This window comes from Anser cygnoides, chromosome Z (assembly GCF_040182565.1).
Source record: "Anser cygnoides isolate HZ-2024a breed goose chromosome Z, Taihu_goose_T2T_genome, whole genome shotgun sequence".
In the NCBI taxonomy this organism is placed as follows: domain Eukaryota; kingdom Metazoa; phylum Chordata; class Aves; order Anseriformes; family Anatidae; genus Anser; species Anser cygnoides.
In genome coordinates this window covers 38,428,262-38,572,440 of record NC_089912.1, presented here as the reverse complement: position 1 = coordinate 38,572,440, position 144,179 = coordinate 38,428,262, and the positions used below count along the sequence as shown (strand labels likewise).

Here is a 144,179-nt window from a genome sequence, read left to right as displayed (position 1 = left end):
ATAAAAAGACAATTAACAAATACTAAAAAAAAAAAAAGTTAAAGCAGGAAATCCTATTTCAAGATAAGAAATAAAAGCATCATTTTTTCCTACACTCAGGTGGACATTGCAGAACTGCTGTCACCAGTAATTCCACAATGCTGGGAAATGTCACGAGTGTTGCCACTTTAATTATTTTTTTTTTCCCAATCCAAGATCATCCAGTTTTTGTTGTTTGTTTGTTTGTTCTACTGTTTTTTGTTTGTTTGTTTGTTTCCTTTAAAGAAAGTTTGAGCCAAATTTTCAAAAGCAGCCTTTGTGCATGAAGGTTTTAAACATGAGCTATGATGTCTGGAAACATCATCACAAGAATTTACTCCCTCTGTGTGTATGTTCTTATACATGCATGAACTGTTGGGAGGCTGTATACATTATGGTTAGCCATTGGCTTCCAGGTTGTAACACAAGGCTTTGATTTCTTCTCTGCTGATTAAATTGACAAGTAGTCTCCATTAGGCTAAATGAGAGCAGGATACTCTTCAGAAGCAGTGCTAGATCATTTCAAGGAAGGTAAATTTTATAATGTATCTTTCTGTTCCTTCACACTGATGATGCAAGAATGCAAGAACAATAAAAAAGTTTGAATATAATTGTGGGAAAAACAAACTAACAAACAAACTAGATGCCATGTCCGTATGAGCAAGTGGTAAGAGCTTTATTTTGGCCACCAGCCAAAGAGGTCCATAAAGCTGACATATAAATATGAAAGAAAATGACGTGAAAGGGGAAAGTCTTTATAGAATCATGGAATCAGAATGGCTCAGGTTGGAAGGGACCTTAAAGGCCGTCCAGTTCCAACCCCCCTGCCATAGACAGGGACACCTCCCACTAAATCAGGTTGCCATGGGCCTTGTCCAAATTGGTCTTAAACACCTCCAGGGATGGAGCATCCACAACCTCTCTGGACAACCTGTGCCAGTGCCTCACCACCCTCTGAGTGGAAAATTTCCTCCTAAGCTCTAATCTAAATCTCCTCTCTTTCAGTTTAAAACCATTCCCCCTTGTCTTGTCATTATCCAGCTGAGCAAAAAGTTGCTCTCCATCTTTTTTATAAGCCCCCTTTAAGTGTTGAAAAGCTGCAATAAGATCACCCCAGAGCCTTCTCTTTAAGCTGAACAGCCTCAGCTCTCTCAGCCTTAAATCATCTCAGTCTTGATCATGTTTATACTATTCAACTTCACTGGAGTTATTTTGATGTACATTGTGAAACAAAAGTTGTGTTGCTGTGTAGATATGTCTCATAGACAAGAAAAATATTAGAGCATTTTCTACACTGTGAGATTTTTTAGAGCACAGTATAGGAAGAAATCTGTGCTCTTAGATCTGAAGGTCCCCCGTCAACAGACAACAAGGCATCCATTGCTGCAGAATATGGACTATATATTTTAGTGGTTCCACACTCTCACCTTAAAATGTACTTAAAGAATGTTTAAAGTAATTGTCAGAATAGAATGAGCTGCCAAAATGGCCAAAGGTGGCCATGCTGTGATATGAGAAACGAGGCATTTATTTAGGACACTGATGATAGGGACTGTCCACGGGTCTATTGCTGGAAGTGACTATCCCACATGATGCAGAAACCTTGTGGGTATGTGCCTATCACATAGTACAACATCTGACAGAAATGCTCACTCATGATTGCTGGAAATATGGAAGGTTTCTGGGTATCTGATGGCAAGCAGAAATCATTCAGATTGGTGTCACAACTGTGAGGAACCAGCTAAAAAGCTTCTGGGAAGAGCGTGGCAGAACTAAGCCGTCTGGACTGACCGGTTCTAAGGGCAGGGACCCCCTCTGTGCCTTTCCTTCCCTCCCACTGAGACTGTCTGTCTCCTTTCCCTGAACAGCTCCTCTGCTAACCATTTGTAATCAATACCTTCCAAAGGCTTTGCACTCGAATGGCTGCAGTGCCGAGATCTGGCTGAGCTAAGGGGAGGTATGGAAAGGGTGCTCAGGGTATACCAGCTGGCTGGTGCATTTTCGCTCTTTCAGCAGAAGCGCTGTTTTAATTTTGACCGACAATGTGAACAGTTCATTTCTTCCCAAAGAACAAACGAGTGTTTCTTCAGGGAGCCAGCACAGCAGTGCTGCCTGTGTTCGCTGTCAGGAAGCGTTGAACAGCAGGGCAAGTTCAGCTCTCTCACAGGGCTGGTGTGCGTCATCCCCTGTGACGCACACTTCCTGTGGAGCCCACTCCACCTCGGAGCATCCTTTCAGAAAGTCTGTGTGAACTCCACCAACACAGGCAGGGGGCTGCCAAAAAAAGCCACGTACTTCTCACTTTGGGACAGAAACAGCATCTGCTGAGTATTTCCCTGAGTCTGAACACTGCAAAGTCTGCAGTTTTTCAACAACTCTTTTATTAGAGGAGGGGAAAAGTCTTCAAATCTTTTGGGAAATCTCTGGACAACTATTTCCATTAATAATTCCTGAAGAAGTCTTGAATCCCTCATTGACTAGGATAACATTCCCATAGCATGTTCCAAGTTCTGCAAAAGCCATTAATACAGACTTCTTTGAGCAGCACAGCTCTATGGGCTAGAGAACATTTGCCATGCACAGTATCTAATTGGCTCCATATAGCTTGAATAACTGTGTCACAAAAGAGTTGGAAGAGGACTGAAATCTTTTACCATGGCTCTCTGTATCTTTAGATATGAGATCAATGTGGGATTTGTTTAAAGTGTAAAAGGCTTCTTTCTTACCTCATATTTCTGCAAGTACCTCAAGTGCTATAGAGCAGGCAAAATTAAAATTCACAAGAATAAGCTGCATGTCCTCTATTCCTCACAGCAAAACAGCAAATACACAAACAACAATATGGACAATATGGAACTCAGTCACAGCCTATCAAGAACACAAGGTGTTATGCAGGCAGTAGGTAGGTTTTCAAACACTGTGTCCAGGTTTTCCAGTATAAGCTGCAGTTTGGTGGGACAGACTTTCAGAGTCTCACAGATACCTAAGAAAAATAATCCAGACAGTGAGTTATCCAAAGTGAAGTAGTTTTGAAAAATCTGAATGTGCTTTGAGGTTTTTTGTTGTTGTTGTTTTTATTGTTTGTTTGTTTGTTTGTTTGTTTTAACATTTAATAACATTTTTTCAAGTTATACAGGTATCAGATCTGATATCTTTATCTGAAGAGGAAATTGGACGACAGTTTCTCTGATCCCCTCCACACTATCACACATTAGCAGGACAGGAAAGGCAGCAGAATTACACACAAGGGAGCTCTGGGAGTGCATGAGCAACTGTTATTCTAGATGGGCCCTGTCAGAAGGAAGTGAACAAAAATATACATGTTTCTATTTATAGACATACTATGAATGTTGCGATTGTTAAGACCTTTTCCTTAAGACAACAAATCACTGCCTTTGAAAATATTTTGTGCTACCTTAGATACATTCTGAAACTCAGTAAAGATGCATTGCATTTTAAAAAAAGATTTACTGGATTTTACAAGAAGCTAGATGTAAAGTTACTAAGGAATATTACAAAGCTCTTTGGTCTGGAGCTCCCTCATAGCAATGCCCCTCATCTGTGATTGCTATGGCTACGCTAAGCCTAATGCTGCAACATATAGTTTAATAATCGCAAGTGACAAAACGGCATCACTTAGTTTACCTCAACAGAAACTACTCATTAAATTATAGAATCTTCATAAAATCATAGAACAACCCGGTTTGGAAGGGGCCTCAAGAGATTATCAAGCCCAGCCTTTTGTGGGAAAAGGGAGTCTAGCTGAGATTATCCAGCACCCTATCCAATTATTCCTGCTGCCCCTTGTCTTCTCTGTGTGGCTCACTGTGAAGCAAGGGGCTTCTTTCTTCTTTGTAGCCACCCTTTAAGTACTGGAACACTGCGAAGAGGTTCCCCAGAGCCTTCTCTTCCCCAGGGTGAAAAGACCTACCTCCTTCAGTCTCACATCATGGCACAGGCTCTCCAGCCCTTTGATCATCTTCATGGCCCTCCTTTGAACTCTCTCCAGTTGGCCTTATTGAATTATGGGGACCAGAACTGGACACAGTGCTCCAAGTGCGGCCTGACAAGTGCTGAGCAGACTGGGATGGTCTCCATTTGCAGCATCCCCTACAGATGCAGCGCAGGATTGAATTTGCCTTCATTGCTGCAGTGGCCCACCGCCGGCTCTTGTTCAGCTGGTTGTCCGCCAGGACCCCGGGTCCCTTTTGGCAAGGCTGCTCCCCAGCCACACAGACCTCATAGATCTGTACTGGGCACTTTGGTGGTGGTGTCCCAGGTGCAGGGCCTTGCGCTTGTCTCTGTTAAACGTCATACAGTTCTTGCTCGCCCACCCTTCCAGCCTGTCCAGAGCCCATAAATGGCTCTCCCTTATGAGGTATGCAACTCACCACACAGCTTAGTATCATCAGCAAGCTTGTGAGGGTGCTTTCAAACCAACTGTGTATCTTTAACAACATCCTGGCTATTGAATGTATTATGGAGAGACAGCACAGCAGATATTATAGAGAGACAGCACACAAGTTTCCAGGTGATGGAATTTACCTGCTGTATAAGTATGGAATACCTCAAAACTCCTTTTTGCTGCTATAAGAGTTGTTATATTTGTTCTTAAATTCAGCACATGCGGTGAATGTGCTGTAGAATTCTCACAGCTTCCTATGTAACATGATTAATTCCAATTGTACATACCTAAAATAAAGTATGTTTTATTTAAACTAATTACTTTGGTGAAATGCATTAAAAATAATTTATCTGTTGTCTACTTACTTGATTACATTTCTAATCCAAACATACTAATAGGAACGAGACAAACTAAAACCAGAAACAATTTTCAAAGACGTTTCTAGTCTAGATTTAAGGGCAATAAAAATAAAAATACAAACAATAATAGTATAAATTACATCAATTTTGCTTGTCTCTGGATAAGAAGATCTGATTCAGTCTGAGTTTCACATGGGTAAATCCAGAGAAGTTTTTATTAAAATCAACATACTAGAAGCACTTTCTTGTTATTTCATCAATTATGCTTTAAAATTGAGTTGTTTCCTTTATGTGCGAGGTAACTTGGCTGTTATCAGTAAGTGCTTGCTTGGCACTACGAATTAGGATAATGTCTGGAGGTGCTTTTAAAGGCTGCATCTTGCTCTTGGAGAAATTAATTTAGCTCATTCATGGCAGTGCATTGAGATCTGTGAAACAATGAACTAGATGTTCTGTAGTTTCCAGCAGTGTGCAAACAGACTACATTTCCATAAAGGAATTACCTATGGTAATTGAGCCTTCCACAAGTTATACCTTCAGTAGTAATTTTTCAATTTCAGAGTAATGTAATATATGATCAGCATTGTACTCACTTTACACAGGCCTGCTTCTTTCTATTGCCTATCTCTGGTTAATCTCTGTCCAGGACTGCTGGTAGTATAACGACACATGCCCTCCTACATTGCCATGGAGTTTATACTTGTGAAATCTCTCCCACTCTCTTCGGACAGGGACATGCAAGTAGTGAGCTATTAAATCTTTCAGGACTATTTCATAGAGCATTCCCCTGCAAGGCTGCAATTCCAAAAAAATTAGCCAGTCTGTGTGAAGAATTGGGGTCTGTTCAAATATAACCCAATTGTTCAGTCCCAGTTTAAATTAAATCCATCTGTCTTAGATCTGAATTGCTTCTCTCATAGGTGGCTTTGTGTTTCTTGCTCGTCTAAACTTCTAAAAACTACCCTGGTAGGTGCTGCAACAGGCATGAGACCAGACCAGACTAGGGCTAGAGAGATCATCCAAGTACAGGAGCAACTTGCCCAGAAAGGAATAGGAAGCTGGTGAGGCCATGGTTCAGCTACCCCCAAGAATACAACCAAGAGCAGTAAATTGCCTTGTGATCCATTACTGTTTAGCTCTACGGGAAATTTTGGTAGATACTCACCTTTCTTCAGAGTTGCTGGAGAGCAGAACAAAACACCAAGTGTCAACATCAATCTGCCTTCTGGGATTAGCTCTCTCCAAGTACTAGGCTCTGATTTAAATGGAGGCTTGAGAAAGAAAAATAATGTTTGCATCATATTGTTACAAGTATGGAGGAAGCAAATTAAAAGTAAGGGGTAACAAAGCATTATATGACAGGACTCTAATTGGGAGTTCCAGATGTGCTGTCTATAAGACAAGATCAGATCATTGAAAATCATATTTGGGTAATAACTGTTTAGATGCAAGGACTCAGGGGGGTAAAATGGACTATAGGTCCAGCAATATGAATATTATGTTAGTATCAACTACTAGAATAAGTGAGATGAAACAAGGCCTCAGGAAAATATCAGGAGTTTTATCCAGTTCATACTAAATGCAGTCTGATAGCTGGGTATTGAGAAAGACATGTCAGACTGAAATGGAGGGATTATGCCAAGGGCTACAAGTCAGGTGGGAAAGAGAAGTCTTGTGAGGCACTGATAGGCACTGTAGAGTTGATAATAAAAACAGACTAATAAATTCAAAGAAAGAAGGAAGTTGAGGGACATGTCTAGTAGTGGGGAAAAAAATAAAGGAGGGTCCCTAGCATAAAAGTAGGGATAGTTCATAGTGAGTTTACAGCAGAATTAAGAAAATACAGAGATGCGTGTAGAATTAAAACTGAATGTTGGATGTGGATCCCCATCACATCCACTTAGGCAGATCACATTATGAAGTCCATAAAAGCCACACAGCTTTCAGCATCATCCCACTTGTATAATTTCCCCAAAATACTTCACGTTTTGTCTGCTGGCAGCCGTGTAGCATTCAGTAGAAGTGGATTTTTTTCAACATACTCACTAGTGTCAGAAGACTTGCTATTTTTTGGTACTGGTGGCAAACATTTGTCAACTGAGTGAGGTCAGTTCTGCCAACGTGGAGGGGTGTTATGAGTCCCATCTCATACATGACTATTTCATTATCAGAGAAGAACTAAACTGAATTATATTACTGGAGTTTTCAAATCAAACCATATGAAGAATATAAGACTGTCCTTTTGTAGTTAGTCTAACAGAACCATAAAGACCTTGGTGTGGGCTGTTCAGGGCTGGGTGACACATTTACCCTCCCATTAGTGGGTCCCAATTCCTCTGAATACAGACCCATGTTCTATAAGAGAACCACCCAAAGCCTGTGGGGGTCAAGACAAGTCTTTCTGTTGGCTTAAACTCAGATCTTGTTTTCAGTGGTATACATACAGCAGCTGGAAAATACATGGAAACTCTCATAAATTTTCAAGATTTGCAAGCTTGCTCACAAGAGAACCAGGAGATTTATATTCTACACTGAAATATTCTGTGCTGATTTATAGACATGAAACAGTCAAAGCTGCCTACATGTCATTGTTTACTAGTGACATAAATAAAAATGGGCTGAACTCAGTTAACAAAGTGTATGTGCTTTCATTTCTCAGCACGTCCTGTATTTATAGGAAGAGGTTCTTTTAAGCGGGAAAGTATTCTTTCTCATCTAAATATGGCGGTAGTGAAGCACTTTTGTTTAGTTTTGTTTGCTTCTGAAAGTTTTCATATGAAATTTAATATGAATTCTCTAAATATTGCCACTTCTTCCAGTCTTTCCTAAGATGTTTGTAAAGTGATCATTCCTGAATCATAAATCATGTAAGTATTTGTGGAAGTCACTCTGTCCTGGCTTAACTAACTGGTAATGAAGTCTTGACAAATCAGCTTCTAGCCCATTGCATTCAAAAAGCTTTATGTTCCAGTTCCTATCAATTTAGAAATAATCTCTGTGGTCATTAAAGCAAACAAAACCAAAACAGATAGCAAACCAAACCAAACCAAACTAAAAGCCCCTTGCTTCCCAGTAGATTCTTCTCTTCAGTGTAATGAGTAGCACCCAGGTCTACTACCTGCTGGGAAAATTACTTTTTTTACAGTGTTTATTTTGTAGTGCTTATAGTAACACCTTGATTAAAAAATAATAATAATAATAAAAAAAAGTCTCAGCAAATCTATAGAAGTTTAAAGATTACACCTTTGTTATGTGGACCTCTGTTTTCAACGTTGTGATATAAATCTCTTAGAAGGCTTCAACATTAAATAGCCTTTAATACAGACAGATTCTGGAAAGATGGTGTAAAACGTGGTAGGCAGACTTCACAATTTTCATGTACAGTGCCAACCAGCAACAGACCAGTTTAGACTGTAGAAGTGGTTTTGTGCTGAAATATCCTTGGAATACTTGCAAGACCTTACTGTCTTGAGAAGCTCTTACAAAGCAGAGTTGTTGTCACGGAATGACTTTAGAGTGTGGTGTCTTTCTTGAACTTAACATACTTGATTTTTGTCCAAAACTTCCAAGAGCTGACTGGTCTATACCCTCGGTCGTCCTGCTCTGACTTTCTGTAAGGTCCTCCAGACTCCCAGTGGCTTTCTCTAACTCTGCCTTAAGCTACTGCTATCAACTCCATCACTCAGTCTTAGAGCTCATTCCCTTTCCTGAATGTTTATACTGCAAATCTTTCCACAAAGCCCTTTCCCTCGCATTATTCCTTCCTTTCATTATCCAAAGCATTTCAGAAAGTATTTAGATTTTGGTGTTTTTAAGGATAATTTTGGAAAAACAAACAAGCAAACAAAACAACAACAACAACAACAAAAAAAACCAGAATCATTATTTCCCTTCAAGTTCATTCACTAGAAGACTTAATTGGGAAGAAAAATGAAATACAGATTAAATGTAAATCTTTTGCTGTTAGAGTTAAAATAGTGAGATACTGAGTGAGCACCTGCATAAAAGTAAAATCAAATCTTAAGCTGCAGAATATTAGATATTCTCAAAATAATTAGAAATGATGTTTCCAGTCCATTTCAGAACTAACAACTGATAAATGAAAAAGGTAGATTTTTAATTAGGAAATTGAACACTCTCTTTCTCTCCAAATGTAAAATAATTATACTTCAATTAAAATACTAAAATATTTTATAATAAACTTATTTAAATTAATCACTTTTTCATGAAACAGAAGGCTGATACTCGGGTCCATAGTTGCCCAGTGATTTCTAGACTCTTGCATTTATGCTTGTGATGGAACACCTGTCAGTTACTTGTTCAAATGTGTTGGGGAATATGCATAGATAATACATACATACATACAGGAAAGCTTGTTCAGCTGTCAGATTTCAAGAAAGGTGTATGTTATTTCAGTAAGTTTGCAGACAACACCAAGCTAGGGGGAAGTGTTGATCTGCTGGAGGATAGGAAGGCCCTGCAGAGGGTCCTGGACAGGTCCGTCCTGGATCAATGGGCAGAGGCCAAGGGGATGAGGTTCAACATGGCTAAGTGCAGCGCCCTGCACTTTGGTCACAACAACCCCATGCGGCACTACAGGCTTGGGGCAGAGTGGCTGGAAAGTTGTGCAGAGGAAAAGGATCTGGGGGTGTTGGTCTAAGGTCACCTGAACATGAGCCAGCAGTGTGCCCCAGGGCTAAGAATGCCAGTGGCATCCTGGCTTGTATCAAGAACAGTGTAGCCAGTAGGACCAGGGAGGTAATCATCCTCCTGTACTCTGATGAGGCTGCACCTTGAGTACTGTGTTCAGCCTTGGGCCCCTCAGTACAAGAAGGACATCTAGGCCCTGGAGCGTGTCCAGAGAAGGACAAGAAAACTGGTGAGGGATCTGGAGCACAAGTCTTATGAGGAACTGCTGATGGAGCTGGGGTTGTTTAGTCTGGAGAAGAGGAGGCTAAGGGAAGACCTCATTGCTCTCTGCAGCTACTTGAAAGGAAGGTGTGGGGAGCTGGGGGTCAGCCTCTTCTCGCAGGTAATCAGCAATAGGACTAGAGGGAATGGCCTCAAGTTGTGCCAGGGGAGGTTTAGGTTGGAAATGAGGAGACAATTCTTCCCAGAAAGAGTAGTCAGGCATTGGAACGGGTTGCCCAGGGAGGTGGTGGCATCACCATCCCTGGGGGTGTTCAAGGAAAGGTTGGACGTGGTGCTTAGGGACGTGGTTTAGTGGATGATATTGGTAGTAGGAGGATGGTTAGACCAGATGATCTTGAAGATCTCTTCCAACCTTAATGATTCTACGATCGTATTCCTAATGAATAATACATCTAACTCTTTTCTAAACATTTTAATATTTGTTTCCAAGGATTGCATAAAGTTCCATAAATAATGATATTCTTGAACTGACAGGACCAGTTACATTTATGTTTACATTTAAGTTATATAACATAAATATGTATTAATGCAGGAATTCTAATATATAATCAGCAACAGTTCTTTATTTTTTATTAGATTTATGTTTGATTCTGACATATGTTTCTAAGAGCCAATATTACAGAATTTATGTTCCTAATTACTGTTGAAAATGCTTTTAAATATTCCTTCTTTCAGGTTACATTGTCTATTAAATTCTGCTTCCTATCAGACCCATACCCAATAGCTTCATTTGCAAATCTTGTTTTTGTATCCAAAAGTTTCTGATTCAGTCCTCTGTGTTGGTTATGGTAGCAAACATCTCAGAAACACAAGAGAAAGAGAAGCAACAACTGACCTTGAGTTAAACGACTGTTTAGTTCAAAGACTTATCATGTTGTATCAAAGTCTCTGAGGCACAAGAATATGAGTGGTTTGTAAAAATACATATTTGAATTAGAAAAATAATAGGTAGGTCAATCCTATGATATCACAGATTGCTATGTCCATCTCCTTTCCAGTTGAGTTCCATATTTATTCAGGAGTTCCCCATTCAGCTGCACCAACTGACTTTGAAAATACCAAAGTTAAATCTGCAAATTATTTCTTTTTCTTAGGCTTCAGAAAATGTGAAAGTCCACCTAGTCATACTTATAAAGAGACGATGTGCGGGGCTTGTAATGTAAGCATGTTTTCCTGCAAAAACCCAAAGTATAGTCTGAACATGAGGCAGAGACAGTCATTTGGAACGATAAAAATCATCCCAACACACATAAGCATACTAAAGGACTGTGGAGCTACTGCTTTTGTTGGTGAGCTATGGGGAACCTCCCCTGCCACTGCACGTCAATATAGGTCAATGGTGTCTTGCAATAGGGAGACATCCTGGCTGCCTTGTACACCTCTTCATCTGCTGTCTCTGTGAAAGGATTCAGGTGAAAGGCAGCTTTGGAGGTGTTGGGGCTGCTCTTCTGCACTCATGATTCTGTGCAAATAGTTAAAGCAGTCACTTTTGGAAAGCAGCTCAGTGCATTAGACAGAGAGATGAAGTACTAAGCATCTTTCATCATTGATGTTAACCAGTGAGATCAGAAGTCCTCACTGACTCCTAGTCAATGGTAAGAGGTAAACTGCAATATTGTGCCTTTCTCTCCCAATGAGACTTAATAGCTGTGGTCCTGCAGTTCTCCCTCACAAGTCTTTTGTCACACAGCTACAGCAACTCTACCAAATGCTCCTCAGTGCTTCAGAATTTCTTACCAGTTCTTCATCCCACAGCCAGGATCCCCCACCTTGGCTGTCGTGCTCTGTTGCTGTGTATATGCTTCACTCTTTCACTTGCTGGAGTTTTCTCTCCACAATCTTGGGAAACTACAGAAACTATTTTTACGTCTACCAAATAACACTCATAGACAGTGTCCAGACACTCAGGCTTCTCTTTTAGTTGTAAATCTCTACTTTCTCAGAAAAAAAAAAAATAATAATAATACAGGGTGATACTTGTAAACAAAAGTTTTCAATATTCCAAAGTCAGACTAAATTCCATTTCTGATTTTCAATTACATTTTTTGTAAAAATAAATACATAAATATGTCAACTAGCTGCTAAGTAGGCTCCACTAGGCTATTCAAAACAACATTTCATTTTGGTTAATGCAATCAAATATCTTCTTTTATAGTTAGGCTGTGATTAGTAGTTATGCATGGAAAAATAGAATAAGAATCCCAGATGCCCAGAGCAGCAGAGACTACTCAGATTTTGTATCTGCCTGCATATAAGTAGCCATGTCTAACTTTGGTTTATACTCCTTCTTTCATGCATAGGTGCAGAGAAAACAAGTAAGGAACAAGAGGTGCCCTTTTCTAGCAATCTGAAGTTGAAAAAGATATAAGAATTATAAGCAGAAAAAGCTCAGAAATATTCCTATTTTCAGACATTGTTCCTACAACTTAAGCATACCTGACTGAAATGTACTTACAAAGGCAATAGCAAGCATGCGTCTGACATGGAAAATGATACTTCGGGAAAAGGGTACCAAAATGCAGAGAGTACTGGGAAAGTTCCTTACCTTACCTACCTGCTCTGTATCTTCTCCTCAAACAATCATTTTTCCTTATGAAAATAGTAGAAAAGGGGCTAATGTTGCCTCTCTCACATAAGGAAAATTTCCAGTTCTTAACAGAAATCTCAGAGAATATATAGGTAGAAAAATGAGCAGTTTAAAGATTGCAAGGAAATAGTTTTAAAATGGTAGTTTATATTAAAATTGTGTAGAAATCAGTTCTGTTGCTTAATTCTTACAAAACTCATGGAAATCAGTTAGTGTTTTCCTGCAAACTTCATGACAATTATTGGCAAATTGTATTTTTAAAGTATAATCATTACAAAAGATAAATAAGCTGACCACTATTGACAGCAATTGTTAGAATGATGAGTTAAATTCTGCACTCATTTGGGCACTTATCAATATGATGCAATACATATGTGCATCCTTATAAATTTTAGCTTAGAAATTATTGCTTATGTAGTGCACTACACCATAGATGCCAAGATCTGAGATTTTCCAATTCTTTTATGAATGTTGACACAGACAAAAATTCAGGGTGTTGATCCAGACACAAATGTAGTAGCGAATCTTTACAAGTCAGAAAAAAAAGTCCTGAGAAATTGGGCTTGTTCATTTTAGTATTTCATCTCATTGCCCCTTATTATTCAACATGCATTGCTAGCTGTTATGGCATTAACCATATGTCCCTTGGCTTTAAACAACGTTCTGTGAATTCTTCTATTTCTCTATGCAAATAAAATTTGTGTTTCCAAACATCATGATAAATCTGATAAAAACATAACAATGAAATTTGGAGTTTTTAAATAGCAGACAACACACCATGACTTGTTACTAAATAAATGCATCTATGAATGCTAAGATACATGGTCCTTTGGTTAAAGTACATACATATCTCATGAACTTGTCTCACTGCCTGAGCAGCATTTAATGTCTACTAAACAAGTGCTGAAAAGTATGAAGACATGGCTACAGACAGTAAAAATATAAACGATTTTGAAATTTTTCTGTTACCATTTAATAACCTTGGTTCCACATGACATCCTGAAATTTTCTGCTTGGTCATCATAGGGAAACCTGTCGACGAGGTAAGCAGCAGCAGTGTGACCATGGAAAAAGAACAGGAATCAAGGACTTCAGAGGAAAAGACATGTCTTGTGTTCTCAGCAGGATAAAAAAGATACAGGTTGAGCAGAGAGAGAGATGTAACAAAAGACGGTAGAAAGGTTTAAAGACCAAGCACTGCCCTCTGCAGCACCACATTACCAGCAAGCAGAAGTCTTGGACATGAGCTCTAGCCACACCACCCACATCACAGAAGACAAAGGCAGGAACTGGAAGAATGATGAACCACCCACTGTATGAAAGGATCAGGTTCAAGACCATCTAAGGAACATGGAGGTGCACAAGTCCATGGGATCTGATGAGATAAATCCGCAGGTCCTGAGGGAACTGGTGGACGTAGCTGCCAAGCCACAGTCTGTAATATATGAGAAGCCGTGGCAGTCCAGTGAAGTTCCCAGAGACTGGAAGAGGGGAAACATGACTCCCATTTTTAAAAAGGGAAAAAAGGAAGACCTGGGGAACTACAGCCTAGTCAGTCTCACCTCTGTGCCTGGCAAGATCATGGAGCAGATCCTCCTGGAAACTATGCTATGGCACATGGAAAATAAGGAGGTTACTGGGGACAGCCAATGTGGCTTTACTAAGAGCAGTTTGTGCCTGACAAATCTGGTGGCCTTCTACAGTGGGGTTACAACACTGGTAGATAGGGGAAGAGCAACTGACATCATCTACCTGGGCTTGTGCAAAGCATTTGACACTATTCTACACAACATCCTTGTCTATAAATTGGAGATATGAATTTGATGGATGGACTGTTCAGAGGATAAGGAACTGGCTGGATGGTTGCACTCAAACAGTTGCAGTCAACAGCTTGATAGCCAGGTGGAGACCAGTGATGAGTGTTGTTCTTCAGTGGTCTATTTTGAGACTAATTTGACATCTTTGTTGATGGTATGGACAGTGGGATTGAGTACACCCTCAGCAAGTTTGCAAACACCAAGCTGTGTGGTGTGATCAACATGCCAGAGGGAAGGGATATCATCCAAAGGGACCTTGACAGAATCAAGAGTTAGGCCCATGTGAACACCATGCATTTCAACAAGACCAAGTGCAAGGTCCTTCACTTGAGTCAGGGCAATCCCAAGCATGAATACAGTCTGTGTGGAGAATGGATTGAGAGCAGCCCTGAGGAGAAGGACATGGGGGTGTTGGTTGATGAGAAGCTCAAAATGCATTGGCAATATGCGCTTGCAGCCCAGAAAGCCAACCTGAAGCATAGCTCTCAGGTTGAAGGAGGTGATTGTTCTCCTCTCTTCTACTCTTATGAGACCTCACCTGGAGTAATGTGTTCAGCTCTGGGGCCCCAGCATAAGTAAGACACCAATCTGTTAGAGCTGGTCCAGAAGAGTGCCAGGAGAACGTCAGAGGGCTGGAGCACCTCCCCCATGAAGACAGGCTGAGAGACGTAGTTTAGCCTGGAGAAGAGAAAGCTTTGGGGAGACCTTTTTGTGGCCTTCCAATACTTAAAAGGGGCCTATAACAAAGATATGGAGAGACCTTTTACCAGGGAGTGTAGTGACAGAATGACAGCTAATGGATTTAAATTAAAAGAGTGTAGGTTTAAATGAGATATTCAGAAGAAATTCATTACTCAGAGGGTGGTGAGGCACTGGCACAGGTTGCCCAGAGAAGCTGTGGATGCCCCATCCCTGGTAGTGTTCAAGGTCAGTTTGGATGGGGCTTTGAGCAACTGGGTCTAGTGGGAGGTGTCTCTGCCCATGGCAGGGGGTTTGGAATTAGATGGTCTTTAAGGTCCCTTCCAACCCAAACTATTTGTGATTCTATGAAAACATATTTCTCTTTTCCTCTCTTTCTCTCTCATTTTGCTTCTTTACTAGGAACAGGATTTTATTGTTTTAAGTGTTTCCATTTGATTTGGTTAGATTTTAGGATTTGTTTAATTATTTATTTATTTGGGTTCCTTTCTGCACTCTTTTCTATCTGTCCTTTGTTCTCCCAAGTTGGCAGGCAAGTACTTCTTTCTCAGGGATAAATGCCTCCTTATTCACTTTTGTTGGCTGCACATTGTGCTTTAGTAACACAAAAGAGAAGATTTAGCTCACAGGTCTGCACGTGAGTGTCTACCCTGAAAGCTCTGTACCATGATAGTGTTTGCCTTCAGGGTACCGTGTCCTTTAAAATACTTAGCTGTTTTTTACTCCATGAGGGAACACAAAGTATTATGGTAGGATCACACCACTCTTTCCATACATTAAATGACCTCATTTACATTGAATAGCAGGAGCTCAGACAAAGGCTGTGAAGGTCTGGGCACCATCTGACAGCCTGTTTTGATGTTTCAGCTTTGCACAAACAAGTCCTAGCTGGTTAATATTTCTCATATCACATGTGATATGGGCTACAGACAGAAAAATGAAATAAGACTCACTCTTTTTTTCACACTACAGTTTAATGCTATACACTATGCTGGTTCCCAGGATGAGGTTACGCAAGGCAGTGGTAGTTAAAAATGAGATTGCTATTTTTTTTCTGGCAAATTACACCTTTGAGAAAACACTAAAATCAAACCACAAAAAGCCAAACCTTGTTCACATCAAAGAACATTGATTTAAAATAAGGCAAAGAATTACTTGTGATGCACGGTAGTTTAACAGAAATGAGTATTCTCTCTTGAGAAGCCCCACACAGGAAGTAAGTAAGGTGAGCGAGTAGTGCCCACCTGATGAGTTACCCTTCCTTCTGTATCTGTAAAGTTATTTCAGAGTCTCAATGTCATTGAAATCAACTTCATGGCCATACAGAATAGAAAACCGTGTAACCTTGACCCACGCCTAGACTTTCTGAAGGACTTTTATGGTTCATGTTTTTTCTCAAGATGGTTTTTTTAGAAGGGATAATCCAGCAACATTTATTTTTACTGATCTCCATGGTTTTCTGCTCCAAGTGAGAAATACGAACACCCACGTATATTTTTGTTCATGGAAATTGTGTAGAACTGTTTCCTGCTTCTCATTATCCTACAGCTCCCTGTATCTTCATTTGTTACTACTGGCATTAAATCTATGCGTGTTCATTAACTGCGAGCTACAAAAATCACAGATGCACAGGGAGTAGGAGAGAAGTTTCTCACAGAGATCTAATGGTCGAAATGTAAATCTGCCTCCTGCTGAGATGTAAATTCAAACCTAAGTGCAGCCAATATCCTGGAAGGCATTGTCATTCCAAGCCATTGCTACTAATCTTATTATTTTGCCTCCTCTTTGCTATACTGGCAGTGTCAGCACCACAACAGTAAAAATGCCAAACAAAGGAAGGAATAATTGAGTTTTTCAGTTTGACTTCATTCTGGAAGACATACGAATATATATTTGTGTAGAAAGACTAGAAAGAACTCAGTACATAGAGTATGAGAGTAATGAAGATAACTGAAGTAGAGTCTGAGGTGTGAACAATAAAAGAGATTATTTAGTCTGAGTTACTGAAAGAGGGCAGAATAATTTAAATGTTGAAGGCAAGCTGGAGAAAGTCCAGAGAACACAGAGGGAGTGACAAGAACTTAAGAAACATGTTCTGTAAGGAAGGGTTGAGTGAAAAATGTTTATTTCATCTAGAAGACACGAGGACATGATAACAGTTGTCTGATACTTAAAGTCTTATTGTTAAGAGTCTGGTGACCTACTGCTCTCTTATAACCATGGAGGAAGGGAAGAGGGGAGGAATGTTGGGGTGAAGCTTGAATTATTACAGTAGAGATTTATAATAGAAATTATAGTTGGTGGTGGTGGGTTTTTTTTCCTTTTTTTTTTCTTTTTTTCTTCATTTTCTTATGACGGGTTAGTGGAATACGAAAATGAGCTAACTCATCTAGCAGAGAGACCTGAACACATTTGGGGCTCAATTCATGTAATATGTTCATTAGCTAACTACCTTAGAATGAGATTAATCATGTCTGGGAAGTACCCTTTTCTATCTGTAGGCTCTGAAGAAAGCCTGGTGTGACTAACCCCCATGTAGTCATTCTTGTTCAGTTAGATGAATCCCCATCCCAGATGTCCGGCTTGGCTTGACAGTCCCAGAGCACAGGGACTGTCTTGGCACTCTGACAAAATATAAGGATGTTATTTTTTTCCTGAAGCTTTGTCAGGACACCAGATTTTCCCCATCTCTTCCTGTCAAACTGTAGCCCTGAGAAAAAACTCATTCCCAGAGCTAGAGCAAGGAAGATGTCAGGACCTCTCCCGTCCCAGTTCTTGACCCATCCACACATCCCACTGCAGGATGGGGGCATCTCTACCTGCCTTACTGCCCTAAAAAAAAAAAAAAAGACCATTGAGCATTTTTAAGAGATGATGAGAGGAACTTGGGTATAGTCTAGGTGTGATTCATCTTGACTTCTGTGCTGGTGCTCCAACTAAGCTCATCAGCTGAGATCCCACCCATTTTTCTGTGGTCATATAGTCAGTAAGAGGAATTGATGGAAAAGATGATGGAGTATTGAGTTCTACAAAAAACACACTAATAGTAAGATCTGTTAGACTGGGGAAGAAAATGATCTCAAGGTTAGGTAAAAGTGGATAGGGAGCATGTTGGAATATAGACTGCAACACTCCCAAGAGGACCTTGAGGACCTGGACTAGAAATAATCTCAGAGGTCTTTTTGAACATTAGTATCTACAAATTTCAGGTTACACTGACACAAGTGATATTTCTCTCTGTGTTCATACAAACAATGAAACTCCTGGCAAACAATGGTATTCAGCTAAGTAAAACTCCTGGAAGTAGCTAATGACTTCTATCTGCAGGAGGATGTTACAAACTCTTCGGTAATTAGTATGAAAAATTCTCTTTTTTTGACTTGCTGTGATATAGTTACGTGTCAAAAACTCTGAAACCCTTGCAAATAAATTCATCTGATCTACAAGATTTTTGTTTAAAGCAGCTTCTCTCTACATATTAAAAGTATTTTTCCAAACCTGTTTTCAAGACACACCTTTATTTTATTCATTTATTCACACCTTTATTTTATTCATTTTTTTAGAACTCCTGATGGAAACTGGATCCTGCCATCAGGAACTCCTTCATCTTTCCAGAACATGGCCAAGTTCTTGAAGACTTGTGGTCTTTATCAGTGCAAGTCAAGGTGGGCTCTGACCTGAGTACAGGGAACCCAGGTTAAAAACTTGCCTCCTCTCCTTCTCCCTCATTCACTGCTCATTCTCCAGAGACTACACCTTCCATAGATAACAGTAGGTGCAGCTGCTTCCCCAACAAGTTTTGAATAATGATCTTTGTTAAGGTAAGTGGTAAAGTAAGAGCAAGAGAAAGGTTACAGGGTGACTGAGAATGACAGCATTTTAATGCTGCTCAGTCAAAGCCAAGAAAATAGTTAACTCAGTATAACCAAGTGCATGTTTATAGACTGAGCAGGGAGGAAATGGGACTGAGCAAAACCATGGAAAATATGTCAGAGTCCTTCTTACATCAATGCATACTCTTCACTTGCATACTGCCAAGAGCTTCCTCCTGATGCCCAGTTGCTCTAGGGAACTGTCTCCAGATGCAGGGAATTTTTGATTGAACAAAGATGTTGGGATGAGGTACACCACAGATGATTGGTGTGGTCTTCTCTCAGAGACAGTGCCCAATGGAGCTGGCCCAATGAGTGACAGAGTGCTCTTCTGGATGTTTTCTGTTTGGATGTAGGTTGTACTTCTGACCATTCACAATAACACCATCTTCCACTCAGTAATGAACATTTAATTCCTCCATACTCCTAACCATTTCGGGTCCTGGGCAGCAACGGACTAGTTCCCCAAACTCTTTCCAGCTTCAGGAGATACTGAGATACATAGAGATACACACTCAACAATTAAGAATAACAAGATGTAGTATTGCTTTTAATTGCTTTTCCAGAAATGCTCCCCTGTTCTCCTCATGAAAGTTTCTGGACTGGTGACTCAAAAGAGCAGTCCTCCCTTGTTACTCAGAGACCTCAGTGGAGAATTCACTTGCCCCAGGATGAGTATAAGCTTAAGTGGTTTGGTGGCTTAAAGCCAGTTTGCTCAGCAGCTTCACTGTCAAATTAGGAGCCCACAAAGTAGACTGAAAAGGTAGATGAAAAATCCATCAGTCCTACGTAGCACATTTCACCTACCCCGGATCCTGCTCAGAAGCATTAAGATATTCTAATTTCTCAGATGCAAAGTCATTCTGCTTTTAGCCACTTCAAAATCACAAAGTACTGTATGCTTTCAGGGAAACTCTTAGGGAGTATAAGATGCTATCGGTGCACGTAAAGGTATACAATCAGGCAGAGTTATGGAAATATTGAACACATCGGGCTTGAGTCAGAATTCACAAAGGGTTTCATAGAGGCAAAAAGCTTCAGTCCTGACTCACACAAATGAATGCCAGATGAGATCTTTGATGTTTGTATTCAGAATACAAACACTTCTGTAAAGTGGCAGCTAATTCAGTCATGACAACAATAACAACAACAACAACAACAACAACAACAACAAAAGGTCATGAAGAAAACAGTAGCAGCACTTTGCACTAAGATTCACTCCTACTCATAACTAAAGCCATGTGTTAAACTTTGCATTTGCTTTCCTTTGACTTGACCTTAGATTTTTAACGACTTTCCTGTGGCCCTTCTCAGATGTCTTGTCTAATGTTACACTCACATACACTTTTTCTGCAAAGCAGAACTCGTTATCAGGATTTTCATAGCAATTCTGTAAAACTGGAACATGCACATGTCTTTTAAAAATCATTCCATCAGAGTTCTGTTTCCACAGTCTCACTCTTATTTCGTTTGCCCTAAATAGTCATTTGAGTAACTTATTAAAATGTTAGAATTTCAAAATATAATGCTTCTCCAGTCCTTTTCATCTCATTGGAGATATTTCACAAATGTGCATGAAATAAGATTAATGAAAGTTAAAATTAGATAAATATTACAGCAATGCTTTTGCAACTGGAGAAATGGAAAGAGAAAAGTTTACTGCAACATAGAAACAGAACAATATTTGGAGTAAAGTTAATAATGCACTAGTATTGCACAAAGGTGAATTTCTTTCACTCCAAGAACAACTAAACTGAAAACACAAGAAAATTCAGCCATTTATTTCCACACTAAATAATACTCTCCATGCCATCTTTGATTAAGGTAGTTTTATTTAAGCTGGAGAAGACTTGCACAGGAGGTGAAAGAAAGTCTTCCAAACAAGACTTTGGACAGGGGAGAATTTAATCCCTGAAAATTTGTCAGACTGAAGGCACAGACCTGAAAAGGTATCACCAGACACTTAAAACCTAGAAAACAACAATTAGCAGAAGTTATTATATTGCTTATATTGCTAATTTAAGCTGAATGTTTAGAATAGAGTAGAGTAGAGTAGAGTAGAGTAGAGTAGAGTAGAGTAGAGTAGAGTAGAGTAGAGTGGAGTAGATTAGAGTAGAGTAGAGTGGAGTAGAGTAGAGTGGAGTGGAGTGGAGTGGAGTGGAGTGGAGTGGAGTGGAGTGGAGTGGAGTGGAGTGGAGTAGAGTAGAGCACAATACAATACAATACAATACAATTGTTCAGCTGGAAGGGACCTTCAAAGACCATCTAGTCCAACTGACTGAGCACTTCATGGCTAACCAAAATATAAAACATATTAATGAGAACGTTGTGCAAATGCATCTTGAACACTGACAGACATGGGGCATCAACCACCTCCCTAGGAAGCCGGTTCCAATGTTTGACCACCCTCATGGTATAGAATTTCTTCCTGATGTCCACTCCGAACCTTCCATGGTGCAGCTTTGTGTCACTCTGTGTGTCCTGACATGGGTTCCCAGGGATAAGAGGCCAACACCTACCTCTGCCCTTCCACTCCTCGGGAAGTTGCAGAGAGCCACGAGGTCACCTCTTGGCCTCCTCTTCTCCAGACTGGACAACCTGAGTGTCCTTAACTTATCCTCACAGGGCATGCCTTCCAGCCCTTTTACCAGTTTGTTGCCCTTCTCTGGATGAATTTGAGTATCTTAATATCCTTTTTATATTGTGGAGTCCAGAACTGCACACAATATTCAAGGTGTAGCTTCACCAATGCTAAATACAGCAGGACACTCACATCTTTTGGATGGCTGACTATGCTGTGTTTAATGCACCCCAAAATGTGGTTTGCCCACTTGGCTGGCAGGGCAAACTGCTGGCTCATGCTGAGCCTGCTGTAGCCAGCATCCCCAGATCCCTTCCTGCTGAGCTGCTGCAGCCACTCACCTCCCAGTCTGTGCCCGTGTCTGGCACCACTCCATCCCAGGTGCAGCATTGTTCAATGCTTCAATCTATCTAGGCCCCTTTGCAAAACCTCTCATTCCTCCAGGGAGTCAACAGCCCTTCCCAGTTTAGTGTCATCAGCAAACTTTCTGAGGATATATTCCAATCCTGCATTCAGATCATTGATAACAATATTGAATTGAACTGGACCTAATACTGAGTCCTGGTGGACTCACTATTAGACCACTACTAGTAAAAACTGAGGCAAAAAAGACATTAAACACCTCTGTCTTTTGTTCATCCCTACTTGATAGTTGACCATCTTCATCGACTATCAGTCCAATGTTTTCCTTAGACCTTTTCTTGCTGATGACATACTTAAAAAGCTTTTTCATTGATCAATAAATGAGATAAAATGGAAGAGAAGATAATCAAGATACACTATTCCCTACAAACATAACAGAGAAACCTGAGAAAAAGGTGGAACAGGAGGTAAAGTAACTTCACTAGTTATGTGGGTAAGTTTATTGTTAATTTTTCAAGGCTAAAGTTGTGATGTTCCCTGTTCAATACAGATTTTTTTACTGTTCATTCCTAACCAATAGGTCTAACAGCATTAATACTTTGATGAAACTTTAGGTGTAAGAGTGCACAGCAATCATAGTGTATTATTCCCTCACCCACCTTCCTAGTTCTCATGTAACATCTGGAGCTGGAGAAAGTGCTGGTATAAGTAAGTGACAGAGAAAGCAAAAAGTATGAAAAGACATAGCCCTGATGGAAGATCTATATTTTGGAGATGCAGAGGTAGAAATGTTTGGGCTCTTTACCTCTTTTTCATCACAGGGATATTAAACTTGTAGACATTTTCTTTTCATTTATAAATGAAGTAATAAAACCTCAATCCACACAAACTGGGTCTCAGACTCTCCCAGCATCTGTGCAAAACAAGCCAACTTACAAAGAAGAAGCCATAGGATGAGGACTGTGTAGCTGTAAGAGGTTACAACTGCCTTAGACTCAGTGATCATTCCGATATCAGTTATGCACTGGATTTTCTTTATGCTATCTGAACAGTAGCATCTAGATAATTCCTAGAAATCTTTTCTGAAATTTTGTAGGAATGCCAGATATGGTATGCCAAAACTGTGAACTGGTATAAAACAAAAAATCTTCAGCTAGCCCTAACCGATGTGTGTGTTCTTCTACCAGGCATATCAAATTTGAGGGAAAGGACGGGCTTGGGACAAATGTGTACATAAATAATTTTGCCCTAGCTTTCCAAGGAAAAACAATTAAAACCCATCTTCCTTATTGCTTCTGGAGTGGTACAAATAGTGCTGGGGACTGGTATAAATCAAAGATCAACGTTCACTACATGCAAATTTTACAGTCCCCTAAGTAGGGCCTTATTAAGAAATTGATGCACCTATACAACTCTTCTCCCTTTTCTGCCTTCCAGCAACAACATGATGCACATGGGAAACATAAATTCAGAAAGCCTACAAGCAACAATGTGTCTGCATGCTGAAACGCTAATTTTTAGAGGCTGTAAAAACACTCACTGTTCTTTTATGGAATGATAAGATTTGGGACCCTCTCAGTCTGAGAAAGATTAGCCTCATAATGCTAAATAATCAAAGTAGCTCAAAGAAAGAATAATTCTTCTCATGGTGGTCAGAGAAATTTTATAAGGTGTAGGAAGCCAAAAGTCCTGGCAAAAGCAGCCACCACCAATCACAGCCAGGTAATCCACTGAGGATGGGATGACATTGGCCAGGTAATGCATGCTGTGGGCAGGGGATACCCCTTACCTGCTTCCAGCTGTACCTTCCAGCCCTGCGTGCGATGGGCTGCAAGCCTAAGCCCCATCATTAGCCTTTAGAAAGCAGAGAGCCACAAAGGAGTACTTTAGCGACCACTTATTTTGCATCACATGAAAGTTTTAAAGTATTTGCAGGGCTAGTATGTAGTATGGGACAGAAAATAGAGATGCTGTTAGTGCTGGGGTGAGGAAGGTATCAGACTGAAACGTGCCAGGACATTTCAGAAGGTGTTGTGAGAGTCACCATCATTCATTATCCTCAAAGACAGCTAGAAATACTAAACTGCACATTTTACATATTTCAAAATAATGTTCCCACTCCATGTTTTCCAGCCTGTGGATGTTTGCAGGTCAATTATTTGACAAAATACTGAAGAACACCTTTCCTCTTTTTAATCTTTATGGGTTTGTCCATGTTTACCACTTGAGCAATTCATTTTGTACAGAAATTTTTTATGGATTTTATATAAATTTTCCAAGGAGTTGAAGAAAATGAAAATTGCAGTCATTATTTTAGATTAAACACTTCTCAACGGTGTTTGATTCTTTAAATGGGAAATGGAACATCGATCATAGCAAACTAATTGTAATATCCTTCTTAAATATTTGATATTAAAAAAAAAAAACAACTTTTTTTTATATAAACCTTTGAGTCTTTTGTAAAAATGACTTGTCTAATTGTTTATTTTAAGTTCACTTAATATAGTCTTGTCAGTGCTAAAAATGTTGACTTTTGTCATGCTTAAATTAATAAATATAAGTCAAAGTACAGCATCTCGATTGAACACCTTTTCTGATTCAGGTCCTTGTATATAAGAAATGAAGGAAAAGGATGAAGCACAGAGAACCTCCTTGTGAAGACTGTTTCTGCCTCTTTTCCTGAAGAAAGATGTTTATTTAGTCTTCAGCAGATTTCACAATCTGGGGATACTTTTGGATACAAAAATGCTCTTAGATATTCATGTGGCAGCAAAGATCATGATAAGTGCTTTTTAATCTATATCAGACTGGGATACTGTGGCCATTTCACATGACCCATGTCTCAGTTTGAGACTGGATTGCCCCTCTGCACTCTGGATTAACCTTACTATTAAATCAGCTAGGAAACTGTAGTTTGTATATGATGGAAAGCCTCTTTTTTCATGCAATGAATGCATTGATCTGGTGTGGCTTGGCTCTTTGTGCTCTTTCACCCTGTAAGAGCAACAAAACACTTACAGATTTGGGTTGTTGTTCATTTGAAGAGCAGCTAATCCATTATGGACACTTTGTGTATCCCTGAATGTGTATCACTGTTTGGATGTGAATTTTGTTGTGGATTCAATGCGGCAGAGGCCTGTTAACTGTGATGTTAAAACACTGATTTACAGACTACAGTTGCTTCAGAAACCATATTCCCCAGGGCTGCTTAAAGTGACCGATCAAACCATTAACAATAAACAAGATCTTTATTGTATGGAACAATCTCACACAGTTTTCTCGTTTTCCTGTACCTCCATCTGCCTTTAAAATGCGGGCTTGTGTTTAGCACAACTTCTCTCTGTCTTTTCCACCAAGCAACCTGTCTGCAGGATGAAGTTACCTGCAAGGAGTCCACTCTAACTCTCAGCTACTCTCAGTCCTTGGTTCTCAGAAAAATCTTGTTCCAAAGTCCTGGAAAAATTTCTTGGGCCACTGGCAGTTTGTCAGAGATAACGTATAGCTAGCTGCAGTTTTTACTGCAAATCCCACCTCCTCATTAAAGAGCTGCAAAGAGGCAGAAAGACAGAAAGACAAAACTTGCAGTGTGCCAGTTACTGCTCCTGGTCCTGAAGCACATCCAAAGTGTTAACCTGAGGGTAATTCTGGGACAGCTGCACTCTTCTGTTTTTCACATAAGATTCATTAACAAAGGCTTGAAAGAGGGGGAGAGAGAGAAAAAAAAAATCTGTAATCTAGTGGCTAGTATATTGTCACTGCAAAACATGGTCCTGGCTGTTCTGTGAATGATGACTACTGAAAAAAAAGGGTTTGATTTTAAACATACACTGCTCTTCTGCCTCTAAGGAACAACAGAAATGTTACATCCTAGGGCCAACAACATTCAGTTGTAAGGGATTTCCCAGAAGCACAAGCTCGTGGCTTATCCTTTGCTGCATGACAGGGAGGACAATGCAGAGAGAGGTGCCAGTGTCAGGGAGAAACACTCCCTTCCACCCAGACACACAGCTGTATGTCACACAGCTGACAGGCTGTGTAACTAAGGTTGCTTTAATCTTGCAGCTGCGTGGTATAGTTGGCAGCAACTCTATTACAAGTAGATCTGTTAAGGGTATGTGAGGCACCAACAGCAGTGCCTGTGGGGGTGTGTAGACACGCACAGACGTTTGAAAGCAAACTGAGAAAAAGAAGTTTCCTTTTTACATTCTTGCTCTCTCTTTGTGTGAACAGTAGACAAGAGAATTTTCCACAACTTAACAGTGGCATTCCACTCAGCCACACACAGGGCTGCTCTCAGGTAGCAGGGAAGACGAGGAGCCAGGACTACAGCAGGATCCAGGACTACAGCCCTAAAATTGCACTGCTTCTGACACTGGGTATTCTGCAGCCCATTCCCACCTGGCACAAAGTGGGATGTAACTGGCTGAGGCACAGCTAGCATCCACCTTGTGGCACAATGGCACTCCAACTCCAAGACCTGGGAAGACAGGTGCTGAATTATTTGTTATTTATTTATATTTTATTAATATTGGTACATCAATTTTATTTGACACGCTGGCTTCTGAGCAGGTTAATGAGCCCCTCAAAACAATAAAACTGAATATTAGAGCAGAACAAGCACACAAAATATGGGCATTCATGGCAAGGCTCTATTTTATGGAATATCAAAGTTGAAGTAAAACTCTTTGATCCCTCGCTTCTACAGCACGTGAGGTAGCATGGACTCAGCAGACAGCAGATGCACTTACTAATTACTGCTAATTGCTGCTGTCTAGACACCATGTGAAGACTAAACTACCAGCCTTGTTTACAAACCAGCAAATACCTGCCTACTCTTCTGGTATTATTCTGGATCACTGCTTGCTCAGTTTCCAGTTCTGAGTTTGGGTATTGGAATGTAAGTGAGAATAAGAGTTTGCATAATTTGAGCAGTAATCTAGAAAACTGCATAAGGTAGTGAATTGGAGAGTCAAGCCCTCTTTAGCTAACAACATTATTTTTCCTTCATCAAATCCTCACTGTACTTTTATTGGTGTGTACCACTGGAGCAAGTAGTTTTCAGCATTAAACTCCCAGTCAAATGTCTACAAATGAGAAATGCTCATAAAGAAGCCTCCTAGCAAGTGAAAATCTCAAAAAGATTTTCTCACACCAAATATTCTGTTAAACATTTTTGACAAAGAGTTCATTCATTTTTGTTTGGTTTATTTTAAACTGATATCTGCTTAAACAGAAAATACCACACTGATGTAAAAAGTCTTAGCTTTTAGGAAATAAAAACTACAAGATGGACTCTCACAAAGTTGGAAATTTTTCCCATGTCTTTCTGGAAATAACTTTGTTTTGAATTCACAAGACTGTAAGACATTCTGCCTCTGCCAATTTTTCCTATAGATTATAAGGATGCAGCAACATCAAACAGTTCAGATATGACATGCATATAGTACCTAGCATCTTACCTCTGCTGTGAGTTATCTTTTGCATTTATCTTTTTTTTTTTTTCTGCCTCATGTTGTTTTCTCCCTTTTCAGCTGTCATAAAAACTAAGTGCAATATTTCATGGATCAGATGAACCAGGTTTAAAAATTGCACAGGAAAAAGCCTGCACAGAAATTCCCTACTTGTGTCATACTGTTCTTACATAAGAATAAATTCCAAATGAGGCTGTATTACAGAGAAAGTTTAAACAGAGTAATGGAAGTGGTAAATGAAAATAGAATAATGTGAAGAAATGAAATAATTAGGAAAGAGATTTTGGAACAGCAAAAAGCTTATCAGAAGAGTCCAACTAATGTACTGTTCTTTAAATAGTAGAGATTTTGACATAATTTTTCTTCCCTAAGTGTGAGAAAACCTGTCATCAAAAACACTACCAGAAGCCAAGTGAACCTGAATTTAAATTGCAGTTATTGAAACCAAAGTCTTTAATAAAGTGTCAGACTGTTGATGTTTCTATTTTTGCAGACAGTGCTCCTGCCTGAGATAAGGGCATACTATAAGGAGATACTAGAGCAATACCTAATTTTATAGTTTGAAGACAGCTGTGAATTGAATTGGCTGATCCAAAGCTGAAAAAATTTGAGTCAGCATGGATTAAGGCTAACCAGCAACCAACCAGCCAAACACAAAAAATCCTTGCTTAGAATACAGTGCAAGCTGAACTGTGTGAGGCTTCAGGTAACATCTTTTCAAATTGAAATGGAGAATCAGCAGAAGTAGAAAACTGATACCCTTAGCCAAAATATTCCTGTTGTATGGCATGTCTGTATGAGTTAGTCTTGCCTTGCAACAGCTTAGGAAGCCCTGGGCTCGGGCTGGGGCTGGCACACTGCACCTGCATGTATATGTGAACAGGGCAGAGAGGGTGAGAAAAGGTGTATAAGACATCAGTTCCCTACACGTGTTCCTTCTCTACCTTCATATACATTCATTGCTCTTTATCCCCCCTACTTAGCTGCAGTACAATTACTGTGAAACATTAATATTACTTCTTTTGACTTCCCAGGCTAGCTCAGTGTTTCAGGGTTTGAAACTTATTTGAGTTAGAAAGAAAGCCTTGTGAAAGGACGTGGGATTTTTGGACGGAGACACACACACACACACACACACACACAAAACCCCTTCATTTACAAGAATAAAAAAAATAATGCTTTGCAAGTCTCACAGTAGACCCGACATCCAGCAACAGCTTTTCAGTTGATGGCTTCCTGCCTCCATAAGAGAAACCTGAGCCAAATGTCTTCTGTCGAGTCTTTGTTTAGGGTCGAACTGGTGCTTTTCCATAAGTCCTGAAAAGATTTTCTCAGTCTTTGAAACTTTGTGCCTTTCTCAGTTCTATCATTTTACTTTCTTCAAAATGTCTTGTCAAATCTCTTCTGCCCAGACCATTTGAATTTGTAAGCAACCTCCTGGTCACCTTATCTTCAGTTGGTATTATGTATTTTTTTCTCCCATGTAGCTCTTTAAAATGCAGTATTTAAAATGAAACATAGCACTTCTAAAGAAATCCTACCTGTTCTGTCTTTCCTGAGACCCTTTCACTTCAGACCAAAGTGTATTTTCTTTTGTATTTCCAAACTTTTGGATATGTTCCCTTAAAAACAACAACAACAACAAAAAAAAAAGAGCATGGGTTGATGTTCAAATTCGCACAGTCCCTCTGTCCACAGCTGGACACTTTCCATCTCTGACAAGTCCCAAGACACATCTTACTTTCTCCTGTTCTTAATATTTCTGCTAATGCCAGGTGGCTGTTCTGTCCTCCTATGTGTCTTCTTGGGAGAACTGAGCTTTCCAGTACACAGTTATGTCCCTCCGAAGCAAAAGCATTCCTCTGAGGGAATCATAGGGAACAATAAATCAGGAAAAGAGCAGATCACAAGTTGTACTCAGAGCCTGAAAGGGAGGAGAATAACCCTTTATAACGGACAGAAAAATGGCATTGGACCAACTGTGTTTGGTCATACTCTTATGAATAAAGAATTTCTTGTGTTTCAGTAAAACTCAGCATTTTGTAATGTACTTAAAATTAAAGGCCATGAATTGCTCTATAAATCTATAAATCTTGAGGTATCTCAATAGTCCTGGAAGCTGAAGAACCCATGAGTATTTGGTAACATAAACACAGGGGCAGATGAGGTTACGGGGTATGTGAGAGCACAAAATTTAACTTATTGGAAGACGTGCAGGAACTTCCTAAAGTACACAAGGCTACTGGGCCAAAAGTTACATGGGTTTTCTGCCTCTGTGTTAGTACCAAGGAAAAACATCCTTTGACTTCAGGTATTGTCCCTTATTTGTTGTATAAGGGAAGATGTATCAAGCTATCAGAAAGGCCTTATAAGGGAGAATTAACAACAATATTAACTTTGCAGAAGACAGCACAAATGCAGTGCTGATGGGAAATCATAAAGACTGTCTAGTGAGCACCTTTCTTGAACTCTGAGTTGTCCATGAGAAGATTTGCTGAAGCTGGATTTCCAGCCAAGCTTGCAGAGATGCTTTCTTGAGACCTTGGCTGAATCAGTCCATGGTCACAACTCTGTGCTGTAGGATTCACAAACCTGAGATTGCAGCAACCACCATCACCCAAGGCTGCCACCAGCAGAGGTCAGAGGGTGTCTGTGGGACACCCCACTGTGCAAACACCAGCCCAATGCTCAAACCACAGCCATAACTCACAGGGATATTAGCCCACACTTCAAGCAGCACTGGCAGTGACACTGAAGATAGTCAGCTCAGCTCAGATTCTTTCACTGAGAAATTACCCTGCATCATTTCTCAAATCCCACTGAAGTGGATTCATTGCAAGGTTCATTGCACCAGCCCTTTGATTTCCAGTTTTCTGCAGAAGAGAATGCCAATACTCTTACACGAGACAGCTAAAATGTATCTTGTTAGTGGCTATGTTGTACTGACTCAGCTAGTAGCCTGCTCAAAGCAGAAAATACCTGTTGCTGAGGAAGTTGGGGCTCTGCCACAGCTAGGGCCTGCTGCAGGGGGATCCAGGGAACCCACTTTCTACCTACATAAGTAGGTAGGGGACATCAGCTTTTTGTATCTATTGTTGGTATAAACAGGCAGTAGAGGTCTGCAGATGTCTGTGTCTCTCTCCACCACCTGTCTTGTGAAATTGCACATTTACTTTAGGAATTGTCCTCACCCTTCATATTTACAGCATAGGACTGTCTGTTTTGGCACTTGATCCACGTGTATTGGGTCCCCATCACTGAACAGTATTTTTGGTCTAAACAAATACGAGAGAGCAGTAATGAGTCTTCTGAGAATTATTGACACACCTGTACTATAACTTGTTCCCTACTGGCAAAATGCATTTCACAGTCCTATCCTATTTTCTTCCATAGTCCTGAAAACCAGCAGACAACTTGCCATGCTGCAGCTTCTAAAAGCGAGTCTGGTGTCACCCAAAGGACACAAGGCTGGCCACATGCCGTGCTTCTTGCACCAATGTGCAGCCCCAGCGCCGACACAGGCCATGCCTGCAGAGCTCACTCACAGCCAGAGCAGGCAGCAGCAAGGCTGCATGAAGCACAGGACAGCTTTGTTTTCAGCTCACTTCATCTCGGGCAACCAAACCCCAGGCATTTCAGTACAAGACCCCCCAGGCCCCGGGGCAGTGGGGCAGTGCGGCATGCTTCTTGCACCAGGGCACTGCGGGACACTGGTCCGTCTCCTCTGGGGACCGCAGGCAGTGTCTGCTGCAAGGAAGGACCTGGCTCTCGGGACCAGCAGATGTTACTATTTATGGAGGAAATTTTTTTTGGCAGAAACAGCTTCCAAGGGACAGTAGCTAATGTTTAAACAGTGACTTTTTACCCAGGGAAAACAGACATGCTTTACTGTTTAGAACAGAAGGGGAGCAGGCTAGCGCCACAGGGATGTTTAGGCAGGACGCGATGGGTGCGTGACTCCTTGCTCAGCTGCCCTCCTGGTGCAGCTTTCCTGAGAGGAAGACCTGCATCCTGGCAGAGACACCAGCTGGCCAGACGTGGGCCAAGCCAAGCTGGGCACAAGAGCCAGTGTGGAGGGAAGGAGGGAGCCACCAAACAGAAGAGCAGAGCTCTTGCGTCTTGGAAGCTGCAGACCCAGCTGGCTCTGCCCAGGCAGAAATGCTCTCAGGCAAGGAAAGGAGGCTGTCCCTGCTGCCATGGAGGTTTTGAGCAAGTGGCTTCTGAGTTGCACACATACAACCGAGGGTGCTCTTTACCCAGATGCTCACTCCAAGACGGTGAGTTAAATTGGAGATTGCCCTCCCTCTTATTCTTTTTTCATGCCCTATGAAAAATGCATCAGCAGAGCCTCTCTAGTCCAGGGATCACAGTGAAGATCACAGCACATACCAGCAGAATGGTACAGTCGTGTGTGCGCTACCCCCACCATGATGTTAGCCAGCTGGTCTGGATGTAGTCTAGTGCCGATACACAGATTCAGAGAAAGCAGTAAATCAGCTTGTGTTACAGCCAACCCCAGACGCACAGAAATAATGAGTCATACCCATAATAACCCAGGGATTAGCCTTAAAGTTTTCTTTTTCTTTTTTTTTTTTTTAAAGCATAATAATGGTGTGCTGCTTTTATTTTCCTGCCATTTTTGAATACTCCACATACACTTTGCTTGGATATAAAGTAACCATATTGGTTAAAACTGTGATTGTTCTTAAAATCCAGATCTAAAAAGACCCTAAAATAACCTGACTGACAGCACTGAGACTTTTACTGAAAAAAAAAAAAAAAAAAAAAAAAAAAGATCATTGATCATTAACAATGGGCATTTCAGTACATTTGCAAAGGTTGGTATAGTTAAATTAACCCCAAGCTTATGCTTAACGGAGGCTATGACAGGAACGGACTGCCTGAGGGTGTCGGGGTAAATATACGTAGAGAAGTCACTGCACTGCAGTTATCTCTGTGCAGCACAACAACTTCTAATACGTCAACAACTTGAAAAGAACCTAAGAACCTCTCTTCTCCAGACAGCCTTTACCCCTTTATCTTAAAATAGGGTTGGGTGTTCCTGTGTTCCTGGCTTTTTAGGAAACTTCAGCCTGGACTTTTTAACCTTCCTGTCCCAAGTCTCCCGATAATTGAACTGACATAAATAAACCACATGCTTTTAAATGATGGCTCCAACTGCTTGTTTTTTGCCAGTGTTATAGCTAAGCCATGGCTGAGAAAGCCAAGACTTAAATAAATATCCATATATTTACTATGCTGCTGCTCCACTGACTACAAGGAAAACTCAGACAACCTTTGAACTATTGTGGCACCACGACAGCGAAGAAAGATACAGCATCTGATGTGCCTGGGGCTGCCATAAAATAACTGGCATCCCAGTCATTTGTGGTTCAGTGTAATGGGGCTTTGGGTTTAGCCACTCCAGCCAAACCAGTCCCTTTCTAAATTTCCCATGTTTTTATATTTAAACAAAGTCCAACTCTCCCAGGCTCTGTGAGGAGCAGCAAACCTGGTGGTCCCCATTTTCTGTTTTCTTTTAAAAGCTGGGACATACCGATGAATCTCCCCCAAACACCACCTATGCTTTCCCTGTACTTTACAGCCCCGGCAACCTCAGCTGCTGATCCCACAGAAACTTCCTCTGCTAATACTCTAAGGAATAGAAGCCATTTGTAGCCAAGCTGGTAGTAATGTTGTGGTTGCATGCATGTTTGTAAAGTTTGTTTTGTGTAGATTTAATCTGAGGCGAAATGACTGGACAGAATTTTGTGCTACTTCAGGCCATGCACAGATGTTTTGTCTGAGCTCTCCTTATCTCTGCTTGTGAATCTCAGCTCACACGACTTTCTGCTCTGAACCACAATAATATTCACAAGGAAATGGGCTGCTTTCAGAAGAAATGTTTAATTATTTGTCAAAAAAAAAAAATCTCTGCAGACTATAAAGCTTCAGCAAAAAATGTCTGTGTGGAGCTCACAGAGAAAAGAGCTCTTTCCCTCCCTTCTTCCCTTCCCCACCAACTTGCCCTGCAGGAAAGGAGACCTCTCTGTCAACATCTGGCAGACAGTGAGATGACTGAAAGGAGCCAGCGGCCAGCCCCCAAGCTTGTTTACGTTACCAAAGCTAATGCACAGGGCCAGGAGGCACTTCTAGTGAAGAATAAACAAGGAGGCACATCTCAGAGTGGAGGGAAGATTAAATATAGCCGTGGTTGGAAAGCTGGGCCACCAGCAGGTGCACAGGTGTGCCCCATGTAAGCCATTCCCTTTCCTGAGGAAGAGTCCCATGCTATGAACCCTCAGACTAAAACCTGAAAGAAAAGAAAAGGAAATTAAAAAAAAAAAGAGTAAAAAATCCACTGAGGAGTTTTCAGGACTGTAAAGAGAAAGTGACTCGGTGCTATGGGGAGTTTTGCTGAAGAACAGAGGTAGTTAGACAAAGACCCTGCTAAAGCATCTGAGCTGGGCAGCTCAGGCAGCTGGAAGAAGAGACTGGTGGCATGTGGGGTAGTTTGTGGGGCAGCTGGATTTGCAGGTCCTCATGCCCTGGCCAGTGGCACCAAGCAGGGGTGCTTCTGTATGCACAGAGATGATAGCAGGACCGGGTACCTGCTGTACCACAGGAGGAGAATAATTACGTGTTATTGTATTCACTTCATTTTTGCACTGCCTTGGCTTCATAATTGTTAGTAAAATACTCTTTGGCAGGGCAATTCATTCTTCTTTGTAAATAGGGAAAATTAATTACCTAGGCAGCGAGTAGTTTAGTTTACTTTCCCAAGTGTCTGGGTGAGAGTTTGAGCCAGTCTTTTAATAGTGATCCCTCAGATTTGATCCTGGCTTTTCATAGAATCACAGAATTATTTGAGTTGGAAAAGACCTCTAAGATCATCTAGTCCAACCTTTAACCTAGCGCTGCCCAGTCCACCATTAAACCATGTCACTAAGCATTACATCCACACCTTTTTTTGTAGACTTCCAGGAATGGTGCCTCAAACTCTTCCCTAGGCAGCCTGTTCCAATACTTCACAACCCCTTCGGTGAAGAAATTTTTCCAAATATCCAACCTAAACCTCCCCTGGTGCGACGTAAGTCCATTTCCTCATGTCTTATCACTTGATACTTTGGAGAAGAAACTGACCCCCTCCTTGCTATAGCCTCCTTTAAGGTAATTGTAGAGCACAATAATGTCTCCCCTGAGCCTTTTCTCCAAGCTAAGCAACCTGGTTGTCTGAATGGGATACAAGATTATGATATCTGTGAAGATACAGCTAGTGTCCCTGAGCTGTGTGTAAACAGTTTCCAGCTGAGCACTGTTTGGTGATCATGTGATTCTCCATTTCTGTACTTTTTGATACATACTGATCCTGCACTCCAGTACTTTGTTCCTCTACTGATTTAAGTAAAGCTTCCGGTTCCGTAAGTCTTCCACTGACAGCATATAATCACTATTTAAGGGAGTTCAGCTGTTCTCTGATGTCTTCTAAGCAAAAGGAAGCTAGCAACTTCTTGTTTAGTCAGGGTCTACACAGAGAGCAATTTCCTCTCATCTTTACTTTGATGTATTACAATGGTGCTCTCCATTGCTGCAGTTGTGAGGCCATTTTAATCTCTTACACAGCAGCACTGCTTTTGTGCATGGGTCCACCTGTATGTTCCCCTGAGAAGTGAGACAATTCAGATGGCACAGCAAGCCACACGTTAAAAGACAGCAAGGCCATGATAAACTTCAGATGCACAGCCTTTCTACCGTTATTCCTCTTTCTTATAGAACCATAGAATCATCTAGGTTGGAACAGACTTTCAAGATCACCAAGTCCAACCATCAACCTGACCTACTGAATCCCATCACTAAACCTTATCCCTTAGTGCAATGTCCACAGCTCTCCTAAATACCTCCAGGGATGGGGACGCCACCACTTCCCTGGGCAGCCCATTCCAATGCTTGACCAGCCTCTCCATGAGTAAATTCTTCCTAATATCCAATCTAAACCTCCCTGGCACAACTTGTATGTAGTACTGTTCTATATTTCCAATAATTTGTCCTATGGTATGGGAACCACACCCTGCTCTGTTGCACCAGTGTACTTTCTGTGACCTCTGCTTAACTGCAAAATGGAGTCCAATGTAGTCTGGCAGATTTTTCACTGACCAAGAAAATAAATAAAAATAAATCAGTATCACGCATTTAAATACCTCTGTCAGCTTATTTCACCTCCTAGGTACATGCTCATTATATAGTCATTATGATATCTGGGCATTTTATTGCTGTAGATCTATAGAAAATTATAATCCTCCATGTGTTTTTGGTGTTTCTGGACTGTTCCACAGCTGAGGGGCAACGCATTATGGAGGTCATTGTAACTTGCAGGCCTTTGCCTACAAGTTCTCCTGACTGGCTGCATTTATCAGTAACACTGAAGCTGAGCTCAAAATGACCTATTTTACGATAAGATGAAAAAGAGCAAATAAAAACTGGTTCATCAGCCTTTCAGGCCAAGGGCTGCCCCCTCTTTTTTTCCTAGCACAGTAGCATCCTTGGTTTGCTTGGAGTCTTTGGGCATTACTGCAATATAAACATTAAGAAATGATAAGAATATACCAGGAGAATAAAAACCAACCACTTATAAGTTCTTCCTTCCACAACAAGGGCAGTTAATAGTCTTAAAACACTGTGAGAAAGACATTTTCCCACTGAAAAATTCCACAGGAAATAAGAAAAGTCAGCAATATTTTGACATGACTTTCTAATTGCACTGTTACTCTTTGTATGGGAATTTAATGAGTATTAAAAGCATCTCAGTTTGTTAGTGTGCAATAGAAGAAACCCGACCTTGGTGACCATCCCCCAAAGCAAATATTTGTAAATGTTAAGATAGCAAATGAGGTGTTATTTAAATGAAGACACTCTAAAAAGTTTTCTGAAACCACTCAACTTTCCCAACCCACTGAATGAGGACTCGTTTGAATTAACTACAAAATTCTTTATATTTCTTTTCTTTCTTGTGATGGATTTCTGGGAAGATTAAGGGGGCTCACATCCATTCGCACAAACTCAGGCACAATACTGAACATTTACTCTCAGTCCATGAGACCAGATGGGGAAGCAGAGTCTTACTTGAACCTGGGAAGACATTGGAGCCCTTGGGTTTGGCCACCCTTCCTAGTGTCCTGTTCTGGGAAGCACCCTGGCAGGGTGTTCCTGGCTCATGCTAGTCACCCAAAGACATCTGTAGAACACAGGACTCTGCATTGCCAGCTCTTGTGCAGCTCAGTGGAGGAATGCTGCATTTCATTTTATGTTTAAAAACCATTAGAAACACTGGGCAACATTCAAGTAGACCAGGGATCCAGTTTTAAAAAATGAGTGTCATATTTATTAAAATAATATTTTATATTATTTATATTATTTATTTAATATAATAATATTAAAATAATGGTATTTATGCCTTGGAAAACAACATTAACACCAACCTGGGATGCAGTGAAAAATAAAAAGTGTACTTACACAATCCAAAAGCAGACAACAATTACAAGAGCTTTAAAGGCCAGTGAAAAGAAACAAAAACTTAATTATTTCTGTCTGTACTTCAGATCAGCTCCACAAGACTTTATGTTATGTAGCAGCCCTCTGCCTTTCAAGGCATTTCATGCTCTTTTAATGCACACTCTCATTGTCCTTTCCTTTAAAGAGATGAATTAGAGACAAGGAACATTCAACTGTTATACAAGTGTACCTGACATTGTGTTCTTCATTAAGTCTGTCCTTCTTATCCCTGACCAGTCCCTATGAACATAATTCAGTCAAAGTGCTAATTTTAACCATTTTATTCTGGATAATATTCTGTGACCTTCTTATTCATGGGGAAACTGATTCAAAGCAAAATTCAGTTCTCAGGCCACAGTTTCAGGAAACTGATTGCATTCAAAATATCTCTTTTTTTTTTTTTTCCATATTTTTACCTAAATGAATCCACAATAGGGCTAACTCCCAAGCCTGTCAAACGTACACTGGCATGACTGCTAGACTACTGTCCTGGTTTCAGTTAGGACAGAGTTAATTTTCCTCCTAGTAGCTGGTAGGGTGCTATGTTTTGGATTAGGATGAGAAGAGCCCCACGTTGGGTGCCAAAAGGACTGTTGTGGTTTAACCCAGCCGGCAGCTAAACACCACACAACCGTTCACTCACCCTCCTCCCTCCCTCTCTGGGATGGGGGAGAGAAATGGGAAAGTGAAGCCTGTGAGTTGAGATAAAGACAGTTTATTAAGACAGGAAAATAATAATAATAATAATAATAATAATAATAATAATAATAATAATAATAGTATTACTAATAATAACGTGTACAAAACAAGTGATGCACAATGCAATTGCTCACCACCCGCTGACCGATGCCCAGCCTATTCCCGAGCAGCCGGCCTCCCCACCCCGGCCAGCCACCCCTATATATTGTTTAGCATGACATCAGATGGTATGGAATACCCCTTTGGCCAGTTTGGGTCAGCTGTCCTGGGTCTGTCCCCTCCCAGCTCCTGCTGCACCCCTAGCCTGCTCGCTGGCAGGACAGAGCGAGAAGCTGAAAAGTCCTTGGCTTGGTGTAAGCACTGCTCTGCAACAATTAAAACATCGGCATGTTATCAGCACTCTTCTCATCCTAATCCAAAACATAGCACCCTACCAGCTACTAGGAGGAAAATTAACTCTGTCCTAACTGGAACCAGGACAACTACCAAGGAGGGAGGAAGGGAGCAGCTTAGGACCACCAAGGAGGGGGAAGCAACTGGGAGCTGCTCAAGCCAGCCCCACAGCCTGGAGAAAAATCCATGGGCACCTGGCCTTTGGCTGCAAATGCTTGAAATATAGATATTCCCACTGGCCTCCATATGCCCCCTGAGCATAGCAAAATTTGACATTTGCAAATCGCTGTTAGCTCTTGACTGAGAGCTCACAGCAGTGCTCTGACTGTCGGAGCTGGTTTCTGCAAGGTCCCTGCCCAGGGCTAGGAGAGCACTGGAACATTGTGCTTTTCCCCAGTGGAGACCCCAGTGCTATATGGATGCTGTGCACAAAGCTCCATCTTGCAATGCTACACGTGTGTGGCCTCTCCAAGAACATAATATGATATGTTTGCACTCATACATTAGAAATTAACACTCAAGGCAAGACGTTGCTGGAAATAGTGTTGGTTAAAGGCAGGGGCTATCTTTAGTCAAGTAATTTATCAGTTTGCAATCCTAGTTTTTCTGCAAATGTTTTCATTAACAGAACGAACCTGCAGCCACTACTGAAGATATAAAACAGCTTGAATCAAAGCACCAAAGCCAAAAATACCAACAGTGCCATAGTTATAGGTTCCTCTGTATGTGTGTAACACGTACTGACGGCTATGGGCAAAATACCAAGGAATGTATAGCAGAAAAATTGAAAATCAAAACAAAGAGACAGATGGACAGACGGAAGGATGGAAGTAAGCCTGGATCTAGAAAAGTTAGGTGGGCTGTACCCTGACACTTCCCATGTAGCAGGGTACTCAGAGTTACACAAAAGTGTTGTGGGAATTAGTGCCTTGGCTTGGATACACATACATTTTCATGGCTGACTTCCCTGTCACCCACTTACAATTTCAATAAAGCAAAGCAGCCAAGGAGCTGCATTTTGAGAATAAGCATAAGCAGTGTCGCAAACAAAAACCTCAGAAAACATATCCAGAAAGGATGTGGTAAACAACTGTCAGTCTGCATCCTTTTAAAAAATACCCAGGGGAAGTACACTTCATTACTGACTATGCATATTTACCACAGACTTAACCTTTTCATTGAATAATTGAGTATCCTTCATATTCTGAACCAGAAGAATGGTTTGGGAGAGTCGTTAGGGGGATTAGACTGCTTGTAAATAATCCTGGCATCCATCCATTTTCTTCTCCTCTCTAGAAAAAAAGAAAAAGTCCATCAGTGAAGGAAGATCACTCCAGAGGGACCCGTTTCAGAGCAGTGATTTACATGGCTACAGTTGTTCAGGAGATGTTGAAAAAACGTTGCTAGTGACAGAGAGATATCTTCTATATTTATTTCAGAAGATCTTGGAGCAACCTAGCTGTCTTTTCTGGGTTCCAATGTGACTCATAGCACATGTAAAGAAATGGAAAAGCCATTAAAAACAGTAATTAAACATTATTTTTGCATGAGCACTATAAAGCATACCTACCCCAAAGGATTAAGGATGTTTGGATTTCTATTAAACTTGATATTAGCTAAAACTTCCTGTCTGTACAAAGACGTTGTTTGACAACTAGAACACTCCCGTAATCTACTTTAATCTAAATTATATGGATACATACTCTCTAGACTGACATCATTTTAACATCATTTTTTTTGAAAACTGAAAGAGGACATATTGCAAGAGGATAGAGGTATAGACCACTGGATATTTGTAAATCCCAAGATGGTAGCTATGTCTCTAACCTATTTGGTCAGCAACCAGATTTATTTATTTTTTTTTTTAATCCTCTGCTCTGCTACCAGGTGAAGTGGTCATTAGTGGGGGCAGGAGAGGATGTTAGTGTCTAGCACCTAATTTACACTCTGTGTTTTGTACTGGTTGGGGTTTTCAATACTTGTGAGGTGGAAAATGTTTTGGTTTTAATAGGCCAAGTGAAAAAAAAAAAAAAGTGTCACGATAAGATAGCTAATTTTTGGACAGCTAACAGACGTACCTAACACAGATGCATCACCTCCTCAGACTGTCCCACAATGGTCAGCAGAGAAAGAAGCACCTCCTACTGGAAGACTGCCTGAACATCTTTTTAGAGTATTGTGTGTGCATGCAGGCATGCATGTGCGTATCTGTGTCCCTCTCTGTCCATGTTAACTGGCTGCCTTCTCAAAGCAACCACCCCGCCAAGTACCTGCAGTAATGGACAAATTTGGCAGTGAGATATCAGCACCCTTCCTGCCACAAGCAGGGCTAAAAAACACAAGTAGAGAAATATTGGCTTTATATTATAAACTCTGTAACTGCTAAGAGTCTGCAGAAGAAGGCAGACATGGTTTACAGCTTTGTTTTTATTTTTCTGCAAGGCTAAATAAACTAGGACTTCTCATAGCAAATGAAGTTCACAGCCCTGATATATCAGTTTGCAAGCCACAAAACATTACTGAGACTTGAGAGGAGAATTTTCCCAGATGAATGTAAGTAATCAAAGCCCATACTTCAGTATTGCTCTTAACAGTCTGCAGCATGATGAAAGATGAATCTTGTTCTTCCAGACAGGCATCCTAGCCCAACTTGTTGGGCTTTTCCGTCCATTCATGGGCAAGAGTACAGGATTTGATTCTTTCCAATATCAGTAGTCAAAATCTGATCATTAGGATCTGTCTGTCTCTGGCGTTCCCCAGAAGTATGTAAAGAAACTAATACAAACATGCTAAATGAGAACTTAAAGTGGTTGTTTGTTGTGCCCAATCAATTAGCCAAAATACTGCCTGTGGAAGTATGAGCTAGACTGGTGTGGTGGTTTTACTCGGGTGGGCAGCCGAGCTCCACCACAACCACGCTCTCACTCCCCCCCCACCCCTCCCAAAAGAGGAAGGGGGAGAAAATACAACACAAAGAGCTCGAGGTTTGAGGTGAGAATGATTTATTTAAAGGGAAAGGGAATGGGGAGAAGAAGAAACAAAAGAAACAATAAGGCCGTGTGGAAGCACAGAGAGAAAGAAAAAAAAGTTATTCTCTACTTCCCATCAACGAGCGATGTTTGGCCACGTCCTGGGAAGCAGAGCCTCAAAACGCATAGCAGTTGTTCAGGAGTACAGCCCCCTCCCCCACGAGAGCCTCCCCTTTTTATTGTTGAGTGTGACATCATATGGCATGGAATATCCCTTTGGTTGGTTCAGGTCAGCTGCCCTGGCGATGTCCCCTCTCCGTCACTTGCCCACCCCCAGCCTGCTGGCTCTTGGGGGCTTGGAGGGAGTCCTGGTGCTGTGCCAGCACTATGCAGCAGCAGACACAACACTGGAGTGATACCAGTGCTGTTCCAGCTATGAGTGCAGAGCACGGCACTGTATGGGCTGCTGCAGGGAAAGGTGACTCCATCCTAGACAGACCCAATACAACTGAATATGGTAGAAAGCTTCTAAAACTTTGCATTTGTGAAATACTCCAAGCGTGGAGCTGGATAAATATGCTCCATCAAGGGATGCATTAATTCTGTGTCAAGTGATAATGGAGAGTTACTATGGAAGAAGACAACTTTCTATTATCTATCTGTTACAGTTTCATAAAATACAACCCTCATGTACTTTTTATTAAGTAAGTGGGAGGATAATAGATATCCCATGCTACTTACTTTTTCTTTTCTTTTTTTTCTTTTTCCTAAGAACAATGTCTTAAACCTTTTAAAATCTCAATAAAAGAAACAGCAGGTAAGAGCTCATGTTCTAGTTGTATCACATGATAGAAACACTGAAGCTCAGAAGGATATGAAACTGGAAGCAACGTAACCACATCAGTGTTGCTCAACAAAAGTGATTAGCTTAGCAGAAGAGAAGCAGTATTTTGGAACAAGACAATATCCATCCAGCATGGATGTTTCAACTTGTAATGGTGTTAGAGCCAGTACTTGCATCATTCTCTTGTACATAAGTATGCCCTAAAGCCCGGATTTATCCCACCTAATTTAAGGCTCCTAAAAGGCATATTTGTTAGGAAGATATTTGCCCTTGTGTCACCGTAAGTTATAAATAAATTATAAATTATAAATTATGTATACTTAATGAAGAGAAATAGACACTACCTCTTGGGTCTTTGGTGAATTCTAAGATAAGGTGCTGTTTTATTTAATTTCTTTGAAAGTAATATCTGTCCTTTCTTTCCAACTCCGCAGTTTTGAACCTAGACTCAAAATTAAAATATGGTAAGTTTTATTTTCTTTCTTCTGCCATATTGTTCTCCATTTATTTATCAATGTGAAACGTATTCTGTACATTAATACAAAATGGTAGTACAAAAGCTTTGGAGTGTCTGTGTATTCCACATTGTTTGGCAAAGAACTTCGAAAGCAACTCATCAAAAAATAGAAAGTGTATTACATATGCATTTATTTAATAGTGCTGCCCTGAATCCAGCTAATATTCAAAACAATTTGCATAACAATTTTCATTTCAGGAGCAACAAAATGAGAACTGTGGACAGTTTTGCATTTCTGAATCTCAAAGCCCAGCAGGAAAAAAAAAAAAATGCAGAAAACTCCTTATGGGTCCTGCTGTGCAGGGTTGGTTGCTCAGGCTCAGGACCACACTACCAGATTTGTACAGCCTTTGACTGGTGCAGCAGGAATAAGTGACACAGGCAGCCTGACAGCAGGATCAGGATGAACTAGATGAGATGTGAATGATCTGTGAACCACACAGCCCAGCACTGTTGCGAGCATGTCTGAAAGCTAGCAGCACCCAGTCATGAGCAGTGAGGATCCTGCTTCCCCACGGCATTCCCAGGGCAGCCACATGAGTAGCTGCTTGAGATCAAAGTAATTGTAAAGTTTCCCACTGGAATTCCCAAACGAGAATACAAGAAGCCTCCTGGGGGCTTCGTTGATGTGTGAGCCAGGTCAGCTTACAAAAATATGAAAGGAAATTCTTTTTGCCAAGACCCCATGAAGGAGCTGTTGGGGCTTCCTGTTAAATATTTTCTTGCTAGCAGTGGAGCACACTCTAGTCAGTATTTATGCTATGTCAGAGATTTGTACTCTTTTTCATTATTCATTCCACAATCCTCTGATATTTGAAGCCATTTGGAGCTTTATTCCAACCTGCCTCTGTCCAGAGCTGGCCCAAAGGGTAAGTCTGTAACATCTGTGGTTCATTCCAAAATCAAATTCTTTATTTATTTCAAGCACATTCCCAGGAAACATGAGGCTCAGCTGCAATTGTGTTCTGCTTGAAATTTATTACCAGTTGGCACCTCATGTAGCCTTTGCAATGACTGAGTCCAGAGCTTATCGAGGAAGAGGAGGCCTTTCCCATCATACCCCAAGCAGTCACTGCAAGAGCAAGATTTATTAATTAAAAAAAAAGAAGACATTTCACAGCACCAAGACCTGGATGTGTGAGAAATGGTAGAAAATCTGTTACACCTTTCCCTGGAAGGCCAGTGGCTGCTGACAGTTCCTTCTCTCTGCATTTTGACCTGGACAAAGATGATGGTCACACAATGCCTACTTTTTTTTTATTATTATTATTTATTTTTTTATTTTCTGCCAGACAAGGCTGCTTCCTGTGGCCAGATCGCCATGACAAGCAAGGCGGTGTGGTGGAGTGCCCCTGCAGGCCTCCCCGCTGCCTTCAGCACACACTGCCTGTACACAGGATTAGAGAGCCTCTAGCACAAAGGAGCAACTTTGAAAGCAAACCATAACGGGGATTTGTTTAGCTGGTTGATTTTTAGCTATCACACCCTTCACATAGGGTTGTCCTGTCAGATTTGATGCCGTTGGAGGTTGTCTGAAGGTGCCGCAGGCTCTCAGGATGTCGGAGGGCTGGCCTGCTCATGCTCGGAGCTGCTAGCATGGCTGAGTGCCTGATCCAGGGCGGACAGGGAGGGTGCCCAGCTCTGCAGCTGCTGCCTCACCCAGCCCCAAATACCTGGGGGCTTAAAGCTACCTCTGAGCCATCCTTACGACTCTCTTCTGCAGTCCTGGTGGGACGCAGTGGGTCCAAGGAGCAAAAATCCTCTGGCTCAGTGTGCAGCACTGCCTGTGTGGTGCAGTGTGGTGCCCAGCCAGCTCAGGTGCTACACCTCATGCTGGCTACTTTTGCAGCACTTCTTGCAATCATGAAAGAGTTTTCAGATGTTTATTCCTGGCTGTACCAGCTTGACGTTGTTTGTTCACATGCTGTGCAACTAAAGCTAAAGTAAAGCAATTTACTGTGTCCTGTTGTAATGATAACTTCTGTCATACAACCACATTGCATACAAATACATTGGCCATTTCTTTTAAATAAAAGTAAAAACGCTCGGTGGAACTGTCAGTGCTTTTATTTTAGATACAATAAGGATCTAGCAGTTGTGCAGGAAACCACAGAAAGAAAATAATATATTCCACAAATAGAAACACCTCAGAACCTTTCAAACACAATTCAACACAATTTACAAATTCGACACAATTTACAAAATACTTTTGTAAAATGGGTAAAACATCAGTCTGTAAAATATCCTCAGCTAATTTTGCCTTCAGATTAACAAATAAACAGGAAACACCACTGACTCATTATAATCATGTAATTATTTAAACAAACTTTAGAGTTGGGACTTATTTACTACTCTCTGTTGCCTGGTCAGTCTGAGGTGTTCTGCATAAAGATGTGTTGATACACAACTTTTTCTCACTCCAAGCCAGATGGTGTTTTAAGACTCTTCAGAATTGGATTTATGCAGAGGTATGTGGTAAAACCATGTAGATGTCTGCCATGGTGATATCGGCTTCATCCTTCTCGAGTCTTGCTGGTTGACCCCACCTGCTTTCCTCCCACCACCCCTCTCAGCCTCCTCTCCAATCACCTGCTGGCCAAGACGCTTGCACTCCAAAATGGTGTTGGGTTTGGGTGCACATGCCTTTCACTCTGGGCTGCTCACATGGGACTGTGCCATGCAGTGATAACACAACAGCTGCCCCTCTTTAGCCACCCTTTGCCTTCTCAAGCCAGGCACACAGCTCTGGCACAGGTAGGGTACCACCCTGCAAGGCTGTCATGTTGGCTCACTTTCTCAAATCACTCTTTTTCAGATGTTACCTCCCTCATGCCTTGAAATGGCAGTGTTGTCAGAAATTGTTTGAAGTTGGTCTCTGCTTTTCACCTCCAGATATACCCAATTGTAAGCAACAGTGAAGGTTGCTACCATGCCCATCTCATCTCTGTGATTAACCTGCCACAAGCCTGTTTTTTAAAAACAGTAGCAAACAGCACTCATAGAAGGCAGTATTTCTCAACAGGACAGAACCCCAGTACCAACATCGGTTCATCTTCCAAAAGTATATTTCCTTCTGCAGCTACTTAGAAGGACAATACCAGCTCCTTTCTCCCACCCAAGTAACCAGCAAAGAGACTCATAAGCTGCAGAAATAAAATATAAGTCTGCTGGCTGAGAATTAATGGAACACTTTCAATGTCATAGGTGATTCTGAGCCCAAATCTTCCTCTTGTGACCACAAAAAGAAAATCAGATGTTTTAAAGTTCGTGGTATCATAGACCTTTTAGGATGCTCTACATAAACATTAAGACATCTTCCATAGTAATCAAACAGAATTTAAAACTGGGAGGGGAAATAAACTTTCCTGTACATAAACAGAGGATTCTCAGCAATTAATTCTTTACTCAGCAATTCCCTCTGTAAAAACCTTAAGACCCTCTGGTGAAAGGCTATACCTGTTACACAGAAAAACATCATTGCTTACATCTAGCTCCACAGCCCCACTGTATTGACTACTCATACCAAATCAGTTGATGACTAATTAATTATAACAACAGAGAGTTAATTTCCAGACAATGACAACTGCACTTTCATTCACATCAAAAAAGGGCTCCTGTGAAGCAGAGCAGCTCTGCATGTGACTAATAAAGTGGCCTTTGACATTCAGCAATCAATCCGTTCCTGCTCACTGTGCCAGGTCTATGGCTTCATCCTGCCACAGACGCCATTTATTTTCAGCCATGAACAGATACATTTCTTCAGAAAGTGCAGCCGTTCCAGGAATGACCTGGGATAAATTTCCCTTTGCTTTCCAGCTCCTCTTCCTTGTCACTCATTGCACACTGGTCCTGATGGCTCCTGAAGGCAAAACTTCGTTTTGCTTTCTTAATGATGGATTCATGAATGGCTATGATGAAGATACTCCACAGACAGTGGAAAAGATGAGCAATACAGTTTTCATAAAACTCAGGGACGGGCAGAACATGAGTGTATCCTATAGAAAAGTGGGGGAAAAACCAAACCAAACCAAACCAAACCAAACCAAACCAAACCAAACCAAACCAAACCAAACCAAACCAAACACACACATACAAACACACACACACACACACAAAACCCTTCCCTTCCAATAAATCCTTCTGGCTTTGTCTTTAAGAGTGAGGCAATATGCTCATGGATACTCCTGTTGCTTTGCCATGCATGCACTCACAAATATGACTCCCTCCTGCAACTGTACCACTGTTCATCAAAATGGCCACTTTTACCAAAGTCATCCACACCCTGTATGTATATAGTACTTCTGTTATTATTTCACTCTTGTGTTAGCTATCTGTCAAGATATGCTTCACCTTGCATCCTGTGATTATTCATGAGAGATCTATAAATACACAGCTGAGTGAGCCAGCACACTTCTCCTTCTCTGAAATAGATCTAATATGCACAGATACTCTGGTCCTCATTTTCTGAATGGGAACCTCTTCAATGCTACAAGAAGATGCTTTAGAGATTACATTATCTGATGAAATTAAATTAGTGAGGTGCATTTCTCTAGCTCTCATGAGAAACAGGGAGAGAAGGAACAGATACTTATATGAGAACTATAGTAAGATGCTTTATCTTTGCAACCTCGCATGACCCATATCGCTGCATCCATGGGGAAAGTTTGTTATCTCTAACTAGCAGCCACATGGATATACCTGGAACCATGCCATATTCAACAACAGCTTTTAAGACACTGTGTCATTTCTTCTTCTTCTGTGCTATGGAGTCATGCCTGATTTTCCACTCTTGTAACAGGAAGAATTCATATCAAACAAACAATTTTAAGCCACACTATTTTAAGCTGGTCATATATTAGAGGACTTTAACTGACAGAACAAGAACCGAGGTTCAGCAGAAAGCTTACAAAACAAGCACGTAAAAAATCAACGCCTGTCAACATGACCAAACATTTGTACATGACAACAAATGTGGATCACAGAAATCCCCCCAAAATCAAGAGGCTGTTCACAGCTTGCAGTGGTAGGTAGTTGTCTCACCTCATATGGTTCTGTTATCTGTTATTATGGTCCACTTTATTCTCACATGCACACCTCTTGAGGATTACAGGAATTTGCTGAACCTCTTTTGAGAGCAAGAAGTACAAGGTCCAACAGACTGAACTCCAAAACAAGTGGTATACTTTTTCCTTTCTTCTGATTAAAAGGCTGGAAAGAATCATTTAAAAACTTCCAAGCCAACAAATTAATGCAAATATCCAACTGAAACTCTGTCTAGAACATAATAAATAAATAAATAAATAAAAATGTTCACATGAAAAGCTTCTGCTTATGGAGATCTTAAGAAACTGCTCTTAAACGACACACAAACTACATTTTAGTGATAAAAGGCTTGGTGCTCTTGGGCTGTTCTGAATGCAACCTGTTGACTAACCACAGGAAATAGAAGCTAAGAGAAGAATGCAAAAGGGATAAGATACACAGAGAAATTCTACAGTGCAGATATTTTCACTGAGATTACAAAATTAACACGTGAAAATATGGCTGCAAAGCACATTTTGAAATCACCAAATGGTAGTTGAAATTATATAGATTTTATTTCTAAAACTTAACTATAAGCTGTTGCATGCATACATTACAGTGGAGTTTGGGTGTTTTTTTTGTTTGTTTTGTTTTGTTTTTTTAAATGAAATACTCTTTTAATTGTATCTATTCTTGCCCAGAGTCCTTGGAAATTTTCTATTATGTTGAAGGAAGATGCCTCAAACAGCATCACACCTTTGTTTCAGTCTTTCCCACATCTTTCTATGCCCTTCGCAAGACTGAAGAGTTTCACACGATATACAGGGTGAGGGCTCACTGACAAGATTTCATTTTTATATGCACAAGTAGACTTAAAAAATTAGGTATTGAAGCCAGGGATTGTGGACCCCAGCAGACAGGAAAATGTCTCTCAGCTTGACACACCCTGGGTGAAGTTCTGACCAGTTGTCAATCACTTCACAGAAGGAATGCAAGACCTATCATTTCTGGACTGTAATCAAATTAATGTTTGAGAAGAGCATTTCACTTTCTGTTTCTAGAAAGTGAATGAGGAAATTAAGTGAAAACTTAGATTTAAATGTGTAAAACTGACAGTACTCATTTCTTAACCAAATTTCCAAAATCTGCAAATAAAAAGGAATAGTGTAAAAAGGGTTTTCTACCACAGCCATTACCATGTGCTATTTCTTTGTCTTCCAGGACAAGGAAAACTGTGTCTGGAGGCAGCACAAGGCAATGACCTATAAGAAGAGGAATGGCTATAAACCATCATTTACAGAGAAAAAGCTACTGGTATAAACACACCAATATCTGAAAGCAAGAGTTAGCCACATGGCCACTGTCCACTACGTCCAGTGTTAGAGCACATGTGCACATACAGTTTCCATCAGTATTAACACCGGAGAGGTGCTTTAACAGAGAATGGAATACAGTATAAAGTACTTTACTGATGTTATTGCTTTTTCTCTTTATATCTTATGCAGGTAGTCTGTGCCTTTGCAGCCTGAAAGAGCATGTTGCTGTTGGACAAAATATCATGACTTATACCTCCTGATATGCTATTATCAGTACAACATTTTGGATATATGTACAACCTCAATGCTTTCTTCATGTAGCATCGTACACACATAGGCACACTGGTGTTTGACCACTACCTTGCACTGGTTCAGGTCCCACTGCTTTTGGAAGTACTATAACATATAGTACTCCATATTTTTAATAATGGCATCTTATCCATTAGCCATTAGCCAATGAAAATGACTGCTAAAATATGAAGATACATAGAGAACTGATATACCAGTAAAAAATTAATTAGTGATATAATATTAAAAAAAAAAAATTTCTCAATGACATAGAAAAATGACAGATGTTTGTAGAAGTACATCTGGACTTCTCAAAAAGTAAATACCACAGGCATCAAGCAGCACTCAGAATGAGTTGTAAACAGCTTGTTACATCTTTCTCACATCATGTAAAATGATCTCCCCTATATAACTTAAGAAATTTTCTTTAGAAGACTTGCCTTCAGAGAAAACACCAGCACCAGCAAGGTTCACAAGCTTTTATAAAACTCCAGGGAAAATTGAATCTAATAAAATGCAGAGAAATTTGATGGATTTAAAACTGAATTTTATGCTCAGCTATTGATTCTGCTGTATGAGCTTCCCTGACAGCAAACCCAGAATCTTGAGGCTTTCTGCTGTTTGAGCCTGAGGTGTCAATGTGAGAGATTCCCACAGAAATGGGTCCTCTGCCTTGGAGCTGATCCTCTTTCCTATGCCAACAGCATGGGTGAAGGGAGTATCTAAACTCAGTGGAGATCTGAGCTTGTGTGGAGCAGATATTCATGGACTCTGAGACATATACTGGTGTTTTTTACACCAATGTATTATTGCAACATACACTGTAATAGCAGTGATGTTCCTGATGACAGTGAGGTTATTTACCTTCCCTTTTCACAGCCCTCCTCAGTGCATGCACTGTTACACAGTGAAGACTGGAAGGATGTCACTTGTAAGGATTCTGTGTCCACGTACACTGCATGGCCATTGGCAAAGATTCAAATGAAGGATTTGCTTTTCCAGAACCACAGAGCTCTGTATTTAAGTTAAATAAGGCCTTGATTATGCCTTTTATTCCCAGGCTCACCAACGGGTGGGGCATAAATAACACTCTTCCAAAAGTATCCCAGAAAATAACGTGCTTTGGAGACATACATTCCTACTTTCCTCTGGAGGTGGGGGAAATTATTATGAGTAATAATTCTCCTCAGACAATATGCATACCCTGCTTCACGCATCATGTGATCCAAGAGCTACACCTAGTTCTGCATCCGTTTACTTCAGCGGTGCCAGAAACCCAGGAGACAAGTCATGAGAGTTACTACCAGGCTTAGCCTATTTGTTCCCAGTTCAGCAGACACCTGGGAGCTTGTAAGCTGTGGTAGTAAAACTGACAAGATGTTAATTTTTGGTAACACTAACGCTTTAAATATTGCTGTCCCAGTGATACTTAAAAGACTTTTAGCATAGAAATGAACAGCTAAGAGAAATGAAAGGTGTAGGTGAATGTGTGGAGATTTTGAATACCAGCAAAAGATCTGTGTAAGAGAGTTCATGCATAAAAGAGGTAGAGTTATAGGAATATATAGGAAAATAGGAATAGTTAATACAAGAAATTGAACAGAAAAACAAACAAACAAACTAACTAACAAAAAACAGTTGCTTGAGAATTTGAGTTTCAGAGAAACATAAAGGAATATGGAAATCTAAAGAGTAAATGAAGAAGAGCAAGGGAAAGCTGTAGATGAAAAGAAGCCATAGAAAATAGGAGTCATAAAAGGACCATTAATATCAATGAGGATCTTTCTGTTGACTTTGAAAAAAGCCCAATATTTCTCCCTGTTTGCATTAAGTGGCAAGTGATATATGAAAAAAAAAATATTCTCTGTTAACAGAGCCTAGCCAACAAATTTCTTAAGGTCATTCTGGCAAAAAGAACTGGAAACTTTTATGGCATGTAGTGATTGCTATTGTAGGTTAACTGATGATGCTGGACTCAAATGCATACTAAGTAAGTTTGCAAATACTAAATTAGAAGGAGATGGTGATTCCCTCAAGGATGGAGAAGCCTTGCAGAGAGATTTGACAAATTAGAGAGCTAGGTAATCATCAACTGCATGAAGTTTAACAGGGGCACATACAGGGGCACATACTGGATTCTGCACCTGGGATAGGGTATGTATAAAAACTGGGGTTCAAGGGGCTGGAAATCAGCCCCATGGAAAGGAATCTGGGAATTTTGGTGGACAACAAGTTGAGTATGAGTCAATAGTGTGCTACGGCAGCTAAAATGGCCAACCATATCCTGGGGTGCATCAAGCATGGCATTGTTAGCTGCTCACGTGAAAGGATTATCCCACTCTGCTCTGCTTTGGTGAGGCCTCACCTCGAGTACCATGTGCAGCTTTGGGTACCACAATATAAGAAGGACATAAAACTATTAGAGAGTGCCTGAAGGAGGGCTACAAAGATGGTGCAGAGTCTAGAGGGCAAGACATATGAGGAGCGACTGAGGTCCCTTGGTTTGTTCAGCCCAGAGCAGAGGGGGCTGAGGGGAGGCCTCATGGCGGCCTGCAGCTCCCTCACGAGGGGAGCGGAGGGGCAGGCGCTGAGCTCTGCTCTCTGCGGACAGCGACAGGACCCGAGGGAACGGCATGGAGCTGGGACAGGGGAGGGTCAGGCTGGGTGTTAGGAAAACATTCTGCATCCAGAGGGTGGTCAGGCACTGGGACAGGCTCCCCAGGGCAGTGATCACAGTACTGAGCTGCTGGAGCTCAAGAAAAATTTGGACAGTTCTCTCAGGCATCAGGTTTGATTTTTGGGTGGTCCTCTGTGGACACGAGTTGGACTCAATGATCTTCATGGTTCCCTTCCAACTCAGGATATTCTATGATTGTAAGAATCTATGATATAGAAACCCCAGAAAATGACTTAATGTAAAAGCAAACAACAAAAGCACATAAGTACATAGAATGCAGGAAGGACAGGGTTTTCATTACCACCCCTGGAAATGTGGCAGACAGGACAGAAGAGGTGGCAGGGTATCCCTAACAATATGCATTTTAAGCAGAACTGGTCACCTAGGAGTGCCCCATGCCAGAGCAACAGAGATGTTTCTGGTAACTGTCCGAGCTGTATTGTGCGTGCTACCACGCAGCACAGCCTTATGCTGCACAGGCAGATGCAAGAGGAACACCAATGACCACGTTTGAAATTTTAAAGCAGTTTAACGTTACTTTATATACAGACATAACATCATTTAGATATGTGGAAATATGTTGGACAACCTCAATCACCTAAAGGTCTTCCACCAGCAGTCCCACTCCATCCTGTGACACCATGGGACCGCTAAAAGTGATTGTCAGTTTGGCCTGCAGGCTATGCTGTATTGTATGCTGGGCATTATTTACAAGGACCCTTACTGGGACATTTCAACCTTCATGTTTCATAAAACATCAGAATATACACCATTAGCTCCTAAGAGACTCTCAAGGTCTGATTCACAGAAGTGGCACATATTGCTTCTGGGGAGCTTCTTGTTTCAGAGAGTAATAACAGTTCTTAGGAATGCTATGTGGTTGGTATGGGAGGAATTTTTCTCCTGTATAAAGGGAAACAGATGTCGAAGGGAGCAGGACATGAGATCATTAAGGGGTTGCTGCGAGAGGTCAAGGGTTCTTTTCTGAACAGTGCTTGTTTTATACGTTTCTTAATCATAATGTTGAGTCATTATTATAAAGTCAATACGATGCCTGATTTTTGACATTTCTGAGCACTCTCAACCTCTATTAGCCTTGGTGGGAATCAGAATTTCTTGAAATTTTTGAAAATCAGGTCCATTATCTTTTTAAAAATGCAATTTCTTCTCCTCCCCTCTTCCATTTCTCTTTTACTTCATTATACTCATTCATGGCATACAAATCACTCATGACACAGACAGCTAGTGTTTCAGTGCCTCAACTGACCTCATACCCTGCGTGTTTAGATGCAAGCCTAGGTGCAGATTTTAGCTGAATATTAGCATGGCATACTACTAATATAAGTTATGGCCTCTGTATGAAGTGCTCTCCCACCTATAGCCACAACATGTGGCCACTGTGGAACAGCAAGTTGTTTGATGAAGGTTCCTAATCTTCCCAAGCAGGTATTAGGGGGTTTATAGGTAGCCTTAATCCAGGATGCCTATTCTCTCAGGTATTCTACAATGCCCTGCAGACACTGAGAAACTTAATTGTCTCTTTATTTCTGACCCGTGTTTCCTGGATTGTTTAGGGATAGCCAAGATATCTATCTTTTTGCAACGTTAAGAGAAGAGGTGCCAGGTTTTCAGAACTGAGTCCCACATGTCCTGCTACAAACTTTCTTTTTAGCTCCTGACATGCCCCATCAGCAGGGACTTTGCCCCAGCTGGTGGGGGCCAGGACATAACCAGTTGTACAGCCCCAGCACACTGAATGAGCTAGTGCTTGTGAGCCTCAACATGCAGCTTGAATTGTGTTTTTCAGAAAAAGCTTTGAGAGAATTTGGAAGTGATCTGAGGGAATTGCATTGGAGGGAAGGTCATTTATTAACCGAATAAACTTGACATAAGACACAACCATGTGTTTTTAAGCACGGAGTGTCACAGAACTCTCTTCATGGTCCCTCACAGGCTTGGCAGGGGCAGACTTAATGTCAAGGCCCTGTGGGGAGCTGGGGTTGAGGTGCATAATCCTAATAGTTCAACCAGCCACAGCTGGGAAGCTGGGACCCTTGTCACAACTCCTTCCTGGGCCGTGGGGCCACATTTCAGCTTAAGCTGGGTACCCCATCCTGACTCTGCCAAGCTGCAGGGGCCCATCTCCAGACCTATCTCCTGTTCCCTGCCTGTGGCCAAGGTGGCTGTGGCCCCATGTTGGCTGTGGCCCTGTGACCAGCTCTGCTCAAACCCATAGGTGCATGGGATAACCCTTGGTGGGCAGCCCCTCTCCAGGCTCCCAGACATTAGAGGTGTGATGGTCACAGATACCTACTTAAACAGCTCTTGCAGCCCCTTACACTGGGGATATATTAGCAGTATAGATGCAGACTAAACAATAACTGGCATTACAGAAGAGGTAAACACTTCCAGGACAACAGTAGAAATGACAACAGTGGGCGGGAATACCCTCAGCTTAATTCACCAGGGCTGTAAAGTCTGTGACCCCAGTATCATGACATTTAGATACTGCACAGTAAGCATCACTGACACAAAGCCCATTCTTTCAGCAATGCAAGAAAAGATTATTCATTCAATTCATTCATACTAACTCAGGGGATAACTTCAGATTCTTGTTTGTGCTTCATTGCTGTTCCAAAAGAGAACCATTTCCAGCAAGGTGTCCCAAGAACCCAGCTGTTGTCATATTCATCTTCTTCCATATTTTTTTGCTTGCCCCAGGCCTTCAACACACTTCATCTAAACAGCTGTATCCTTAGCATCCCTGATGCAGAGCAGTGATGCTTCAGTGAATGAAGCCTGCCACAATACATGATGGCAGATTGCAACCAGGGAACTAGCTCTGTTTTGCTTCAGTGGAAGGAAACTTTCTTGAACTATGCTTCAAATGCATCAAATCATGGGGTAATCTGATTTTCTCCAAAATTACTCTCTCTATTTACTCTGAAGGTTTTTAACCAGCAGTAGCAGGATCTTAGGAGACACTTTCTTAGCATTATTAGAAGATTTCAATCCAAAATCTAGAGATTCAAGTTTGCTGCTTTGGATCAGTTCTTAAAACAGCTTCTTTTCCACTGGCTAACATTCTTACAAAAATAATAAACAAAAAACATCTCCTGCTGGTTCAGAATGGCACTTTGCTACTCTGCTGTTCTGAGTACAGAAGTTATTAAAAAAATGTGAAGATTTTAATTCTGTATTCTGTGGATATGCTGTCTCCCTTTACAAATGTGACTGCCACTTGTACAAAGACTCTTGCCTGACAAAGAAACTATCTATGTATTTCCATCCTAATTGGATAACATCTGCTCAGCCTCTGCTTGCTTACATTTCCTCCTAATTAAAATGTTGGTTCTTTACTGTACAATCCATTAAAAGAAATCAAAAGTATTTTAATTTTTAATCATTTAATTGTCCTTGGCTAGTTTGAAAGGAATTCAATCAGATCACTTACAGTTTTAGTCATTTTCTCTTCAAACAACATAATCCCTACATATTGCTGCTTTTGCTGAGAGCTGAGTTTTTCTGTTCTTTCAGACACCTCTAATTGTTTCCACAGAAGAAAGTACATCCTTCTGTAAGTACACACACATACCAAAAACAACAGGCAAAATGGGGCACTGTGCTCGAAAGGGCATGTTTGCATTACCACCATGCAACACCATGTTAGGGAGGCATAGCACTCCTCCAGGGACAACGTGCGTGGTGCTACAGCTGCAGATTTGGCAGTGGGCCTCAGGCATACTTTGCCCACCCCTTTGTGGGGTCAGCAGTGTCCATGGGCAGGCAGGGTGGGCCACAGAGACAACCAGGGGACTAGGAACTCTGTGGGAGCTGCAGGCAATGGGTGATGCAGCAGTGGCATTCACACAGGCTGCCCAGGTCGCCCTGGGGGTCTCTCCATGGTGTCCCAAGGCTGAGCGCATTGGGAGGGGGCTGCAGCTAATGCAAAAATGTATGCACAACATGCAGAATAGCAAGGAGAAATGGCCCTTCAGAAAGAGAAGTATGTGCACTGTCTTCGTGTCTACAGCGCTAAGCCACAGGACGCAGGCAGGGAAACCCAAGTATCTGCCTGGTGTTTCTCTGAACTCATTTCCCCTTCTCCTTTCTTAGCACTTCACTTTATACCTCATGTCTGGCTGGACGTGCTGTGATAACAACTATTTTAACAAGTGCAAACTGTACAGTGCCTTATGCTGAGCTGAGTCTGTCTTAATGTAACATTAACGATAAATATCTGGCCACGCTCTAAGCATCTGTCCCATTATCTTTACAGAAAGGTGTCATTGCAGAAGCAGCCAGAGTTCAGCTTTGTTACACACATAACCCCAGCAGTTTACACCATACAGCTAGAATATGCCCTATGTGCATATATTGCATATATACATGATACACACAAGACTGTACCCCTCAGAAATGCCATTACATTTATACAAAAGAAGGTGAATTAAAAAGGGCTTCTAAAGCTACAACCTTCATATGGATTTGCATTCAGCTTCTAAAAAGTCAAATCCTTTCCATTTTCATCATCCCAAAAAATGATGCAAGGGAGCAGAAAGCAGATGTGTATGTAAGTGTATGCACATTGTTACTGTGGTTATTGACCATTTCTGAAACAAATTCCAAAATGGCGTATTAAAGCAATGCTAATATTTTCAGGTACTCTGACTCAGAATATGATTTTCCAAACGTCCCCAATTCAAATATATGAACTTAAAACACATTACAAAATACTGTGATTCAAACAATGCTGATAAAAGTGGTTAGAAATGTTGGATTAACAGGATTTGCAAGACCTTGCCTTCAGTCATTCCTATGTTGGATTTATAGGGTTGGCGTGTCTGCAGCAAAAGAAAGGAGAGCATATATATTTTAAAAGAAACAGAGAAAATCAGAACAGTTCAGCAAATACATAGCTATGACATACAAGGACATAAGAATGTGAAGTCATAATTATGGAAGCATACAGAATCTTCTCTTCCTATACTTAACCGTGATTGATGGATATTTTCTTTAATGTAATAATGAAATATATTTCAGTCACTGCAGATTATGGTTTAACAACAATCCAAATAGATGTTCTCTTTTTCTTTAATTTTTATATTAATTTTAAAAATAACTAAACATTTTTTTCTTTTTATCACTTCTAAATTAAACAATATTGCATTCAGTCTGCCAAATTAGATAAAAAATTAGATAAATATCCTACTATTTTGAATTGTAATTTTAAGATTGCCCTTCTGATGTTTTGTTTACATACCAAACCAGTCAAATAAAAAGTAAATGATGGAGTTCCAAATGATGGAGCATTCCTTCAGGAACACCAGGGAATTAAATCAGTGACAGGTGTATAAAGCATTAAACAAATGTCAGAACAAGGAAATTATAACTATGACTTTAATAAGACATTGTATGGATGAGTTTTTTATCTTGATAAACAGAAATTACCCAAATTTTAACAGGCCCTAAATGGTTATCATAAAAAAAAAAAAAAGGACTTTGTTCAAGGACTTAATTGTAGCTATTACAAGAGAAAGATAATATTACTCATGTCACATGGTCTGTTTTGTCTGTACAGAAACCACAGTATCTGTCATCTGAGGGTAGCTTAATCTTCTCTAGCATTTATGCCATATTTATATATTTGTAAGTATTTGTAAATAGAAATCACTTAACCACTCCTTTAACTTTAAAGACTGTGCTGAAAACCCATTTGTACTAATAGCACATCCTCTTTTAACTGAATTCACTGAATCACAAGTCACATCTGGAAGACAAAAGAATTTTAATCACATATTCTCCATTTAATGACAGAAAAACAAAGTCGTCAGGTGTTCCCGTGTGCTGTAAGGCTCAAGACTGCTCAAACAACTTGACTAGGTCATTTGCCAAGCCCATTGTTTTGGCTGAGTCACAGCAAACAAACAAACAAAAACTCTCCTTTTTTTTTTTTTTTTTTCCCCATACCTGCAGAATTGGGCAATATTTATGCTGTTACCTGCACCACAGCTTGCTCTCTTAGCCAAGACCATGATTTTTTTACAAGAAGGAAAAAAAAAAAAAAAAAAAAAAGAAGGATTTGTCCTATGCCAGCTTCAAGGATGGAAGCATGCAGCATACTTACTGCTCCTGCTTGGGCCTGACAGCCTTTGCACCATACCATACCTTGCCATTATATTTAAGAGTCATTTACTCCATTCACCTTTACTCTTTAAGCTAATTTAAACACTTCCTCCCTTTCTCACCTACAGCTATGTGTTCCACAAGTCAACATTATATTTTCCAGAAATTTGTTTCCATTTGTTTTAAACTGCCTTTTTTCCTTTTCTCAGACCAGTGTGACCCAGTCAACTTGTATTTTCCCTACACAGAAAACTTTTATAACCATTCTGTTGCTTTTATTATTTTTATTATTTTTATTTATTATTATTATTATTATTAGTGATTTATTATACTCATGATGAGATGAAGCAGCCAGAGGTACCTGTGGCAGTGTGCAGAGCTCACAGAAGCACATACCCATTTTCTGGTCTGATCTTCATTTCTTTATTAATCTTTCCTAACATTTAGTCTCCCACTGACAGTTAATGAATGCATGATATTTTCAAATAACTATCCACAATTACTTCTCTTCTGTGTGATAACACTTCAGGCAAATTTGCGCATGCACAAGTAGAACTGTTTTTTCCTATATTTCACTTAGCAGCCTGGAAATGAACACACTGTTTTATCAACAGGTCACTCTGGACCTTCAGGTCCTGGCGACTTCTTGTCAACAGTTTTAGTGTTGCTGTTGAGTGCCCCCAATAACATCAGAAAATGCTGCTCTCCCATTATTCACCCCGTTTGCCCAGTTACTCATGAATTTCCAGGTCAGAACAGACTCCTCATCATTGGGCAACTCAGCTACTAACCTCCTGTTGCTATGAAAATTGATCATTGTTCCTTGTCATTGCTTTCTATCCCTTACCTGATTAATAATAATTTTACCCCACAAAAATGCCACTTCTTTTAAGAGTGCTTCAACACAGTTGAGAGCTTCTTGGAAAATTGAGCACAGTATGCATGTCCTTCGGGCTGCTACAGGATGTTCGGAAGTTAACCGGGGTATTGTACTGAGCTACCCCAGGGCTCTTGTTGGGCTGCTTTGGCCTGAAATACCATCCCAGGAAAGTCCCCGCCAGCCTCTGCGCAGGGACTTTCTACCAGACATTGCTCCTGGGTGGCTTCTCTATCTTGCTCTGCGCTGTCCTGCGCCTGCCTTCCCAGTGGCAACAGCAGCCTCCGCAGCAGCCACAGGGGCTGAGAGGCAGCTGCAAGAAACCGCTGCTTGCTGAGCAGATGGACACTGTTCCAGCACTGGAAGGAGAGGGGAGCTGGGGTGTCAGATCCTCCTGCTCACTGGCATGACCACATTGCTCGAGGTCCTTTGTGGCAGAAGAAGGGCCTTGGATACCAAACATGACCTTCAGAGTTCTCAGAGATAACATCTGGTCTGCACCATCACTACACCACTTCCCATGCACACACACTCTGCTGCAGTAAAGAGCAATTTCCTTGTACTGTAGTGGGGTCCTGCTATTCACCACTATTACCAGCTTGTGGCACGCCCACGGAGGAAGCCAAATGAAAATCCACTGCAGGCAGCAGGGCACAGTGTGGCACCTCCTGTCACCACTGCCCAAAAGATCTTTCTGGTGGTGGATTCTTGAGACCTTACCTACTCTACTCAGATCAGCAAGGCTTTTTCCTCTGGCTCCTCTCTCCAAGTAGCAAAAAGGCACTGAAGGAGAAACAAGGAAACAGGGAAAAGGAGGAGGAATAATAGTAGACCACAGAGCAAGGGCAGGGGCTGCTTACTGAAACATCTGCGCTGCAAGAAGTGGGCCTTGGCAAGTGGCAAGTGGCAAGTGGCTGCCATGAGGACTACAGAGCTTCCTGGGGTGGTTTGTGGGGAAATAGTTGGACAACGCTTTTCTGTGGAACGGGAGAGCCCCGATTCACAGGCCTTGAGCCCCCTTTGCTGTAAAAAAAGAAGTTTGTACTTTTACACAGTGCAGAAGTTGTCCACTGCTTTTCCACAGCACGCAGCTGCTGTCACACAGTGCTCATGATGGGGAGACCAGGAGATTAGGGCAGTGCCACCTTGCTTCACCACGTAAGACTACCCGTAGCTAAGTGGGGCCATATATACTGCGCCAACAGCTTCAGAGCAGTTTTACCTGTCTTGTGCTCTCTGTAGCCCTTATTTCCTATCAAGGTCCTAAACCAGAAGTGTTTTTTTGTGTTTGTTTGTTTTTTGTCATCTTCAGTCAGATAAAAAGAGGTGACAGAAAACCACCTTGTGTTCTGTTACATTAGCTTTCTTTAAACTTCTGGCTTTTAAAATCCTAGTTCTGCTTTTATTTTTCTTTTCTTTTCTTATTTTCCAGGTCTTTTCTTCCCTATGGTGTAGCAGCGCAGGCGACCTGACAGCCGAGCCTGTGGCATGAGTCCCAGCATGACGATGCTGAGCTCCAGACAGGAGGCTCCCAAGAAAAACACTGCAGCGAGACAAGGCAACCCTACACGCCTGCCCACACTTAGCAGCGCTGCCGTGGCGCTCCTGCTTGCCAGCTCGCTCTATCTGCTTCTGACAGAAAGTTTTCACTCTCCGACAGAAGGTTTTGCTGTACCCACGGGCATCTCGCAAGTTTGTCTGAATTAGAAGGCTCTAGGATCCCGGATTCAACTTCTCTGGAGAAGCGTGGATCCTGCTCCTGAAGCAGTCTGCGTGCCTATCGCTACCCTCGAGTTGCTTCTGCTCGGCGACTCTGCCAAGATGTACCTCGCTGAGGACCTCCTGTAAGTGGCAGCTCAGGGCAGAACCACCACTATTTTCGCTTGGAATTGCCGAATACTTCACTCACCCGCCGTCACCCCTGTCCGGCTGAGGACCGCACAGAATATTAGGCACAATGAAACTCCAGGGCAGAGGCAGGAAAGGTAAACCTCACTCTCATTAGCACGTTAATAGCTCGAACTGAGTAAGGACTACCCAGATTTTCCTCCCCCTCTCCCCCCACCGCCATTTTTTACGGACCCAACAAGCGCTCCCCGCGGGCTCCGCCGCCTCGCCCTTTATCCCGGGCTGCTCGCATCGCCGGCCGCGTCCCGGCCAGACGTGCCCTCGGCCGGCACGGCACGGCACGGCACGGCTCGGCACGGCTCGGCACGGACCGGCACGGGGTTAGGCGGGCCGGGGCAGGCGACGGCGAGCCGCGAGCATCGAGCCGGGGCCCGGGGCCGGCGGGACGGAGGTGAGAGGGGGCGGAGAGAGCTCGGAGGTGAGGAGGGGGCAGGACGGACGGGGGGGTGCCGCGGTGGGCCAGGGCCGGCTCCGGGAGCGGCTCCGGGACCACCCCGTCCCGTCCCATCGCACCCAGCCCCGCCCGGGCCGGCCCAGCTCCGGCGCCGCGCGGCCGGCGAGGTCGGGGTCCGCGGAGCGCCGGAGTGGGGAGCGGGGCCGGGGGAGGTAGCCGGCTGCCCCCCACCCCAGCAGGTCGCCCCTGTCGCCGTGTCGCGATGGCGGCGCCCTCCTGCGCGGCCACCTGGCGCCGCGGCGCTGCCCCGGGCTCGCCGGGGGCCGGGAAAAGTTTGGGAGGCGGCGGCGAGCGCAGGAGGCGGTGCGGGGCCGCGGGGCTGAGCTGCGGCCCAGCCGGGGCTGGTGAGTTGCAGGGGGTCCTCCCGACGGGGGTGCGCGGTGGGGGGCGCCGGGTTTGGGGCGGGGGGCGAGGGAAGCCTGCCTTCGTCCCACGCGCGGCCGTGCGGGACCGGGACCGGGACGGGCGGGTGGGTGCGTGGGTGCACGCGTGCTGCCGGGCACTGCGAAGCGCAAACCGGTGTCTGAAACACGGACGCCAACAAAAATAACCGCTCATTAAAGGCTTTTCCGAGGCCGAAAGCTGCCAGTACGTTCACTTCAAAAAAAAAAAAATTTTTTTTTTTTTGGAAGTTTATTTGAGTTGTCGAGGACATTGTTCTGCAGCAGATGTTTGTTGTCTAAACTCCGTTTACATCCAGCACGGCATAATTTCGTGGTGGAAATGTGTATTGTAATGTGCTGTGGTTCTCAAAAGCCTTTCCTCTTCTAAAATTTAGCACTGCCAGGGTGTGCCAGACAAATTGCACGTATTTACTTTTCATCTGGAAAGGCTTTAAAAATAAAATATACAGAAGTTTGGCAGTGGGTATGCATTCTTGTCTTTCCCTTTGCCTTGCTTTAAATTGTCATTTGTGGCCAAAGCATATGGCTGTGTGTGAAAGAGAAGGGAGAGCAGGAATGTGTGTGCTGGTGTTGGTGGTGGGGGGTGGTCCAGCCCCTTTGGCCAAGGCTTTTTGTGGATGTCTGGAAGGTAGGAAAATACGGACTCCAGCTGAGCTGCAGTGGGCGTACTGAACATATTGCTTTGTATGTTCTTGTGAAGACAAATGTAGGAAGCCGTGAGTTAAGTCTTGTTCTCACTTCTGTTGACTTCGGGCTATCGTGAAAATTAAGAGTAGTTTGGCACACTGTTTTGAAGAAACAAATTTATTATTTTTCCTGCTCTGAAGTACCCAGTGACTCCTGAGATGGTAAAAGCCCTCAGCCCCTTGTTGTGCTCTTACAGGAGTGCCTGTTAGGAGCTGAGGGCAGAAATGCTGAGGGAATAGCTGCTGACAGGCTTGGCATCCACATTACTACCAGCTTCCCATTGCCTCCTGGCACCTGTGTGGAGCTGGTGAGAGGTATGGCACTGCATCCCTGCCTGTGCTGCTGTGTGCTGGGGCTGGGGAGGGTGGTGGAGGTGCCCCTTTGCCATTGGGCAGGGCAAGGCGTCTGCACAGCGCTGCCCTTCCCACGGCACATGCAGGACAGGAACCGGCACCTGCAGGACAGGAACCGTAAGTACCCTGTCAGACCCCAGGGACGTGAGCCGTGGTGGAGAGACCCTGCTCCAACCTGGAAGGGTGCTTGACCCTGTTAGGACCCTGGAGCTCTGCAGAAGACCACACAAATAGCTATGGGAACCACAAAGCGTAGCAGTGGGCAGGGAGATTTCCCAGGATGGGCACATCATGGGCTCAGCCGACTGCTCCCTCCATCCACAGAGCAGGGAGGACAAAGGTCAGCCAAGCAGCTGAGGAAGGCAACTGAGTTGTCCTCCACAGACTCTGACTCTCAGTGTCGTAACACTTCCTTTATTTGAGCAGTTTGGTGAACACTGCTTTGGCCATCACATCCGCACAAAAGCATAGACGGGTTGCCCCTGCTCTGCCAATAGGTTTACATTTCTAGTGGTACCTGGTGGTGCAGCAATAGGGACTCTGTTTCCTTTAGGGGGAATAAAATGAATTTCCAGCAGTATTGAGCGCTCAGGATATTGAGGTACCTAACCAGGGGAATGCCCAATATGCACAGACATGCTCTTCAGGTCCTTTTTTTAGTATTTCAAGCTAAGGACCATACTTTGCAACTAGTAAGTAGTCTTCTGTGTGTGTGTCTGGGACAAAGACTTTTTGAGGAGTAATTTGTAGGGCTGTCATGAAGCAGTGGTTCAGATATCCTGGATCTGACTGGTGCTATCTTGTTACTATAATATACAACCAGCCGTATTCTTGCTAACTGCTAGAAAATGAATGTTCTTTTTGAGTTACTGGCTACAAAGGAGGAGAAAAAAATGAAAGCATTTTTTAAAAAGTAGCATGGCTGAAAGATATTACCTTGAAATGATGCTGCCAGAAGGAAGTAATTTACTACATTATTATTTATATTAACTTTCAAGTGGCTGGTGAATGAGATTCATTCCCTGAGCGTCCTGGCAAATACTGTTACAGCCTCCAGTGCCTTGCTGCTGGGCTGTCAGAAGCAGATTTACTTTTGTGATACTAAATTTGCTGTAATAATTTTAAGGGAAGAAGTAATTACGAACAATGGAAGAGACCCAGTGTGATTTCTGCTGGCTAAGTACACTGTCCATGCCTTCAGCCAGGGGAACTGGTACAGCGCCATAGCCTTTAGTAGAGTCGTGACAGTTTACATCCATGGAGATATGGCTGATACAGTCCTATGTCTTGCATATCATTTTCCCCACAGAAATAAACATATTTGTTCTTTGGTAGAGAAGTACGATAACTCTACTTGGAAGAGGCTTACAGAAGCACGTATTTTGTTGCATGTGGTGCTGAATACGATGCTCTCAGGCATTCTGATGAGTATTGCTAGTTAAGCTATTGTTAACAAATGCTTTTCTAATAAAATATAGTTGTTTATTGTACAGTGGAAAGCACTTGCAATTCATATGAACACAGTGGCATCTTGTTATAATCCAATACAATGAAAGACTGTGATAATTTCTGTGACAGCAGTGTGTAGATTTTAACTGAATTACAATTAGATTGAACCTTAGCTGAGGTGAAGTTCTTCTGTTGAAGAGCTTCACTGTTACTGTGCTTCAGAAGAAGAGTCAACAACTTGAGGGCCAATTTCTGCTCCTTGGAAATGAATGAGGGGGTTGCCATGATCTTCAGAGAGTAGAAGACCTGCGACACTAAGCGACAACTGTGTTTCTTGGATGATGTATCTCTGTCTCCCTGTGGGTCTCGTCACCAAAGCAGTTTGGACCTAAAAAAATAGAATGGGCAAATAATAGTAGTAAATTACTCTCTCAGAAAATCATTTTAAAGCACCCTGAATGTATAAATGAATTCAAGTCATCTCACCATAGGCTTTTTTTCAGATAAATTCTCTTCTGACTGAGAGAATCCAGGAAAAGGAAGGGTGGGAGAAAAATGGTGTGGGTCATCCTTTAAATCCCTTTACATTCATCTGGGACCTGGCTTGCTCCTCCCCTCTTTCACGAGGCACTTGAAAAGGTATCTCCCACTCTTCAAGTGCCCCGGCCAGAGTGCTGGAATAAGAGCAGCTCACATGCTTTTGTGATCTTCAGAAACCTGCGTGTTTTCCAGTGGAAGTACAAACACTTCTGTGTTAAACCTAAGCCTGCTGACAGTGTGCTTGCTATGTTACACAGAATAGTAAATAAGAGATTCCTTAGGATGCACAGGCCACAGCTTGAAAACTATTGTTGTGCTGGTAGAGGCTGAAATCTCACTTTCTTCTCTTGATACCCTTCTTTTGAAAGATTCTTTCACAAGTTTAGGAAGTGTTCATGACCTTTGTGTAAATAAAGAGTCAGGAGCTCTCTTCCCTAAACTAAGCTACTTCATTTGGGGGCAAAAGAAAGTGACCATCCTGCCCATCTAGCACAACTTTTTTTTTTTTTTAATTTTTCCCAGAAAAAAAATGAAACCTTTACAAATTTGGTTCCAGTGGAACCAGTTCTCTTCTCATCCCTCTCCTGGCTTGGTTACCAAGCTGAAAAATTGGCTCTCAGTTCAACCTCACTGCATACATTTGAGGCAAAAGCACTGATTCTCATTGGAGTATGCAGCCCCTAAACTGTAATGTTTCTGGTAAAGTAGTAAGTGCTTCTGGCATCTCCTGATATTTTTATAAAGCTGTGCAGATCTCTTTGAATATTTATGCATGGCAATGGAAAAAAAAAAAAAAAGCTGGGAGAATGAATCTGCTGTGAAAAAGCAGCATAGCAAAGTCCATGGGAAAATGTTACAGTTAATCTAAGTCATGATTTAAAGAAAAACAGAAGTAAATTGAAAAGGATGATCTCTCATTGTATAATACTTTACAAAAAGTTAAATGGATGTCTTTTATACATATTTAAAATAGAAGAAAAGTGAACCAGAATGAAACATGATATTTAGAAAGATATGATTTACTTTTTTTTTTTCTTTTTTTTTTCCAACTAGTAGTAGAAAGCCAACTAATTTGAATTGGAAATAGGATTGGTTTTGTGATGACTGGCTTTCAGAGCACCTCCTTAATTGTTAATAGAATAATTTTGTATCATTAAGGGTGGGAAGCTATCTTAGGCATTGGCAGTGTGCACATTTGTGTCAGTGCTTACTTTCTCAGGCTCTTTAATACTGAAGGTTTGCTTGGGGAACAGGATCAAGCTCAGAAAGCAGTGACTTTGCTGTACTACTGCTCAGGCAGTAAAAGTTGGGTGGTGTTTTGGTAGTGCCACATACACTCAGGTCTTTTTGGGAAGGAGTAAGCCAGTTGCTGTGAATATGTGCTTGCCGGGAGCTTTTGCTAATCCTTATTGACACTACTGCATATTTTTCATATGGAAATTTTGTAGGAGGAAACACTTATTAGCAATTCTCCACATTGGCATCATACTTCCACAGCAAGAGCTATGGCTTACCCACCACTGCCTTGGTAAATGCACAGCAATGCTAGACTTCGGCACCTCATTGTGGTCAACATCCCTCTTGGCTCCGGGGTTTGTGTTACAGCTTGAGCATCCACACAGGCTGTGGGTGACGTGCAATGACAGTGAAACTTACTTTGCATTTGTTGTTTTTATTTTCAGGGCCTGGTTTCTGAGCCATTCTCCCAAATTAACATGCAAGACTCACTGGAGCTGGGGATACCCGCTGCCTGCCCAGAGGAGTACTTGGACGAACGTGGCTTGATCTCCCTCTTGTGGAAAATTACTGGAACTAAATTCTTGTGATACTGAAGAAGAAATATCCCACATCAGCTCATAAACGATGTCAGCAGTTACTGTGCCCCCTGCTGATGTTGTTGGCCCTCAAGCAAGTGAAGGGATGGACTCTCTGATCGTACTGCATTATAATTACACAGGAAAGCTCATTCTAAGGGAAAAGGCAACTGATAAAATAGACCTGACCACTATTGCATTTCTGATCCTATGTAGTTTCATAGTCCTGGAAAACTTGATGGTGTTGATTGCCATATGGAAAAACAATAAGTTTCACAACCGCATGTACTTTTTCATTGGCAATCTAGCTCTCTGTGATCTTTTAGCTGGGATTGTTTACAAAGTAAACATTCTTATGTCTGGGAAGAAAACTCTGAGCTTGTCCTCAACAATCTGGTTCATTAGGGAAGGCAGTATGTTTGTTGCACTGGGAGCCTCCACCTTCAGCTTACTAGCAATAGCTATTGAGCGGCATTTGACTATGATTAAGATGAGGCCTTATGATGCAAATAAGAAATACAGAGTGTTCCTTCTCATTGGAACATGCTGGCTTATTTCGATTTCCTTGGGTGCCTTACCCATCCTTGGCTGGAACTGTATAAACAACTTGCCAGATTGTTCAACCATTTTGCCTCTTTACTCCAAGAAGTATGTTGTGTTCTGCATTAGTATCTTCATAGCCATTCTGGTGGCCATTGTTATCCTTTATGCACGCATCTACATCCTGGTAAAGTCCAGCAGCCGAAATGTCACTAACCACAATAACTCGGAGCGGTCCATGGCACTCCTTAGGACTGTTGTGATCGTTGTTAGTGTCTTCATTGCCTGCTGGTCTCCGCTGTTCATTTTGTTCCTTATTGATGTAGCCTGCAGAGTCAAGGAGTGCTCTGTCTTGTACAAAGCCAACTGGTTTATTGCTCTGGCGGTCATCAATTCTGCAATGAACCCCATCATCTATACTTTGGCCAGTAAGGAAATGCGTCGGGCTTTCTTTCGCCTTGTTTGTGGTTGCCTGGTGAAATCCAGGGTAGCCAGATCTTTGCCTATTCAGCCCACGCCAGATCACAGTCGAAGTAAATCCAGCAGCAGCAATACCCAGAAGCCAAAGGAAGATTTCCCTCAGATGAGCATTCCCTCGTGTGTCATTGAGAAGCGTGAATCTTCATTTCACAACGGAAACTTCTGTAAGTAAGGGACTCTTCAAGTCAAGGACCTTTCTGTGGCTTAGAATTAAACTACAAGTGTAGTTTAAGTATTCATGCACTTAAATCATAGGGGAAAACACTAACCACTTATTTAACTTTGAGGACTTAATTATCAACAATCATTTGCTTTGTGTGTTCTTTCAGTAACACACCTGATTCAGAAAAGCTTTCCGTGCTACCCAACAGCCAGTACAGAGTCCATGTACATCTATTGACATTGTGCACCATGATGGCATTGCACGATGAGGTTGCATTTGGCACCACCTGATCCTGCAAGACATCAAGAAAACCTGTTAACATTCACTAAATATTCATCTAATAAACGTAACTTCAGCATTCACTAAACGCTGCTGATAATCAGAAAATGAGCCTGATTATTGCCAACTGGGAAAAAAGCTCATTACATATATTGGGGATTATAGTTCTGTATATGTATCTTGCTGTTATGTTAATGGCCTTACTTGTATGTGGTATAAATAGCTGTATATTTGTACGATTCCATATTAAAAAGTCAATGTTTGGTTAGAGTTTACAATATTTTAAACATTGTATTGTAGTATAGAGTGTAAGGTGACAAATTATTCAAAAAGATAGATGTGTTTTGAAGGGGATTTTTAAAATACATGAAGTAGTAGCTTTAAACTGACAGGAACTTTAACATGCCATATCAATGCAGTACATTTGTTTTTTCCACTTAGTCAAACTTTTCATGTTTAGTGAAAGACAACATACATGATAGTTGTCACTGTGACATTTCACAACTTTTAAAAAGCAGTAGTAAATAACCATTAAATGAGGTTATATATGTTTTCTATTTAAAGTAGTTAAAATGTGACCCATCAATACATGTATCAAGGGTATGTACTATTTCAATGCATATATTTTTACTTACTATTTTCAATGTATTTAAAAATGTATGTCAAACGTATGTAAACCTGTGTACATTGTGAATGCACTACCTAAGCTGAGATTCTTCAGTTCTGAAGCAGAGACGTATCATTTCAGAAAGCAATGAACCACAACCTGGTCCTTGTGGAGTTCCTCGTTTTCCCTCCAGGCACTACCACAGCATGGGATTGTGTTGTAGCTTCTCCCTGGGAAGAAGCCCAGCCAGTAGGACAAGATCCTTTTTTTCTGGCAATGGGACCTTATGCTTTTACCGTCTCTGAGCACTTTTGCAGATACAAGAGGGAAGATGCGGTACAGCAGGGTCATGCTGAAGGGCATATCTCCATTTATACCTGACCCTGCCTTGAATATGGAATGATCTATTCAGTTTGGATGATCTTTCAACTTTTCTGGAGCCCCAGAATCATTATTTTGAGGGGCTGTTCCACAGAAACCTGTACAAAAAAAGGTTTGTGGTTTATCACTGACTTACCAGCCTCAGTACAGGATGCTGTTCAGCATCAGGGGGGTTCCCTAAGACTTAGAGTAATTAAGACTTCATAAACATCTGGTTGCAAGTCTCCATGGAAGTGGCCCATGGTACTTCCATCAGTACTAGTACTTTATAGCTGGAGGCTTCAGTGTAGGTTTTCCCTTCACTGGAAGGGAAATTCTCAGATTAGTTCTCAATGTAAACATCTAACTTTCTTGGGCTCCTTTGAAGATTCCTGCTTAATGCCTCCAAACCACACTTTGCCTTAAGCATAATCAGAAGAAGTTGAGGCTTTTTAATTAACAACTTGTAGGAGCTCATCCTTGGCTTTACTCCTGTCTTAATCATTTAAACAGCAGCATAAAGACTCTTTCAAAGTACGTACAGTGTGTAAGTGGTGTAATGTGTGTAGCAAAAGCCTTTAAAATGTAGAGATTTGCATTGTGATTATCTTACAAGCTAGCAGTCTACTTGTAAATGTTTTATGCTGTTAGAAAACAGCAAGAACAAAGAAGAATATAAAATGAATTTGAATGAACTGTGAAAGAGAGTAGAAAATGGACAACTTCTACCAAAAATGTTGAAAAGAAGTGCATAGAGATTAAAAACAAACTAAACTAAGCTAAGCATGAACAGGAGCATGAACTGCAGATACAGGCTAGGTCAGCAGCTCTGTAGCTTTGTTAGAAATAGAACTGACAACATTGCATTGTTGTGGCTTAGGTTTTTAGATGTTACAGTGCTATTTGTCTGTATTCTCAATCTTGAAGGTCTCCCTTGAAGTTGTGATTTTGAAAACTGCCTGCTAAAATATTTGTGTGCTTCCAAACGTTAGCTCATGAGGTGATGGCACGTGGCAGCATTCCTTGCTATTTGTAGAGGAGATAGGCCTTAGCAGGACAACTGTTTGAGAAAACTTTGTGGCTGACCCCACACCAACCCTCACATTGTGTTGTAATATGTGATTCTCCGTATTTAGGTGAAAAGTAAAAAATGAGTATTTGTAGTGGCCAAAGTCTAGGAACGTGCCTGTAAAAGTGAATTTTAACATCTGGATGCTAGTCTTAGCTATTTGTTAGAGTTGATGCAAGGTGCAAGCAACTGTTTGAGGCCATGTGATTGCGTGTCAATAAAAAAAAAAAAAAATCACTCCACTTTGATATCTGTCTCTTATTTTTTGATCTGGATGTTGTTTTGGTGTTTTATTTATTTTGTTTTGTTGTTGTTGTTTGGTCTTTTTTTTTTTTTTTGCTATACTTTAAGCAGATTCCTAATACTCATGGGTTCACATTAAACACTGATAATATATCTAAAGAGATTTTTTTCCAGTGGGTACATCCCACTTGGATGTGTTAGGTAAAACACAGGTTTGGGAAGATTTCAGACAAAAATTTTAGAGTAGGGTAAATTGAGGGCTTCACAGTTCTGGACCATAACCAACCAGGAAGATTCCCTACCCTTGAAAATGTAAAAAGATAGAGGATAAGCTTCTTTTCCCCTAAAATTTTAGAAAATTCCTTAAAATGCTGCCCAGAATCCAAGATTTTTATTATCTAGGCTGATTTGAGCATGCTAGAAATCCAAATCAGATCTCCCCTTCATAAAGGATTCTACATGGAGCAAAAACCGTAAAGCAGAGTCACATTTCATTCATATTATTTCATGAATTAGAATATTTATTTTGGTTCCATATTACAAAAGAAATGCAAATCCAACCACCGAAGGAGATAAAAGTTTTCATGAGGAGCTTTCACCAGAGTCTTTTATTGCTGGCAGTCTTATAGAGCATTTTCAACTCATTAGGTACCATAAACATTTGGAAAACGTATATTTAAATCCCAGACCTTTGAACTGAAGTTGTCATGTAGCAGTCATCTTTTCAAGGAGCGTAAAAAGGGTCTGGCCTTCCATAGAAAACATAGATTTAAATTCTAGGTTTCGTGCCTGAAAGCACTATTTGTGAGAGCACTGTCGGCTGTGGCTCTGCCGCCCCTGGAGCTAGAGGAAGGCTCTGCCTCTTCTCCTGGGAGCAGACTCGGACCCTGGGCTTGCCCACTCAGATGGCTCACCGTGCTGGCTGCCGCACACAGCGGTTCTGTAGAAAAGGCACATTTGACAATAAGCGACTGTAGTTAGGGTGTAGCATTGCCTTAAGCATTCGTTATTTCCAACTGCTTTAGTGAGGAAATGGAAAGAACACCTGGGCATAAAGCGCCGGGTGCCAAAAAGCTAGGAGCCTGAGGGCAGCCAATCTGCCCCTGCCCAGCTCAGCTTTGCTGGCATCAACCCAGCTTAATGCCATTTAACCCAGCATTTCCAACAATATCATTAGATAGATCGGCCCCTTAACCATGCTGGGAGCTGTGGACCCAGTGGCCACTTCGGGCCTGAGGGCAATCCCTTCTCATGGCAAAACTCATAGGGCAAGCACGACAGCAGTGATCGGGGGTTTCTGCTTGGCCACTACTGAGGCATGAGGCTAGCTGCAGCCCTGAGTGAGCTGCAGGCACTGTGAAGAGGCATGCTGGCACCCCTGAAGCTTTCAGAGCTGCATTTCTTCTCTCCAAGAGCGATGTAACTTCCCAAGGCATCCCCGGGCTCAGCTTTTCTCCAAATGGGTAAGAGGGAAGGACTTTTACAAGGTGCCACTCTGGTGTTGCAGGAAGGGGATTTGGGTACTGTCGGCCCAGCTAAGCTTTCTTCAGAGGAAAAGGCTTTCTCTGCTCCACAGCACACTAAATAGCTGCTCTTGCATGGGCCTTGTCCTTACTGTCACTCTCCATGGAAAGACCATGGAACTGGCTACCATCACCTACTTAGTGTGCCAAGCAGGAAAGCTACCTTTTCAAGTGAGCACATCATCTGCCCCAAATGTGTGGGCCTGTATGATTAATTATGTGTATCTTGAAAATGTTATTTGGCAAAATGGAAAAATGGAAGTCAAAGGTGCCTCTGTGAAAGTAAATAGAGCTGCTCTGCTGTATAGTCAGTGTAACCGAGGTCAACGCCCTCACGTGTTACCTCATCCTCTAACATTTTTGGTCTCTGTTTCTACTGAGGGGAGTAGTTCATTGGCTTAATAATATTCAATATCCAAGTAAACCCTGCAGATTTTTTTTTTATGCTACAAAACAGGTGTGTCTTCAGTTAAAAACAGTAAACAAACAAACAAACAAACAAATAAATAGGGAACCTGGGCATAGGAGAACAGACTCAGGCCCACTTTAGATACATTTAGAGTTGATAGCAGTGCTCATTATTTTATTACTTTGGTTAATCACATACAAACTGAATAATCAGAAAACAGCTGCATGACACATATTCCAAATTCTGTTGCTCAAGGACTTTCTCAGAGACAAAATTTGCCTCTATAACCAGAATATCACAATCAGCAGACAAGCTTGAGATTCACAAAAGTTTGGGGAAATATAAATGATCACAATATTTCCACATACATTATTTTTCCTGCAATTCTCAATTAAAAATATTTCTAAAAGTAATAAATATTAATAAATATCAAATGTACAGTCAGACTCCCTTTTACAGTAAAATAGCCACTTTTTTGTTTTGTTGTTGCTGTCCATACAACGCGAAGAAAAACATTTAACTCAAAAGAAGAAACCTGGCTTCCTTTGAGATTTAACTCTGCAGGACTTTACTTAGAAGCAGTTATCACACCAGTCCAGCCACAAAGGACACAAATATATATCTCCTACCAATTATAATCTTTACATCCTTCACTTATGAAAAATTTCATCTTTTCTGAATGAACATTTGTCTGGGTGTTTTTGGTAGTTTTGCCTCACTGAAGAAAAAGGAGGCCTGCTGAAGAAAGCTGTCTTTATGTTATTTGACCTTCATCATAACTACATGAACTGTAATTGCACATCTTAATCTCAAAATTTGAGGCTACCTTCATTAGCTGAGTCATCCTTCCTGGCTCCCTCAAAGTGGGGTAGCAGAATGAATCACTTAGCTTTTGTTTCCTTTTTCTTTTGGTTTCCACAGCTTGTTCTGGTGTCAAACAAGGTTTAAACAACCTTTACTTAGCATTTCCTTTATACAATGCTTTTGCTAAAAATATGTAGCTCTGTAGCTCTATCCCCCTTACTTAGACAAAAAAAAAAAAAAAAAAGTGCTGCCTGTTCTCAGTGGAAGCCATATATGATGCTCATGTTGGTGGATGCAGATGAACAAAAAGAGATGAACCTTAGGCATTGTACAAGTATTTTGCAATTCTCTTCCTCAAGGTTCTGCTTAACCCTATCAGCCAATTAGCATGTTTTTAATTTGGCGGCAGCTTTCTATTCTCATTAGTGGCTCATATGCCTATTGGCTCATGTTTCCAGGCCTCACACTTCTTAACCCTGGGGTTTTCTCTCCCAAGGCAGCTTTTCACCTTTTGGCTTTTCCAAGTCTCTATTTAACTGCAGGCAGGTTTTATGTGTTACTTCTCCACAGGCCTGCACATGCTCCAGCTGCACCCAATGCTGGTGTGAGCAAGGTGAGACACTGAGTGAGTGGGTAGAATGACTGAGCACAGAGCTTTGAGTAAGATTTTTTCCATATCTTGACAGCTTTGAGCCAGTATAGGTTTGTGGAGAGTGCAATCGTAGTTTTGCAGAAAAAAAGGCTGTGCAAATCAACATATTTTTGACAGTAACTACAATAAAACAATTTAGATTTTATACAGACATATTTTGAAAATGTCTGGAAGACAAAAAGAGAAATGTATGTATTACATCAGCTCAGACTTAACGCATATATGGTTTACAATAAAAATTCTTGGATCTACCATTTCATATAGTTTTCAAATGCAGCATTTACTACTTACAAATTTCTAAATATGCATAAATTCTATTATGAATACTGTATCTGGGACTTGATGTGTCAGCAACAATTGCACTGTGGTATAAATTTTATAAATTCTCCTCCTCTTACTGCACAACATGATACTTGGGGACAAAGATAGTAAGGAACATGAACAGTTTATTATGTGAAGGAGAAGAAGGATGCCAGGATATCAAAAATTTGGTGTTGGTAAGTGACATTTACCAGGCCATTTATAAACTTTTTCTTGACATGACAGTGCACATTTTGCAATCAAATCCCTTTGCTTTTTGTTGAACAAGTACAGTACAACAGAGAGGTATCTGATATACCTAGCATCAGCTCCCATTGGGAATCCTGTAGGATTTGAAGTGAAGGGAAGCTTCAGTTTAACCTTCTACCCTCACCTCATGTGCAAAGCCCCGGGCAGAGAGGCCATGGAGATTGCATCTCCTCCTGCACCTAGGCATAGCCAACTTGAACATCCTTCTCTTTTGTTCTCCAGGAAGGGAGCCTGGAAGTCCTCACAGTGTGCAAATGCCCATTGAAACCAGAAGGTAATTCTGTTTTCAACTTGCATTTTCTACCTTTGGAGTTTCATTGCTTGTGAAGCATCTGAAACAACTAAAACTTTGGGAACATGACTATACCTCAGCTCTCAAATCTATCGCTTCCAGCTTCAACATTATGAAATTGTTAATATCCTAAAAATTAATATAGAACTTTAATAAAATCAATCAGAAGCATTTGTTTCACTTCTAACAGTCTTGTTTAAAGGAATCTAATGAATTTTCATTAGCCATAGTTCATATAGCTGCAATACAACTGGAATCAAAACTGATAAGCAGATTTACTGGTAATAGTTTCAATTCTGACTTCTCAGCTATTCCCTGGGAAAATATCAAAGGATAACTGAATATTGTATAATCTCAGTGATTTCTATTGAGTGTAGTAAATTTGTTCTTTCAGTTAAATCCCAGCTCTTGGAGTCATGGTACCAAATGATCACCATATTTTTAAAACCAGTAAGTGTATAGCCCTTGAGACTGCATAAAAGAGAAGAAAACAAAAAGGTAAGGGGACTCAAAACCAAAGTCAAACATTAAAAAAAAAATCAAATTATTATGCTGTCAACTATACAGTTTTCAGCCAATCACACAACATTGGTCCCATAGCTTTATGTCTCTTAAATTGCTAGCATTGTTGGCTCCTCACAAAAATGAGGAGAAATGACTTTCTAACAGGTTCAGTTCTCTCTTGCTGAGCTCAGTGTAAAATGTCTCTTTCACTCTAATGACAACAGTTTTGGACCTGCTAACCAAATGGCTGTACAGTTTTTATACCATTCTTATATAGTGGAAAGCCAAATCTATGAGACTGACAATTACAAAAAGCAGTGGCAGGATCTGCCAAAGGAGCATTAATTTGCTTGCTCTTGCATATGCTTGCTCTTCCTTGCTGGTTGGTTCAAGATCATCTGGTTTCAGTGACTTAGAAAAGGCTCTTGGCCTTCACATCTGGCCAGACAGGATCTCCCAGGCCATTATGACAGTGAGGTATCATTGCAGCCCAAATGTTGAAGCCCAAACCACCACCAAGGACCAAAGTACATATGATCTAGCTACCTGTAACCTTTGCATCATCAGTGGATAAGTTTGGTAAATGGGATGTGCTGGAAGAGAAGTTTAAAACAGCCACATTTTCTTGAAGGCAGAGTTTGTGAAATGTAGTTTGGGGAACTGAATATTTCTGGCAAGCTTTTTCAAGTCTCCTTACCATCAGCTTTAATTTCCAAATCATGCAGCTATTTGGCTGCTAAAGTATTAAAGCTACAGCTAGGGTAATGGTTAAAAAAGAAAAAAAAAAAAGAAAAAAAAAAGGAAAAAAAATAAAAAAAAAAAGAATCTGCTTATTTCGGTGGATGTTTTGTGCCTTCATTCATACCCCTGTATCTTGCCATATTTTTCCCAGCATGCACTGGCAGGATACTTAGGAATCCAAAACAGAGATAGGCAGCAGGTGGGATTTTTGAAGGCATCTGAAGAAGTTAGGCACCTGACCATTATGGAAGTGATACACAATCATATTTGAAGTACAAAAGAGGCCTTTTGTTACAGTTAGGTATATCATACTGAAAACTTTCCAGGACATGTCCATAGGAAGGTGGGAGACTGGAATGACGAGTGTTACATATGATGAAAAAGGAAGCAACTGAGATACTTCAATGGGCAATATGGTAAGAACAGATACTCTTAAATAAAATCAGTCTGATTGATACTGCTTTGGGGTATGTGATCTCTTCACTTTCCTTGCAAATTCCAACTCGGTAAAAGGAAAACCCAGATTTTAAGAATGAAATATTTTACGACTTTAAGTGTCATGCTAATTTGCAAGGCAGCATTGACTTTCTTTCCTTTGCTCTCAGCTCACATCCAGACCTAGAAACATCAGATAATAACTATCTCCAAAAAAAATGAATCAGAAGCATTTGGTTCACTGAATGTCTTCTTTTGGTTTCAGAATGTTTTGATTACATAATCAAAAGTATTTTTATTTCATGGGTCACATGATTAGTCGTAGGTACCTTAATAATTTTAATTCTTGAGAACAACCAAAAAAAAAGTCTTTCAAAGTTGCAACTTGACCATATTTCAATGTATGACGTACAAGAAATAGGTACAAGAAATTTTTTTTCTTTTTTTTTTTTTTCCCCTTATCTAGTGATGCTATCTGAATGAATTCTAAGTGAATCCTTCAATCAGTTTGGTCTTAATTTAAAAAATTCTTAAACTTAAAAAAATTCTTAAAAACAAGTCTAACTGACTACTTGAGGACAGGCAGGTGTTTAACTTAGACTTATCCTGCTAACTTTTGGCCACTGTAAATCAAGTCTGATGATTTGATTTGAGATGCTTCTGCTAGAGAAGACCTTTGAATGCTGAAGGCTAAATCCTAGCTCTGTCCCAAACTTTGCCATTACAGGAACTGTGTCTATTGAATTTGTCTCGATAATTTTACATAAATAAGAACTAAGGCTCATAAAACAGGAAAATAAATTAATATAGTGCTCGAATTTGAACAGTACAGACCTTCATTAAAACAATTCCCAGTACCAAAAGACAAGGACACATCTGTCAGAAATGCATCTTTAGTGTATATGTATATTTTAAACTTCATATTTCGAGAAAAGCTGTATATTTGCAATACCTATCTCTTGCTGAAGGTCAAAGTCAAGTTATACTTTGGGAAGAGGCACCTAATAACTAGATAAATGCAAATGACATCATTTGCAAAACTGATCACTGTGTCATAATAGTTTTCACTATCCATAAGACTAAAAGATTTTTCAGATATGTCTTTAACCAGCCACATACATCTTGCATTAAACCTACTAATTACAAGTTACTGAAACTTGCCTAATCAGTATATAACATCTCACTGGAAACTGATAGTCAAGGACACCTAGATCTTCACCACAACCAGAGAACTATTTATAAATAACCTTACCATTCAAATTAACAAATTAAAGTTGCAGAATATTGTTGTATTATCATTAGAAAAATCAAATGCATACACCTTTTACACAGAGCGATCACAACAAATCATTGTTAAAGCAAGATACAAATGCTTTGAGTAATATCATATAGGAATTCAGACTTGACATCAGAAAGAAAATGCTTTTGATATCTGTGACACTGAATAACGCTTTAAAAAAAAATCCTTTTATGCTAAATTTCTGAGTTGGAATACACGTTGCTGAATTCAGTCTCCTTCCATGGTACTTAATCAACGTGTTCCAACTGTAATCCCCATAATTGTGCTTCTTACATAAAATCATAAATAAGATGCCCAATATTTGTTTTCTCAAGAAATTGAGACTGCTGTATTCTATTTTTATCTGAACAATCACAATTGGCATTTTTCTTCTGTTAAAAACACATGGCACAGAAGATTAGTTCTATACCATCAACAGACTGACTTGAAAAATATAAATATATACTGTATTTATATATTATGTGTATATATATACACTATCAATATTCACAATTGAGGATCAGAACAATTTTATTGAAATCACTTTTTAAGAAAACCTTCTGTTGTGACTTCAAGTCCACATAAAGCATTGAGAATTTTCAAGTAAACTGTGTGAAATAGGGCTTCTTAAACCTAAAGAAAATATATTGGTCAAATATATGGGAATATGGTGGGTGTTTTTTTGTTGGTGGTGGTTTTTTGTGTGTGTCCTTTTTTTTTTTTTTTCTTTTTAACATACATGTTTTCAGATCTGCAATTTCCACTTGCAAGTTACAAAAACTAAGAGTTATCTGGAGTCAGTGTTTCCTCTCAGCAGGCTGCTGCAAGCAGAGTTCACTCCCAGAAGAAACTATTGGCAAATTATTCTCAAGGTGATGATTGATGAGATGACTTATGCTGTCAAAGACACGGTCTTTTGTACGAACCTTCAAAAAAAGGATGCAAGAAGACAAGTTAAGGAGCAAAATATTTTTTCTCATAACTTTGCACCAAAATTCTCTAAAAATAAAATGGCACCATTAATTATGTCTTTTAGACAGATCCCTTTCCCATCAAAAGCAGTGGAAATCTGGCTGTTTAGTCTCTGTGTGTTTGTCTCTGACTCTCCTTAGTCTCTCCAAACAGATACTCAGCAAGATACCTATGAGCTAGTCTACTATTATTACTTTTGATGAATAGGCCTGCCTGAAAATTTCCATACAATATTATGTTTCACTGTAAGTTGGATTTTTAGACCAACTTTTCTTTTTCAAGAAATTACACGTTCCTTTTAACTACTTTCACCTTTTTATTAAAAAGGGATATCCATCCAGGGATGCCAGAACCTCTCTGTGCATTTCAGCATCTTTGTGTTTTCCTCAGCAAAGCCCTTCTTCCTGAGATGCCAAAAAAACCTTCTCTGGTGCCCACTGGGAAATTCCCTTCCGCTGAAAGTGAACCATCCACCACTTGTGTTTGGCTTGAATTTGCACAGTGCTGCATGGCACATGCTTGGGCCTTTGAAAGTGAAACAATTTAGGGTACGGAATGTCATTTTTTTCTAGCCCATTTATCAGTACTCTGCTCTGGAATCCTGCTAAGTGAATTATTACAGCTGTAATAAGAGAAAACTGATATTACAAGGTAAAACAGTCAAAAGTTAGGGTAGGCCAAGACCTAATTCATATTACAAAACATCTTTAATTAACTTAATTTAATCTTTATTATCTTTAATTATATAACCTCATCTTCCCAGAACATTTCCTTCTTATGTTTAAAATAACTTAAGGCATACAGCTTCCACATGCAGAGCAAAGTTGTGATAATGCTTTTGTGTTGTGATAGTTCTACAATGTCTCAAGCAAAATTGTATGAACACTGCTCTAAAATGAAGCATGTCATCTATTCTCATTGAATGTTTCTAAAAAATCATAGAACAGAAAACAGATAATGACTTTCGTTAAAACTTTCAAAAAAACAGTTTATGCTGCAGTGAGCACCCTGCTTGAAATATTTCAGTCTTCACAATAAAGTTCTGGCAAAATTACAAGAACTTGGGACACAATGTCACAGGAAAAGCAAGCAGCAAACAACACCGACGGCAAATTATGCTATTTTCTGAGTCTGCATTTAGCAGTGTTGCTGAAGAAAACCAGTTGGCTCTCATGCTTTCTCAAACACACTACTTTTAAACAACACTTTCTGTAATCATTAAAAGCTATATTTTTCAAAACTAAGATATCTTTAAAACATCAGGAACTTTCATTACCTATATTCAAACTAACACATTTTCAGCCCATTCAACTCAAGCGAGAGCTTTCTCACCCTCAGTACTATGCACCATCATCACCACGGCTCAAGCTTCAATCCTAAACCCAGTAGAAAGCCTGCAGTACTCACCTTTACGCATCCCTTATCTAAACTAGAGATCTTTTGTGAGCTGGATCAGAGCAGAAGCGGCAGCACAGTTAACTGTTCTGGAAACACACCTTGAGGAGTTGTAACATGCCACTTGATAATTTGGGTGTGAAATGACTTTCAAGCACTCTGTATGAACCAGTTTTTACAAATAATCGCAGAGGCCAAGCAGGAAAAACGCATGCCACTGGGGCGCTGCTGAGGCTTGCCACATGCCAGCGTTTTATGAACGACTCTCCTCTCTAACAAGTCACAAACAAGGCTGCTGAGGAGCTGTGTCAGGACCCCACAAATCACACAAACAGCTCAGCTAACCTAAATACAGATATGAAAACGCTGTCGTCACCGACTGGTGCCTCCCGAGCCAGCTGAAGCTGATGCAGAGCAGCAGAAACACCCGGTGAGCGCTGCCGAGATGGTGCACAGGAACTGTCACAGGCCTGGGTAAAACCCTGCCAGCGAGAGGAACAGCAGATATCACATCTACTTTTTGGCTTCCAGAGCTCCTGGCGAGACATGCCCGCACCTTGTAGCAGCTATTTCTGCATTTATTTTGAAGGGGGAATTATGACATAAAACAGCCGCCAAAATTTTAGAGGAGGCCGCTCCCCGAGATGCGCAGGGCCTGGCGTCCTGGCCAAACCCGGGACCTGGCAGATGGCGCAGAAAAAGTGTTAAAAACATTCTTTGACTGCCCTCGTGTGGCGAAGGTAAGTAAGTAGACCGGCAAGTACTGTGGGCATTGCGGTGTTGTAGTCTGCAGAACCGCCGTAATGCTGCTGGCCTTCCTTCCGCAGGCTTCTCAGATGAAATAGATGCCAAAAAGCCACCTCCTTTCCAGGAGTTTCTCGTTTACTTTCCGGCTTTTAAAGCTGTCCTTTAGAGAGGAAGAGGGGTTGCTGTCTGTCAGCTACCAGGGGACAAGAATAAAATGTGTGGCAATGCTCTCTCAGGTGAGGCTCAGCTTCCCCAGAAGCACGACAGACAGATGCAGAAACAGGAGTTTCTTTTCATTTGCTGTTCTGCTGCTGGGAAGCTTCATCAGCTAAAGGAGTGCCTGTGCAGCAAAGAGATGAAGCAATTTTACCCCGATGTGGCAAAGAGGTGGCACAGTTTTACTCCAGTTGTCTCCTGGCCTTAAGGGGGAAAACATGATGGCCTGGGGGGCCTGGTCTGTGTCCTCACTGACAGAGATCATGTGGAAATTCCCAGCACAAACACTGGTTGAACATGCACAGCTGCCAGCAACTTCTCAGCTAGAAGACCAAAAAGGGGCTTAGCTACACTTTTGACTAAGTTAATAATGTGGTGGCCAAAGTTTGACATTGATAGGGAACCAGGTCCCTGAGGCCTCCTGCAGATGTTATGCAGGAGGTCTTCTGCTAGCCCTGAAATGTGCGTGTATGCATGCAGTATGTCTTCTGCTAGGCATCAGGAGAGAAATGGATATGATGACACCTTACATGAAGCTGTCTTTCTGATCAGTTGTGGCTAAGCTGTAAACAAGTTTACACATATTCAGAGAAAATACAGGAAGTCAGAAAGCGCCTGTATTACTCTGTAATCAGCACTTACGGTTCCTTCTGGATCCACCAAAAGAAGATGCTTGGCTTGTCCATTTTGCATGCCTGTCAGCACATAGGAACCTGGATTTGTGGTACTTTTTCTCACAAGGAAATCTCCACATTTCTTTAACAGCTGTTCTGCTTCTTTCCTGCTCATCTCGCCTTGATACCATGGCTCTGTACTTAGCTCTTGCATTGTAGTCCAGTCAGCAGCTCTGGATAAAAGAGGACTAGTACATTCAATGGAAGTGGATTTATTTAACACAGGCTCAGGAGTTTGGTTCTTGAGGGCATCTTCAAATGGTTCTGGTTATACAAATAGAAAGAAGTGCAAGATAATTCAGAGTTAAATCATGTTGCAAAAAAAAAAAAAAAAAAAAAAGTGACATTCCATACATTTTTAACTGGATTTATTCTGTGTTATAGTCACTTTCCTTTATCTTCATGAAAGAAAAGAAAAAAAAAAAAGGAAAAAAAAAGACATACAGCTAAGCTTACTGATCTGTCATGTATTAAGACTAAGGAGTGTAATATGTTAAAAACGTGTGTTATACACACAAAGACAGTGATAAAAATCAAGAGTAAATGTTGGCAGGAACTTTTGAAAGGTACTGATTTCATTTCAGTAATGTCCACTGTCAACAGCTGTATTTATGTGCTTTGGTACAGGGCAAAGCTCCCTTTTTGCCCTACCAGTTACGTCAGACAGTTTCATTTAAAATAAATTGCGTAGTATGGGTACCCAAAGTCATTATAGCCATATCTGGTCTCTCTTCAAGCAACGTATTCATTTATCCATTATCCATGATTATATATTACTCAGCTTACTCCTAACCTCAGCCTAGGAAGAGGACTTTGGGACAAAGAGACGGGTTAATACCTTTATTGTGATTTACCTAATTGAAATTAGCCCTTGGGAAGTAATCTTTTAAACTTCAGCTGAATCCTGAACTCAGTGTTACTTTCCCTAGAGTGGAATGGAAAGAGGTGTCATTACATATCTCAACAGTCTTACAGAAATAGTAAATAGGTCAGCGTATGTTTCATTATAGGCTCTACTGACCTACCAGATGCTATTTGCACTTTTAGATTTTCATCTTGCCATCTAGCACATATTAAAAAGACATATTGTTCTGTGTCCACTGGTCTCACTAAAGAACATCTGACGAGAGCAGTAGTGTGAAGTAATACACATGCTCAAAGTAAACTGCTCAGAGACTAGGGGTACGTAGCCGTGCTTGTGTGGGGTCACTGAGAAGTTAACTCAGAGAGATAGAATACATACTTTGTTGTTACAGTTTAGATAATTCTTAAATCTAACTTGTGTATATATATATATATATGTCTTCACTATGTTGCAGTCGGCACTACTCCACATGTTTAGCTTGACAAGCCACTGACTTTGGGCTAGTTGACATACTTTCTGATAATAGTTTTCCCTTATGATCCAATGGTCAATAAAGCCTAATGCAAGGTGCAAGATGAGAAATCAATTTGTCTTATTTTTAGGAAAAGAATGTATATAATATAGAGGTAAGCTTGTCCATGTTTTAAGGGCATGGCTGTTAGAAATTACGGTTAACATCCATCATTTCAGTCAGCAGACTTTTCTCATTTTAGATCTATGTTGATAGATAGGTGCACTCTCTAACTTTTCTTGCCTCCCCCTTTCTTTCAGTTCAAAATCTTTCTATGCTGTGGAAATAGAGCCATATCTCAGCAAAAACAAGCCAGAAAGACTGTTTCATGTAGACTGAAATAACAGAAATGTAGGTATGTTATTTCATGAATAACATGTAGGCACCAACTGCTTTGTCTCACTGCCTTTTAATAATATGAACTAAATTGAATAAATCATGTGTCAGCAATTGAATGGAAGTAAGACGAATAGAACAACAAGGAAGGTTTTCTACACATCAAATTGCTTTCCCCATACCTTTTGTTAAGTATCTGCTCATGGCTGAAAACATTGTATATGGGTAGCACCAGCATCAAAATTATGACTGATGCTTAAAACTTTATTTGAAGACTATAGCTGTGACACTGATTCCAGGAAAGCTGACTTCAAAGTTAAAATAAATGGCTAGGTAGGGCTGTAGACCTATCCGGAGGAAGAGAGAATTTACTTTTACCTCTCAATTTCCTTGTTGCACAAAGTCAAATGCAGTATGCATTGACTTCCAAGGAACAAGTTCACAGGACAGGCAAGGAGCTAGTTCTCCAGTCAATCACTCCTTCACTATCATGCATGACAGGGCTCTCGATTTATTTTCCTTCTGGCACAGTTACCCATGATGCTATGGATAACATAGACTGCAACTTAACACAAATCTAATACAAATTAGCTTCAGATCTTTGGCTAGCCTTATTTTTATCTCAGACAGATATGAAACCACCATGAATTCTAAAGCTCACTGTGACTCCACCAGGGATACTAAAATTTCATCTGGAGAATTTTAGAATTATTTTTATACAGAATTAATGCATAAAGTCTCTTGCTAGAAAGGGAGTGAAAAGGAAGGGAACTCACTCATGTCGAACAGATCCTTTCCAGGGCTACTCTCTTTGGTATTATCTGTGTTTCCACTGAAGGTACTTTCAGCATCTGCCTGAAGTGCCAATAGAGCTTCCATATTTATATGCTGAGTGTTCACGTAAGTTGGCATCTCTGCTGTTGGAGTTACTTGTGATCTCCCTTCTGGCACACTATAAATATCCACAGATCCTGGAAAATTCAAGAGATGCTGATTATTTTTTTTTATTTTTTATTTTTTGTCTTTTACATAATAGTGTTGTTAGAATGAACAGATGATGTCAAAACCCATCACCACAGGTTTAAAATTCCCTGGAATGGAAGATAGAAAGACAGTAACTGCTGGACCTAATAGAAAAAAAATGCTGAGGAAAGTAGTCATAATAGTGTTTCAGTGAATTTTATTTTTAATTATTCAGGAGAAAAGGGATTTTTTGTAAATCAAGACTGTGAGTTTCAAATTAGCTGGGGACTCATTGGGGATGAAATGCAACCAAGTTCCCAAATCAGTGCACATTAACAACAGACAACATATTCTGGCATTTGAAAAGAAACAGTCCGCCCAAGACACCTCAAAGCTGTCACATAAAGGTGGAGGGGGTCAAATTTGATACAGATGTTTTGATGTGGTTTGTTTATAACTCATAAACAGCAAAATGAAAATCATGCAGTATTTGTTATGTGTAGAGCCCAGATTATATGCAGACATGTGCATTGTTGTACATTCCTAAAAAGATTCTGACTTTGTTCCCTACTTTTGGAAAATCCACTGTGCATATCCTAGTGGGTCAGATTTTATGAAAAGACCAAAAGCCTGTCTTTAAATACTATGAACTTTTCAGACAGGTTTTTTCAGAAAAGCTAGATAGCTGAATGTTTGGGGCAAATCTGTATATGAAGTGTTCTGCAAAAGGTAAGTCTTAATGAAGGTGTGCATTTAATAATTCATCCAGAAATACTTACCAAACACTTTTCACTGATATCAACACCAACATTCATGACAAAGGGGATCAACAAAGTGCAGCTTATTGACTTAAGTTTTCAAGGCATCAGACATTCATGTGCTTTGCCCACCCAAGACATCCTGCTACATTACAAGCCAAAATGGTAAGGCTCACCTTGCTTAATGGGCTCATGATGCCAGTCTTCATTGAATTTGTCTCCTAAGTGACGACTTTGGTAATAGATTCGCTCTCTTCCTACTCCTGCTGCAGACTAGAATGGACACATGTACAAAGAAAATTGCAATTACCATTAAAACACTGATATATTATGAGTGGCTTTGACAATTTCCTTGGTTGTATTCTGTGTACTCCCACTCTTTATTTCCAATTCATTATTGTGTCAGAATATACATCTCAGAAAAACATTTGTGTAGGAGTAAGACATTACTGGTGACCTTCATGAAAACTTCCCTCCTTCCTGCTTTTATTAACCCCTGCAATCCCAAATGGTACATCATCGCCTTCAGTATGTTTGTCTCCACACAGGCAGCCCTGACAAACTGTGGCTGGGAAAACCATTTCTCAGAAACTACACATGGGATCAGTAGACACCCCAAACACCCTCCAAAACATGAGCTGAAAGACTCACATTGGTACCAGGGAACTCACTTAGATATTGACAGGAGTATGTTTTCTTCAGACAAGGCCCCTCTAGACTTAAACAGAGTTGGACTGGATCTCAAAACTCCTCTCAAGTGGTTATATGGATAGGAGTCAAACCTCTGACAGCAATGCTGGTAGAAATATCCAAGATGGCTTCAGTTCAATGTGAGATGAAAGACCTACCTAGGAACCTGGCTTAATACCAGTTGCTTCTGAGTTATTAACATAATGAAATGTTAGTAATGACTGTATTATATTGTTTAAAAGCTTCTCTATCAAATTGTTTCTAGTTTGTGTGCACTCTTAATTCATACTCTCTGAGACAGATATGTTTCTTAAAAATGTTGTAACCCTCAGTGGGTTTATCTTCTTTGAATCCCCCCCCCTTTTTTTTTTTCCTAACACCTTGAAGAATTCAACTCCCTTTGTTCTGAACATGCCTAATTTGTTGTCTCCTAGATCTTCAATGCCCATTAAATATGTAACTAGCCACACATCTATGTTCCAAATAAATCCATCTTAAATATACATATATATATATGTTATATATATGTATATATATGTTATATATATGTATATGTATATGTAAATTTTGGATCCATCAGCAAGAGGGCAGAGATGCAATTGCACTGACCTGAGCTGTGTCTGCAGCAGTGGCAATCCTTGCTTTGAGTCTGGCATCAATGAAACCACCAGGAGGGGGCATTTTATTTGGGATGTTGTTGTAATAGGGATGTTCTGCTGCCTCACTCTCTTCCTCCATCCATGACTCATCAAAACTCTGCACCCTGTAAGAAAGTGAGTTCTTGATTTTGTGCCTCACTTGCAAAGCACTTACAAATACTTTCTGCTTGTTAAGACTGCCTGTGTGAGGATCAGTATTGCATATTATTTTGAAAATTCGGCTATTATCATAGGTCAGGATCATGCAGCAGACACCCTGTTTAGATAAATTTTCTCTAAAGCTCGCTTTGCAATGGATGAAATTCTTTAGTCTGAAAAAAGGATTTTTTTTACTTAGCTTTAAAGGCCATTAAATAATCCATGAACAAACTCACAGTAGCATTTGTAATATTATTACTTGATTGACTGACTAAGCCCTAAAACATTGTGTTTAACTATGTCTGTTCTAACAGCACTGTAAATCTTGAAGAACTTCATGAAGTCATGAGATAGGATCTGTGCTTTCAGTCTACATTTAACAGTCATTTATACCATTCCAAAGTGAGTACAGAATGCTTCCAGATAGAAATAATAGCATTCAATATTCACCACGTGCTCATTTTACCCTTATGTAAGAAGTAGGATTTATTCTAATATTAGTGAGTATATACTGATCCATGATAAAAATAGAGATCACTAAAGGAAACAGAAGGCTATACCACAGTATTTTAAACGTAGGCAAGCCAACAAATTTGACATTGTTACTCTAGAGAACAATGCAGTCAAAGCCTGTCTATGATACATTGCATCCCTAAAACCTTTACCCCAGCTAATACCAGAAGTAGTGAAACATCACTGGTCCTTTTGGAAGCCCAGCAACTCTAGCTCACTTCATCTAAATTGACAGAGCTGCTATCACAGTAACATCAACGACAAAATGTGACAAATAATATTCATTCATGGCCATCGAACACTCCATATTAACCACAATGGAAAACACATGATCGTTTGAGTAATTTCACTGTGCAATCCATATTTAGTCCATTCTTTTAAAATGACTGTGCTCCTCTCAGATTCATTAGGGAAGCCCTCCTTTGCTAATTCAGCAGAAATCTCTTTTTGAAGCATTTAAATCCTGTTCATCTCCAGCAAATTTGTCCATAGCACATTTTATAAAGTAAAAATAAAGAAGATTCTTTATCAGTCTTCTGCAACCATACTCACCTATCGTGGAAAGTAGGTATCTTAGAGGGGCACCTTAAGTATTGCTTAAATCGAAGCTCAAATGCCTGCCCTATGGTGCTGATGACATCCTGGGCAAGGCCATCACAACATTCCAGTATATGACAAGCTACATGAAAAAGATTGACACATTCAAATCAGTCTTTATATTAGAGTGGGATGCATGGACCTATGACAAAACACCTACATGTCAGGCATAACTGCCTATTCGTGGTATGCACATTTCAATAAAACCTGAAACAGGCATGATGAATTCCAGACAATGTACTGTAAAGGTTAAATAAAATAGACATGGTGTGTAACTGCAACAGGCAAGAGCTCAAATCAGTTCCACAACTTTAATAAGTCCAGAAAGACAGGAAACCCGATAAAATTCACACTTGTTATTAACTGAATGCAATAGGCTATATGAAAATTTTGAGCTCTAAATTGAGCTTATAAATATATTAGTAGATAGCAAAAGCAACAGCAACCTTAACTGTTCCATGCTTTCTTTGTTTTCATTAATTTTACCCCCCCTTTAATTTTATTTTAGGTGTGGTGGGATGGCTCCCATGACTGGAGTGTTGGAATGGAAGGATACAGGCTTTTTAGGAAGGACAGGGAGGAAAGATGAGGAGGGGGCATTACCCTTTATGTCAATGAACAGCTGGAACACATGGAGCTCTACCTTGGGATGGGTGAGGAGCAGACCAAGAGCTTATGGGTCAGGATTATAGAGAAGACAAGGCTAGGTGACATTCTACTGAGAGTCCACTACAGGCCACTTGCCCAGGAAGATTGATCAAATAAGGCTTTCTACAAACAAATAGAAACAGCCTCACTTTCACAAGCTGTGGTCCTCATGGGGGACTTCAACCACCCTGACATCTGTTGGAGGGACAGAACAGTGGGGCATAGGCAATCCAGGAGGTTCCTGGGATGTGTTAATGACAACTTCCTTCTCCAAATGATAGAGGTGCCAAAGAGGAGAATGTTATGCTGGACCTAATTCTCACCAACAAGGAGGGGCTGGTAGACAATGTGAAGCTGAAGGGCAGCCTTGGCTGCAGTAACCATGAAATAGTGGAATTCAGGATTCTTAGAGGAGTGAGGAAGGCACAATTCAAGCTCACAGCCCTGGACTTTGGGAGAGCAGACTTTGGCCTCTTCAGGGATCTTGGCAGGGATCTTACAGATCTCTTCTTGGTAGAGTTCTGTGTGATAAAGCCGTGGAGGGAAAAGGCCCAACAAAGCTGGTTATTATTCAAGGATCACCTCCTCCAAGCTCAAGAATGATTCATCCCAACAAAGAGGAAATCAGGCAAAAATGCCAGGAAGGTTACATGGATGAACAAGGAACTCCTGAACAAACTCAGAAACAAAAAGGAATATTACAAAGGGTGGAAACAAAGACAGGTAACTTGGAGGGAATACAGAGAAATTGTCTGAGCAGCCAGGGATCAGGTTCTGGAAAGCTAAAGCCCTATTAGAATTCAATTTGTCCAGGGACATCAAGGGCATCAAGAAATTATTACGAGGTTACCCTCTATAGTCTTTGCTCAACTGTGGCAACTGGGAGGAGTGCCTCAAGACTGCAGTTAAGCAAATGTCACTCCTATCTTAAAAAAAAAAAAAGCAGGAGGACAATCCAAGGAATTACAGGCCAGTCAGCCTCACCTCGATCCTTGAGCAAGTGGTGGAACAGCTAAACCTGAAAACCATTTCCAGGCACCCGAAGGACAAGAAAAACAACAGGAGTATTCAGCATGGATTCACCAAAGAGAAGTGATGCCTGATCAACCTGATAACCTTATATAATGAAATCATCAGCCATCATCAGTCATCATCCATGTTGAACTATGGACTGGATAAGCAGACAGCGAGGTGGATCAAAAACTGACTGAACAGCCTGGCCCAGAGGGTAGTGATCAGTCATGCAAAGTCTAGTTGGAGAACAATAATGAGCGAAGTACTCCAGGGGTCAAAACTTGGTCCTGTCTTGTTTGACATCTTCATTATCAACCTGGATGATGGGATAGAGTGCACCCTCACTAAACTGATGGATGACATGAAACTGGGGGAAGTGGTTGACTCACTAAAGGGTCAAGCAACCATCCAGAGGGAGGCTGGAGAGGCTGGCCTGGACAGATTGGAGAGCTGGGCAATCACCAACTGCATGAAGTTTAACAAGAGCAAGTGCCAGGTCCTGCACCTGGGAAGGGGCAAGCCTGGCTATATGTACAGACTGTGGGACAAGATGCTGGAGAGCAGCCCCACAGCGAGGAATCTGGGGGTTTTGGCTGATAGCAAGCTGAATATGAGCCAGCAGTGTGCCCTGACAGCCAGGAGAGCCAACTATACCCTGGGGTGCATCAAGCATGGCATTGCTAGTCGGTCAAGGGAAGTGATTGTCCCACTCTACTCTGCACTGGTGTGGCCTCACCTCGAGTACTGTGTGCAGATCTGGGCACCACAGTACAAAAAGGATGTGAAACTGTTGGAGAGTGTCCAGAGAAGGGCTACTAAGATAGGCCTAAGAAGGGCCTAGAGGGGAAGATGTAGGAGGAGCAGCTGAGGTCACTAGGCCTGTTCAGCCTGGAAAAGAGAAGGCAGAGGGGAGACCTCATCATGGTTTGCAGGTTTCTCATGAGGGGGAGTAGAGGGGCAGGTGCTGATTGATCTATTCTCTCTGGTGACCAGCTATAGGACCCAAGGGAAATGAGTCAAGCTGCAACAGGGGAGGATCAGGCTAGATATCAGGAAAAGGTTCTTCACCAAGAAGGTGGCAGTGCACCTGAACAGGCTCCCCAGGGACGTAGTCACAGCACAAGCCTGTCAGAGTTTAAAAAGCATTTGGACTATGTTCTTGGTCATATGGTCTGAATTTTTGGGTAGACCCATGTGGAGCCAGGAGCTGGACTCGATGATCCTTGTGGGTCCCTTCCAACTCAGGATATTCTATGATTCTATGATTCTGTAAATCTCATGAAGTCCAGTAAGAAGTACAGAGTCCTGCACCTGGGGAGGAACAAGCCCAGGCACCAGGACATGGTGGGGGTCACCCAGCTGGAAAGCTGCTCTGCAGCAAATGGTCTGGGGTTGCTGGTGGACACTGAGTTGAAGATAAGTCAGCCATGTGCCCTTGCTGGTAAGGCTAATGGTATTTTTGGCTGCGTTAGGCAAAGTATGGCCATCAGGTCAAGAGAGGTGATCCTTACCCTCTACTCAGCTGCACCAGGAGTGAGGCTGCACCTGAGTGCTGACCAGTTCTAGGCTCCTCAGTACAAAGGAGACCTAGATGTACTGGAAGAAGTCCAATGCTGGGCTACCAAGATGATGAAGGGACTGGAATACCTTTCCTGTAAGGAGAGGCAGAGAGAGCTGGGACTATTCTGCCTAGAGAAGGGGAGGCATAGTGGAGGTTGTATCAATGCCTATAAATATCTGAGGGGAGAGTGCAAAGAGGATGGAGCCAGGCTGTTTTCTGTGGCACCCAGTGCCAGTACAAGAAGCAATGGGAACAAAGTAGCACACAAGAGTTTCTATCTGAATATCAGGAAACACTTCTTTACTGTGTGGGTGATGGACCACTGGCACAGGTTGTCCAGAGAGGTTCTGGAGTCTCCACCCTTAGAGATCTTCACAAGCCCCCTGGACATGGTCCTGGGCAACTTGCTCTAGGTGTCCCTACTTGTCCTTGCTTGGACCAGATGACTGCCGGAGGTCCCTTCTAACCTTAACCATTCTGTCATGTTCTGATTATCACCCCAAGTTTCCAAGTTGTTCTCTTCATTTGAGTTCCTGATTTTTTTCAAATTTCAAGCTGAAGGAAGAGCAATAACAAGGATACTTCCTAGATCGCAGACCCTGTTACGGTTATAGTAATACAAAGGATGCATGTTGAAAGTAGACTTGACAGCCAAAACCAGGACCCTCCACATATTCAGAGACAGAGGCTGACGTCCCTGGCTAGCAGCAGAATATTTGCTGTTTACACTCTCTGCACCAATGTTGGTGGTGGTGAACAATCAGTCCCAGATAAGGTACAAGCATATCTCCTGGAAAGTGGACCCACAGTAGTTAGGTCAAAGAAAGCTATAATTTGCACTCTGTAACTAGAGAGGGCTTTTAAAGGGGCTACATTGCTTACTGCTAAACCTGTCTGGAGCTGAAATGAAGCATGAGTCATTAAGTAGTTTCAGCAGGTGACATAATGATTAACCTGTTTCCTTGGGTACGTGAATGGACTTTCAGAAGGTAGGAGATGTGCTTCTTGTAAAAGGATGAGAAGGTTTGGCTCAGAGATGATTTCTTGTGTAGGTTACAATGGAAGACAGACAGCCTACAGCTAGCTAGATCCAGAATATAAAGCATGAAGAGAGCTTTTCCAGCCTTGGGAGTAAATGAGTCTAATATGAATGTGCAAACTGTAGCACAACATTGGTCCTAGTGTCAATAACAGCAGCAGTAACACTTGTTGTGAGATACAGAAGTAAAATCAAACTCACTTCTGAAGTGATTTATAGATAACATAAAAGTTGATGGAATGGCCAGTGAGGGTGAAACACAGCAATTTACCCTTGGTAAATTAGACCTTTTGAAAAATGATCTTTAATACTAGGCACATGCAAAGTCACTGATCTGCCACCTCTGAGGTATACAGGCAATTGGGAAAACATCTTATGGAAAGCTGTAGCTCAGGAGGATGAGAGATCACAGCATGAAAGAATTTCACCTGAGATAACATCGCTACACAGCAGCCAAAATGGCTAATGAGAAAACCAGCTAATGATTAAGCCATAAGCAAATAAGAATAGGAAAGTGCAACCTCTGTTATAGATTGTTGAGATTAATATTAGATTACTCCAAACAATAACAGTCATTATCTACATTTTTAAAACAATTCAGAAAAGTTAAAGGAGAAACAAATGATATTAAAGATGGAGGACATGAACTGCAGCTGGAGACCTACAGACTTCACTCTCAAGCCTTTCTTAAAAAGCGAGAAATAACTTCATCTAAACGCACCAAAGGAAAACAAGATCAAGCACTTAGATGACTCCTCATTCTAGGATAGACAAGCATAATAAGAAACTGTCAGGCTAAATGTATTCAAATTAGATATAAGGTCCATACTCCATGAAACAGTTTCTGCTATAAAATCTATTCACACAGGAATAGAAAACAGGACACAGGGCTCCTCCAGACCCTACAGTCCATGTATCTGGCCTACAGTGCCAGTCCACTACACTGCCACTGAGATCTCTTGCTCTCCAGCTCAGCAGAGCAGTGCTGTAAAACAAGAACAGGTGGAGAGCTGCTGCACACCATATAGCCTCCAGCCTGATGCATGAGCCTTTCAAGAGGGAGGCAGATGAAGTTGAAACATAAGCACCATGAAGAGCTGAACTGTCTCCCTTCCTCCCACTCCACATAAGTTTTCTAGATGTTTCACTAATATTCAAGTACTACTTCTGAGTTAACACTGGCATGTCTGGACATTCCTGCACATGGCCACAACAGATCATTGAGGTACCTGAGATAACTAAAGGAAACAAACTACCAAAACTATTGAACTAGTCGTGCTTACAGCTCGGTGGCAGCTTGGGGTTTGCAGGTTTGAAGTTAAAGTGTCTAAATTCTGCAAAAATCCTGTTGGAAGTGCTTCAGTCTTTTTTTTTGGAGTAGTCTTTTCTTCTCTATGAATAATACATAGATTCTGAGGTACATTATACAATATTCTGTGTCTAGCATTAGACCCATTGATGCTTTCTGCATTACAAACAGGAATGAGTTCTTTATCTATTATTGCACACTGTAATTTACACTTTTATAATGTACTATTATTTTTGAAACTCTGCACTGGATCTCAGTCTTTGAAGACAATCAACAAGAGGTTCCCTACTCCTGACTGATCACTGATAAAGCAGTAGAAACAGGCATCTCCATGAATAAAACTTCAACAGAGAGAAAAAAGGAAAAAAAAAGAAAAGGTTTTATGAGGAAGAATTTGGCGTGTACTTAGACCTAACAGATTCAGGCTCTTAATCAGAGGAGTTAATCAGAGGGCTGCTTAGTTTTTGCATTTTGATTGAGTGTAGGTATGAGTTAGCGGTTGCCTAGAAGCTCGCAGCCAAGACAGGCAAGCTTTTGATTTAAGAGATGAAGAGAATCCAAGTGATATTTGGAGATGAGCTACAGAAAAGACCTGTTCCAAATTTCAGAACTAACTTGCGTATGGCAGCTCCTTATTGCTACACAGTCATTCCATGACTCTGTCAAAGGCAACTTTTTATTGGGCTGCATTTATTTTTTCTTGGGGAAAAAAAAGAAAGACTAAATTATACCATGAATAATTCATGTTTCTCAAAGGAAAATAAATGCCAGATAGATATTTCTAACTTACCTCTCCGATTAACAGGATCTTTAGCTACATATGCAACATAGTCAGTTGTATCCTGTTAAAAAAAAAAAAAAAAAGATATATTTTAAATGTAAAAAATTCTTGCACAGATTATATCAAATTATCACAGTCGAGAGTGTATGTACTCCTGGGGGCATGGTCCCAATGTGACATGTTTTACTTTACAGATGTACACTACTTAAAACCTATAAAAACATTTATGGGTTTTAATACTGATCCTATCACTTTGCTTTCTTCAGACCAAAGCCATTTAAAATCAATTAAACAAATCTAGTAGAATATGGGTCAGGATTAATTTAGAAGGGATTAAAAATTTCAAGCCCTCATCTTTCAAGTACTCAAAGATTTTGGTTCAGAATACAAATTATCTACAGGTTCTGCAGCAGAAAGAGTAGCACTGACATCCCTGTTCCTCAGAAATATTGAGCTATGAGGTTTATTCATGGGTGACAAGCAGGTGTGTTTACATTACTGACTACAATGACATATGGAACAGAGGTGCTCAAGCACTGCTTGGCTGTTGCAAGCAGTCTCCCAGGATGTTCTCCCTCAGCCCATGGGCAGCACCCATCCATCCCCTCTCCCACATACCAGGTAGATTTTCTGACAAGAGCAGGCTCAAATCTTTGGGAATATTTTTTTGCTTGCTCTCCTACCACCCTCACATGATGCAAAAGTGGTGCAAACTTTTATCACCATGGAGATGAAACAGAATGGCCAGTTCACCCAGATGATGTGAGGCCTGCTGGCATATCTGGAAAATGCCAATGTTCTTTGATACAGTCAGAAAGCTTTGGTTAGATCCAGCGTATCTTGACATGCCTGGATAGTCATGTATATCTAAAGTTAATTGAGGTAGAGATCAGATACTAATTGAAGACCATTGACTGTTATGCCAAGATCTAATGTCATAACAAACACCAGTCTTCAATGAAACAATAGACTTTTTTTTTTTTTAGACTTAGCTCTCTCTAGCGCAAGCACACACACACCCCTACCAAAACAAATCACTGTGTTGCATGTATATGCAATTTCCTTCCTAAGTGGATGATAAGGGAAATGATAAAGCGCACTCATGGTTCTGGTGACAGGTTTGTAGCCATATCACATAATGCACTATTGGAAAGCACTCAGACACAGCTGTAATGAGGTTGGTCTGGAGGGAAAAAAAAATAAAGAAAAAAAAAAACAACAGAGAAGACTACCCTTAGCACTTTGTCTATTAATTTCTTAAGAACCCAGTGACATAGTGTCTGGGCTATGACTTGAGTGGAAGTAATGATGCATATGAACAACTAAGGTGAAAAGAAAAGTAGCTATGTCTATAATGGTAAATAAAACAGGGCCAAAATAGAAGCCTGAAAGCTGTCCCACAGTTGTTCATGCTGCTTAAATGTTGCTACTCTCCCTTGCTTGTCTGTGCTGTTTTCCTATGCAATGCCCTGAAACTGTCCAAGTGAACAACACATGCTGGGCATCGATCCCACGAGACCACTGGGAGAAAAGAGAGTGGATGCACAGATGCAAATTGCTGTTTGGTTTCATGGCCATAAAGCAAGCCACTGGTTATTTTATTTACTAGTACAGACATAGCTAATGGATATATTTATGCCTGAGTAAATAATAGATTTATCTCATAGCCCTTCTGGATGTGGGTGCAAGAGACTGGAACCACATGTATTTCATTTCATTTACAGCTTTTTCAGACTTGAGCTATGATGAACCACTAAGCACAAGAGGTAAGCGCATTTCACAGTGGCTAAATTAAAAGACTCCCATCAAAAGGGTATGCTTTTGGAGTCATCTTCTGGACAGAAACTGGAAAGCTACTGTCCTAAGGGACCCTTCAGAGATCTGCCTCATGAAAACTTAAGAGATCTGCCTTCATCTTAACAGGCATCTCCAAAACCAGATGTCTTGTCTAGCAGCCTGGAAACAGCCACCTGAAATGATTATGGATTAAAAATATTTGGTGGATCATAAGGAGGGGCTAAAAATTGCTAAAGCAGAACCAGAACACAGTCTTAGAAATAAACTAAAAATGATCCTGAAATGGTGTGTAAAAGGATTTGGTAGAGAGATTTTAAGCTCCCATGCACGAATAAAGCCAGAAACTGACTCATGCAAAGGGGAATATTACAAATGTATATATATATGGTACTCAAGCTGTTCTTCAAGACTGTGGAACACTTTTCCAGTGGATATTTTTTGAGTGATGAAGGCAATTAATGCTTAGGGAGTGGGAGGAGAGTTGCAAAGCTAATTGCTGGCACAAATGTGTGGCAGAAATCCAGAGCAGAAAACTGGATGGGTTGAGAAGTGGGGGCAGTCTTGCTTCTAAATAAACCAAACTTCAAAATTCAGTATAAGGGAGGCATTCCCTTAAGTAGTTTGGGCACAGATCTGGGCTCCTCATGTTTAGCACAGTATGGCCTTTCTTCCTAGAAGGAGGTGAGTTTATGGGCTGGGACCCAACTGTGTTTGCAGGATAAGGTGTAGTGATGACAGTCCTCCACTAAATGGAGATCATTGAGGCCTGATTAAAGTTATGTTCTGATAACCTACAGATGGGTTAATAAAGCAGTGACTTAAGTCACATCCCTAGCATTTTTCCTCTTTCCTGTGCTCTCAGAACAAAGGAACCACCTGCTTCATGAACAAGCTTACCATGTACTAGCCTGCTGAGATGAGCTGCACAGTATCATTAGAGCCTTACACCTTCCCTCTCCACCCTCAGAATGAGGTCACCATGCTGTGGTCTTACAGGGAATGCAACTTTACAATTTCCCTGTCTCTTACAGGCTCCCTTACACAATGCAATTTGGTATCTCTGGTAGCTTGCTGACTCAGTAACGTGATTTTCTCTAAAACATTTGGAAGAGCTTGTTTACTCCAAATCCAATCTCTATTGCTGCTCCTCTCCTCTTCTCTGGTAAACCACTCGATCAGTGGGCAGTGTGCAATGGTGTTTCCAGGACTTAGCATTTGGGATGGCAGATGGGGAGCGAAGAATCTTCTTACGGAGGCAGGGAACTGTGCTAATCACTCCTCTGCCCACTTCAGGAATTGTTCATTTACAGCATCCATTGCAATCTGTTGTATTTCAAAGCTGCTGTTGATCCATTTTTTAATTTTTTTAATTTTTATTTTTTTTCCCCAGATTATTGTGATATGGTGTCCTTTTTCCTTCTGGAACTTAATGGAGTTCAGCAGAGCTATTCTAAGACTGAAGTTTGCCCTTATGTTTACCAAGGATAGTGAAATGAACAGAGGAAGTTCTGCCTGTTTTCAACTTAATAGAGTTGAACTGAGAGAAATAACTCACAAAGTAGGCTATAAATCACCTTGCCTTACTATATGACTGATAAATGACATATAATCATATGACGAAGGAAAAGGCAGACATACAATTAATCTAGGTTTAAAAGCTTTCAAACCTCTAAGGTTATGAGGTAAGCTTTGTCTGTGTTTTATAATTCTTCCACTTCTTCCTAGGTGAGAAATACTTTTTGAGCACATTTAATATGCCTTCAGATGGACTACTCATAAAAACAGGGAAAAGTATAACAAGCCAGAGTCTGCCCTTTGGTCTAAATTAATCAAATGTGTAGGTGTCTCTGAAAGCTTTGCAAATTTGCAAAGAAAGATCCAGCCTTTTCCTGAAAGCCTGTATTCAAACTGCACGTGTGTAATGAATGTACCTGAAGGCAGTATTTAGCACACTCCTTTCATTGTACACTTCAAAACAAGAAGAAAAAAAAAAGTACATATATTTCTATAAATATAAATGCAACATACTTGTCTATTACTGCAAAGAAGACTAAATAAAAAAACAGTCAGGATGAAAATTCACACAATAACTCTATGACTGCTACATTACTCTGAAAAACAGAGCCCTACTTATCAGTTATTATAATGCTCACAACCTTTTGATACTTTTCATTTCAGTCATTCAAAAAGGAGGATTTATGACTGCTTGTCAGTAGTTCCTCTCAAAAAGAGTTTGATGGCAACAATCAAGAAGAATTTATGAAACAAGAAACAGGAGCTATTGTGGTTATATTTTTCTTTCAGTAGGCTACGCAATAAATTTTATCACACAGTCCTCAAAGCAATATCTATGTGGGGGAAAGCTTTAGAGAAATACTTACTGGATCACCTCCAGATGCAAAGGAGATAGATTGCATATGGTGATTTGCTATGATCTGTATGGGTCAGAAGAAATAAATGCAAGTCAGTAGGTTTTTCTTACACAGTTTAACCTTTGATTTCTTTTTTTGGTTCATGCAGGGGTGAAATTCCAAAACCAATATCAAAATAAACTCTGTTTAACCCACAAGGAGTCCAAAGAGTAACATGAGAATATAAAAAAAAAATAAAAAGTAAATTAAAAAAAAAAAGAATGAATATATCCATTCCAATGTTCTTTGAAACCTAGCAGGACACAGTAAAATTGTTAAGTGTGCTTAGAGTGCCAGTAAATCATATAGATTTGTCATACAGTATAAGAAATTTTAATCTGCTAAAGTTCACTTGCTTTATCACAGTTAGTGATGAATGGAGCAAAGGATGCTATTCATCAAAATACTTTTCTGCATATTCCACTTTGGTGAAATCAGTGAAATCATGCCAAACTGCACACCAGCTGAGGTTCCTAACATTGCTTCCAGTAGCAACCGTGTCATTTTTAAAGGTTGGACTAGATGATCTTAGAAGTCTTCTCCAACCTAAACGATTTTAGGATTCTATTTTATGTTTCAAACATAAACATGCTTGCAATATGCAAACAGAATTTTCAATCTAGCTGCAGTCTAGCATTATGGCCAAAATCTCAGCCATATTCCCAGGCTTTGAAATGACTAAATTCAATTTGCTTATGTACAATTTGAACTAATAAGATGTTTCTCTGGGAAGAGATGAATTGTCGTGAACCTCTAATACAGGGATAACAGCTCTGCTGCATTGCTATTCTGATATTTAACTTATGATATCTTTTAATAATGAAATCATGTAACAACCAGGAAAGAAAAGGTCATTTGAAAGAAAATTTCACTTGTTCATTTGACTCATAAAAACCATACCAAATAATTTATCTGCTTTAGTACAGGCCCCTAATTCAGTGATCAGAGCATATGACAGTAGTCATTTGGATCTTAGTTGCTCACTTTAGAGAGGGAACCATACACTTAAAAAAACTGTTCTAGAAAACAAAACAAAAACAAAATTTTAAAAAAGCTATAAAAATATTCCATGAGTTCTGCTCTTATCCAGAATCCTAAAGACCTGAACCATCCTTCCTGAAAAAGAAAACCACCTGACACGTTTCTCTGAATCACACTGATTCACCAAGTCAGACAGAACTGACGGAGAGAGCAACCTGAAGTGCTTGTTTCATGTAAAGAGTACTTCCATTTTAATACTCCTGCTTGTCCACAGCAGTCTCAGAAGATATGGTTAATTTTAAAGTGTTCACTGGAGAACCATCATTCCCTACTCATCAGTGAGGATTTCCTTCTCTTTTTCCCATATAGAGGAGGTGAACTTAACAACAAAACTGAACTACTGAAGATTTTCTGCACAGTTAATATTGTGCAAATAACCTGTTCATCATCATAATAAATAAATAAAAGATCAGATTACCTCAAAGGTTTTTTTTTTTTTTTTCAAATTTTAAGGAAATATAAAAGTTTCAAAACTATTAGTTTAATTCAGACTTTTCTTCCTATTCCACAGGTAAATATTTTAGGTTCTTTGGTATTTTTCCCCAATACTGAAATATTGAAACAAAGTATATCAAAGTGTCAATGTCTTGCACTACTTTATGTGAAACAATTCACTAATGTTGGCACATAGTTTTGAAACATCTCACTCTACCCAGGCCTGTACTTTATCCAAACAAACAAAACCAAAATAAAATGTCAGCTTCCATGCATCTCCACTTAGCATGCTCACAAAGTTTTTGTGCAGGGACACAATCCATTGTTCGCCTGCTAGCCACGGGCAAAAAACAGTCTTTTATTTCCTTCCAGCTCCTCTGGGAAAAGAAGGCTGTTACAGACATCCAAAACTGCCTTCCTGGGTGAGACTTCAAAGGGCAAAGCTGCTGGGCTGTGCTTATTTTCAAATCAAATGCTTGGCACAAACAAGAAACAAGAGAGACCACAGCCAGACAGGGGATCTCTGAGAAACCAGATGTTTCACAGACCTGCAGCATCCAGGGCAAGTCCACCTCGAAAAGAATGATGTGTGAGAAAGATAAACAGTTTTGTCAACTCTTTTTTAGTTTTGTTTTTGTTTGTTTGTTAGCTCACTGAAAATTACTTCATCACTCACAGGAAAAAAAAAAAAAAGAAGAAAAAAAAAAGAAGCAGCAAAGCATCTTCATTGGGATCCTTCCCTGGGATAATTCAATTTAACTTAATTTCTACCCTGATGTCAGCTGAAAACAAGGCCACTTCCAGGCTTGCTACTCTTTTGATAGATCTAATAAACATCAAGTTCATATGCTTCTGACTGGGGGCAGCCATCCTTATGAAAAACACTGCTGTGCCTATTCCATAATAAGGCTCCAAAATACTGCAAGCAGCCATAATGTTGCTCTCACATTCTCAGTGCTCACTGTAGATGATTGAGATGCTTTCTAAATGAGGATAAGAATGAAGACAAATCAATGAAAACATAATAATAAACAGCAAGCCTTTTAACACACAGTGTACATATTCTTTTTTCTTCTTTAATGTTGAGGCTCCTAACGACAGCAAATATTTTTTTTTTTTCTCTCTAGCTGTATCTGGGCAGAAAGTTGCACGCAGTATGTGGCTCACAGCAAATAGCACAGCAGTGACTACGCAAGTCCATCTGCTTTCTCTTTATATATACCCTGAGCAAGGATTTTTCTCATCTCATACATCATTTACAATCCACTGCAGTGATTCCCCAAAGCCTGTATGTACCTTCAGCACAAAGAAGAAGAAACAGGCTGCCTGAAAAAGACTGCCTTGTCTTTCAAAAAGACTGGCATTTCACTGCACTGCAAAATCCTTGTAGCTGTATTTTTAGCAGTGTCTTAGGAACAGATTGTCCTTTAGGGCTCTAAAGTGGAAGGATGAAAATAAAATTGGGGATGTGCATTCAGTCCTTTGGTCACCTACTCCAAACGTATCCCTCTGAACTCTCTGAAAGTTTGTAACTGTATGAAACAAGAACTCCCAGGACCAGAAAATGCCTTTTCGTATTACAGGTCTCTTAAGAGCAAAACCTAAAACATGGCAAGAAGAAAATAACTCATCAAAACTGTTCTGAATACTAGAGCAAACTATGACTCCTAATATGATTTATATTCTTTCGCTCATTTTATAAATATTAATGAGGAATAATACCTCTTGGCAGACAGCAAATAACTGTGCAGTAGGCTCTTCATCAAAAGTCTCACTAATTAACATGGCACTTACACTCACCTGTTTTGTATCAGGAGTCATTAGGTTTAAGCTGGTGGTGGAGATATTCAGCATTATGCTCATTCCTGCAAACTGAAGATTGCTTTTTCCCAAGATGCTAGAAAGAACTTTGCTTGGTGGCTGTGAGGGAGAGAAAAAAACACATTTTTGTTCTGTTTATTTGGGACAACCTTCCTTGCAGGCAGGATTAGCTCAAATCTCAAAGGTTCCTAAAAAGTTGCTGACTTTTCAAAGATTGCTTCATTGGAACAGCTGTTTTCCTCTGGAAAAACTACTAATACTGCTAATAATATCTGGGCAGGTATACACAACACTTGACCTAGCAAGTTAAGACCTAATAGGACCTATCTTTTTTTGTGGGATGTCAATCCTATCTTCATCAAGGGACTATGTGACCGGACTAAGATGAATACCATAAGTCAGTATCCTAAAATGACATGTTCTTATTCGCAAAAACAACTTAAAATCCTGAAAAGGAGTCTGTTGCTTGCTCTGCATTGATTGCCTGCTCTGCCCCCTTTCTGAATGGGAAGTGGTATTCCTGTGACAGTGGTGGGATGCTCACAAAAAATACGTACAGAGTGATGTTATGCTTGTAGACTTCTCAGCAGTACGTAAAAGCCCCGGCAGGGTCTAAAACCTCTGTATGTGTGGGTACAACATACAGCTGAAGATTACTCTTAACTCATAAAATCAGTACAAATGGTGTGAAAACAGAGGAGATGTAGTAATACTAATAATTTCTGTAGGTAGGCCTTCCATTACATCCTAGGATGTTTTGTACCAACACGAGTTTCGCTGCATACCTTCTGTGCTGCAAGCTGCATGAGAATGAAAGTGAGAGGTTACCTAGTAGGGGCCACAGATTTTACAAACTTCACACCTCTGGCAGCTGGGAGAAACCTCACAGCTGCAAGAGAACAGGTAAATACAGCCCATCCGTTAGGTTGCCAGAAATAACAGACCAAGTCCAGTCACCTGCTGTAGGTGTGCATGTGAATACTGACATTGGTAATTAGGGTGTAAAAGTAGAGTTGTGACTGGAGGCAGCATCCTTCTGCCACAGTATTTGTGTTATGGTACCTGCAAGCTTGGTAAGTTTCTAACAGACTGGCCACTTTTCTGATCCTCTGTAAAGTTTAATTCTTTTTTTTTTTCTTTCATTGATTCAAAACATATTGATTATTTATTACCTGTACGCAACAGTTGTGCTGCACTGCTTTTACTTCACCATGCTACAGAGCTAGTATTTTCCCTAGCACCTCTTTACGACAAGCTCATTGAGTATTCTTGTTTCTCTTCTTTCCTTAAACCCTCATGTTTCCCAGATGATACCTGAGGATCCCCTCTCCAAGAGGGTAAGTGTGAAAAATTGACCTCAAGAACCAAACCTGTAAACCAGTAGTGGCAAAACCATGAAAGTACACACTTAAAAAAAAAAAAAAATTGCCTTCAACATTTAGCTGAAATTCTGTTGCTGGGCAAACTTTCTTCTCAGCCACTAGGCTTACTTTATAAATAGTATATCTTTTCAGTAACTGTTAAGCACCACTGTTTCTTAAAAGAATAATACAACAAGGTGTTTCACCAGGCACTTGGGGCTCTTCTCTTTGCATCACTGAGCATTTCCAATACAGGTATTTTCCTCTTTCAGGTTTAAAAACAAAAGTCAGAACATCCAAAAATGACAGTGAGATAAATTTGTTGGGAAAGAGAAGAAAACCACAACTTAATTTCTGAAACAGTTTCCAATTAGGCTGTCATATATGTGGTTGCCTTCTTTTACCAGGGGAAGATTTCCCACTGCATAAGTGGTGTTTCAGACTCCCCTTTCATCATGGACTCTGCCCAGATGGCCAGGCGGGGGATAAGCAGGCAGACCTTGTCCTTCACCTTCTCCTTCTGCTCCCAACAACGTGCACAAGGGCTGCAATTAATTGCATTCTGTGCTCTTTCCCTTAGCCTTTGTATTAAATTCCAGCTTTGCTCAAGGGCATGTGGAAGAGCAGGCGGTATAGGGGCTGAGCTGAGGTTTCCTCCTTCAGACCCTAATTCCTACTATACAAATAAGAATAAATGCCTGAAAAGAATTGTTTCAAGCCAATAACACTTGGACCTGCCTTCAGGCCACAGAGCATCTGTCTACAAGTGTTTATGGAAAGGGTATGTGAAACAGGGAATCATCAAGTACATTCTCTCTTTTTCCAGAAACCCGCAATTTCCAAACTCTTAATTGTCGCCAGTAGAGTTATGCTCCATCAAAAGATCTAATGAGTTTCAGAACAATGTATATTTTTGGCCTCTGAAATAGACGATTTTCACAATTTACTCATACATTTTATGAAAAGGCATTCCCTTTTGTTTGCTTTTAGCCTTTCACCTGCAAATTTACCAAAAACAAACAACCACACACACACGCAAAAACAGAGTTTCTACAGTAGGAACATAAAGGCAAGCCACAATGCATTTTCTAGATGTCCTCATACTTCAAGATGTCTATAAAAGACGATTCTAACCAAAAGGGAGAGAGGTAAATAACAGTGGGTGAAAACAGCCAATACTTTAAATGATTAATGATCTGCAATTCTGAAAGCTGCTTTAAACCACCTGCCTGCTGTGCTTGGTCTCCTTGGTGTTGAACTAAGAAAATAAAGTCAACTTCACTACAAAAAAAAAAAAAGTACCTTTCGTTTCTTGAATGCTCCTTTGGCACCAGGCACAGCTTCACAAACACGACTGATTGCTTCCCTGAAGAGACAGAAAAAAAGGTTTATGGCAAGTGAAAGTGAGGGTTTCTTCATCGTACTTCTGAGATGCACTGGAAGAGAAGAGCTCCAGGTGGTATTTCTGCTCACAGGTGAAGATAGTTAGTGGGTCAGTTAGCTCTCTTCTCACTACTAAAAGAGGTGCCATTCAGATTTAGGCTACCTTAGTATAAAGCAGAAGGCAGCAAACAGTCAACATTAGTGCAAGGAAGAGTATCTTGAGAGCTACAAAGGATAAAAATGTTTTCTCACGCTATTTAAAAGACCTTTCCTCATTGTAAATTAGAAAATTTCTTTGACACTTTCTTCCAGTTCTCTTTTTTGTACCTTATTAAGCCATGCGGAATCTGATCATAAGAAATATCTTTAACTAGGATTTCTTTACACCTTTTTTTTAAACCTTTCCTATAAAGTAAAGGTTAGTTATTGCCATTTTTCTCATTCATGTATTATACACTTTTTCAGTCCCACCTTTTTGGCTTTAGAAAATTTATTCTAAGTATAAAATATTCACAGTAATATACACGTTGTATAGAAGACATGACAAGTATGTTTTGATACAAAATTTTAATTGATAAATTGTTCAGTGTGACCTGAATAATTTACTTGTGGCCCTATTTTTACATTGTAAACAAAATGAATGCCTTGAGCATTTTTCTTCAGTTTTCTAATATTGCTTCATTTTTCCCACTGTATCCATGATGAGCGAAAGAAAAGCATGTTGGAAATGAATATGAATTAAGACAGTGATTATATGCTAGATTTTATTTTTTTTCAAATCATACAGCTACAACAAATATTTTAGATTCTTTCAGTATTGAAAAACTAATTATCTGAACAATCAAGCTGGTCAGTATTTAAAATGTGCTACTGTGCACACCCAGATATTCCTATGGCAATTAGCTACAATGCTGTAATAGACCTGTCAAATTGACACCGCACAAAACAGTTGCCCAGAGACCTGTAGAGGTGGCTGTAAACCTCGTTTGTTTTAAATGTGAATCAGGAGTAACAGCACACTATTCTTAGACCTAGAACCACATGAATAAATATAGAATGGAAAACAATAAACTATGAGCTAAAGAACAGTCAAAATACTCAACACCTCAATACAACCTTGATAAAAATACCTATTATTTTAATTGTGCATCATATGCAGGATGGTATTTCAACTACTCATTATGTCAATGCACAGGATCAACAAGTGGGCCAGGAAAGAAATGTCATATATGTTTTAACATTCAATATGTAATGGCTCTGCAAATGTCACAGATTTATCCAGGTACAATCAGTAATTACTATATATTTATGCCTGGGGTACCGTTACCTAGGGCAGATACAAAGTTCAAATCACCTGTTCACATGCTTTTTTGGGCAGAGAGGGGGAGGAACAGGCTTTGCAGCAGGTTTAAAATCCTGTCATTCTCAAGAAGAGCAAGATTTATAGAAACAGATAATCAAAAACCTTTAAGGCACACAATCCTTTCTTCAGGTCTAGAAGAGAGCTTGTTTGATCCATAGCTTGTCTTTTTCTTTTTTATCTCTTAGCTACATCTGCTCACCTAATAAAATTGTCTCTCACTACAAACCCTGCCTTGCATATATCCTCAGACCATCATAGCTATAACATCAATCCATTTCACAGTTCAGTGCTTTTATTTAGTTCCCACATTCACCACTATGTTTCTTTGATCCAAACAAGTCTTTTAGTTAAAGTAGCTACTAACTTTTCTTACATACCAGGTAAAAATCATTTTCTTTCAAGAGCAGTTCTCATACATCTTAGAAATACAGCACAGCAATACTCAGACATAGGTTACTTGTGAAAACATTAATTATGAAAAATAAATATCCTTCTTCTCCACCAGGAGAGCTTTTCTTAGAATTAGGCAGAAACGGCAGCCATTATTTTTACAGAAGTATCCTGTCAACCTTCTTACTAAACTAAAACTTGAGGTTTCCTATCTCTCTCCTGCAACCGAACTGAATCCTTCGAAGGCAATGGGGTGAGAAGTCCATGCCTCTCAGCTCACTGATGTCCCTTGGACCCATGCCTCATGCTTCCCCAGGTGAGTCTCAGCTTCCCTGACTCAAAATCACTGATATGGAGGCACCACCAGCACTTCATCTTCTTTGTCTCTCCCTCCCATGAGCTCTGTTGTCATCAGTGGTCTGACTAGCTTATTAAGATCCCTCGTAGGTTTTGCCTCTCACAAAAAGGATTTACATTTCAGAGACAAAAGCTGTGCTTGATGAATACATTTGCCCATAATTTCCTTTCTCTTCCTATTTGCCTCCACCATATTCCATCTCTTGCAGCAACATGGAGCGTGCAGGAGAAAAAGGCAATTTTCTGGTCGGTACAGTTGACAACAACTGTTCAAAAGCATGTTATTTTTCTGGTGCAGGACTGGGGTTTAAAAACATGTAACTCAATAGATGCACCTGACTCAAGAACCCTGTTAATCAAAACCATCTCTTGAGTACGGGACAGTAAATGAACGAGCTCAAGAGGCTGAAGCCCCAGGCTGGGGGCTGGCAAAGCAGTCTCAATTTCTGTGGTAGAAGCAGGAAAGCACGAAGCAGCTGAAAATATGGGGTACACATCCTCCCACTCAATAACAAACAACTATAGGTTTTCCAGTTACAGGCCTTCCTTTCAGTAAAATACCATAGTTTTACTGAACTCAGTGTTCCCAAAGACTGTATGAACACTGGCAGTGGAGGAAAGACCTCGGAAAGGTGAGAGCTCATTGGGATAGACGTCAGGTAAGGCATGTCATCTGAATTAAATTTGACAATTTGTTTTAAAATTCATTTTTTAAAAACTCTGTGAATATTAAATACATTCAAACAACGGCAGGTTTTGTGTTAACAATGTTTTTGATGAAAATTCTGGGAACTTCAGAAAAAGATATTAAAGCAATTCTGCCTAAGCGAGATCAGAGCAGTTTGACAGGAATCCTTTATGGACCTGCAACAAAAGCTGCAGTACTTTTCTGCCTGGGATTTAAGGAGTCTTAAAGTATATGATGAAAACGGGAAGAAAAAGGACAGCTGAGTATCTGCCACTACACAGATATACACTCTTCCTGGGGAAGGTTCCTGGACCTTTCTGTTTATAATATTCTCAATTATCTTTTGGGGATCTTAACACAGACAGAATGAAGATGTGGAAGACATCCTAAGGGCTTCACTACCTTGCATTGCCAGGCAGTACAGAGGAGACATTATCTTTTTTTAGCCGATGAGATTTGCAAATGCCTATGCAGCGTAAGTACCTGAGCCACAAACCATACCCAGAAATAGAAACAGCTGCTAGGTTGAGAGTGCAATTATCTGAATTGTGCATGCAAATGTTTGCCTAAGGAATGTAAAAACAAAAGTTCTGGACATATTTGCACAATTAATCAGTTGCATGGACTTTGGAAAAGTAGGATATGACTAGACTAACTTTCTGGTAAGAGAATTATTTAACCCAGGCAGACATTACACCTTTCCATGCCATATTCTGTTTCATTAGCTGGGCAGAGATTGATACCAGTGTAAAGTTATCCTGGTCTCGTAAAATTAGCTACTGTGCTGTCTTCATGAGGGACTACGTACTGAGTTCCAAATCTGTCTGAGAGTATTTTCTGCTTTGCAGATGGTCATACTGTGGAGTCATTTTCTTGGCACAAAACATGTTGTGTATTTTGAATATAAATTCAACATGCAAATATATTGTGAGAAAAATTACCAGTATGCATTTTCTCAGCCTGACCTATTCTACCTTAAATTGACTTGACATCTCTCTGAGAAAGAAAAAAAGACATTTTGCATTTATATTTTTTTCCATTAAAAAGGCTAATGCCCTGATATTTTTCATAGCTGTAGTCATGTTTTACTCTGGCAGTTATATAAAGTAGCCCACTCAAGAAGCTCAAATCTGTGCTTCTATGAAATACCGTCACATGAAAATACCCTCCCTTCCTGTGGTTTCAATGATTTCTTTTTGGCTGGGATGTTGGGCTTTATTGTTGCTGTTTTTAATTAATATGATTTAATTGATTAAAAAAACAGAACTCTAAAAGTCATATTTCAGGGAAATGACAGCACATGAAAATTGCACAGATTTTTTTCGACATATTTGGAAAAAGAATAGCAATCTCAAGTATTTAGACTAGGTACTCTGACTAATCTTTTTAGTCTGAAATATTTTGTATGGCTAGACTAAAAAACTACTAATATTCTCTCATTAATATCCTTCAGCATCTGATAGTTCCCAAGTTCCTTTGCCACCTCCAAAGGTTAGGACTTCAGAAATTTAAAAATAGACATCAAAAGATGGACTTTTTTAATGTAAACATGACACATCTTGGAGAGCTATAAATAAGGCTCCTAGTTATTTCTTAACAGTTTTATATTCCTGCCAATTTTATTTCTTTTTTTTTTTAATAGTTTATAAATCATTACCAAGTGATGTACCAGAATCTGATGAGGAGAAACAATGTCCATGCTAAATATAAAAATAACTTGCTGCTGGAAAACAAAAGAAAACAAAAACAAAACCAACACCGGACAAAAGCAGAGACAAAATATATATATATGTATATTTTAAAATCTGTTTAATGATTGAAATATTACTTGTTTGTATGTGAAACAGGCAAAACAAGCGAGTGCTACCTGAAGTAGCACAGGGGACACGCACAGGCTCTGGAGACTAGACCAATACGTTGCTGCTTACAGAACCTCAAATGCTGACAGGCAAAGAGACAACTAGTGTAAGGCTGAAAGAGCATCTAAGGAGGGCAGAGCAGAGAGTGCCAGCAGGAAGGGCGGAGTAAGAACGAAGGACAGATACACCTCCCCTGCAGGGAGCCCCCCAAATTGTGGGGCCGGGTCTGGTGCCACCGCCCTGACATGTCGCCTGTCCCAAGTGTGCCGGTGCCGGTGCCAGGAAGCCTGGCTGACGAGGAAGGCCACGCTGGCAAGCAGGTTGTGGTCAACTGGTGGAGCAAGAAGGTTAAGGTTCCTCTTTATCTTCCTCTCATATCCTCAGTTTGTTTCTTGAAATGGAGTCTTCTGACATGTAGAAAATCTACAAGCAGAAAATGAAAGGAAGCTGGCCAAATTCGGTTTTGGTGTATGGAATAAACTTTGCAAGGTAGCAAGGCTGTCTTTGGCAACTGTTTTGGCAAAGGAGTAAGGACACCGCAAGGTACATAGTATGCAATGTGTCCATTGATAATTCAGGCAAGGCAAAGTGGTTGTTATTTTTATTCTCCTATATCTTCAGTGTGAGACTAACATTAATTTTCTAATAGAGGTGGCTTTTTTTTTTCCCTGCCAAAATATTTTTTTATCCATTTGTAAGGCTTTATGACAACATAGGTAATCTAACTTTAGGGGATATTTGAGGCAATTTCAATGCAATCTGTACCTTCTTTTGTAACGTGCAAGTTTCAGAAACTCACTCTGTTTTGTTTAGCACTAACAGAGAAGTCCATCTGTTTCGGTGGCTTCTTCTAATACAATAGTTCTGAACAGTGGTTTGGTTTTAGGAATTTACAGTGAAACTGTTTATCCAATAGCACACATTATCTCTTCACTCTGCATGCACACACAGTGAGTTTGGCACTTAGTAAAACTGGAGGAAACATAGCATTTTTTTTCCTTATATTTATGCCAAACGTATGTTACACACAGGTGACAGCAAAGAGGCTGCTGGGAACACAGTCATATATATGCAATTAACCATTATGTAGATTCTGATAATCTTCTAACAATCAACATTTGGGGAAAATTTAAGAAAAGATCTTTAAATAATTTACAGCTTTTGTGAACATAATGTAGACATGTACAAAGCCTTGAATGCATGCCTACAAAAACCTTCCTTCTGCACAACCTTACCGTCAAGAGTAAGGTCAATGATGACAAAAAAAAAAAAAAAAGTAACAATAATAAAGAAAAATGTACTTGGAGCTCTATATTGTTAGGTAGCTCTAATTCTTTAGCTTCTTTTGTGATGTTCAGGCTTTATTCCATTCATCCTGGTCTCTGGCTGTTTATTCTGGTAGTTGTCAGGGAGATGGACAGGATCTGAACCAGGAACACAGTAACCTCCAAACAGTGTCCAACCTCAGATCATTTACTACAGTATCCTCTCTCAAAAAGTAGCCAATAGCAGGCATTTCAAAGTAAGGCATAGGAAACCTTACAAAAGTAAAATGAAAAAAAAAAAAAAAAAGTCTAAAAACCATTTTCCTCTTAGCCTTAATTAGCTTAACCTCTAAAGCAGGACTTTGGAGATTAAAAAAATGTTTTGGAAGATATCTATTATAAATGTTCTAACATTGTGCTTTCATATAACCCCATAAGATTTATGACATTTTACAAACATGCAAGTTGTATTTCCCATAAAGGACTGCCCCATGTCAATGAACTGTCTGGTGTGACAGGACATGTCACCCAAAAGGTATACACATTTGTTATGCCTTCATTTCTCTGCGTAATCTGGCCACTTGGTTCTATTAACAGAACTTGAGTGTCTCTATGCCCTAGGTGTTGGGCAGTTGTTAATTTTGAGTTGTGATTTTTGTTTAAACATATTAATACCACTCTGCCTCAGTACTTCTGCTCCTGCAAAACTGCATGGATTTACCAGCTTTCTAAAAAGGCAGGATGTAGCTATATCACTAACTGCTTTCCTGAATCTTCAGCTTTGAACTCTCTAGCTTCCCCATCCTCTGAAACTCTTTGCTTTCTCATAAAGGCAAGTGGAATGGGAAACTTCAGTTAGTTTCTCTCACTCAGGCTTTGTATTACCATATAATAGTTGAATTAATCCAAATACCAGTTAACATTTTCCCCACTAGTAATATATGAAAAAGAAAGATCTCAATATTAAGCATACAAACCTCTGCTTATTCCAGGCCATTCTATACTAATAACAGCTAAACAAGCCAATGTAAATTATTCCCTGACAGTATCAGACACTCTAGCCATCATTGCCCCACTAAGTGGTCTGGTGTTTGAATTATAAAGATTTTTCCATCCACTTTTGGGAGCCCTGCCTCCTGGTAAAGTGAGAAGTAGGCAGCATGCCTGCTTTGCAGAGCTTTAGTCCTGGGGTAGGTGTGCAAAAGGATAGAGGACTGTTGTTCCCACCCCTTCCCAGGCATAAACACTCATCTGCATGGCAGCCTGGGTGCTCATGCCCTGCCTTCACCCTTGCACTTTCCCCTAACCACGGCCCCGTGCACAGAGCCCACACAGCAGAAAATGGGGATGGACTACATGCACCTTCTAGACCGTAGGGTACAGAGAAGCCTGAGCACAAAATTCAACATGGTACCTATTTGTCCTCAGACATGACAGCAGAAGCATTCTTCCTTTTCAGTATCTTCTTCTGTCCTTTTCACAGTGAATTTCTGCAAAGAATACAGGTATGTTTGAGGCATGCACTGTATCATCTTAATGTCATTCACAAGATTTAGTATTGGACTTGAACCCAGATCTAAAATCTGGATTTGCATTATCTCCCCCCCTGAAGGTTGGGGTATTGGCATCAGTGGGTTTGATTTCTGCTCTTAGAAAACATGGGCCCAGGTCCCAGATTTGTAGAGAAATCTCTTTCAAATTTTTCAGCCCAGCAGTGAATGAGGAGAGGAGTGGGACCAGAGTTTGGATTTGAGTTCAATGCTCTTATGAAGTATTTCACTCCTGACTTACTTGTCATTATCACAGCATGCAATACTACTTTTTTATTCAAGCAAAGGGAGGTGCGATTTTCTGAAGCTGCATGCAGTAAACTGATTGCTTTTAATTAGACGCGAGTGAACATGCAGCCCTGTAGTCCAGATAATGCTGTACGACAAACAGTGCATGCAACATTATTCTAATTCAATCCAGTGCATAACTAAACACATGCATTCGAGTAGTGAAGACTCATTACACTATAACAGATTAAACAATAAGCATAAAAACATATTAGAGGAATTGCAAATATTACATATGTTGCAAAAGTATTTTACCTTTTTCTCTTTAATATATAAAAAGACTGTGGGCACTAAAAGCCTGGCCACAAAACCTCAAGGGCCAAACAGCACCTTTCCATGATGATGAGAGTAGATTTCAGATGAACTTAGGACCACTTGCCACCTGCAGTTAGCTGAGCAGTCTTGCTTGCTAGTCCTCCTTTTCCTCCTCTGTTTTGAAAATTAAATGCTTCTGTTCATCTTGCTGTTCAAGAATGTCATCTTGACCTCACGTGTTACAAGAATTGTGACCATATAATTAATGATGCACCATGTGGATTCGTCTGGCTTTTATTTTTCATTATGCATAGCTGCTGACCCTCGGCTTGGACCCCATCCATTTATTTGCTCAAAAATTCACATGACATTATATTCTTTATACAAAAGAAAAAATGCAGTACAACTGGTTAATACTACTCTAGTTGTCCTGTAGTGAAATAATCTTGAAACTTCAAATGTGAAATAATAGAAGGAAAATTCTCTTATAAATTGTACATAGCTGTTCATTTTTTCCCACATCATAACCAAAATTAGGATAACAATACCTTTTGTCAGGCACCACCAAAGTTGTTAAATCTTATGAAAAGTATCACAAGTGAAAGTATTTGTTTGCTGCTTTCACACAAAGATAAATGTATTGCTACAAGTTTAACATTTCAATTTACAAAAAAATGTAAAAGAGAAACAAAGCCAAATCATAGGTCAAGTATAACGGCATTAGATGGCACAGGTTGGTAATTATTGTCATTATCCTCATGACTATGACAAGAAAGAAAAGACCTCTGGCCAGATTGTCAACACATCAGCTTTGATCCAGTTCCTGGAGTTGAAATCACAATTTTTCGTTTGTCAGAATGGTCCATACGTGCACACTGACATATATGCTTTCCTAATGTGTTAGCCGTAAAGGTTGGAATTGTCAAAGCCATCCAATTTATCTGGACAACCTTTTCGTATTAGCTTCCTATGTAATATGGGTATTTAATTCACTAGATAACTGGAAATAGTAACCAAATTTTTAAGTAATTTCTACATAACACAGGCACCCTTTACGAAGCACTAATTCACTTAATCGCACAGTTGTTTGGGACTGGGATGAGGATCTACAAAATAACATCCGAAGTTTGCAGCAGTGTCAGAGACTACAAAACTTATCCACCCCATGACTGAGCCACAGATTTTTTCTTCTATGAAATGGTGATGCTCCTCTTCCCTTGGGGATTTGTTCCTGCTCAGGTCCAGCAGAAGGATAAACTGACCATAACCAGAAGACAGGAGAAAAAAAAAGAAAAAAAAATGTAGGAGCTTTGCAATATGGAAAAAAAGCAAAGGCAGGAAAGCAAGTAGGTGTAGGGATGTGATGCTCTGCTAGAAATGGAGTGACTGTTTTGTATGTGTCAAGTGCAACGCATGTCTATTAGGAAAATATATATCCAGACCTCCACACTGATCAGATACCTTGGTTCATCTTTTCTAAATGGCTTTTATGCTATTTAGTGAATACTGCATGATAACAGAAGTAATAGTGGCCCAACACAGATCAGTTTCTTCTATGACTGGTTTTACAAAGTCTTGGAAAAAGATAGTATTATAACAGACAGTTGTGATATAGGCTTATATCCACATGGGAACTTGTGCCTGTAATATCAGAATATCATCAGTACTAATTCAGTAGATACCTTAAGGCCTATATTATGCTTCTTAATGCACATGAGCAAGCTAATCAGCAAATGTGAGTTTAAATCATTCCTTAATAAAAAATAGGCTTGCATGTGAAATGTTAATTGATGAAGTATAGCACAGACTGCTTCCTGTGTGTACTTAAAACTTAAGACATGGAATGAGGATTTTTGGATGAATTAATGAAATGCAGATTAAGTTGCTAGATCCGGATTCCAATTCCAACTCCTACTTTAAAATAAGTTTTAGATCAGGAACTACATGATCAGAATAATGAGTTAGTAAGTCCTCATTATTTTATGATAAATGGAAAACTGAAAATGCAAAATAACAAGCGAAACAGGAAAATATGTCTTCCTGCTTGAAAAAAATATCCTGTGTTCTAGATGTCATTAGGGAAGATGAGCCAAGAAAATGTCCAGCATGTAGACAAATATGCTGTAACATAACAGAAAAAATGTGATTCCAAGTCTGTTTCACAGTAAAAGCCAAAAAACATTTTGTATTGAAAGAACTGTAAGACAGATACTTTGTTTGTGCAGATCCTACTGCTTTAGATCACCAAATATGTTCGCATATTAAAGGTAGAGTTGTGCCTCTAAGTTAGATAATAAGAAAGGTGCATTGCTATTCCAATGAAAACATAAAGTGCAAGAGATTGTGTAGATAAAAAAAAAAAAAAAAGGAAGAAAGAAAGAAAACTCAATTCAGTCTACCTTCAGATAAATAATACAAAACCAAAAGGTATCACAACTGTTTCATAAGCCAGTATCATTCAGCTTCCAGTTGGTAATAACAGATGTGCCATCTGCATTGGAACTACAAGTCTGCCTGGACATGAAAGCATTTTTAAAAGTTACTGCTGTGAATACTGTAGAAATGTATGCTAGGAGTTTAAAACAACAAAATAGGAAAATACTCAGATGCCTCCACAGACTACGTTGTCTGAAATACAGAATTCTATCATTTACCTGTCCATGTACTTCTATGCCCCTCATCAACACAACATCCTGACAAATAAATGATTAACATTTTTGGAGGACCCACAGGGCCCCCTTCAAAGCTGATATATGCAAGTGTAACTCAAAGTCAATGCATGTAGTTCATGAGAATTGCATCCAAGCCTAAAAATAAGTATTTTTTTGTTCACATTTAATAAAGGAAATATTTATCTGTCTATAGTACAAAAATGTTTTATGATAGACTATTAGTGACAGTAAGACATCTTAAAGAGCTGAAATTCAACAGTTGTTTCAATTCATATCATTTTATGTGCGTTTCTTTGAAAGGGATTGCTGCCAGAATGTGTCTATGGCCATTTGAAACTGTGTTCTCCACTCACTAGGAGACACCAACACCATGTGGTGTTGATGGGGGGGATGGGGACAGGAGGATTTGATGGGGAGAGAGGATCCTTAAACTTCACGGGAACTGTATTGGTATTAGGTGAGATATTTCCCTGTAAAAGCAAAATAAAACGCAGACTTAAGGTATCCAAATATATTTAGTATGTGTTTTTGCTATTTTTCTGACCTTTCCTCTTTGGGGACGCAATTCAGAATTGACTTTAAAAAAATTCTTGTACAAAGTCTTACCTTGTAATCTGTGTTCTCGTATTGAAGTCAAGAGATCTCATTGAGCGTAAGACTTCTATACACCCCAAGTACTGTAAGGAAAAAAAAAAAAACAGTTTAAAAAAATATTATAATAATTCTTGAGTTTTAGGAGAAAATGCTCATTGAAAGACATTGTACAATTTTTATTTTTACGTTTGTTTTATCCTAACTGTCAGGTAGGTTTTTATCATTATGTACTTGTACATCACAGATTTCTCCCATAAACATTTTATTTCATTTAAATCTCAAGTTTGGTTCAACTTATTTTTTATGTTTAATCTAATCTGTGTAATACCTTGTTCATGATTTGTTGATGGGATTTTTAATTTTCCCCTGTCTTAACTGTTCAATATTATATGTAAAGTTAGTCAAACTAAAAATAATATTAATGAAAAAGGAAGTGTGTTGAAGCAAATCCATCTAGCATTGATTAGTGGAAAAATCCAGGGACAGATGGAATTTAACATTTTCATTAATGACACTGATAGGAAAATCCTAAGAAAATACGTTAATACCAAATGCCGGAAAATGTCTTCAACAGAGGCCTCTCTTCAAGAGAGGGTGGACATGAGTGTTGGCTAATGGTCAGAAAAAGGCCAGACAGATTGTCCCAGATATCTGCCCTGTATCTCTGTGAAAAAGAGGAAGTAGGGTTAGAAACTATGTTAAAATGTAATGTGAATCTTCTGGACTTGCTTCCAAAAGCAGGCATTATTTGCATCTGCTAAAACTTACTTGCAGCTGCAGCTCTCGCCAGGTATTTGTATTGTGGCTTTGTACAAACCAGCTCATGAAGGGCATATCTGACAGCAGTATCTTAGTATGAATGTTAAGCACTCAGCCACTCACCTGACTTTTGAAAATTAGGGGAAACTGGGATGATTCTTTAGATAATGAACCTGGTAATGTTATTTTAGCACTGTGTTTTTATCAGCAAAATATTTATTTGCAGTGTAATGAAATCTAAAACTGGTGCAAAAATCAAGAAGACCAGCATTCTGTGTCTGTTTTTTCACTGAAAAAAACGATCTGTTGATTATCAGGATCTTTACCAGTGTTTTTTCTATAGAAAAATGTATATCTCAAAGTGTTTACAAACGAAGGAAATTTCTTGGTTTCAGAAGTACATTATTATTTCACTAATTTCTATCGAATGTTATTGTCATTATAACAGTGAATAATATAAACTAAAATATAAAGTTACTCTTATTCATTAAAATGCTCAAATTTGGATTATAGTAGCCCATAGTTTCTGGGAAGGTGTTTTTCAAGATCAATTTCCTGGACTTTTTTTTTTTTTTTAGAATTCTCCTGCAATTTTATCTTAGATTTTTGAATAGTTTGTAAAATCATCAGAGAAATTATGTTATTATAGAGATCCTGGCACACGGAGCTTTCAAAATAAAGGTCGTACTTTCAAGATTTTTAGATTATCAGCACTCTTCTACTCTTCTATCAGTACAAGATTAGGTAACCCCATGTATCTTATTACAAGTAGATTCCTTTTTAAATACACTTCTGCCTGAGTACTAAAAGCATCCAGAACAACATTTTCATTCTCTGATGCAAGAAGTTAAGGCATTAACTCATTTTTTAAGTATCTCAGAGGGTGATTAAATTTTCTTGGAGATGAAGTTAATTAAGCATCAATTGAGATTCTCAGATGAACTCAGTTAAGTTATGCCAATATATAGCAATGGAAGATGTTTTCCTCTACTCTTTGCATCATTTTATTTTAGTGCTATGATGCTTTTATAGATAATTTTTCCAAATATTTATGTCATATGAGATATTTTTACTATGAAATATGCAGTAAAGTGGTATAACTATTCAAAGGCATGCCAATGATTGTTTGTTACTGAAATACTTGGTTTCCATTATCTCTTCAACACATTCATTTAGACTGCTCGATACTAAAAGACTTTTGGATTGCACTTGTTCCTTCACTGGTCTATATTTGCCACAGGTTTCTTAAAGCTAGATAATAGTGCAATTTTGAGAACTGGGCTAACATTTTAAAAGCAAACTCTGAAAGGTAGTTTGACAAGTACATGCAGGCGTGCAAATAAATACACAAACACGTGTGCATACACATATCGAAGTAAACACACAAGTAATTAGACAAATACCCATAAACATACTTAGAAGGCGTGCATTTAGACTCCTTTGAGTCATACTACCTGATCTGCATTAACAAAAGTAGAGACAAAACCAGACTGAAGGAAAGTCAAATGGAAAAATTATCCTGTACTTGTTTTATGTATAGCATGAAGACAGCTGAACACAACATAGTAAGGCTTGCAGTATTCCTGACTGATAAGGCAAAGATGGCAATTGATTTTCTGGGATAAAAGATGTGAACACTTAATCACCACGGCATGTTTTCAAGTAATGAAATTACTATAAAAACTGACATTCAAAAGGTCCAAAGGCCAACTACAGGGACATATAACTCACCTACTGCTATGCTTCAATTATTCCCCAAGACCAACACTGCTCTCTAAAAATATCCATTTGAAGTACATCCTGACAAGGATCCACAGAAAGGAGACATACAACCAAGATAGCAAGTAAATAAATTATTCATTTATTTCAACAAATATATATCCTGATTAAAAAGAAATGCTATCTTTTGCTTTAGGCATTCCATGAAACATTTAAAATATCATTATAAAACAGTCTACTTCTAAAAAAGCTCTTCTTCACCCAACAATTAATATATATTCTAATCAGTCAGCTACTGTGCACTATGATATTTATGAACTCCCATTATCATCCTCCCTCTCATTGCTCAGGAAATAAGCACACCAAGATGCAGCCCACCTTGAAGTAGGAAAATTTGGGACTACCAGTTCCAAGCTCTCTCAAATAATGTTCTACCTTCTGTCTTCTTTTTCATATCTGAATGAGGTTCAAGGTTGCCTACCTTCACTGGATGGTACTGTGCCCTGCGGATACATCTTTCAGATGAATGAATGCCTTCCCACTCAGAGGTTTTAGACTCATAGCCAACACCTTGTGTTCTAATTGGCATCTTGCAGGAGACTGATATGAATCTGAAAGAACAGTGTCATGTACTCCTGGGATCATGTCTCTTACTGTGTGAGGTTCCAAAATCTTGAAATCTTGAGTAGTCTTTTTTTTTTTTTTTTTTTTTTTTCCAGGTAAATATCATACTTTCCAGATTTCTAGTTCATCACATAGATGAAGATTTCTTCCATATTCCCTAAAGTATGTCTGTCTTCTCTATGACTCAGTCAGAAAATTCTTGTTTAACTACTGAAAATTTTTACGGTATCCAGTGTCAGAAAGGATATCAAGTTCTCTCACCATGTGTCAGAAACAGACCGTTCAACAAATTAGGGTTGAATGCATTCATGTGTGTGAAGCAAAGAGGAAAGGTAAGTGTGGGTAGTCACCATCACAGTTGCCTTTTTCCCCTCAAACACAAAAACCTTGCTCAGTGTTCTGTAACACCATTCAAAACACCAAGTTACTGGAAGAAATCTTCCTCTCTGAGTCAGAAGCTAGTAGCAGCAACAGCAGCAAACATTTTTATAAAAATGTGACAAGATGTAGCCACCTACGGCACTGCAGTAGTCCAGCCTGGGAGGAATGAATGCTCGAATGTCAGGTGCACAGGCAGTACCTACTAGCAAAGAAATTTCTGCCCAAAACATGGGTAGCAGGAAGATACACCCATCACCCACTCTCAGACAAAAGAAGGACATGTAATCCCTGAGTCTAAACTAATGGAGTATCATTAGCTCACCAAAACAGCATGGTTATTCACAATAAATTAAGACAGACAGGTTTTAATCTGTGCAACCAGCTGCCTGTCATAAATCTGAGTGGCTCACAGCACTGCAGATTGCACCTGCAATATACAGAGCATCGTGCAAGTTATATAAGAGATAACATGGTTACATCAGCAAACAGACATGCACTTGGTGTAGTTTGCCATAAATTATCCGGTGCCTTCAAATACTGATGTATCCAAAATCAGCTCTAGCATTGCATAAGTGTTGATAATAGCCTGGGTGCTCAAAGAAAAATGGAAGTAGCATCCTGTGATTCTGAGTGGTGTATATGGATCTAATTTTTGAAAACAGAAAGCCCTGAACCATATTGTAAGGTACACTGTAATAAGTCAGACAATTCAGTTCAAGTTTTTCACCCTCAGGCTTAGCCTGTGTTTTTATTTAGGAAGTATGCAAAAGTGAACATCTTTTTACTTGCCACATCTGTTCCTCATGTGTATTTAGAGTCATATCCCTACACTTTCATTGTTCATTATTTCTTTCTTCCTTTCCTTCCTTCTTTCTCTCTGTCTCTCCTTCCTTCCTTCCTTCCTTCCTTCCTTCCTTCCTTCCTTCCTTCCTTCCTTCCTTCCTTCCTTCCTTCCTTCCTTCCTTCCTTCCTTCCTTCCTTCCTTCCTTCCTTCCTTCCTTCCTTCCTTCCTTCCTTCCTTCCTTCCTTCCTTCTTTTTATTCTTGTTAGGCAAGGAGCTAGTCTAGAATTATGAGATGCCAAAATATAAATTGCCAGTTAATATGAATTGACTATTGTTAGTTAAGTCCACTCAAGGACTCCCGTATTTCAAAACAAGAGCTTTTATTTCAAGTTCAAATTATTTTTTTTCTAACACAACAAGCATTTATTTCTGCATTGAAATGGCAGTTCATCCTAATTTCAGGCATTGTCATTAACAGCCCAAGGGGTTGGGTAAAGAGCACTAAGAGTTCCATAATGTTCCGTAATACTTACAACTTCTTTGTGAGCTTGCTGTCTACCCTAAACACCAAATTCTTCATGTCTAGATACACCCTAACAAGAAGGGTATCATACAAAAATTGTAACAAATTGTAACTTGTTTTCAATATAATAAACTTGTCTACATGTAACTTAGAACCCAATCAGATATCCATACTGTTGATATCAATATCGATGAATGAAAAAGAGAAAACCAAACCAAAACAAAAGCAACCCAAATCCAAGCCAGAGAGTGCAGGTTTAACTATGAGTATCTTACAAAATGAGTTTTTCTCTCTGGCAAATGAATGAGGAAGAATTAACCAGAACCCTTGTAATATCACATTATACCACTTTCTAAGCTTAACTGAATTTGCAGTGCCCACTTACTAAACCACTTAAGTGAAGAAAAAAGAAAAAAAAAAGAAAAAGAAAAGAAAAGAAAAAGGAACTGCAATCAGGTGTTCCCATTAATAAAATTAGCTAAGTAAAAGAAAACTAATAAAAAGTGCCAAAAATACTTCATAATCTTTTAAAAGTTTGCTTTAACTTAACATTGATTATCTTGAATATCTTAATGGTTTGAGTGAGACATCCACCACAAATTACTTACTCAGTTAATCAACACAAAAAGAAAAGATAGCTTATCATAAATGTATTTGCTCCTCCATTTCATAATGAGATTGTACCTTAGTTGTATGTACATTGAGAAGCTACATAATACATATATACATAATACAGCTACATAATAGCAGTAAATCTGTTAATTTTGTGAAGACAGTGGAATCTTAGAAACACGGAAGCATTGTAACTTCATTAAAATGTTGAAATTTTAATAATAATAAAAAAAAGTGAGAAAACAATAGTTTTCTGAAATACTTCAGGGACATCTGGCAATAATAAAATCCTTGGTAAAATCTATAAAATAGCCCCCTGATTGTCCTGTCTTTTGGGTACCACATATTACCCATCCACTAACAAAGGCAGTGAGAAGTCATTGAAGTCACCTGGGTCTACTAATATTGTAGCAATAGAGTCCTTGCTATTTTTTAATGCAAATCGGATACAGAGTTCTACCTGGAATTTGAAATACGTAATTAGCCGTTCAGTTACACATAGCAAAATGGCACACAGCAGGAGGACATTTCCTTCCACATCTACATGAGGAAAGTTAACTGCTCAACATTCTTGCAGACAAATCTATCCTTACTCAGGCAGTCTGTATAAGGAGGACATAAAGCATTCAATGCCAATAGTTGGGCACATTTTGTGCATGTGATGTGGTGTTCACTCCCCTGCATGAGGCTAGTGCATTGGATTTCTGTGGGACACACAAAGGTCTGGAGGCACTGCTCTGCATCCAAATAGCTGTGGTTGTCCTCTTTTTAATATGAAATACTGGTTCTTCATCCCGATCATAAAAAATGGCTCATGCATAAAAAAGTGGTCTCCCTCCCTTCTTTACTTACGATATCTGTGAACTCCAAACCACCTGGTCTCTTATTGGGAACACAAAATTAAAAGAAGGAATGACGGAGAGTGTGCTATGTAGCAGTGAGGACGCACTGCAAGTCCACAAAACCAGTAAAGCTCTTCAGGAGTTTCCTCATAAGAACAGTTACTTTTAACTGCAGTCATTTGCTATATGATTAGTCTGTAACCACAGCTAATGCTGACAGGTATTTGCAGTTCTTATGTATGTTTGGGTAAAATATTTTTTTCTTACATAATGATATAAAATATGATGTGCTTACACAGCAGCTTAAAAAGCCTAAATCCTCTTGCCAGTTAGCAGAAAGACTTTCAGACACATCTAAAGCAGGTAAATGGTTCATTTAGTTAGGTTAAGTAGGTCTTGAATTCACATCGAATAAAAGGACCACTTTAGAAATATGGGTATTGGGAAGACATCTCTACACAGCACAGGCTGAAGCTGTGCCATACATGCTCCATCAGTACAGCAGACAAGAGTTAGCATATGAGCTGATATCATGATCAGTTGTGAGTACTGAACACTGTGGGAAGCTCCCAAGGCTGAATTTACACTTGAAAACTTTTAAATACATAATTAACACATTTATGCTGAAAAGGAGTATATATAAAGGGAATTCATACACATGATGATAGAGGCTCAGACACTGATCTGGAACCTAGACCATTGTGGGAGCTCGTTAAATCTTGCTGGACTCAAGGGTCAGCTATTGCACTGCAGCTTTGGACCTGCTTCGAACCTAAACCAAAACAAGACACACACAGAAGTTTAGGGAGGTTTTTCTCCATATCACCAAAAAAGTTAGCATTTTCTAAAAACCTGCACTCTAAATGTGAAACTTTTTTTTTCTTTTATTTATTTATTTATTTGTTTGTTTTTAACCTTAGCACATTTTAAGAGGCTGTTTGCGAAACCGCAGGTAAACCTTCTCCTGCTTGTAAGCAAAGAATGGGTGTGTGCTGTCCTGCCACCACTGTACCCCAGTTCTGGCACCGTGGATATCTGCAGGACACCCCTTTTTTGCAGGTCCTGCTGATTAGGCAAAGTGCTAACTGTGGAAAAGGGGCTGCCTTTGGCAAACATGGGCTAACATCTCCTGAGCAGATAGCAGCACAGTGAGAATAAGGGCTCAGCATACACGCAGCCATTCAGAGTTGTGTCAGAGTACCTAGATATTTTAAGCAGAAGGATAGAATAGAAGATTAGCTCTGTGACATTTCTAATGTAGGGTGAGTTACAATATTAGAAAAAGCTGTGGGCAGAAGGAAGACTGGATATTCAGAGAGAAATAAATTTATATGAGCAGCAGTCAGAGAGCTTCGAGTCAGCTGTTAGAGATTTCAGTTTCTCTGGTAGTTTGGGATAAAAATATTTGCCTTTAAATGTTCTACTTAGCTATCAAGTAAAATGATATCAAAATCTTACATAACATGAATGTTATCCTGCACATGCATGTTATAAAGTAACATAAAATATTTTTACAGTCCATTCTTTGAAATTTCATCAGTCTTCTGTCTAAAAAATATACTCTTGGCTACACAAAGAAGTATGCACATTTTTCAGAGATTTCTGCTACATACACACTTTCTGAATACCCAAACTAATCCTCTCCAGCAATTATCTCCTGCAGTGCAAGGACTGCACCAAGCCAGAGGAACCCCACAGTGTTGTATTGAGACATGTCTGGAGCTAGAGAGGGCTGAGAGGGTCCCTATCCACATGTTCTTGAGGAGAGAGCAGTATATCCTTCCAGCCCCTACACAGCCTCGTGTCCCTCCCTTCACCCAGAACAAGGCACTTCTTCAGGACTGCCTCTGAGGGTGCCTGATGCCTCTGCTCCATCAGCATATGCCAAAGGGGAATGCTCTGCTTCACTGCCCTGTGCTTCCCCAGTATCTGCATAATGGTGCACCTGCTCCAGGGCTCAGCAATGCTGTAGGAAAGAAACATTGGCTGCCTTATTCTGAATGAGGAAAAGGCCCTATATTTAGACATTGTCAGAATCTAACACTAAAAATGTGTCATAAACATATGCTATTCTGAAAAACAGATAAGCACTCTTCTGTGCTTTCATACTCTTGCAGTTGGTGATTTTTATACCAGTAAGTAATCATGTATAGAGCTTTACAGTGAACCAATATGTCCCCCAAAGGGTTTTTTCTCATTAAAGAATGTGTGTTCTAATCCAGACAGAAAACTCTAAGTAAGAATTGATTGGATGGAAGTGGAACGGAAAATCTAAAAACACATCTTCTTCAGGGTTTAACTACAAATAAGCCTTGACTCTTCAGCTGTAAATTTATCATCACGAATTGCTCCATGAGACAAGTAAACCAACAGGGCTTCTGAACTAGTACAAACAATGATGGATATGGCTGTCAATAGGTTTGCATTTCTCCCAAAAATGGGTAGTTCCCTGCTTCAGTAAAGAGCAAGAGGAAAACAAAGCATTCCCAATAATATCTCCCAATTTTGACCAACACCTACTTATTTCCTATTTTGTCTTGTAAAATAACTGGCTTCAGTAGAGTTAAAATACTATAAATATCCCTTTATATGCAGACTTTTTAACAGTTCTTGACTGGTGAAGGTTAGCCCATTCTTTCAACAAACAGTCTTATCCTAACAAGGCTCTGAGCTCCGGTGCAGGCAAGTTCTGCAACGGAGCAGGGGACTGTAGCGCACAGGGTTGTTTCCTGCACTGGGGAAACATCAGGGGAGTGCAGAGACCTGCCAGGAACCAGAATCTCCCATGAGAGTGGCTGATGAGTCTTGGGCCAGGCCAGGAGTAGTGTTGATCAGCCCCCAGCCATACAAAAAACAGACTTAGGAGCATGTCAGCCAAGTTGTGGAGGGCAGATTGCGTGGGCAGGAACAAGGGGAGGTCCCCTATTCTTGAAGGCCAAGTGGGAGACTCCATGTACCCAGCAACTGGGCACCATTCTGTGATCATCTGCGCTTGTCAAGGGCACTCATCCTACCTGACCCTCAAGGCAGAATGGTGGGCACTTGTTTGAGAGCAAAGGTTGCAGCTTCTTCTGCGGGCCTTGCACTATCTACACCAGCAGTGGCCAATGCCTCCATCCAGTTGGAGCTGCTGAAGGGCGGGGCTGCAGTGCAGAATTCTGACTGATGGAAGTGCCTAGACCTTTCTCCTGGGGCAGGAACTGGTGGCAGAGCTTCCTGCAAAAGGTGTTCCTGGGTGGAGGACTTCCTGCACCTGAGGCAGAGCTACAGAAAGCAGTGAGAAGGCTGTGTGGCATCAGGTATGCTGAGGAGGAGTTAGATAGCTGGTTACAGGTGCAGTCTTCAGTGGGCCCACAACCCACAGACAAATCTCCCCCAGCACACACACAAGGGAGAGATGCCAATATCACAAAAGAATGAAAGCTTGCAACGGCAAGGAGCAGCAGGAGGAAGAGTCTTTCCCCAAAGTCTGAGTGCAGAGCCACTTCAACCCTCTGCAGGCTGAAGAGGAGACACCCATAAGACCAGGAGAGATGCTAGAGCTGGCTAAGCCAGCACAATATGCACAACCAAGAAAAGGCAATGGGTGGTAGTAATAGGCAACTCTTTTCTGAGAGGTACAGAGGCACCCATTTGCTGACCTGACACACGATCCAGAGAGGTGTGTTGCTTACCAATAGCTTGTATAACGGATGTCACCAAGAGACCACCAAGCCCCTTATACAGCCTATTAACTCTTATCCGCTGCAGTTGTTGCATGTGGGCACCAGTGATGCTGCCAGGAGCAGTCTAAGGAGTGCCAAGAAGGACTGCAGCGCCCTGGGAATGGTGTTTAAGAGTCTCTGGAGTGCAGGTAGTATTTTCCTCAGTCCTTCCGGTCAAAGGGAAGGAATTTGAAAGGGCCAATTGAATCTGGAAAATCACCAGATTGTTACAGGAGTGGTGCCACAGCCAGGTTTCTGGAATGCATTGATAACTTCCTTCTCCAAGTGGTAGAGAAGCCAATAAAGAGAGGTACTATTCTGGACCTCATTCTCACCAACAAGAAGGGGCTAGTGGGGAATGTGAAGCTCAAGGGCAGCCTTAGCTGCAGTGACCATGAAATGGTGAGTTTAGGATCCTGAGGGCAGTAAGCCCTCTACCCTGGACTTTGGGAGAGCAGACTTTGGCTACTTCAGGAATCTGCTTGATAGAGTACCATGGGACAAAGATCTGGAGGGAAAAGGGGCCCAACAAAGCTTGTTAGTATTCAAAGCTTACATTTCCAAGCTCAAGAACAGTGCATCCCAACAAAGAAGAAGTTGGGCATAATGCCAGGAGGCTTGCATTGACAAACAAGGAGCTCCTGGACAAATCCAAACACAAAAAGGTATATTATAGATGGTGGAAGCAAGGACAGGTAACCTGGAAGAAATATAGAATAATTGTCCAAGCAGCCAGGGACCAGTCAGGAAAGCTAAAGCCCTATTAGAATTAATTTTGTCCAGAGACATCAAGAAATATTTTTAAAGTACATCACTGATAAAAGGAAGACTAGGGAAACTGTGGGACATGGGAGACCAGTTTACGTGGGATATGGAGAATGTTGAGATATTCAGTGACTTTTTTGCCTCAGTCTTCACTGGCAAGTAGTCAAGACACTTAGCCCACGTCACAGAAGACAAAGGCAGGGAGTGGCAGAATGAGTAACCACCCACTATAAGAGAAGAGCTGGTGCACAAGTCCTTGGGACCTGATGAAATGCATCTATGGGTCCAGAAGCAACCGGCAGACGTAATCATCTTTCCATCATATGTGAGAAGTTGTTGCAGTCCAGTGAAGTTACCAGAGACTGAAAGAGGGGAAACATAACCCCCCTTTCCAAAAAGGCAAAAAAGGGAGACCCAGAGAACTACAGGCAAGTCAGTCTTTCCTCTGTGCCCAGCAACATCATGGAGCAGATCCTCCTGGAAATTATGTTAATGCACATGGAAAATAAGTAGGTGACTGGGGATGGCCAACATGGCTTCACTAAAGGCAGATCGTGCCTGACAAATCTGGCGGCCTTCTACAACAGGGTTACGGCATTATTGGATAAGGGAAGGGAAACTGATGTCATCTACCTGGACTTGTGCAAACCATTTGACACTGTCCTATGTGACATCTTTGTCTCTAAATTGAAGAGATGTGGTTTTGATGGATGGACGAGTGGGTAAGGAATTGGCTGGGTGGTCATACTTAAAAAGTTGCAGTCCATGCTTTGATGACCAAGTGGAGACCAGTGACAAGTGGTGTTCCTCAGGGGCTGGTACTGGGCTGAGAACTGTTTAACACCTCTGTAAATGACATGGACAGTGGGATCGAGTGCACCCTCAGCAAGTTTTCAGATGACACCAAGCTGAGTGGTGAGGTTGACACATTGGAGGGAAGGGACACCATCCAGAGGGACCTTGACAGGATCAAGAGATAGTCCCATGAGAATACCATGTAGTTCAACAAGGACAAGTGCAAGGTGCTGCACCTGGATTGAGGCAATCCCAAGCACAAACATAGGCTGAGTGGAGAATGGATTGAGAGCTGAGGAGATAGGATTGTTGCTGAGGAGAAGGACCTGGGGGTGTTGGTGGATAAGAAGCTAGACATGAGCCAGCAATGTGCACTTGCAGCCTGGAAAGCCAATCGTACCCTGGGCTACATCAAAAGCAGCATGGCCAGAAGGGCGAGGGAAGTGGTTCTTCCCCCCTGCTCTGGTCTTGTGAGACCCCACCTGGAGTGCTGTGTTCAGATCTGGAGGCCCCAGCACAAGAAGGCATGGACCTATTGGAGTGAGACCAGAGAAGGGCCACAAAATTGGTCAGAGGACTGGAGCACCCCTCTTATGAAGATAGGCTGAGAGAGTTGGGGTTGTTCAGCCTGGAGAAGAGAAAACTCTGGAGAGAATTTATAGTGGCCTTCCAGTACCTAATGGGGGCCTGCAAGAAATCTGGAGAGGGACTTTTCACAAGGGAGTGTAGTGCTAGGACAAGGGGTAATGGATTTAAACTAAAAGAGAATAGGTTTAGATTAGACATTAAGAAGAAATTCTTCACTCAGAGGATGGTGAGGCACTGGAGCAGGTTGCCCAGAGAAGCTGTGGATGCCGCATACCTGGAGGTGATGAAGGCTTGAGCAACCTGGTTTAGTGGGAGGTGTACCCCATGGCAGGGAGGTTGGAACTAGATGGTCCTTAAGGTCCCTTCCAACCCCAACCATTCTATGTTTCTATGATTTGAACATAAGATTCTTTTGCACAACTGTAATAAAAGGATTTAGGAGACAAACACATGTATTTTGTGTGAGATCTATTACCTCCTAGAAATTATTTGTATGACTTACATACTTTTTTTTTTTAAATTAAAATATTATTTTTAGTATAAATCAATGACATTTTGGCAATTTGTAAAATTTACAATGTACTGCTTCTCTGTTTTGTTCTTTGAACTGAAAGTTTGGATTTTCAGTACCAGTAATGCTGTTAAAATTATACTATTAAACTCTTTTGGGGAAAAAAAAGAAAAAAAAAAAGAAGAAAAAAAAGGTAATCTTCATAAGCTCTTGATTTAATTATCATAGTAGAGTTATAAAGCACTTTCCTAAGAGACTGCAGGGAAATGAGGCTTTCTCTGTATATATGTGCCTTGATATATTTTGATTCACTGCACCAAACAGTAACAGTGTTTGTTTATCACGCAAAGTGCAAAATAATAAAAAGAAAGGTCACGTTTTCAAATTTTCACTGCATGACTGTGAGTCACTGCATATTTGCTAGATGCCTAGCTTTAATCATATAACTCCTTTTACAGAGAATTTCCTGAAGATTTTTATGAAGGCTTTCAATAACATAAGTAAAGGGACACTGACTTCCAGAAGGATCCTAAGATCAATGATAGAACAAAGTGTCTTACATTGACTAATTAATACAGAAAGACTTTTTCATCTAAATTCTTCTTAAGTCTGACTCCCTGCTAGTAGAAATATCAGTTTCTAAACAAAGGAAGGCAAGTATTTTTATCTATGTTTCATGTGATTTTGCTCAAATTATAAATAATCAATCCACCTTAACATGTCAAAAAATCATTTTTATTTTTTATTTTATATATACAAAATAAACACATGGATGTTTTAAATTATATTTATACAGACACCATGAAGTCCATTATATTGACTACAAGTATGCCAAAATATGCGGTGCCACTGTTTTCAGGGATACTTATAAAGAATGATTGGAAAAAAAAAAAGAAAAAAAAGAAAAAAAAAAGTTATTTCTGAAAAGGCGCATACAAATAAATGTAAGTATATTAATATTTTGTGGACAGTTGTAAGTTAAAAATATGAGCTCTATATATCTATTAATAAAAGGACTTAGATGTTTATATATAAGAAGATACCGAGATTTGCCAACACTGAAAAAGATGGAAACATGTTCTCCTTTCTTTTCCCCACAGAGACCAGAAAATCTTTAAAGTTCTTCTTCAGTAGCTAGGGATTTTTAAAAAGTCCTTAAAGAAAATATGAACATATTCTGAATGCCTTCAAATATTTTTGAGAATAATGCCCAGAAAGAGTGCAGCATTTGCCAAAGAAAACATGCCACCAATATGAGGACAGAAGGATAGAAGGTAGAACAACATCAAGCAATAATTTCTACATCTGTTAATGTAATTCTGAAGTATTATTAAGATTTTACATGACTAAATATTAACAGTTGCTAGGAAAAGGGAAAATCTGAAGAAAAGCTGTGCAACATTGTACAATATTTTCTCCAGACTTCTAAGTATAGTTTTCTTCTGTTGCTAAAATGTATTTTCACTTGGTTTTACTAGAATAAATGGGAATTTTTCTACTTTTTCTGTATCAGAGTTGTAGACAGGAGTAGCTGTAGAGAGCTTCACAAAACATGAGAATGCAGGGCATTTTACCATTAAGGAAAAAACAAAACAAAACTAAAAAAAACCAAACAAATAAAAATGTATCAAAAGAAGTATCCATTCCAACTGGGATACCTCTATAATTTTCACAAGATATTAATATTGGTTTTACATTTTTCCCTCATGAAAGCCTTCCGGCAGCATCTCAAAATCAAATCATAGGATAATGATTCAGAACTCCTTTAAAAAAAAAAAGGCCAAGGATTCAGCTAGGGAAAGAAGAATATATTTTATCTTATCTTGAAAAGCAATTTCTTAAGTCAACTCTAAGGTCTCATTTCTTGCTAGTAAGGGGAAAGATACTGCTGGGAAGCAAATTTTGATTCTGTCAATTTTCTAATCTCCATCTCAAATGGGGTTGAAAACAACATATCTTCAAAGAAAAGACCTTTTTCTTACTTCTTACTGGTGTGAGGATGAAATAAGATTGCCAACACCTAGCGGAAAAATATTCATACACTGCAGATGCCAAATGGATTGGGCTTTCATAAGATTCCACCAAAAAAAAAAAAAAAAAAAGTATCAGCAGTTTTGCACATGCAATATTTCTTTTGTTATTATCTTCTAGATGCATGTTTTTGCATTAAAAAAATAAATCATAAGTGCTAGAATCAGTAGTGCACACATTGGACAACCACTTATACTATCATTTCATATACAAGCATGTTCTGCATTACGCCTCTATTTTTTGGATGTGCCAAAAATTTTAATGAAAAGCAAGCTGCACGTGTAAAAACTTTAATTCTATATTTTCAGGTTAATTTTTTAAGGAATATAAAGCAAGGTGAATGCAGTTACTGCAATGTGATACTAATCACTTACAATGTGCAGTACAATATCACAAATTAAATGTCTCATTTGCACAGATGCATACTTTGAGTGAACACTTTCCAGACTGTTTTGCTTGCTACCTTGAATAACCACTAAGATATATTTCCTTTTAAAGAACCATGAAGATTAGCTGTAGCAGCTTATGTTCTGCATCAGATTTCCTCTAACACAAACATGCAAAAGCTTCTGCAGCCAAAACATTATGCTTCAATAGCTGAACATCTTAATTAGATATTCAAAACCATAAATACAGAGACTGTAGATATATCCCTTTAATAAATAACTTACATTACCTTAGAAATTAAGTAGAACTGCTTAATGAGGAGTATTATTAAAGCACAGAGACAGAAGGTGGAAGACGTAACAGGTGCTTTTCCACTAAGCTGAGTCTAAACCTGAGCTAAGTTTCTGAAAAGCTATACTGATGTTTTCAAAATTGTACATTTGAAGGTGTGATTTTGGAAGGACAGGGTCAGTGTTAAAACAGACAATCCAAAATACACAGGGAGGGAAAGAGAGTCCTTTCATATATCAATGGTACAGGTACCCCTGGTTTTCGTCACATGAGTCTAGCAATTAAAACACGTTTTTATACCTGAATCTTTACCAATCTTCAACTTTCTTGCTCTTAAGAAAATGTACTCGATAGTTGTGTTTGCAGTAAGAGCACTCCACGTATGACTTCCAGTGTGCAGAACAGATGACATAAGGTTAGAGGCATCACGGGCCAGACTTAAAGCACAACAAATCTCTACAGCCTGTTCATGCAGCAGGGAGGCCCTGAAGAACCCTGGAAGGCTAGGGGTCCACAAGGACTCCCGTAAGGGACTGGAGGCCCACCAGCCTTGCCAGGATCCCTCCCCACAACCCTTGCCAGGGTCCCTGAGTCCAAAGCCAGCTCAGGCAGGGCACCTCCAGCACCCAGCTCCTTCCCCACAGATCAGCTCTGCTTTCGGCTCTTTGGCAGAACTGCACATCCTTCAGGCGAGGTAATGGTTCTATTTACTTAGTGGTCTCTGTTTATTTTTGACTATAAAATTTGTTTACACAAGGTCCAAAATGACAGAAAGATACATCTTCAACAATCAGTATTTTGAGTTTTCTCATCTGGCGTGGACCTGATATTTATCCAATATAACTATTGCTGTAACAAAGGAATGGCTACAAATGATGTCAAATCCAGGGGTAATCAATACCTCATTCTTAAAAATATTTTAAGTAGTCTCATCCCTGTTTCAACTTGAAAAGTCTGCTGCACCAACCTCTAAAGGCTGAGCATCAGTTCTAGTTCTGCAGACATCTATCACATAGCAAACTCTGCCTACCACTGAAAAACCTGTACTGAATTTAAGAACTCTGAGCTAAAAAATAAAAATAAAAAATAATAATAATAAAACCATAAATATTGCTAATATCAAGCCATCAAAATACACCAGACAAAGTCTCTAACATGAGCAAAACTTATTGCTGTGCTGCCAGCAGAGCAGCGAGGTTTCAAACTTGGCCCTTGTCAAGCTCATTAATCCCGTGGGTTTTTGTCCTGCCCCAACGTGATTAGGGTAAGAGGAGTAGGAGTAGGAGTAGGCCGGGGTGCCACCGCTTCCTAGCTGCTGCCTCTAGCCCACTTTGGGGTAGATTCCCCACACCTGGACAGTACTTTTTTCACCATGTTTGTAGGGCAACCTCACACTGGAACTCACCACAGCTTGCCCACCCGGCCTCTTCTCTCCATTCCTGCTCACACTTCAGCAGAGAAGCAGGCCAAAGTGAGTGAAACTGCAGCAACGGTGCTCAACACCTGGAAATAAAGTCTGGCCCACGTATTGGGTGGAGACAGTATCATTTTGGAAACACTTTATTTCTAGTGGAGCTAAGGGTACTTTTAAAACACCCTGTGGCAAACTGAAGAAGCTTGTCTATAAGCAAAGGGACAGCTCTGTTTTCGGCAATTGCTTCATCAGAGTCATACAGTGTCAAATGCCACTCAGGATGCCGGTTTCCGGTGAGACATGCCCTCCCTTGTATCATTTCTGTGCTAAGAAGAGCAAAATATGGGAATAAAGGCTTATTAGTACAACAGCAAATCCAGGACACAAATGGTGCCAAGCAGTCCCCAAGATACTGTATATCTGTTTCAGTTTTGTCCTTGTTATTTCTGGTATTTGGTCAATTATTGTATCAGATTTCAGGATTTGGTCTGAGATTTTTTTAAAAAAAAAAAAAAAGGAGAGAGAGAGATACAGAGAGAGAGAGAGAAAGAGACAAAAAACCCTCTGACAGTAAATATCATGTGGTTGTGTTGTGGGGGAAAAGAGAAAAAAAAAAAAAAAGCCTAAGCAGACTTTTCTGTTTACCTCAGACTTTTCTGTTTACCTCACACTATTTTCTTTGTGTCTCTCTGCACCTCATTTATTTTTACTTGTTTTGTATTCTTGCTTGACACTTTCATTTACTTTCAAAGAGTTTTTTCAATCTGTGTTTCATAACTTTTAGCCATGACTTGGCTTGTCAGAGTCAACTTTTTGAGATAGAAATCTTTTCTGGCCCTATGAAAAACTTATTCGAAAAAAATCTAGGGGAATAGCTATCACTTATTATACAAACATGCTAGAATACCCTTATGAAATTGCCCCCATCCCTCTCTAAAATGTACGATGAGTGGCACTTGGCTGCACTGGGCCCCACCATTGTTCCCACTGCAAGTCAGAATGAAGGGCTCTGCCCCAGGCCAGCCTGGCTCAGCCAGAAGTGAAGCTGTGTTGAAGGCTGTCGTGAGTGTGCAGAATTGCATAAAATATGAATACTGCAGGACTGTCCAGAAATGCATGGAAGCAGTATTGAACCACTTGTTTCACTGTAACTATGGAATTTGTTTCATTGCTCTTCCACGGCATGCTTCACCCTGACCGAGCGTCAGCAGCCGGGAAGGACTGCTGTCTCTGGCACTGTCCCAGGCCAGATCTGCATTTTTCCCATAGAATACACCAAGAAAATTTAATACTGATACTTTGTGCATGCACTCCAACTTCCTACAACAAAACAAAGCCAGTCTAGAGCAAAAGAACAGCTAGTGTGCTAATAGAAACATTTCTCAATGGGTTGTGTGGCTGGGTTAAGTGCCCTGTAGCCAAGACAAAAGCCTGTCTTGCCACTAGCAGCAAAGGCATTAGCAGCAAAGAAAGCCATGGGTTTTGTCTGAAGATTTTGTTTTATCCGCATGTTTTCTTTGTATTTGTGGGTGATTTTTACACTGGACACATGATATTCTTACTATAACCATTATTTGAGGACAAGTAAAGAAAACAACAGTGCAATTTCTAAGAGAAAAAACAGAGAAAGAATTCTGGCTGAATGCAGTTTTGCCTCCTAAACCAATTTTCAAAATTTATCTGTGGATTTTAAAACTGTATCATTTTTGCTTTTAAAAAAATGTAGTTCTGAATTCAGCTATTCAAATCAACATTAACAGTGCCCCAATTGTGTCACTTACAAAATAACCCTAGGTGCAGAAATTATGTCAAAGCTTCCATGGCATTTTGGAAATACCCTAGCTGTACTGCCAACCAGACATTCATATTGAGCATTGGATCCTTCAGCACTGAAATGGTTGGGTGCTGTTCTTTCACTGAAAGGTGTGCAAATGTGCAGTAATAATACTTGATTCCTGTAATTAGAATAATATTATAATTAAAGACTCTACTGTATGATTTCTGCTTGTAGGATCTGATTTAATTTCTGCGAGAAACTCTCTTTTCATATCAGTGCAGTGTACAACAGACCCATGGTATATCAGATGCAGGAAGCTCAAAAAAGGGGCTTTGGACAGAGTAACAAGCATCAATATTATTCTTTTACAGCCCAAACAACAACAAAGCAAATGTGAAGGAATATTGCTGCAAAGTAATATACCCAATGCTGTCTTTGTCACCTATTCCTTTTCTGTCCCTTAATGAAATGCATGCATGCATCTTTAAAATCCAAAATGATGAGCCAGTCTCATTAGTCTTTGAACTCTGGCTAAAACTGTTGGGGTACATGGGACAGCACAATCTGAATTAAAGGCTCAGTGTTCAGTGCTGTTACCGCCATTTGGCTGAAATACAGAACTCACTTCTTTAACACAAACTCATTACAAAGAGGATGTTTTGGGAACGTTTTCCTTATTCATGGAACCACATACACAAAATCCTACTTGCTGGGTTTTTGCTCAGGTCATATCAAACTATCATTGATAAACCATTAACACCACTGCAACTTGAGCAATAGAAGCAGAATTCAAAAATTAAAAAATGAAACAAAATAAATGTTAATTTTTCTACAAGGAAAGATGGTAAATATAGCATCAATCAAAAAGGAAAAAAACAAGTCCTGCAGTAATGTTACTATTTTTGAAAAATAAATAAAAAGACAAAAAGTAGGTTGTAAGTTTGACTTTATGTCTATTTAACGGAGTATGAAGAAAGCAAAGAACGCTCTTCTCTTTTTCTTACAGGTACACTGGGTACCTTTCAAACAGCTGGACAAAGAGTACCACCGCAAAGACATAAAGCATTTGTATTTTGCTCCTATTTTAAATGAACAGCAAACTAATTCTTGTTCAAACAGATGGAAAAATAAACATATAAAAAAATAAAAGAAAGAATAATAATAAAAAAAATAAAAGTGAAATGTTCTTCCACAGAGCCCTGAGGTCTTCTGCAGGAAGGCCGCATATGTTGCAGTTTCCACCATGTTAGCTCCATTTAAGGCTGTGCTTTGCAGTCTGGGTTAGCCACTAAAAAGGAAAGTGATTTTGTTAACTCGGTGTCTACTTGCAGAGATCTGCTAAAATCATAGCTGTCCTGTATGTAAGGTGAAGGCAATACTATAGTGCAACATAAAGGGATGCAATAAGAGCAAGTAACTCAATAATACGGTTCATACTTAAGCACATACTTAACTTTCCACATATAACAGTATTCTCAATTATTTCAATCAGAATATTTCTGTAAGTTCATGCAAAAATGTTTACAGAACGGAAACCTTCACTTGGTGATATGTTTGAATGGTTTCACAGAAGATATCTGTTTTCCTCATTAGATGTAAATCAGTGTTATCTCCTCCCAAGATATGAATGTGTTAAAACGTTACAGAAATTACACTCTCTATATACTTTGCTATAATCTTAATAACCTAGTTCGCTTTTCACTGTGATATTTGCAAGGGTTGTCGTGCTTCCTTAGGATGAAGTCCTGTTTCCTTCTTCTCCCATATATTATCTTTGTATTTGTACTTCCTATGAGATTTACCTGAGTCTTTTCTATACCACTGTCTTCTTTTTAAGGCTCTTTTGGATATATTGCATACATGATTTTAAAATTATATTATAAATTATTTATATTATGTACACTATAAATAAAATATACAGTGCTCTGTCTTTCTTTAGTTTTGAACTGCTGAAGAATAGTGTTTTAAACTCATCAGCACTTACTACAAAACCCAACTGTCAGTTACCTAAAGGCAGATGTACATTTGCCTCTTACCATGATTGTCGATTGTGCTCTGAATTAAATGCACCAAAACTCAAAACATCTATGCCATTACCCAATTGAACTCATCAGTAGGCTTTTATCATTGGAAACAAATAGATTCCATTGAAACATTCAATCGTTGTTACATTACAGAAGTTTGAACTTTTTTATTGTATGTATTTGATTTTTTGACAGCATGAACATTTAAAATCACTCTATAGTAATCAGTCCCTTTGTGGAGAAAACACTAAGCTGTTCAATGACTTCCATCACTGCAAATCATTTCATTTTTTTCATTATTCCATAATTTGTTAAACTGTTCAACAGTACTGTTAAGTAAAATATCTGTGCCTCATCACTTTAAGTCTCAGGTTATGGCTATAGCCAAAGTCTAATTTGCTACACAACTTATTTATTTATATATCTGTGAAGAAATTTTCCCATTAAAATAATGTATAAAAATTGAACGTAAAATCCACAGGGAGAAAAAGAAAATACAGAAAGTGCCCATAGTTTTATGGCTGAAAATAATTCCACCTCAGGAGACCACAGAGATCAGAACACAGTTCCTATTTATCATAACCTTACACTCAATTTTGAGAGTTACAGTTGCACTGCCCATTTTAAAAAATGGCCAAAAAATAAAAAAATAAAATAATAATAATAATTAGCAGTACCAAAAAAACAGTTAACAAAATTACACTTTTGCGGGTTTAATTTTGTTGACCATTATAGGCTCAGAAAATAGAAATTAATGGAAAGAGTGTCATAGAAATGTCATAGATTTGTCATACACTGCATGTAGGAACTTTGTTTCTCTTACTTCAAGAGATTCCAATATGAGTTATCAATCTGCCCAGTAGTGACAATTTACCCTGTCCCGTAGATAGTGTTCAAGTTTTGAATGTGGTTTAATGAGAAAATATAATCCAGTGCACATTTGCACACAAAATGGTAAAAGCTTTGCTGGTTAACAACAAATCCAATTTTTGTCTCATTTAACTAATGGCATATGGAATGCTCTGCAAGGCATATGGTACTAATTAAACATGGTACGAGTCCCCCAGATAGTCAATATAGCCATGAGGTATCCAAGGAATGTTTCCCTTCAGTGTACATTATCTATGTATTGATTTGATGGTCTGAATGCATAAAAGCCCTGGGAACTAACAGTGTTTAATGATGTGGGAACTGCACTTCTATTCTTATCTATATGAATGCTGCAGTTGCCAAGGAAAATTCTGAGATACTTAATGAACAGGCAAATTATGGCCTAACCAGGGCTGGTTTATTTTCATTCATTCATTAACCAGTGATTTTGATATTTCTTTTTAACCTTTAACCTTTTAGCCTTTAACCTTTAACCAGAGAACACAAAGTTAAAAATATCACCTGTTTCAATAGAAACAATATTCCATTAAAAAAAATCAATTCCATAAATTCTAACAATAGGAAAAGCACCAAGAACAGAAGTCGTATAGTGTTAATGATTTGTTTTGAAAATTCTAATACATGTGATATGTATAAATACACTTACATATATTTGAAACCAGATGCACTAATTAAAATACTTATTCTAGTATCAGTACCTAGTATGAGTATTAGATATGGGTTCATGTATAATTTTAAATGTAAGTCGACATGTACATAATTTTAATTTTCTTTTCAAGTCAAGCATTTTAGTTTCCTCTGGCATACATAAAGTCAACCACTGAAAAATTTAGAAAATGAATACTGTATTTGTTTTCAGGTAAAACAAACAGCAGCAGTAAATTCTCACAGTGAATGTCTGTCTATTTAGCAAAATAACAAATAAAACAGCTGAATTTCCTGAGATAATGGGAGAATATGTAATGATCGTTAGTCAACTAAAATATCTCAGTGCAAGAGAAGGACAGGGTCTCCACACCACATCTAGCATCAGTGGGACATTTTTATCTAGACACTTCTCGAACAGTAACAGAGCAGCAGTTTGTATTCTGAAAGGTAGCACTGACATTCCTTTTCTTTCGTAGTCCCAGTAAAATTCAAAATAGTCAAAAAGTGCTATTTCAGAGTTCTGGTGCTCTGAATTGGCCAACTGACTCAGTCCACCGTCACTTACAAAATGTACTACTAACAGAAAGAAATGAAAACTGCTTCTTAGAGTCTAACTGTTAAATAGGCACCCTGCTATGGATAATGAGACCTGAGAAAAACTGTTAAGAGTTAAGCGACAAGGCTGTCATTCAGTTTTAAAGCATCCTGATACAAAGTCATGCCGTGACTTTTACACCAAAAAGAAGATTAAAATAGACTTGTAATCTTACTAATAGCCTGCTACTAAACAGTTTAACACTTAATATGCAAAAGCCACTCAGCAAATACAGCATGGTGACTGAAGAATGAATTCTGGACAATAACACTGTTTTTACACTTAGTTCAGACTGTGTTGGCAGGTGTAACTAGTATCTTACCTGACTACAAAAAACACTGCATATACCTTATTCTTAAAGGCTCTAATGTAATAGGTCATTTCAAAATGCTTTCAACGCGTACAAAAACATTACCTTAGGAACTTATGATTTGCTGTACTTGACATCAATGAACTGAAAAGAGCAATAACATTTAAGGTGGCTGAATTCTCATTATGTAAAAAAAGCTGCATTTTCCTGCTCTACCCAAAACGGTATTTCTATTTGTGGAACATGATAAGTATTACACTCTGTGCCTTAGTGTTCCAAGATTTCAAATATATTTTTAGTTTAAAAACATATCCTATGCCCTTAAAGGCGTTTTGAAACCGAAATATCATGCAAGATAAACAGTTCTTCATACATCAAGGTGTCTTTCCTTCCTACTGTAGATTGCACCAGACATATTGGAAGCCTATGTATCCAATATATATACAGTACGCTAGATAACACTGAAAACCTAAATTCGGAAGGGGGGGGGGGGGAGGGGGGAACAACCAGAAAAGTAAGAAAAAAGCTTTTAGCTTAAAAACAATATTTTTACCCAGCACTAGAACATTATCTGACAAAAAGCCTATTTGCAGATTTGCTCTAATATAAGAAATTAGCACTGCTTTCGAACCCTGCCTTCCTGCATTTACATACCATGCATTATGCACAGAAAAAAACGGAGCATACAAATAGAGATCCTTTCAGCCTGTCTAGCCTGTCATCAAAACCAGCAGAGAATTTTTCATTGATAAAAACAGAGAATGGAAGAAATCAGACCAACCTTCACAATGTACGTCACACCAGGTCCCAGGATCTTCTCACTCGAGTGCAGCCATCCTCGAGAGGGTTTATTGACAAAACTGCTACTTTGATTCCAGTCTTCACCTCCCGGGTGCATTTCCTCTGATGGTGTTTTTTTCCCCATACTCATCTTGCTCAGGTCCTGCTGAGAACACGAAGTAGCAGAGACAAGGTTACATGTGTTGTCTGAAGCTCCTGCTGCTGAGCTAGAAGCACTCGAGCTCCCCTGCAACTTGGAGACAGCAAGCTCCTTTACTGCAGAGGACAGGTTTTTGATACCCAAAAGGTTGCCTGTGTTAGAGAGTTTCAAGTGGGACACTTTATGGATGAGGGTACACAGGGTTGTGGGTCCATCTTCTTGGTCCTTGCGGAGAACCTCTGGCGAGACCAGGTATGAAGGTGCTGTTGAAGTCGTAGCAGCTGCTGAGACCTTGCTGTTCATGGACAAATTGTGAATAAGATCATCAACTGATGTCACCGAATCATTCCTGAAGCGGTTATACTTGGTACGTTGAAGCATGCCCTTCTATCTAGTTTCCTGCATATGTTCTGGCAAATCTGATGCCAACGCAGGAGATGCCTGTGCTAACATAGCAGGCGATTCATAGCAACACGGACAGATAACAAGATTTCGGGGTAAAAAAGCAAGGAGTATAAGGAAGAACAAAAAAATAGATATATTTAAGAAATTTCTTTTGGTTCCACGTTAAGGTTGGGTGAAGTAACAGTTTTCTATGACAGAGATCCCAGTCCTGCTTAGAGCTGCCAACTCGCTCACAGCAAAAGCATGACTCACACAAATGAGAAGGACCCTTTTCAACAAAAGGCTCAGTGAACACTGCAAATCACTTCCTGTAGCAAAAAAAAAAAAAAAAAAAAGAAAGAAAAAAAGCCATCCACCCACTTACAGCACACCAGCACCAATCAATTCTCAAATTTCCTTTTCCTATCTCCTCAAACAGATATTTCCTTCCAACATTTAATTCCTCCCCCCCACCATCCCTCTTGATACCAAAGGCAATTACCTTTAAAAAGGAATTAACAGCCTTTGTAAAACACCACACTTTATTCTTCTGCTTAAATATTCTTCCACCTCACATATTTGTGAATCTAAAAGAAGACACAATTAGATAACAAATATCTGGTTAATATACACACATATGCATTCCCCTTTTTCCCCCCAGCAAAGCACAGATACCTTGGTTTTCAGAATACCTTTAAGAACACAAGTATTTTAAAAGCAGATGACAGAAGTAAAGAAAATACACATTTTCTTTCACAAAAGCAGCATAACAGATTTTACAAATGCATTTGTGTCAATGCTGTTTCTCACAGAAATTGTCACATCCAATTTTTTATAGAGAAAGTAATCCTTCTCCTCTGTTACTCCAAAGCCACCTTCTATTTTAATGCAGGATTACATAAAGTACCTATGTGTGAAGAAAAGTATTTTTCTGATGTCCGACAACAAGCGTCAGAGATGTTTTTCTTTCACCACTGATATTCACTCTGAAGAAAAATGTGAAATAGATCTTCAATTCACTGGAATATTTCTTATAATTCTGAAAAACTGGAAAGTACTAAGAGAATATTCAAAAGTCCATTTACCAGCAAACAGATGTCCTGCAGTAAAGAAAAAAAAACACACCAGCTGTTATTAAACATCAAGTCAGTCACAAACAGTTAATATGAGGAGTAGAAAAAATATGAAGAAAACAGATATTTCATTTCTCTCTTTTTGTTCTTGTTCTTTTTTTTTCTTCTTTTTTTTTAATACAAAATTTATACAACATTGTGAAATACAGTGCCCATCACAAACCATAGGCTTTTTTCTATAAATTGAGCTTCTTTGCAAAATATCTTTTAGACGTTGGGCAATACACACTGCATTAAAATCAAATTCAGACCAGAGGAGTTTCACTGTGCAAAGTTGTTTTTTAAACAATTGACTAACTGCAGCACATTTTAAAGGAAAAATCATCTGGTATTCTTTCCTTCTTCCGTAACTAAAGGCTGCAGTATTCAAAGTGCAAATATGCCAAAACAGCTTAAATACAGGTATTTAATTAGTATATTCATGACAGTAAATTAAGTCAGCACCTCTTATCCCCGCAGTGATGAATAATGGCAATGTCCTAGTCAGTGTAAAGGCAGGTATCTAGTGATCTGCGGAATAGCCTCTCATCACCACACTGCAAACCTGCCACAGCATCCACACAGCATTCATTCCTCTCTTCATCCTCCTAGCATAGCAACAGCAAACGTACACACCATGGCTTATTTCTACTTGTCTCTACTGCCCAGAAAACCCTATCGCTCCCAAATGGCTCTCTTCATTAGAAGCGGCTAGCAAAACTGCAAAATGTGAATGAGACGCTGTGTGTGTGAATGGAAGGGCTGGCTAGCATCCCCACATTTCTGTGAATGAAGCGAGGCCTCGCAGCCTCTGCCAGGCAATCCCTTGGGTGCTCACCAGCCCAGCCAATACCAGCCGGCTCTGATGACTCATTCAGCAAAGACTTGCTAAATAGTGGAAGATCCCATTCCCAGCACAGGCGGCATCTTTTTTTTTTGCAGCAACACCAGAATATGAAGCCGGCATCAGAGCGAGCGACGGAGGATTGCAAAGCCCCTGTGGGAGAAAGGGTGCCGCCAGAAAGGCACGGGGTGTCTAAAGGGGTGGCAGGTGAGGAAAACGGGGGAGTCGGACCTGGGCTTCTCCCCGATGTATCCTTTCAGCTGGTTCATTTACATCCAGGGTGGGAACATGAATGTGCACATTTTGTTTGATGTTCGATTGCTCTGTCTGCGCACCAGCAGATTCACAGATTTCACAGGTCTGCATTCAGAAATCTCTGATGAGGAAAAAAAAAAAAGCCTTTTTTTCTCAATATATATATAAAAAAAAAAAAAAAGCAGATTCTTACTTTCTTATTTACCCTATTAGCACAGTGGATATTTAAAATATTTAAAGTAGTTTGATCATCAGGCCAGTGAAAGAGAGGTGAAGGGAAAGCTAGAGGATAAATGCTTCCCATACCATCAGCAGCAGGACTAATTTCTGTCACTGCCTCAGTGGACACAGAAAAGCTACCAAGACATCTGGTGGATGTTGAACTCTCCTGGATGTCTGACATTTAGTGCTATAGAAGAACAGAGGAACAGTAGACATCAAATTCCCAAGGGCTTGAAATCTGGTCCTCATTTCAGTGTCTGATTGGGAACTGGTCTCCTTTGAAAATCTGTCCCCGAAGTGGGAGAAGTGAACATTTGGCAATTTGGCCTATTGTAATTCTAGGGGCCAGAAAAGGTAGAAAATTTTGCCTTGCAGGCAGCAGGTTCAAATCCAACTCCAGGAAATAATGAAACCAGGAAAACTTGTCAACTCTCTTAAGTTGCAATTAAAGTTGGGATCTAGTCACTTCATCTGTACTGCCAGAGCATCATAAGGCATCTTTGGACATTTCTGTCAACATTTCTGTAGCCTGCACGCGTACAGTAGCACTCTAGCCTGAACCCACTGAGCTTGTTACTACTATTATCAGTGCACCATTGACAGTAAGACATTCAATGCACCATTTCCCTCTAATCTCTCTGCAACCATGCTAGGCCAGCTAGTAAAGTGAATCCAAGTTAAAAATGAGCCTTTTTTTTTTTTTTTTTTTCCTCCAGGGATGTGAGCCAGACACTACTACCATAAGTAATAAATGGCCATAGAAAAATGAGTCCATTGTTGACTCAGTAATAAAATGGCAGGTGGAAACTCAGTGTTGATAAAAGCAAAATAATACATAAACCTAGCAATGCATACATAGTGAGTGGGTGTTCGCTGTCTCTGATGAAATACACTGTTTCTTAGGAACTATTGATAATTTTGGCATCTCTGAGTATTCTTTCTTGTTTTGAACTTTTCTCCATCATTTTTTCAGTCTTGTTTCCTCATGGATCCTCATCTCAGCACAATGCAGTCACTGCTCCATGTCAACATTCCTCCTTTTTCCCCTTCAAGTGGCTCTTGAGGACTTTTTTCATTCTGTATCTTAACTACATCTACATCCCCCATTTCACAAGAAAGGAAATTTTATTACCCAGAAAGGGGAGATTAAAAAAAAAAAAAAAAAAAAAAAAAGATACCAGAGGGTAAGATCGGAGAAAGGAAAGAGAAGAAACTTAATTTTGGTTTCCATTGTTAGGATGAGGAGTAAAGGGGTTAAACTGCTACAAATGCAAAGGTAGGAGGCACTGATGATACAGATTTTTTATCACCATACAGAGGGAAGCGCAGGCAGCACAATTGGAGTGTTCCACCATCTTTGGTAAGAAGCTCTCCTGAATGCACAGCAGGTGACTTTCAATGGCATATATATAAAGAAATATTAATCATATCATCAGAATCAGAAAACAGACCTAGTTCCAGTACAACATTATGGTAAATATATACTATAAGCAACCAAGTGCTAAACAATGTTAAAACTGTGCTGGAAGTCCATTTCCATATCTGCCCAGTGCTGGAAAAATTGCTTTTGGATTCAAATGGATTTTCAAAAGATAAGCATGAGAAATAAAACGATTTTGGAAGGAAAGTATTCCAAACTGATTTAGGTTTAGCTAAGTTAAAAGAAACAGTGAAAATGTCAGATAACCTTAAACACAGATGTTGCCGTGAATTTTGATTGCAACTCACACAAAGTAGTAATAGGACTACTTATGATGCTTTCTTTACAAAAAGTTCTAAACACTTAACACAACAGCATTAAATCATTGGTATATAGGATGCTGTTCCTCTCATTGTAATCTGACAGACATAAGAGTTAATGTTCTGTTTTATTAAATCATCTTGCAGAATATTTAATATCACAATTGGTTGATTGCTCACATAAAAAGATAGCATTTCAATAATACAAAAGTTTCTAATATCCTGTGGGAATATTTCCTCTCTACTTTTGTTAATTGAGAAGGGAGAATACCTGCTTTCCTTGCATGAGAAAGATATTTACTGGAAATCTCTTACTGATGTATTCCTCAGCCCTAATGAGGCTTTATATATGTAAGACAACCTCAGATAACAGGGTTACAGACAAACAAAATAATGTTATGACAAGCTAAAAAATGTTATGATTTAAACTTCTTAACAAGGTGCATGACTATTTTAAATAAGGAAAAAAATCTACATGATTTTTGATATGTCTATTCTGTTTGTACATACTTAATCAATCAAGGTCTGTCTTCCTCTCTCTCTCTGGTATACCCGCACACAGAGCTCGGTTATGTGCTCCTGTGATTTTAAGGGAGACTTGTCACATTGCTGACAGAAAAATCCAAAGGAACTGAAGTTTCCATCAATGCCATTAAAAAGAGCCATGACTGTGTACCTCTATTTCAGAGCGTTCTGTGCGTGGGGAAAAAAAATAAAAAAATAAAAGCCACAGACTGAACTCACATCACTTTGAATTTTTACTTACTGGATGTTTGAGTCAGACCTCAGCTTCTGTAAGACTAATGGGGCATTACTGTTCTATAAATGAATAAATAAATAAAACAAGATAA

The 144,179-nt window shown here is 40.0% G+C and overlaps 2 protein-coding genes and 1 long non-coding RNA gene across 13 annotated transcripts in view; 1 reads left to right on the top strand and 2 right to left on the bottom strand.

The window, feature by feature from the left end:
- The window catches only part of LOC106045090 (uncharacterized), a 15,281-nt gene extending 8,227 nt beyond the window's left edge, over positions 1-7,054 (bottom strand). For both annotated transcript variants that reach the window (XR_010827876.1, XR_001212611.3), the window contains exon 1: positions 5,948-7,054. This is a non-coding gene — a long non-coding RNA (uncharacterized lncRNA). The remainder of the gene's footprint in view (positions 1-5,947) is intronic.
- A 52,838-nt stretch (positions 7,055-59,892) lies between these two features.
- S1PR3 (sphingosine-1-phosphate receptor 3) lies at positions 59,893-69,725 on the top strand. 5 transcript variants are annotated; one of them, XM_013195438.3, is made up of 2 exons: positions 59,893-60,366; positions 65,859-69,725. In XM_013195438.3, exon 2 carries the CDS (start codon positions 66,040-66,042, stop codon positions 67,180-67,182), a length of 1,143 nt encoding a protein of 380 aa, XP_013050892.1. In that variant the 5' UTR covers positions 59,893-60,366; positions 65,859-66,039; the 3' UTR covers positions 67,183-69,725. The 5 variants fall into 5 exon arrangements, with proteins under 5 accessions (XP_013050892.1, XP_013050893.1, XP_047902067.1 ...); XM_013195439.3 differs by having other exon boundaries at positions 59,907-60,225; XM_048046110.2 differs by lacking the exon at positions 59,893-60,366 and adding an exon at positions 60,460-60,680.
- A 2,091-nt stretch (positions 69,726-71,816) lies between these two features.
- Positions 71,817-141,281, bottom strand: SHC3 (SHC adaptor protein 3). Of its 6 annotated transcripts, XM_048046102.2 has the most exons (16): positions 140,733-141,281; positions 140,063-140,255; positions 139,658-139,742; positions 138,912-139,066; positions 138,613-138,777; positions 114,869-114,939; positions 103,495-103,558; positions 100,811-100,930; positions 97,505-97,558; positions 93,336-93,387; positions 86,930-87,056; positions 85,677-85,830; positions 84,554-84,650; positions 83,433-83,627; positions 80,913-81,208; positions 71,817-77,866 (listed from the first exon to the last, which is right to left on the bottom strand). In XM_048046102.2, exons 5-16 carry the CDS (start codon positions 138,760-138,762, stop codon positions 77,738-77,740), a joined length of 1,509 nt encoding a protein of 502 aa, XP_047902059.1. In that variant the 5' UTR covers positions 138,763-138,777; positions 138,912-139,066; positions 139,658-139,742; positions 140,063-140,255; positions 140,733-141,281; the 3' UTR covers positions 71,817-77,737. The 6 variants fall into 6 exon arrangements, with proteins under 6 accessions (XP_047902059.1, XP_047902063.1, XP_047902061.1 ...); XM_048046106.2 differs by lacking the exon at positions 138,912-139,066; XM_048046104.2 differs by lacking the exon at positions 138,912-139,066 and having other exon boundaries at positions 138,613-138,774.
- Between the last annotated feature and the right edge of the window lie 2,898 nt (positions 141,282-144,179).

Coding starts and splice junctions, on each gene's coding strand:
- SHC3 (XM_066988025.1), bottom strand. CDS start 139,152: ATGCTTCAACGTACCAAGTATAACCGCTTCAGGAATGATTCGGTGACA. Junction 114,940..138,612: donor GTGTGACGTACATTGTGAAG/GTTGGTCTGATT, acceptor TTTTCCTTACAG/TACTTGGGGTGTATAGAAGT. Junction 87,057..93,335: donor AGATCCTGTTAATCGGAGAG/GTAAGTTAGAAA, acceptor TTTTTCATGTAG/CTTGTCATATACTGGAATGT.
- S1PR3 (XM_013195438.3), top strand. CDS start 66,040: ATGTCAGCAGTTACTGTGCCCCCTGCTGATGTTGTTGGCCCTCAAGCA.